The following is a 113764-nucleotide window of genomic DNA, read 5'->3' as shown; positions in this document are numbered from 1 at the left end:
TGTGTGTCTGTTCGAAATTTTTAGCGTCCTTCCCGACATGCAACAAACTTGAAATTTGGCATGTGGGTAGCTTCCAGACTGTACACAATGCAAATAGTATAACACGTTCCTTCGGAGTGGGCAGGTAGGAACTTGGTTGGACAGCGCATTCGTGCACGACAGACAAATAATCCCTGGTGGGCAGTGTGGAACCTGTTGTTCCTACCTGTATAAGTGTAGTGTATCGTGTCGTGTATAGTGCAGTGTGTAGGTTAAACGTTAAGTTTTATAAGGGCACCACGGGGTGACCAACCCCTCCCCACCCAGCTCCACCCCCACCCAGCCCCTCCCCACCCAGCCCCTCCCCACCCAGCCCCTCCCCACCCAGCCCCACCCCTCCCAACCCCCACCCTCCCCTCCCCTCCCCATATGCACGACAAATAATCCCTGGTGGGCAGTGTGGAACCTGTTGTTCCTACCTGTAATAGACTTTTGTATTTGGGGGGCGGGGGGCAAATGACCATGCAGTGACGTCAACTCGCATCCAGGACTGGCGAGAATCGATATCTGGTGGGCGTTTGTGGTATCGATTAAACGGGAATAGGCCGATTCTATAGAAATCTACAACCTTCAATTCCTTTACGCGATTTAAATAATTGAATCTTGGCGCGCGAGCGTACGTTTTTTGTTCCACCGCACGTTGTGTTTTATTTAATTTTTAATTAATGAGGTAATGATCAAAGTTTTATTTTCCTGCTAGTTTGAGGATAAATAAATGTTGTATCATGTTTTGTGTCATTTTTGAAAATATGTCAAATTAGAAAATTCTAAGGGGTTAACAAACTTTTTCTCGAAACTGTATATCTCTCATTCCCATCTCTCACTCGTGAGATCCTATTTACATATCTTACTTGCGGCATCTCGATCTCACTCGCAACGTATCCCACTCGCATCTCTCACTCACAACCGCCCACAAATTCATCACAGAGGACACCAGCGGAATGTCAGCCCAGCTGTGCAGAGAGTTGCAGGTGAATGTCAGAGGTGAGAGGCGACCATTCTAGAAGGTCAATCTCCTTTCAAAGAAATCCACGTGGCGACCGGCCCTGCGCACTGCCGCTCGTCGCTCATTTGACGCGTATTCACGTGATTGAGCGCCGCATCAATATCACCGGTTACCCCATGACAGCTGTCATTATCTGTTAGAACGGACACCGTTCGTACCGCTTGCTCACCCAGGAAAGCCTCACCGAGTCTCAAAACTGTTTCAGAAGGCAAGTGCTATGTTGAGTAATTTCTTAAAATTTGGCAAACTTGGACCATGGCACTGGCAAATGATGGCCTACGCTTGTTCGAATATCACTGTATCTTTAATATTCACTGTGAAGCAGACTGCACGAAGTTTATGGTAAATTCAATCGCAGTATTAACCAGGGCAGACTGCTGGATGTGAACCATCAACATCTACAACAAGTGGCCGTCTCACTGCCCGAAGTGGTGTTTGTTATTCTGCGAGCACTCAACTGGTTAGCCGTATGTGACCAGAATAACCCAGGCTAATTCTGGACTCTGTGCTTTGCACCTCAGAGGCCACACACCCAGGTGATGACCATGATTCTTGAGCCAGGGAAGTGCTTGAAGCTCGCGTCCGGCTCTGTTGTCTGGGCAATGGGGATTGGGGCAACTCGGCACAGACTCCACATGGTGGTAGGGCAGGCTTCCAGGTCAGGCTGACTTTCTCCCACACACTACTTACTTCGGGAAACGTCACAAGTGAATTAGAAATCTCGCCTGGTATTCGCACTTACATACCATAGCCAAACGGTCTTAATGGTGGAAAGCCACCAAATAGATTTTGAACTTCTTTTGCATCGTACGTAGCCAACTGCGCTAATCGGAGGTACGAATAAAATGTTTGATTCTTTCCAAATCTCCAAAGGTTTAGTGTCAGTCCCTGCTCCTGTTCTCAGTTTAAACAATGCTGTGTTAACAGTTGGTTGGGGTTGCCACCCATCCAGTTTTTATCCAGAGGTGGCATTAGGGCTTCCCCAGGCCGTCCAGGAATTGTCATCTGTATTCAGATGGCAGGAATGTATTCGTACTGAGATCTGGCACCAGTACTGCATTGACCTTTATCACAAGAACACTGCACAGTTCTGATAGACCTAGGCTTACCGAGAAATGTCGGGGTTTGGTCTAAAGTCGAAAATCTGGCAACCGTAGCATTAATCCAATTGAAAATAATTGTCTGTGCACAACGCGTGCAGCATAGCCATGAGCCACCAAACAATCTCGTTGTCTAAATGGGTTCCCATCTGGTAAAATAAAGACAGAAAACTAATGAACTCATGTATCCTAATGGGTATAGGTTAAGTCTGCAGTAAATCACCCAGCATAATTCACTTCAGTAACATTGCAATTTATTTCAATATAAATGTATAGTGAAGAGTATTCAAGTCTCTACATGCATCCTAAAAACCGCCCATTCTACTGTATCATTGCAACGAGCTCATAAATCATAGCGATGCAAAAACGGCACCAAGCCCAGTCTGCTCCAGCGAGACTCCGTGGTGCATCCACGAGGGACGCCGCAGCTCCTAGCGTCTACCAAACAATACGCGAAGGGCCGCTCGCAAACAACGGGAAGGCACGACTCCCATCATGCCTCGGATGCACGTCGGGCGACCACCACGTTGCACGTACGACGCTGTCAGCCTCGTCTAGGCATGTGGATCAGAAGCGTTGAAGGCCTTCGCTCAGTGGGACAGATTGCATTGTTGAGTGACGGGTGAGGATGCGGTGGGCAGAGCGAGGTCGGTGTCTACACCAGGGTCACCAGAGGGGTTTGGGGTCGTCATCATGTCTGTGCGTGTGCGTGTCTGTATCGTTGTGTGCGTCTGTGTCATTGTACACGTCACGTAACCTATGCACCTTTGTGTTCGCCCAGTGTGTCTGTCAAGTACACGTTCACATTTGTGTTTATCCCGTACGTCTGTATTAAAGCATTAATCTTTGTGTTCACCATCTGTGTCCTTCTTGTCGTGTTCATCACGTTCATCTGCATCCGTCACCTGCCCGTGTGAGTCTCCGCGTACGTCCGGTGCGTGCGCGTCGCATCTTGTCTTATCGTCGCCGTCTGTGAGAATGAGGTGAACGATGACATCGAGCGGGAACTCGTCGTGCGCGGCCAGGGGCTGGCGGAAGAGCTGCGAGTGCTGCCACGCCTCGTCGCCAGCACCGCCCGCCAGCTCGGCGCGCAGAGTGAAGGCGGTGGCGCTGCGCAGCGCCTCCACTCCGTGCGCCACTCCGTCTGCCAGGGAGCACGCACGGGACACGCGACAACAGAGACGACCGGCAGGCACCCTTCGTTAAACAGAACACACGCCACTCTCAACGCAAACAGTCCCATTGCTTTTTGTTTTGCATTGTAGAGTTTTGCATCATTGAGGAGCGCTCCGAGCCCGTTGTTGGTGTCGAGGGTGGCGGTGAGGGTGGCGGTGAGGGTGACGCACCACCCTGCAGGGTGATCCAGGCGGCGCCTTCCGTGCCAATCTCCCACGTAACGATGGCGCCGTGGAAAGTTGTGCTGCTCACAGCAACAGAGACCTCGCCGGCCTCCATGCCGCTGCCTGCCAGGTCAAAGCGCCACGACACCCGTGCCCCATTGCTGCCCTCCGTCCGCGCCAGGTACACCTGACATCACACCTGCGTGTTAGTGATCCCCCACGGTCAGGGGTTTTTCCAGTTGGCACATTTCCCACTTATTGCAGAGGTTCGTGGTTCGATCCCAGTAGGCTCCCCCCGGTCAATACTGTGGTGTGTATTTACCAAACAACTTTGCGCCGTCTGCTTCACAATGGACATTAATGATCCTGTGACGTCATTCCCAAGAGAGTTGGTTATGCGAGTCCACATTGTTCATATTTGAAAAAAATCCTCACAAATAACTCAATGTAAGAACACGCAGGAACCTTCGCCCGCTGTTGCAAAAACATAGCAGGACTCTCCTCGAAAAGCGTTTTGAAACTCATCAAGGCTCTCCTGGGTAAACGAGCGCAAGTGTGTGCACCACGTCAACCTTTGCCGTTTACCATGTTCCAGTCGGTTTCGACTTTGCGCTGGAGGCTGCTCGCTGCGTGCACAGCGCTCTCCCAGCCCGCCAGCTCACTCCCCGCATCGCAGGCACGCACGTACGCGTCGCGTGCTGTGCTGTAGCGTATGTGCAAGCGCCTGGACGCGCGCTCGCTCTCCGTGGGAGAGAACACCGCTCCGTGGGCCCTCGGCTGTGGAAGCCGCATGCACACACACCCACCGACCCATGCAACGCACAGACACCGTGAGGCACACACAAATACAGACCCACACACAGACCCGTGCACACACACACAAACCTGCTGCTTACTCTGTATTAACTTAAACACTTAAACTTGTATAATATCTTATTACAGGGAATGGCTCTGACTCCCGGCCATGCAGCTTTACCCAGGTCCTTAATGATTGCGAGCAGAGGGCCAGAGACCCCGAAAGCACGAAGAACAACCCATAGCTCTGGCATATCGATGGTATCATAGAACTTGACCAGGTCAATAAAGGAGAGATGTAGGTCCTATTTAAATTCCCTACACTTCTACTGGAACAGACAGGCAGAGAATGGCATCTGTGCAGGACTGACCAATTCTGAAAACACACACATACACCAAGCACAGACGCACGCACGCCCTCTAGCGCCGTGTGCGAGGAGACTACCTGGCGCGACAGCCCCAGTTCCCCGCGGGCGGTGCGCCACGCCACGGAGCCCGTCTGCCGGCCCCCGTACTTGACCGCGCCCTCCTGAGGCTCCCGGGGAGAGAGGAACTCGACGAGCTCCACGACGCAGCGCTGCAGCAGCTGCGTCCGCCGTGCGACATCGATCGCTTGCTGCCTCTACCCACGCGCGCAAGCACCCACGTTAACCCCGCCAGGCTGCGACCCGCGGTGTGCAGACTTCAAACGCCATGGTGGTGGGCAGCAAACGCCGCTTTGATTCCGACTTCCGGCCCACGAGTTAAACCAATCGTTACTCTTATATGTTTTATATATATATACATCACTTTACCGAAAGAACCAAAGAGTAATTCCTGCAGTCACGAAAGCTTCTAATCAAGTTTGAACCACCTCTAAGGGGAGGATTTCCACACAACTCACACTTAACATCTAATTTAGCAATCTTTGGAAGAACGTAATCAACCAGGTAAAGTGTTAACTGTTGCGTTAACCGACTCTCTGTGTTGCATTGCATTACATTTCTATGTTTACTAGGTTTGTTTTCTCAAACATCTTATTTCTCTCTCTAAATTTTACCAGGTTTGTCAAGTTTCAATTTATCTCCTCCAGCCGCTAAATTTGACCAGGTTTGTCAATAGGTCCAATTTCTCTCCTCCGGCCGCTCTCATTGACATGCTAATTTCTCTACCCCCCCCCCTCTCTCTCTCGATATAATGCCTCATGCCTCGACACAGAGTCGTTGTTTCTCTGTGTGTCTCTGTGTGTGTCTCTCTCTGCTTGTGTGTCTCTCTATGTGTCTCTGTGTCTGTGTTTGTCTCTCTCTCAAATTTAGCAATCTTTGGAAGAACGTAATCAACCAGGTAAAGTGTTAACTGAGCTTGGAAAAATAAATGATGGTGGAAAGGAATTCCAAGTGGAGCAGTTCGAATGAAGAAGCAGAAAGAGAAGAGAGGTGGCCTGCAATGTGGTGAGTGAATGCAGTGCTTGTGAGATGAAAAAGTCTGGCACAACGAGCGACATTGATAGGAGCAGTAACCACGGTGATGAGAGGGAGCCGACTGCACGGATGTCGGGATGAAGCTACCGTGTGGTTGAGCCGGGCGATCGTGGAGCGAAGCCAGCCCTCCCGGCACCTCGTGCGGCGGGATAACATGTCAGTGTGCCGGCAAGAGTAGCGCCAACTCACGTCCACCAGCTGGAACGCAACCACGGACACGCGCAGTCACGTCAGGCACCGTTGCTCGCTCACCTCTCGTCACCGCTGGCGGCGGCTGACGCTCAGGGGAGAGAGGCGTAGGACACCGTCGTGTGTGGCATAGGCAGCGCAACCTCTGAGCGATTTCCCTATTTTAGTTTGCCAAGCACCGGCCCAAAAATCCATAACGTCAAGCGGTCAGCAACAAACAGCACTATCCACGCCGAGTACATCCACACCAGAAAACTACCGGATGAAGTACCGGCCACAACCTCAACCAAGTATAGGGACAGACTGGAACCCCTTGAGTGCGCGTATAGGACGAGGTGGCTCTTCCCCAAGCGGTTTGGGAAATCACCACGGCAACGCCACGGTACACGGTCCACAGGCCAGCGAGGGCACGTTTGGTATCACCCACGGCTCCCAGCAAGAAGGGTCTGGGATCGCAAACCGACTCAGGAAGCCGCCCCTCTGTGTGCAGTGCTGATGTTCTCTCTCCCCCTGCTCTGCATGGGTCTCCTCTGGGTTCTTTAGTTTCCTCCCAGAGCTATAAAACCATACACAATGTAACTGGTATTGGCCAAAACATCCCAATACTCAAAAGATGTACCTGCAAATTACTCAACTGGGATCACACACAGCAACAATTACTGCAACAACTACTGCGAAAAACTTTGCAGCACTCTTTGAAAAGAGTCTCGAGACTTGGTGAGGCTTTGCTGGGTGAACGAGCAAAATAATAGGAAATTAACGAATACTCATGATGATGATGACGCTGGAGGAGGGCAAAGGGCAGCCACACACCTCGTCCTTGGAGAAGGCGAAGACGTAGTTCAGCTTCTTGCCCCAGCCGAGCTCGTAGAGCAGCGGCTTGTCGAAGCCCTCACCGGGGTCGCAGTGCAGCCAGCGTGCCTGACTCTCCGAGTAAACCTCCGTCCACACGTGGTCTGGCAGCACCGTTTCAGGTTTACACTTCATTCAGCTTTTTTTTGGTAATCACAGTTGTTGAGCACGGGGCCGAAGGCTCAAAATGTCGAGCGGCCAGCAATAAACAGCAATTTCAGAGTTGTAGCAGATGAAAGTTTAACACATGTTTGGAATTTTGCAAGATTATTAATGATAACATCTTGAGAAAAGAGATGATAGGAGGGATTCTAAAGCGGAGCGGTGCAAGGAAAGAAGCATAAATAAGCGTTGTGGCCTGCAGTGTGGTGAGTGGCTGGGTGAGTGGCTGGGTGAGTGGCTGGGTGAAAGTGAATTGTCACCTGCTGTGTGGTGAGTGGCTGGGTGAGTGGCTGGGTGAGAGTGAATTGTCACCTGCGGTGTGGTGAGTGGCTGGGTGAGTGAGAGTGAATCGTCACCTGCGGTGTGGTGAGTGGCTGGGTGAGTGAGAGTGAATTGTCACCTGCGGTGTGGTGAGTGGCTGGGTGAGAGTGAATGGTCACCTGCGGTGTGGTGAGTGGCTGGGTGAGAGTGAATGGTCACCTGCGGTGTGGTGAGTGGCTGGGTGAGTGAGAGTGAATTTTCACCTGCGGTGTGGTGATAAATAGAGTGTGGATGAGACGGAGTCCTGAACATCGAGTGAAGTGCACAGTAACAGTAACCATGGTAGTAGTGGAAGAACAGTGACAACGAGGTGACTGTCCACTGGTGAGTGAGTGGCTGGAGTGAATGGGTGAGCAATCACCCTGACCGCTGCTTTACGTGTAATTCTATCAACAGCTTCTACCAGTGAGGTAGAATATGGGTGCTCCAGAGCAGATGCGCAGGTGATATCGTAGTGTGGTGATATCATGGCAACCAGAATTGTCACCAGTGAGTCAGGCCTGCCCAACCCCCGGGGGTCGGGGAGCGGTACCGGTGAGGTCCAGGACATATCGCGCCTCAAAGCCCAGGGCCCGGCAGCAGAGCGTAAAGCAGTTGGCCCACTCGCCGCAGCGGCCGCGTCGCGTCACCAGCAACCGCGCGGGGTGATTATACCTGCACGCACCACGCAGACACCGCCGGGCACCACGGCACACATACGTATGTGTATGTAGAAGTTCTTTCATACCGTGGGGAAATGACAGGGGCTCTGGAAGCCCAGTAAGGCAGGGGAAGGGAGACCCCCCCCTGTGGCCATTGCTGCTAACTCCCCAAAGCAGAAGGTTGCCAAACAAACCTAAACACGGCACCAAATGTCACTATATAGAACTTCTTTATAAGTCACGGGAGCGTGTATTGAGTATTACACAAAGCAAGAAAGATGATTTACACAACCCTGGGACTGCTCCTAAATCTGCTTCACGTCCTCGTCCCAGGAAGACGTTGAACAACATTCTGTCACGAGGGAAACCCAAAAATATGCAAACAAAATAGCAACAAAAATCACTGAGTTGGCAACACTGCCATCTGTGGCCTACAGAGTAGACATGTGCCATGGACACAAATACACTTTAAAATAAATAACATTATAGTTATTGATATATCACAGAAGGGCTGGTGGGTAATTAGATTAGTTGAGTAAAGGTAGAGTGAGTATTGGGGGGTGTGGTGAGGTCAACAAGCTGAGCTAATAATATTGAGCTATTAGGGGCAGCACCTAAAGGATTATAAATATCCGGGAATTAAACGATATGAAGGATAATATGAATTACAATGTGGTGGTTGAGGTTTAACAGGTGTGAGTGTAATTGCACAATGAAGAAGGAGCCGTAGGTGTTCCTGTTCATTACATGAGGCACACCAGAGGGGGGAGGGGACAGCTGGCTGTTGATGAAGTGATGAAGTGAAGAGGTGGACTTCATGAGGTGGAGCGAGCAGCAGGTGGAGTGAGAGTAAGGTAATGGAGCCGCAGGGGAAAGGAATGGAGCCGGAGGAGGAGAGAAAGGACTCGCGTGCTTCAGAGGAAAGCCGTACAGGTTCGACTTTAGAGGGTGGTAGGAGAGTAACTAGCATGTCAGAGCTGGAACCACTCCTCTCTAAATTAGAATATAGACTCTGAGATCAGTGGAGTTGCTTGGCATAATCTACTCGGTTAACCTGTAACACAGCCATGTGCTCGGTGGTTGTAACAGAATAATAGACTAAATAGATTCAGTTTGTGGCCTTTTAATAAAAGACGAGACACAAGCACACCCACCGTGGGAAGCGCGTGGCGTGCTGGCAGGAGCCGCACCAGTGGGCCTCCACGCGACCTGCTGCCCCCTGCAGGTCATCGGCTGTAGGGGGCAGACCTTGACCCCGGGCCGTTGTGGGGCCATGGCAGCGCTCGCACGGCAGGGAATCGACCCAGGAAAACCAGGTCTTGAACCAGGCCTGCAGCTCCAGCAGCAGCAGGTCGCGCAGGGCGCCCTCCTGCGACTCTGCGCACAGGGGACACCAGGGATGTGAATGCCGTTTACATTGACCTCTGCTGCCATTGTGGTGCAATGGTCAGCACACTGGACTTGCACGCCGGAGGTCGGGGGTTCGATTCCAACTTCCAGCGAAGCAGTGTAAAGGTTTGCACCACTGTTGGTCAATCTGCAGGCCACGTCTAAAGTGTAGGTACTCACACCTCTTCCAATATGTCTGGTCAACATGGAAAAGTAGACCAATTGCCCTCTAGAGTTTGCTCTAACAGAGGCCCTTCTGCCAGCATTGGCATGAGCAAGCAATTTCAGGGCTGCGCCTTTACTTTCTACATTTACCTGCCTCTGAAAATTACTGGGCAGGTGATGCCGCTCTAGATGCCCCGAATGCAAGTTATGTTAGGGTGTCAACTGAGATCGTAAAATAAGGATGGAGAGCATTTTATGGAGACGTATCTTAATCGGCGGCATCTATGTATGTGGGGGCTGTGGGGGCGATGGCACGGTGGCCATACCTGTCTGGGGTGTATCCTCCACCGCCTGCAGTTTCTCCAGTGCTCTCTTGTGGAGCTCCTCCACCGGGATGCAGGCCCTGGCCTGGGCCTGCACGTCCGCGAGCTCATAGAGCAGCACGTGGGAGAAGGACGAGCGCAACGTCTCCAGCATCTGCCTTTCCGAATCCTGGGTCAGGCGGCACCACCGTCGACACCAACACGGACGGCCACAACAAAACATAGAAGAGATACGCAATCTCACCGCAGAAAATCAACTGCGAATGAATTATAAAAAATTGGGACGTCTCAGAGATTGGGCATTGCAGACATGATAAAGAGCCGCACTGTACACTTTCCAGCCATGCTGATTCAAGTGGAGGCTGCCAGTTCTTTAATTCTATCAACGCGTACCGATTTTCAAAGCAACACCAGCAAACAGTTTCGACATTCAGTTTCATTAACAGTCAACTTTGCTTAAAATCCAATGCTGCTGGAACTTCCAAATGTTCGAGTTCGATGCAATACGACAATACACAACACAAAACAATAATCAGCGTCACCGTAGAATATAAGCAACAGAATAATGAAGCACACAATACGGCTCCTCAACTGTTGGACAATTATGGAGAACCGACACCGTGATGCCCAGGGTAAGCGTCGACACCGTCACGTACTCGCATTTCAGGGCTGACGTGTCGCTGGGGGCCCCCTGCTGCCGTGGTGTCCGTGACAGCGGCGGCATGCGACTGGGCGAGTGGCTGACTGGGCGGTTGGGCGGACGGCTGAAGGGGCAGCCGTCCCAGCCGCCTGTTCCGCTCGGACTCAATCTGGTCGCGCACTTTCCTCAGGGTGTCCAGCGAGGCGTCTGCGGGTAGCACCAGCTGCGTTTCGTCCTGCGCGAAGTGAACACGCATCTCAGACATTCACAACGTCCCTCCCGTAACCCTGCACTGGCACACCAACCTCAGCATCCGCACAGAACGCTGCGGCCTCGTGGCTCAGCGGTAGAACGAGTGGCTCGCAATCTGAAGGTCGCGAGTTCAAATTCTGGTTGGGGTCGACTCGGCCCACCGTCCCCCCGGGGTCAATGAATGGGAACCACTTTGTGCGCAAGTCAACAGCCGTTGTCCTACGGATAGACTCGTCCCCACCTTAGGAATGTGGAATTTCCACCACTGGCGCAGGACTGTAATGTGGTGATGAGCACAGCCCCAATGCACACTTGAGTAGGACATCACTGCGGACTCCGCAGTTGTGTTGTTGCAGTGTGATGCAGTGCCGAGGTGTGACGAGGTGGCTCGGTGCGTGGTGCACGGTGGTGGTGTTGCTGGTGGTGGCACCTCGGCGAAGCCCATCTCAAAGAGGCACTGCACGGCCCCCGGCACGGGCAGCAGGCGGGAGCTGAAGGCCGGGTTCGCCAGGCGGATTGAGCGAAACCTTCTCTCCTCGGGGTTCCTGCCACCACCACACCACGGCAACCACAACCACCTCACCGTCAAAACCGCGACTGTCACCATCGTGTCGATGAAGATGTCTGTTGGGGCTGGGCCTCACACAAACGGGGCCTGCACGTGGACTAAGGCCCACCCCCCCCCCCCCCCCCGTGGTCGCTGTGATCCTCAGCACCACCACGGCTGTAGTGTGATCGCAGATGCCTCTGGGTTTTGGTGTAAAGGTAAAAGAAGTCGCAGCCCTAAAACTGCTTTGCTCGCGTCACTGCTGACGGAAGCGGCCTCCACAACATCGACCTCGAGAGAAGAAGGGTATTTGGTCTACTCTTCCACGCTCAATAGGCCTGTCTGTCGTAGGAGGTGGGAGCACCCACACGACCCCCCCCCCCACACGACCCCCCCCCCCCCACACGACCCCCCCCCCCACACGACCCCCCCCCACACGACCCCCCCCCCCACACGACCCCCCCCCCCACACGACCCCCCCCACACACGACCCCCCCCCCACACGACCCCCCCGACACGACCCCCCCCCCCCACACGACCCCCCCCACATGACCCCCCCCCCCCCCACACGACCCCCCCCCCACGACCCCCCCCCCACACGACCCCCCCCCACACGACCCCCTCCCCACACGACCCCCCCCCCACACGACCCCCACACGACCTCCCCCCACACGACCCCCCCCCCCCCACACGACCCCCCCCCCACACGACCCCCCCCCCACACGACCCCCCCCCACACGACCCCCTCCCCACACGACCCCCCCCCCACACGACCCCCACACGACCTCCCCCCACACGACCCCCCCCCCCCACACGACCCCCCCCCCACACGACCCCCCCCCCCACACGACCCCCCCCCCACACGACCCCCCCCCCACACGACCCCCCCCCCACACGACCCCCCCCCCACACGCAACCGGCCGCGAAAGCAGTCAACGGAGTCACGGCCGCTATTCGCCACCGAGTGACAGTGACGCAATCGCGACAATATTGTGCCAGGCTAGGTGCACCCGCAGAGTATCTCACCGCAGCACGTTGTCCGCATACGCGAGCAGAATCCCCGCCGCGTCCTGGAACTTCGACTCCTCGCTCCCCTCGCTCAGCTCCCGCACCCCGTCGCTCACCCCGTCGCTCACCCCGTGACTCACCCCGTGACTCGCCCCACCACTCGCCCCGTCACTCGCCCCATCACTCAGCCCGTCACTCACCCCAGAGCGCCGCGCCATGCGGACTCCCCTCTCACCGCGCCTTCCTCAACCCCCGGCTTCCCCCCCACTCACCCCCACTCGCCTCACCCCCCCCACTCGCCTCACCCCCCCCACTCGCCTCACCCCCCCCACTCGCCTCACCCCCCCCCACTCGCCCCCCCCCACTCGCCCCCCCCCACTCGCCTCACCCCCCCCACTCGCCTCACCCCCCCCACTCGCCTCACCCCCCCCACTCGCCTCACCCCCCCCACTCGCCTCACCCCCCCCGCCTCACCCCCCCCCCCACTCGCCTCACCCCCCCCCCACTCGCCTCACCCCCCCCCCCCCCACTCGCCTCACCCCTCGACTGCACTGACGCCCCCCCCCACCTCCTTATCGCTCTGCGCGCTCTCCTCAAACCTCTATCCCGCTTCCGGGTCAGAAGTGGACACTGCGTGACGTCATCAGCATGACCGCGTGACGTCATGTCGACACAAATGACTACAAAAACGTCACACCTTGGAGAACGAGTGACATCACAACTTCATGTAGACACCGAATGACATCATACCTCGTGCTACTTCCACGTTGAAATTCCCTCCCATCGTATTATTCTCAATCTCTTATAAGAACCTCGAGTCTGAGTGACATCACACTTATAATCCTGGTTAGGGGTCGTCCCAGCCCACATCCCACCGCGGTGATTGCAGCAAGTCAACAGCGGTTTGTGGTACACGTCGTTAATTCGTTCCAGAAGGTAGGATTTATACCGAAAATGACGTATACCAAACAAATTTTTCCCATAATAAAGGGAATGGAAATAATCCGTTCCAGAGTATAAGAAATTATATTTTATATGGCATATTATACATTACTGGGGTTGTATAAAATAATTTACACTACTTATTACTAAAATGCATACATAAATTAAAAGCTCAAGTAAATTAAAATAAATTGAAATAATAAAATGTAACGTCACTTTACCTTGCTGAGAGGAGTTGATAGCCTACGAGGATGGTGGTGAGGAAGGGGAGGAGTCGTGAACGGGATAGACGCGGTGACTCATCCCAACCCATACAAGTTCAGGCAAGCGCCTCGTATCCCAAGGCATTTTTTACTCGTCAAAACACGACTTATACCAAATTCGACGTATTCCAAAGCGGTCGTATACCGAGGTATGACTGTACTTGGATAAACACGCCCCACGCTATAGGAATGTGGAATTACCACGACTAGCTCGGGACTGTGAACAAGAGATGAGCACCGCCTCATTACTCACCTTACTAGAAATTCATATTAACATCGCAAACCACAACGTTTTTGAGGATAATTTTATTGATTCAAAAAACAATTCCATCACGAGACACCTGTGCATGAACATCGCTGCCATCCCCTCACCGGTGCGACCCGCGTGCTGTAGTGTGGTGGTGGTGGTGTGTGTGAGAGACGGGGCCCGGTTTCTACAACTCGGAGAAGAGACCCAGGGATCGCGAGGGCTCAATGGCGGCGGCACCACCACAGTGCAACGGATTCTCACATCTCGCGAAGTAGAAGGGAATGTACGACACGTGACCGTTTGACCAGCCCTGCTCACACAGTGGAGGGACACACACAATGCAGGCACAGCAGGTTGCGACGCGTGCGCACACCGGCAGCTACAGACAAATACACACGAGCATTCACATCAGTATTGAGTTCAGCACTGCATGCTTAACAACAAATACTGAAACGGTAGGCTCTTTATTGACTCAACACATTCGTCAATGACACTGCCCATATGCTGAAGAGATGGGCCATTGCCCTAAACATCACCTACATTGTATATATATGCCTTATCCTTTTAGGGCAGTGTCATGCATTAATGTGTTGAGCTTTATCTGTGCTCGTGCACTACTGCCAACACAGCATTGCAATTTGTATAATACCATTTTATGTAACAGTAAAAATAATATAAAATCAGCAGCCGGCTGCTGAAATTGGACGGGTTGGCAAATAGGGCATTGTACATGAATCAAGCAACGTCACACAACAATGTGCGCGAGCATCACGGGCGAGGCACGGCCGGTGTTCCTCACCACGGACAGCAGCGCTCCCTGTCTGAAGCTGGGATGGAAGGCCATGAGCTGGGGAGTGGCACCCTCCTCTCCCTGCACGAAGCCACTGCGAGCAGAATATACACCCAGCGGCCACGGTGAAGGTGGTGACGTGAGGCTACTGTTCTTTCAACAATATTTCTGCACCCAGCACACGACATCAATTATACGTCCCTCCCACTGTGCCGCGGCTAATAGTCACGTGCTTGCTCAAGTTAACGAGCGATCCGCACCTCCGATAAGAAGGGTTGGTTAGAAACGGTGCAGCAGTTTAACACGAAGAATACATACGGTACAAAAGAAATTTAACGTACGATCTGGAAAATACTCTTGAGAAATGAAGCCTTGGTTATTGTTACTATAATCATCGTTAGTCACTCACCAGGGCAACAGCTCAAACACGGGGTGCAGCCGAGTCTTAAACACAGCCAGACACGAGTGGACACCTGGTGGACATGCACACACACAAAGATCCCTCGTATAGCCTTTAACAGACTGCTGGGGCAAGTGTTGTTAGCCAGCAGCTATCATAGGCCGGCATGTTGAACTTCTTTTGCACTGTATGTAGCCAACCGTGGTAATCGGAGATGCGGCCAACACCACACCTAGCTACCTTAGCCTCCCAAGAGGCGATGTTTACACACCATACCAGGTACTCATTTGAGGTTGAGTGGACCTAGGGGAGGCCCAGGGCTGGTTCAAACAATCGCCACCGGTGCTGGCCGTGAGCGAGAATCGAACTCTGGTTTCCGAGTTCAGAGCAGGGCGCGAACCACTACACTATTGTTCTCCATAACGCAAGCACACACACACACACGTGTACAGTGTGTTTGGCTTCCGAGATCCACTGTTGTGAACTTGCATGGTTACCGGACGTTCTAATCGTTGTTGGTAGTGCAGCACCCCAGTCAAGACCAATGATCCCCTATGCTCCCTCCTCCCAGCTCCAAAGAAACAGATCGGGTTACTCAGATCACACGCTCATGGCCAGACCTCTGGTTAAACGCGGTGTGAGCAAGGCAATTGTTTTGATGTGTATTGGTGTGTTGTGTTAAGCAGGCATTTGTTTCACGATATTAATAAGCGTGTTTTGTCACCGCAACATGGGGCCGATATTCCCCATACACATTCGAAATTAATTGCTCCAGCACGGTATCCATATATCAGCCTGAAAGGTTTTCGTTCACACTAAGAAGTAGTGTGGGTGAAGGCGGGGCGTGCCTCACAGGTTGAAAATCGCTGATGTATCAGTGCAGAGGAAACATGTGAACCCTGAAAAAGTGAGGCAAGGATACACAAGTCCGCAAGTGTGTAATGCATTGTATCCACCATACACACATGAGGGGAGGTTTTACCAATGATCAGGACTGCCAGCCTCTCTCCACATGGGTCCCACACCATAGACTGCACCTCCCCGCCAAGCCTGCTCACAGTGAGCACATAGGCACGCACGCACGCACCCATGAGCATACAGCCCATGTGAACACAAGCTCACAAAATCCAAAAACCATTGCAAGTCATGGCAACTACCCAGAACCAAAGACGTGTGCTTTCGTGGCAATCTGTGCTTCAGGGTTGTACGGCGAATTTACCAGGACAGGTGAGACGGTGGCACACCACGTGAACCCAGCACAGAATTACATTCCCCACCGTGTTGCTGCCGACGGCCCCGCAGAGCACAAAGCAACCGTTGTGTGCATGTGCTTGCATGCGTACGTACGTGATGGAGGTCTCGTCAGCCGTCTGCATGTCGATGGAGGAGAGGTCCACACACACGGATGCTGCTCGGGCCCCCCCCACTGTGCTCTCGGTGCAATCTGCAAACACGAAGACCTTGTCACTGCATGCAGCAACAGTGGGGCGAGGGGAGCCATGCGTCCTCTTCTCAATTCAATCTCGGGGCTCAGCGCAGAGCAACCTGGGAATAATGCCAACGTCTCTCATGATCATTTCAGTCTGTGGGTCTCTATGTGAATATCTAAGTTTTTCTGCAAGGCTGTCGATGTAAGTCTATGTATGTGTTGTGTTGTGAAGATGGATGCGAAGACAGAACTTCATGTAGGGGCTTTCGCCAGTTTATTATGACAGGGAAAAGTACACTTACACCAGAGGTAGGTGTCTGCTACACTGGGTCCTTCGCGTGAACCCCAGGCTCTACTCTTTTTTCGAGCCTCGGCTATCCCCTTGGGTTCTCTCACTCGAGTCGGGATGGGGGTTCAGCCAACACCGCCCGACCGAGGAGAGCAACCCCTCTAACTCTTAAGCGGCTCTCACAGATTCTTCGAGCCCTGCCCTCGGCTATCTCTTCGGCTCTCGCACTCGTCGAACCCGGACGGGGGTTCAGCCAACACCGTCCGGTCATGAGCGGGAGAGACCTCCTTCAGCCGCTCTCGGTCCGCTTTCGTCACGGGGTCCCCCTTAAGTATCCCGCATGACATGACGTCCGCGCGCCTCACAGCGCTCATGATGTCACGTCGTCACACTACTCCTCTAGATATGGATAACTGTTGTGAGTCTACAGCTCAAATAAGAACACCAATTCTTGAAAAGATAATTTGCAAGGAGCATTTCAGATGTTCACGAGGGTGCTCCTGAAGCTATCCACTGGTTCACTCGCCAACCTCCACACGGACATATAAACACTGCTGACTAACTCTCCAAATCAGGTCACTCTTGTAAAGAAGACTATCCTGGTCTCTTTAGTTTTCACCTGGTTAAGCGAACCCAAAACAACTAAGCGAAACAAGAACGATAATCCCACAGCCCACAGGCGCACGTACCTGCAGCAGTGGAAAACGTGAGGCCGTAAATCAGGGTCTCTCCCTGCACAGCAAAGAGAAGGTGGGTACCGCCCGGGCCCCAACACGCCGCCTGTGCGCGCGCACAGGCGCAAGAATAGGCGAGGGTCAGTCACCTGTGTGTCCTGTTTATCAATCGCAGCAAGGCAGTCTTACGAGTGGCCGATGGTAAAGAAAAGTGACAGAGCAGCAGTCAAGGTATGGAATATGTTGAATAGCAGGTCCACCCAGGAGATGCGGCAGCAATGAGTCAAGCAGAGCGAGGATCACTATGGGAACCTCATTTGCCAGTAAAAATATGATCATTGTTTTTTTACCCTTCTATCTGGCAACAAAACTGACACCTTTTTACAAGGAGTCATGTTTGCATAGACCGCAATACCTGCAGTCATAATACAAAACAAAAGACATAACTCTGATAATGTGCACTGTCCTTGAAGTTGATTGGTCTACACCCGAGACAGCTTTCCTTAGAGCCTAGTCTCACATGGGTTGGACCAGATGACGCCAAAAGGCGCACAACTCAAAGACAATGCACCAGAGTATGAGAGCTCGGGGCAAGCATCTACACTATGGGAACCAATCAACTTCAAGGACAGTGCACATTATCAGAGTTATGTTCTTTTGTTTGTATTATGACTGCAGGTATTGCGGTCTATGCAAACATGACTCCTTGTAAAAAGGTGTCAGTTTTGTTGCCAGATAGAAGGGTAAAAAAAACAATTATCAGAGCGAGAATCATCAAGGAAAATACGAAACGTGGAATGCAGAGCAACATCCACTCACTATACCGTCACGACCGCCACATTGACTGCCAAGACCTTAGTCTTACTGTTAAGAAAAGTGGGCTTGGGATTGACGTCATGGCTAGAAGGGATGATGGCCGGTGGTAGAGATTTCCAATGTATGGCAGCCAAGGGAGTGAATGTGCCTAAGAGGATGCCCTCGTGCTTCATATCAAGAAAGACCTGGGTTCATTCCAGACTCGGGCCCCTTACTGTGTGGTGTTTGTGCGTCCTACCTCTGCTCTGCATGGGTTTTCTCTAGGTTCTCTGGTTTCTTCCCAGAGCCAAAAACATACAAACGTATTCAGATTTGGGTGGGGCTCTCCTGAGAAAATAATAATGATTGTGATGATGATGCATAGACAAATCACCTGGCAGCGCCCGGCCATTGTGGGCCACTTCTCACACGTCCATGTGCGGGTCTCAAACACCCTGCGTGGACAGAAGAGTAGCCCCCATTAGAGGGGGGGGAAATCATGAGCATTACGAAGCACAGTCACACCACCACATCTTCACAGAACGCTGTGACCAGGGCTTGCTGTTCAATGGTATTTGTGTGCACGTACGTCTGTTTTAACCCAAGCACCTTTTAAGGTTAAACATATTTTATAGAGGGGGAAAAAGTCTACCAAGAGTGTGGGTTTCAGTGTATGTATGTGTGCATGTATAAATACATGCAGATCTTTAACGTAATGATACACACAGTGCGTACCGTCACACAGTATCGCACATACACACAGTATCGCACATACACACGCATTGTCACACATATACATGCAAATATGGGAGGGGGGGGGGCAATTTCCCTTATTGCTCCTTCCCGGGCCTTTGAGGTCAAGTCGACTCAGGGGATGCTGTTAACTCACGCGGCTGGGAAGCGGCGGCACCGTGGTTAGCGCACTGCGCTACAAACTGGCCGTCCCAAATTTGATTCCTGCCTCACGGCCAATAACAGTGGCGAATATTGTAACCGGTCTTGGGCCTCCCGTAGGTCGACTGAGTCCTAAATTAGTGGCTAGCGCGATGTGCTAACATCTGCACTAGGGAGACAAAGGCAGCCGGGGGTGGGGTTGGCCATTCACCCCCTCATGTGCCATATCGGCCTTCATAGGTGTTCGCTAACAGCACTTGCCCCAACGGTCTGTTAAGGCTACACGGGGGTCCTCTGCCTTTTGTGTGTGCAGATGGAAACCTGAACATAGGGGAAGGTGTAGCAGCTAACACGCGCCCGCCACTGGGAGCCCACACCAGCAGGCTCACCCCTCCTCCACCAGGGCACGGCACCGACGTGCAGCTCTCCGTGGCCACGTCCCACACCTACACGCACGCACGCACACACGGGTGCGAACCCCTTAAACCACACATGTAAAGGCCTGCAGAATGTTTTTCCTCGTGATTAGTCTGCCTGGGATTTATAGGTTGCTTGTAAGGAGATAATAGTAGTATTTTAAACTTGTCACGCACCGCTGCACGACTCAGAGGTGCGAAGAAGAACCATGGATGACCAGGAAGGGAGCAGCCAGGCGGTGAGCCAGCGCTACCAACGATTGCGGTCCTCTATATTTGAAAGTGTTATCTGCCAATTAATGAGTGTTTATTACATTTGGGTGGAAACCAGCGAACCCGAGGGAAAACCCCCCACATACAATGAAGGGGGGGGGGCAACAGTATCCCCACACAGGGTACTGTTGTCTCATGGCGAATCAGGGTATGGTGACTTCGACGCCCACAGGAAGAGAGTTTCACAAGATTAATGCAACGATTCGCCAACTCTCGCTGGCTCCAATGAGGGATTACAGGCGTGCGACACCGCTGGCAGATGTGGTCAGAAGGTGGGGCTGGGGGTCGTACCGTGATGGTGGTGTGAGCCGGAGAGGCTGACAGCAGCAGGTGTCCCTGTGGTGCCCAGGCCAGCGCCGTCACCGGCCCGGAGCCAGGGCAACTCAACACCTGAGCGCACACGGCCGATGGCCTGAAACGGCCAAACACGCACACACGGGCTCGCAAATCCGTGCGTACACGAGCACATGTACACATACACAGAGAGCCTCCGTATTGCCTTTAACAGACTGTTGGGGCAAGTACTGTTAGCGAGCACCTACGAAGGCCGGCACGGCACACAAGGGAGTGGGTGGCCAGCACCACGCCCGGCCGCCTGTCTCCTTAGTGACGATCTTTACACACCGCACTAGGTACTCATTAGAGGCTCAGGACCGGTTCAGATAATCGTCACTGGTGTTGGTTGTGAGCGGGAATCAAACCCAGGTCGCTGGGTTTGTAGCGCAGCGTGCTAACCGCCGCAATAAAAATAACACACACGTAAACACCCCACATAAATGCACATCTTTTCCACATAAACGTCTGAACTGTACTGGAGCTATGCCAAGCTAGTGCGGCACGGGTAAGGAAGGATCAATTAATTTTCCACTGCACAAGCCAAGGTGTGCTGCTTATGTGGCAGTGGGGTCGTATTCGAGTTGCGCTGAATAACGTCGCATGCACTACATGTGTCACTAGCCCCACCCCTAGCGCAGCTCGGTTCAGCCTCAATTTGCCAACACGCCGGTGGAATACCACCCATTCCATGCTGGCCTTGTGCTGGCACGGTTCGGTTGTACACGTAGAGAAAGGGCATAAGAGGAACATACCGCGTGGACAGGGAGCTCGGGTCGACGGTCCACACGAGCACGCACGACCGACACGCCACGGCGAGGCCCGATGCGGACAGTGGCTTCCACGCCAGAGCAGCCACACCCTTCTGCATGCCATGTTTTAGCGTCGGCACCACGTCACTGCGCCATGACCAGCGGGGAAAAAAAAATTACAAATGTAATTGAATTACACATCTAAAACACACATCATTTAGATGCTGCCCAAATCTGCGAGTGGGTCCCAATGCAGAGACAAGAGCACAGGTGAGGCATCGTCCCCAAGAGGAGTGCGAGCGAGCATGCTGGCGGCTGCATTTTGGAGAGACAATCTTCCAGGCGAGCGCAGACTTTTCAACATCACCGAGGCATCGAATCAAGTGAAGCTTCCAAGCCAACGGTCGGCACATCCATCACCTTTTGCCGCTGTACACCCTGACGGAATCGTCCGCAAGAGCCACAGCAAACTTGTCTGTGTGTGGGTGCCAAGCCAGTGATCGCAGCAGGCAGCCATGCCTGCGGAGAAGCACAGACAATTTTAATTCATAGAAAAATAGTTTGCCTGGAAAATCCCTTGAGATGTTACATCTCGTTTGCAAGGGTGTACAAGGATCTCCATTGACAAACACACAGCATGATGCATACAAACACAGCATGATGCATGCAATAACCATCATAGCAAAACAGAAAAATAAATACATTAATAATTAAATGGTGCACACTGCCAGTTCTTACAGACACTGATCATGAGACGCACTGGCGATGCACCAGCTTGTTTCAGAATCACTCCACTGTTGACGACGTGAGCTGCCCCGGGTTTTCAGACAATCGGGAAGGGCAGCCACATTAATCGGTAATTGTCCCCTACAGTCCAAAGCTCCAAAAGATAGTGCTTCACACACAGCCTTACCAGTCAACAGCCTGGGAGAAGGTGGCCACCATGTCATCTCGGCTCAACTGGGGAACATACAAAACACTTTTTATTGCATTGAAAGTCATTCATTCACCTACAAACATCGGACCTCACTGAACCGCATTAAAACATAACAAGTCATGTCATGATATTGAATGTAATAAAAACATGAAATGAGCAACCAGATCACAATATTTAGCAAAACTGAAAATGTGATTATTTTTCGTTTCACCAAACTGTCAAATACCCAGTGAACAGCACTCACTGTGAGGTGTGGGAACACGGCTCCATGCAGTGAGTGCACCCAGCGGGCAGAAGACAGAGCAGCGTTCCACAGCGTCATCACCCACACAGGCACTAGGATGGGAGGCGCACCGTTATCTCAGCCACACTCGCAGATTCAACAGTTCCATAATAAACTGGGCGTGCCCAGCTCTCCTCACACTCAGATCCAAACACAAACTGTGTTCCATTATCTTTTATACCAGAAGTTCAATGTAGACTAATCACAGGTGGTTAATTCCTACTACACAAACTCCCATGATCATCTTGGCATGGGGAGACTTTTGTTCAGCACTGGATTGACAAAGGGCTGTATGTTATCATTTATATATTAAACACCGGATAGCGATACAGATACAGCAACACAACCAAGGCCCCCACCACATTAACAGCTCCCTCACCCAGCCGCTTACCTAAATATTGACAATGTCTTTTACTATAAGGCAACTCACCATCATCTTCCGACTTAAACAACTTCTCTAACAGCCTGGCGAGACCACCCGAATGCCTGCACGTACATCACACACAACACACCAAACCACACGAGGCAGCAACTCCTCATTAGATACAATACACCGTTATAAACTCTTACCTACGATTAGCACAGTTGGCTACATATGGTGTGAAACAAGTTCAACACACATACAAAAGCTGCAGGATTTTTTTAAACAGTAGCTGAGCACTAGTCCCAATGCCCGAAACATCAAGTGGCCTACAAGAAAGAGAACTAAAGTCAAAATAGACAAGAGTTAATACGTTTATTGTATAGCGTTTGGGAAAATTAAGAACGGGATAAACTTCATTCAGGCGAGCAGTGCGAGGCAAGAAGTGGAAAGAAAAGTGTTGTAGCCTACCATATGCCGGTTTGGTTGTGCACAGTCAACATGGAGGAATGGAGGTGCTAAGTTCATAAGAACAATATAACCATGATAGTAGCGATATAATAGTGACTGGGTGATGGGGTGGTTGAGTGGCTAGGTGAGAGGAGGTAGGTCGACGAGATAAGAGGAACAGTAACCATGGTAGCAGTGATAAAAAGGTGATTTACTTCATCTATCTGACTAATGTATAGTATAATAATCAGACTTGTTTTATGACTGCTTTATAATGAATTCTATTCAGCGAGGTAGGAACTGGGCGCTCCACCCGAAATATGGCGACCGTGCGACGTTAGTGTCCCCCGGAGTGTGCGTGCTGCGGTACCGAGCTCGCAGTCGGCCCTGCCACACTCCGGCAGCGCTGAGCTCTTGGTTCAAGAATAAGGGGCGCAGGGACAGGGGGTCGGTCTCACTGAGAACCCCTCCCCGCATCCACCCCTCGCAGCCCAACACCACCTCCGGCAAGCCCAGCACACTCGCCTGCACACAGCAGCAAGCACAACACACAACTATATAAAGAAACAAAGATCCCCCCCCATATAGGCACACCGGATCAGAGGGGGTGGTGTTCATCAACCACTTTGCCGCCTTTGCCCTCCTGGTGCTGAAGTTCACATATCGCAACAAGTCCTTGTATAAGGGATTGCGTCAACCTCAGCAAGGCTTGGGACCAGTTCTGATATCACTCGCCACCGATGAAAGGCCTTGAGTATCAAACTCAGGTCTCCGAGTTCATAGCGTGGTGCTCTAATCACTACACAACCGCTCCACTCACACATACAGGACATTTATAGAACCGCCATTCTTCACTCGGTGGCAATGACGTCACCACGGCTCATGTGCCAGGCTAGGTGCATGTTGAGGCTGCATGAAGGGTCGAAGGCTCGAAAGCAGAAAGTCACTGGACAGACCAGGCTGCTATGGGTTGACTGCCTAAAGCCACCGTCATGTAACCCACGTGTGCTCCCCGCTGTGGAGAGACCCACAGACACACAGGAACACACAGAGACACACAGGAACACACAGAGACACACAGGAACACACAGAGACACACAGGAACACACAGAGACACACAGGAACACACAGAGACACAGAGAGACACAGAGACACACAGAGACACACAGGAACACACAGAGACACACAGAGACACACAGGAACACACAGCGACACATAGAAACACAGAGACACACAGGAACACACAGAGACACACAGGAACACACAGAGACACACAGGAACACACAGAGACACACAGGAACACAGAGACACACAGGGACACACAGAGACACACAGAGACACACAGAGACACACAGAGACACACAGATACACACAGATACACACAGGAACACACAGCGACACATAGAAACACAGAGACACACAGGAACACACAGAAACACACAGAGACACACAGGAACACACAGAGACACACAGGAACACACAGAGACACACAGAGACACACAGGAACACACAGCGACACATAGAAACACAGAGACACACAGGAACACACAGAGACACACAGGAACACACAGACACACAGGAACACACAGAGACACATAAGAACACAGAGACACACAGGAACACACAGAGACACATAAGAACACAGAGACACACAGGAACACACGGAGACACACAGGAACACACAGACACACAGGAACACACGGAGACACACAGGAACACAGAGACACACAGGAACACACGGAGACACACAGGAACACACAGAGACACACAGGAACACACAGAGACACACAGGAACACACAGAGACACACAGGAACACACAGACACACAGGAACACACAGAGACACATAAGAACACAGAGACACACAGGGACACACGGAGACACACAGGAACACACAGAGACACACAGGAACACACAGGAACACACAGAGACACACAGGAACACACAGAGACACACAGGAACACACAGACACACAGGAACACACAGAGACACATAAGAACACAGAGACACACAGGGACACACGGAGACACACAGGAACACACAGAGACACACAGGAACACACAGAGACACACAGGAACACACAGGAACACACAGAGACACACAGGAACACACAGAGACACACAGGAACACACAGAGACACACAGGAACACACAGAGACACACAGAGACACACAGGAACACACAGAGACACACAGAGACACACAGGAACACACAGCGACACATAGAAACACAGAGACACACAGGAACACACAGAGACACACAGGAACACACAGAGACACACAGGAACACACAGGAACACACAGAGACACACAGAGACACACAGGAACACACAGGAACACATAGGAACACATATGAACACAGAGACACACGGAGACAGGGAGGCCGCGTATACTGCGCGAGGAGCACGCACCAGCGTCTCGTCCTGCGGTGAGTAGCCCCCCTTGGAGCCCCACTCTGACGCCGTGGCGGCCTCAAGTTCGTGGAGAGCGGAGAGGCCGAGTGGGAGCCGCGACGGGGGAGAGCCGGGGAGGGCGCGCAGCGAAGACATCCTCCTGCTGCTGCTGCTGCTCCCCTCACCTCCTGCTGCACTACTCACAACTCGCTGCAACGGGCACAAGCAGGGTCACCTCTCTGCCTCTCGTGTCCCCCGTGTATCTCTCTGTCCCCTGTATCTCTGCCCTGTGTATCTGCTTCGTGTCTCTTGCCTCTTTCAGTCTCGTGGGGTAGAGGCCTACCAGTAGTCAAAAGCCTCGACCTCGCCTGGCTACGCCGCCGCGGAACTCGGCTGCAGACGCCGCCCCCGGTTGGGGGGTGGCGGGGGTGGTGGGCGTGGATCTCGCGGTCGGTGCTGCAGATGAGGGCGCTGCTGCTGCTGCCGCCGTTGTCTTGGCACAGGGGAGGGGGGTCGGGGAAGCGGAACGCGCGGGGAGAGAGGGGGGAGGAGACGGCGCCGCGGGACCCACGATTCAAAACGGCGCCATTGTCCCAGAATGCCCCGCGCCGCCACTTCTGTCGTGGGGACGTCACGGACCACGGACCACGTGGGGGTCCCCCCCAACCCCGCGAGTGGGGGCAGCTGACCACGTGTGGGGGCGGCTGAGCGCGTGTCACTCAGGACGACTCCCCCCCCCTCCGTGTGCGGAGAGCCTCAAACAGCCTGTTGTGACAAGTGCCGTCATCAGCCAGCACGGCACACGAGGGGGTGGTGTGGCCAGTGGCGATGTTCAACTTGTCGCACATTACGTAGTCAAACGAAACACAAAAGCAGGAATTGGTATAAAGTACCTAGTACCTGAAACGAGTACCAGCAAATGAGCACCAGACTACCAGGTACTCATTTGAGGCTGAGTCAACCTCTGGGAGCCCCAGGACTGGTTCAGATAATCGTCACCGGTGTTGGCTGTGAGCAGGAATCGAACTCGGGTCGCCGGGTTCGTGGCATGGCTAACCCACACACAACCTCCCACCCCCACGCCTCTCCATTCACCCGTCTTGTCAAATTGCAACGCGCCCCGCACTGTTGCTCACTGTTAAGTAAGAGAACCGCAGACAAGCGGGAAGGCAGCAGTCACGAGGTGAAGCCTGCGCCAAATTCCCCTTCTCAAGCTCTGCGATCCTCTATATATCAGGGTGTTATCGGCCAGTCTATTCACACGTATTGGAGGAAAGCGGGGTAACATTGCTCAGGACTGTCCGTGTACTGTGGTGCCACGGCCTCGAAGCAACTCGGCAAGTGCCGCGACTCCCCCCTGGCTTCCACACTGAGCACACTGAGCACCCACACACAGCACACACACGCAGCGCACACACTGAGCACACACACTGAGCACACACTGAGCACACTGAGCACACACACGCAGCGCACACACTGAGCACACTGAGCACACACTGAGCACATTGAGCACCCACATGCAGCTCACACACGCAGCGCACTGAGCACACACTGAGCACACTGAGCACCCACACGTAGCGCACACACTGAGCACACTGAGCTCACACACGCAGCGCACACACGGAGTGTCCTGGCGGGGGATCGCCTGGCACGGCGGGTTTTCATCCCAAGGGTCCCGAGGATGAAAGCCCCGCGGTTTCCCGGTGCCAGGAGATTGGCCGACTCCCGCGGGACAGGTCACACTGCGGTGCCCCTGAGTTGGCTGATAATTGTATGGGCGCCAAATGGTTCACGGGGCCGGCCGCAATGAGTCATTCACGACATCGGGAGGGGCCGAGGGTGGAATGTTAGGCAAGAAGAGCAGACCATGAGGTCAGAATTAGTGAGCACGGGAGGACAATGGGTGGTCGGAGCAGCAGCACGCAACACTCCACGTAGGACACAGTACCAGGCAGTGGTAACCACAGGTAACGTCACCCCGGGCTTTAGAAGTTATGGGAATAAAAAGAGGAGCCCGGGACCATTCAGGTTTCTTTCTTCTTCAACATCTCGGCCGCCAAGACCGACTCCCTGCCGTCCTGCCTTCTCGAGCCGCTCGCAGCATCCGTGCGGCAGTGGTAGGTGAAGTTTCTCTCGTCCTCCTCCCTCCAACTCTCACAGCGTCCGTGCGACGCCGTGAGTGGAGCTGCGAGGTACTTGATAAGGCGTCTGAGTATCAGGGGACTTGGGTAGCAGTCGGCAGAGGTGGGACAAAGTCATTGTTATGCAAGTCCAAGTCGAGTCGCAAGTCATCAAATTCATGACTCGAGTCTGACTCGAGTCCAAGTCACATGACTCGAGTCCACATCTCATAGGTGGGACAAAGTCATTGTTATGCAAGTCCAAGTCGAGTCGCAAGTCATCAAATTCATGACTCGAGTCTGACTCGAGTCCAAGTCACATGACTCGAGTCCACACCTCTGGCAGTCGGCGAGGCTCGTCTCGCCAAATATTCCCTCCGGGCAGTGCAATTATCAAATAGAGCAAGTCAAGATCTATAAGTATCTTGGGGTCATTCTTGATTCAAAACTGAAATTTGAAGATCACATTGATTATATTGGTAAAAAGACAAAAATAAAAGTTGGTTTTCTGTATCGACACAAGCACTGCTTCCTCCCTATGTTCCGTTTGGAATTGATAAAAGCTACCATACTGCCTCAACTTGATTACTGTGACATCGTGTATACATCAGCCCCAAGTACTGTACTGAAGAAGTTTGACTCAATGTATCACTCGGCCTTAAGATTTGCATTGAACTGCCCATATAGGACTCACCACTGTGATATCTACATTGGGTCAAACTTAACATCTCTCAATGTTCGACGGCTTGTGCATCAGATCTTATTTATTCACGATGTACTTACAAAAAAATCCGCAGATTACCTGCTCGATCCCCTCTCTGTTTCAAAGAACAAATTTGACCTAAGGTCTTCGCTCATTTACCAGCTTCACATTCCCTATTGCCGTACAAATACTGGAGGAAGGGCCTTTGCTATTGATGCCCCCAGGGTCTGGAATGCTATTGCCAATAAACTGCAACTTGAAGCACTACCTATGAGATCTTCACTCAAAACTGCTCTAGAGGAGTTGTACACCCCTAGCTGCCACTGCAATTTAGTGGCATAAAATACAATGTTTCGCTCCGGATGATCGCTGCAACGTATGATTTGTGTTTTGATTTAGTGCGCTGATCTTAAAGGTGCATTGAAAAATGTTGATACTCCGACTGATGCTCCTGCTGTTGTGGAGTGACTCATGCAGCCAGCTATGGCTGCAGAGTTTGGTGGTACAAGTTGTTTACGTCGTTTATTGTGAAAATTCGGTCACAGTTCCTATGATCACTGTTTCATTGCTTTTATGGCTTTATTTTGGTGATTTTCGAAAAGTGTTTTGGTTTGGCCATGTTTGTTTGTTGTAGTACGGAGTTAGACTGATGGCCTTAATCTAAGTTGTCTTGTGGTTGTTGTTGTTTGACTTGCATCCCACTGGGATTTTTGCACACAGTGTTGGTGTACGGTGATTTTTTCTGCAATATTTTGCTGTCTTTTCTTGGATTTTCTGTTTGCACTCAGTCACATATTCACTTTAAGATGTTTATTGTTCATGTTTTTGTTTTTTGTTTGTTGCGGTTGCACCCGATTCAAGAGCCGAATGGCTCACAGGGCTATACCTAATAAATGAACTTGAAACTTGAGGTTTGCGCCGCGAATAAAAGTGAGCACAGAGCATCGGCGTGGTGTCTGTGATTGCTGTGTGGAGCGACTGCGTGGGGAAACGCGCTGCGAGAGTGGACGCGGAGCCGCAGCGCGGGCGCGCGTTGAGGTCATCGCTCGCAAGTGTGGGCGCGAGCGTGGCGCTGCGTGCTGCTTTAGCGTTAGCTGCGGTGTGCGCGGTGCGTGTGAGGGTGAACTCCTCCGTGCGGCGGCTGTCAGCCAGCGGCACGTGGATGTCCCTCGGGGCGCTCGCACAGGGGGCCCCGTCACTCGGGCGGCGGGGCCCGGCGGGAGACGACCGACCGAGGCGGTGGAGGAGGGAGCGGAAGGGGCGGACGTCGCGCCCCACCTGCCTAGCGAGGGCGGTGGGGTGGACGTCGGCCCTCACAGGACCCCTAACAAGATATAAGAAAGTTCCACACTTAATGTATTGAAACCTCCTGGCGAGCCAGGGTACGCTAAGCACGACGTCCACGGCAACGGAGTTCCACGACGTGTACGGAGATCCACCAACTCTCGCTGCCTCCTCCTCCTCCTCCTCCACAGTGTTGATTGCAGGCCACGTGCGGGATGGCCACCAGGGCTCGGCCTGAGAGTTCGAGCCAGCAAACTGCTGCTGCTGCTTTCACCTTTCCTCATCACGCTGCAATCGCTACTTTTGTGATCCCGATCTCACTTGAACAACACAGACGTGATTCCGTGAGGTTGACGTCTGGTTTGTAAGCTACCTACAGAAGTCGCTTCTCTTACACTGAACTTGTTGTGGTTGTTGAGAAGGTAGACCTTTTTGAAGAAGTAGACATTTGTATGTATCATTTCGACTTTTCCAAACAAATCTCATTTTTATCACGGCTCTTGAATAGTAAATGCTGACTGAATAGACGTTGACAAACACGAGCACGTGGAAACAAAAGCTCAAAGCTGCGCATATAATAGAGGAGAGGTGAACGCTTGGAATTGCACCGAGAGCCAGGAATAGGGGCGCGCGGGTCACAGAACAAAGGGGTCACGCTGGCAGAAGACGCAAGTGGGCCCTGAGCAAGTATGAGGCGTCACGGCGAGAAGGGACGGTGGCTGATGGACAAGGCAGCACAATGAGGGATCACGCTCGGAGAAGGACGTGAAACCAGGAGATGGAGCGATGAAATCAGCTCAGGTGCTACGTGGGTTGCCTATTACATCACGAGACGGCGAGGGAGGGCTGCATTTCAGCCGGCTCTGCCCAAGTAGGCAACTCTGAAAATATTTTCCGCATCCGTCACATCACATCCAGGAGATCTCTCGCGATGTCTGTGGCTCTCTGAGTCACGTGCCACTTACTCCAGCTGACTGGCGGTCGAGAACATGTTCAGTGAGAAACGAATCCCTGCTGCGAGAGAAGGCGACGAAGCCGTAATCCAGCAGCAGTGGATAGCTCAGTCAGTGTGAAGGGTGACTGCTGCACACTGCATGGTTCACTTCTCTCACTTCTCTCGGGGCCGAGGAGGCCAAAGGCACCTTGAGGGGACCTCAACGGGGTCCCTAGGTGGGGGGTGGGGGCGCATTCCCGGGGTCCGTGTGGAGGAGGCAGCTGAGAAGAGATCGTGGGGGGGGGGGGCAGACGAGGGGGAGGCGAAGGAGGAGGGGTGGGCAGACAGACGAGGGGGGTGGTGAGGAGCGGCACCCTCGTCCCAGCTCCAGGATCTTGCCCCCCCCCCCCATCCTCGCGCTCCCTCTTTCGAAAAATCTCTCTCGACCCCGGGGGCCCTGGGGAGGCCCTGACCCCAACGAGCGACGCGCGGGGTCGGGGCTCCTGGGACCAGCCCCAAACCCTCCCCGCGCACGCGATGAGAAAACAAAGCGGCGGAGCGCATTCCCCGCGCCCAAAATACCCGGCACGGCCATTGTCGTCTGCCTATTCCGGGACGCGGGGACAGCTGCGCGCCGTGACGCGCGGCCCCGATTCCACGCGCGCGGCCCCGACTCAAGTAGCGCATTCCCCGCTCGGAGGCGGGGGCCCTCGGCTCCTCCACTACCCCGGGACGAGTCCACACGGGTGGCACAGCCACACGCGGCTCACAGCCACACGGGGCTCACAGCCACACGGGTGTCACAGCCACACGGGTGTCACAGCCACACGGAGCTCACAGCCACACGGGTGTCACAGCCACACGCGGCTCACAGCCACACGGGGCTCACAGCCACACGGAGCTCACAGCCACACGGAGCTCACAGCCACACGGAGCTCACAGCCACACGCGGCTCACAGCCACACGGGTGTCACAGCCACACGGAGCTCACAGCCACACGGGTGTCACAGCCACACGGAGCTCACAGCCACACGGGTGTCACAGCCACACGGAGCTCACAGCCACACGGAGCTCACAGCCACACGGAGCTCACAGCCACACGCGGCTCACAGCCACACGCAGCTCACAGCCACACGGAGCTCACAGCCACACGGAGCTCACAGCCACACGGAGCTCACAGCCACACGGGTGTCACAGCCACACGGAGCTCACAGCCACACGGGTGTCACAGCCACACGGAGTTCACAGCCACACGGAGCTCACAGCCATACGGAGCCTCACAGCCACAGGCAGCTCACAGCCTCACGGAGCTCACAGCCTCACGGGGTGTCACAGCCTCACGGGCCCCGCTTGGAGCGAAGCGCACAGTTCCCTTCTCGCCGCGCTGTGTCACTGCCTCCTCGACACCTTCATCGGTAAGACTGGTGCTGCTGCTGCTGCACGTGATGATCTGTGTTTCTGTCTCTCCGATTCGTGTCCGTGTCCCTGTGGTCTGTGTCTTCTCCGCTCTCTGACCCCCGTGTCTGCGGTGTGTGACCGTGCCGTCAGTGCCATGGCGGTGCGTCGTGGGTCCTGCGCCTCTCTGCTCGGGTCTCTGAGTCGCAGCACCACCATCATCGGCAAGTACTTTCTTCATAAAGTACTGCCCCCCAAGTACTGCTGGCCCATGTGACGGGACATCTTTGAGGGTCCCTGACTCCAGGAGACGTCTGGGATCGAGTGTGAACACGGGAGGTTTGCGGGGAAGTAGCCATGGGGGCTATGTCGAGTGGAGGGGCAAGACGTTTATGAATTCAAGGGGAGCACAAATATATGTTTCCCTCCTCTCCTAAAAAGTGTGTGGGGAGCCGTCCGTGCACCCCGACACCGCCGTGTTACTGTGCCCTTCGACACCAGTGGCCAGTTGCAGAAAACGCCCAAGAGTGAACCCTTCCCTTAAATTCAAATTGTTCCTCCTGAATCCGCCCGCCGGCCCCTGTGTCTCTGTGTGTGGGATGGATGGGCGATGTGGCACCAAGGGGAGATGAGACGACAGTGTGGTGACCCAGAAGCTGGGATGGGGGGTGTGCAGGTAAGTTGTGACTGCCCTGCGTGCACAGGTAAGATGTGGCTGTCCTGCGTTCACAAGTAAGATGTGGCTGCCCTGCATGCACAGGTGAGATGTCGCTGACCTGCGTGCACAGGTAAGTTGTGTCTACCCTGCGTGCATAGGTCAGATATCGCTGACCTGTGTGGACAGGTGCAATGTCGCTGACCTGTGTGCACAGGTACAATGTGTCGACCCTGCGTGCACAGGTAAAATGTGGCTGTCCTGCGTTCACAGGTAAGATGTGGTTGGCCGTGCTGGCGTGGCGGCTGGGGTTGGCCTTGCTTTTGCATTCGGGGGAGGCAGGAGGTCCGGCCGCATGGCAGGACGTGTGGTGCAACTCGGGCCTCCCGGCCTGCCGCTCGGCCTGCCTAGACCGCTTCCTCCCGCTCAGCCCGGGGCACCTGGGCCTGGCGCAGCTTCTCGTCGCATCCCTGCCGCTGGCACTTTATCTGGCGGCGGTGGCGCACAGGAGGCCCTGGAAGGCCAAGACCACGAGATCTTGCCATCACCACCATCACCACCACCACCATGAAGATCACGACGAGTCGGAAAACGATGAGGACGAGGACGACGAGGAGGACTACGAGAGAGATGTTCACTCGGACAAGTACGGGCAATTCTCCGTGCCGAGCGAGGGCGGCAGCGAGAAACGCGGGGTCACGGTGGCCTCCCGGGGCCCGGGACGCGCGGCCGGCGCCTACATCACGGTGGGGGCGCACGGCCACAACTCCGGCAGAAGCAGCAGCAGCAGCGGCTGCTTGGCCGCGCGGCTCAAGATGGAACCGCCACAGCGGCAGAACGCGCTCAACGCCACGGGCCGCAGGGGTGCGGGGCACCAGGGCCCGCACGGGGCGAGGAGGAGGAGGAGCGGGGGGGAAGGATGCGGGGCCCTTAGGGGGCCCGGGTCCCTGTGCGCATACGTGCTGCAGGTGTCGCTGAGCGCGTTGCTCGACGCCGCGCTGCTCTGCGCGCAGCTCTATCTGTACGCCCCGCTGCTGCCCGTGGGCCCGAGGTTCACCTGCGGGGCCGCCGCCCACTTCTTGCACCGTGGGCCCGCGGGGCCCCACGTGCAGCCGTGGGACCCAACCGCTTGCGGTGGCGGCCACGTGGAGTGCACGGTGGGGCGGCCGCACGACAAGAGTTTGGCGCTGATGGGGCCACTGGGCCTGTCGGGGCTCGCGCTCTGCCTCAACTTGGCCGATCTGCTCCTGTGTCTGCGGCTGTGGCTCGGAGGGCACTCGGGACCCCCCGAGCGGGGAACGAGGCCGTCCGGGCTACGGGGACTCGGCGAGATCTCCGCGACCTCGGGGCACACGGAGGTGAGAGGCGCAGGGAGCCTGGCCCCATCCCGCCAGAGGATCCGTTCACACGAGGAGCGCCCACGCTTTACCGAGTGTGGGCGCTCACGATCAGACCCCTCGTTAGTCAGAGCCCGCAGGGACCACGGGACTAGCGGGTACAGGTGATGCAAGCGATATACATGGCACCGGCGGTGCAGGCAACGTGAGTGACGACACATGACACTGGTGACTCTGGGAACACAGAAGATTCAAGTGACTCGGTAATACAGGTGACACATGAAACGGGTAACGGGTGACAGAGGTGACGTGGGACAGGTGATGTAAGAGTGACACAAGTATTAGGGTCTGACTGCCCACCCCCTTTTGCCTCCACAGCTGCAGGAAAAAACAGAGAAACCGGGAGTCGCTGCTTTTGCCGGACCGGGAAATGCCTCCCCTGGGGAGATCAAGCGAGACCATGGCCCCCCGGGATCGGATTTCCTGGGTCCCCCTTACAGGGTTGCCCCCAAGGCCCCCCACGACGTCTACCCGTGGCTCTCGCCGTCGGACGTGGTCTGCGCCGCCCTGGAGCCGGCGGCAATTGGAGCGGACGAGCCACGGTTCCCGCGCAAGCCGTCCGCCTGGGTGTGAGACCCCGTGCCCCCCCTGGGTGTGACCCCGTGCCCCCCCTGGGTGTGACCCCGTGCCCCCCCTGGGTGTGACCCCGTGCCCCCCCTGGGTGTGACCCCGTGTCCCCCCTGGGGCTCCTCCCGTCCATCCGCCCGCCCGCCCACACTCCGGGCGCGAGGGCCCGATAACCAGGATCCTGGGGTTCCAGGGGCAGTCTCAATGCGGATAGATTGCAATCCGATGTGGATGTAATATTGTTAGGCACGGATGAACTTTTAAGACACGGATGAATATTATTTGTAATTGCAGGAAAACTGGCCGCATGTATTCTTGGAAGAATGGATTTTTGTTACGCATGACATGATGTATTGCGTATTGGAAAAAACCGATACTCGTGTCAGATAAACAGACTTATAAAAGCGGATAAGCCGATGTCTGTGCTTAATGTGTGCACCTGACGCCTATAGTACTGAACTTAAAATCCAAGCGTCTAAATGCGACCGTAGCTCAAAAGTGACCGTAAGGGAGCAACGTAGCCGGGTGGGTTCCGAGTTTCAGCCGCCCGTGATCAATCAGCTTCTGAAGTGTCGTGAGTCGATTAGCTCAGCCTGGTCAGGAATTACACGAAAATAACCATTACATTTGTTTTCCCACTTTGGCAAAATTCCGGATCGAATAATATGCTAAAGTGGCCGACATGTGACTTGGAAGGGATCTCTAGGAAGCAGTTTTGCCATATCCACTTCCACAGGCCGTTTTCGAGCACTGCTCTCCAAGGTTCTGAATGGACGCTTCGTTCTGTGGCATTTCGTCGACTCAGCAATCAGAATACAATTTGGAAAAGACAAGACACAGTATATATACTGCGCGTATATTTAGATACTTTAGACAATGAGCCCCACTGAGGGGGATGCATCAATGCGTTGCTCCCATCATGAGAATGCGGAATGTCCAAAACTGGCTCAGGGCTGTCAACGGGAGGTGAGCAGCGCATCAACACTCAATTGAGCAGGAATCGCTTTGACGGCGACACAGAGGGCGGAAGACGCGAGCGTTGACTGGGAGGTGGTGTTTGACGTGCGACGACGAACACCTTCGTGTTGTACAATTCTTTATTGTCATGAAGCCCCAACTGTGACTCGACGCCAGAGCCACTGTTCGCATGCTGACAGCAGCGCCACGGCGCGCGGGTACAGCCGCCCTGCCTGCCGCGGGGGGTTTCACCAGCTTCAGGCCTAAAACTAATTACAAAAGATTGCAAAGAAATGTTCATAAAAAAGAATGTACATTTTTAAATCAGTGACGCAATTCCAGAATACGCGCGCATGTCTCGCCCTGCACGCAAGATGGAACTGATCACCCCCCGGTCTGCCGCGGTTGGTACGGCCCCACGCTAGAGGCCCGCGGCAGGAGGAACGTTCCACGTTGTCGTACAGGGGCGGCATGATTCTCTGCTGCTGCCATGCACGCCACGTCACATCAGTGTCGATAAATGCAATTAAAAACAAATACTTCCTCCCATAAGCCCGTGTCCACGCGACTCGCGGACCGGGAAGTCGGCACGGCCGCTCGGCCCTGCCGCACCGCGTCGTCTCGGAAGGGCCGGGCAACACGGCGCCACCACGACGCACGAGGGTCAGAACGGCATCGGTGCCACCGCGCCCTTCGCTCAGCTCTGGTTCCACCGCACGAAGTGTCGGTGTCGCCACACTCCACGCCAGACTCCGGTGCGACCACACTACCTACACCAGCGACCGCCCCTGGCTTCAGTTGGACAGGGGCTAGACTCCACCACAGGTTTCCAAGCTTTACGCGACGCGCTCGGGCGGATTGACGATCGTCATTCACCAGCGTGCGGGCTCCCGTAGGAGCTGAGGGCACTGCATGAGCCGTCTTCATAGACCGGCTCACAGCAGCCGAGACTGGGAAATCCGAGGCGGAGAATGTTTCCCCACCACCACCCCTCTTCCAACTGCAGCCACGAGCCACCACTGCTCAACACAGCTCGAGCACCACAGTCACCACACCCCACAATCACGGTGTCCCCATCCACAACACAGGTCTGGCGTCACCACACACAGCCCTGGTTTCACCACATGATCACCACACCTCACACAGGCACACGTGGACATCACACGGGGGGGGGGGGGGGGAGGGAAGGGGATTGGGTGCGCATTTCCGAGCCCCACTCTGCTCAGGAACCCACAAGAAACCGCGGGAGCAACGCAGCCCCCGGCTCGCCACGTCAACTCGCGCTGCCGTCGTCGTCGCAACGCGGCGCATTTACACGGCGCCCTCCGACGCGCCCTACATTCATCGCGCACGCCGCGGGTTTCGCGCTCGCCGTACGCGTCGTTTAAAACCGAGGGAGGGGACGGGGGTTTGCACAGCGAATCCACGGCCTGGTCGGCGAGCGGTCAGCGCGACCCCGCGCTGACCGCTCGAGGAGGCGGCCAGTAAAGCCGTGCCCGGCTGCATAGAGCACGGCGAGGGAAGCCATCCCTCCACTTGGTGTATGCAGCCGGCCGCTGACCTCTCCGGGGGGCACGCGACCCCGTTAACAGGGGGCCCACGGGGGCCTCCGAATGTCCCCATCGATCGGGGTCTCAGGGGTTCCCGGGGGTCCCTGCATCTCGCGACCCCCTCCACGCGGGCCCGCAAAATCGCCGGGCCGTACCCCAATTGCGGGGCTCGTGGGGGCCACCGCAACACCGCGGTTGGGTACAGAGAATAAACCGACGGCCGTGACCCCCCTCCCTGCTCTCTTGCAAGGACCCTCGCAATGACATCGCTTGTGTGGCAGCAGTGGTGCGAGACAGCTGCCAGCCAATACCCTCGACGAGGGCCGTGGCCGGTTTCACGAAACCAACATTTGTACTGCGCTCAAGGAAACCGAGTGGAAAATTCCACTTCGACTGTTTTACAAAACCGGCCACCGACCCTCAGGCGTCGCGTCAACCCGCTCCGCCGCGACCCCCTCGTGCCAGGCCCCACGATGATGTGGGACCCGGCACGAAGCTGCGGGGATCCAGGGAGGGGGGCCCTCGGGCCGTCGCCAGGTGAATTTCTGCAACGACCCGGGACGCGACGCGAATCCACGCCGCGTGCGGCGGCGTCTCGCGGCAGCCCCGGCGGCCCTGCCTCCCACAGGCGCCGGCGGAGCGGAGCGCCGGGCCCACGCAAGCCTCTCAAGTGTCGCAATCACATTCAGTTACACGGCAACATTTGTAGAGGATTGGCAACTGAACAATAACACACACTGCACGCGTCGCTCGTGCAGACGCGCTACTGGTATCGTCGTCGTCGTCATTATTATTCACGTATACTACTGACCCTATCGGACACCGCGCCCGTTCTCTGGCTAAAGAATCCGTAAGTGATGCATCCGGTGTGCGCCCCCCACAGCGCTCGCTGCAGGGGTGGGGGTGCCGGGCGCGACACGGGGAGTGGAAGCACTCTGACTTGGAGGGGTCGGGGGAGGCGCCGCGGTGCCGCGGGGCGGCGATCGCCACCGTGACAGGTGGGTCGCGCTCGTGGTGGTGATGACGCTGGCGATGGCAATCGACGGATGTATCCTGACAACGACCACACTTCTTCAATAGGGGCGTCCAGTTTAGCCGAAGGATAACACTAACGACAATGCTGACGATTACGATGGACGTGGCTGAATACAACGCGGGGCGATCCGCTTATAGATACCCCACTGAGATAACAGAAATGAAAGAGACAACATTCCGATTCTCGACGTCTCCCGCCGATCTCAATAGACGTATTCAATCTCTCGACTCTGTCCTGGTAGACTTTGTCCAGATACGGAGCCATCGCTTGCAAAATATCCAACTGCCTGTCGACGAGAAAGAGGGCCGTGACGAATCAGTGGGGCATCTCGAAACGCATCTCCCTCCACAACGCCTCGTGCCCACGAGGGGAGGGAGGGGACCGCAGCCACAGTCGCGAACCCCCAGACTCCACGGGATCGGCGAGCACCAAGAGGGCGGTGGTGGTGGTGGGTGTGGGTTCACTGTCCTTGCGGCTGTCCCCCAAATCCTGTGACTCTTTCCCATATTCTGCCCCTTCCTCTCTCTGCGTGCCCAATCCAATTTTATGATTTTGTAATTAAAAAAATAAAACCGTCCAATGGCTATCGATTTCATAAAGCTCTCTTACAAAATACCCCGCCAGAATTAAAGGAACGAGTCGAGGTACGTGATCGCCAACTGAGGTAGTTTGTTGAAACAGAACAGCGACGCGCCGCGCGCGGCGGCCCACGCGGCGGCCCGGCCGGGTCCTGGCCCTCGTAAGGCTTCGTCTCTTATCTACGTTTCCTTGACTTTTTTTACTTTTTATTTTTGCTTTTTTTATTTTTTATTTTTTTATTTGTTTCCCAAATGCCTCAGGTCCGTTGCCAGTAAAATTGTATTACAAAGAATCACGATGGCATATACCCCCCTCTCCCACCTCCAACAAAAAACTTTAAAAAAGGTGTTTTTTTAACATTCTGGTGATGTCACGTGGGTTACCGTTATTGTTATTGTTTTAAAAGCCACGCTTCGTGTCGCGGGGTTTAAGAGTTGATCACATTCCTTTGCTGAAGTGGGGGTTGGACGTCCGGGCCTGTCCTGCAGCGACTGCCTTCTTCGCTCGCGGTCTCGAGGGCAGCGAGCGTGGCACGGGGTAGGGCACCAGCACGGAGGTGTCCCAGCTTTGAGCCGAGGCCACCGGGAGTGGCTCGTGCCGCGTGCGATGAGCGCAGCAAGCGACACGCAGCAACGGCCCACCCCGGCGCGGCTGGCCGGCGCGTGCCCCTGTCAACACTCCCTGCCTCTCCAGTTGCCACGCTCACATTGTTGGCAAAATACCAAATTTAAACACGACGCCAGGAATAAAAATACAAGTCTGGGCCTCGCGAGGACAGTTAAGCCTCGGCATTGACAGACTCTTATGTTTTTTCCCAGCGTCCCTCTCTGTGGACCGGACATTTGAGCAGCGGCCACGCCGAGGAACGGCATTCGTCCTGAGTGGGCCCTCGGCAGCCTGGGAAAATCGCTCCGATGAGCACTGCTGCAGGGCTGGCTCGCAGACGGTGGAAAGGTCACACGGTAACCAGGTCAACACAGCACGCAGCTGGGTCCACAGCGAGACGGCGGGCGTTGCATCAAGCGCCTCCTATCCATTTGCACGTCTAGCAAATGGCAAAAACAAGCAGACGGCACATTGATCTGGACACCACGCATCGGTGGTGCCCGTGTCACAATTAACTTACGCGCACTCGGCAATACGTGAAGTTGGAAACGCCGCTGTTGCCGTCTCAGACTTAGCTTAAACTAACGTGCACAGATAGAGGTGCGGCACCTGTTCGCTCGACGTTAGAACTGTCGCCGGCTCCCGCCGAGCACGATGCAAGACGGACCCAGCGTACGCGCGGAGCAGGGGGTGTGGGTACAGACAGTGCCAACGCAGCTGTTCGTGTGACCTTTTCACAGACCAGACAATTTGTCCAGTTTTGTACTGGACAGTACTTTAAGGCGGTTGAGAGAGACGTGCTGAGATGTAGTGTGTGTGTGCAAAGGTTGAGATATGCCATGACGTAATGTTCCACGTTGTGGGAGGGGTGTTTTTTGTTATAATTTCCTGATAATATAACCTTAATTATATTTTATTTATTCCCTCTGGATACGTTTCTAGTGGCCGGATAGGAAAACACAGCCTGACAACTCAACCCCTGCTTTGTCATTGAGTGCGACGGTTCAGAATGTGCCGCTCACTTTGACTTCACTAACGGTGCTGAAGTGACCGACGTACCGTGTTATCTGAATGGGGTTTCACGACGTGAGCACTGGGGGTGTCCCCCTGTGCATGTGTGCATGCCTTGTGCGTGCGTGCGTGTATAACGTGCGTACATATTTACCAAACGGCACTGACCAGCGTGGTGAAGTATGGTCAAATGTCCCTCATTACACGCATGGTGTGGGGAGGCCCTTGTACAGTAAGGGTTTGACTAAAGTTGCTGAACATACACATTAGGGTGGTCCTTATAATGGGGTAACGTGATGAGATAATTATTATTATTGAGGCACACCATTGCATGGTTCCAATCTCCAACGAAATAATCTTGGCATAATTTGATTAACTTGGGGAAAATAATTTGGGGTTGCTACCAGCAGACGAATTGTGCTTTAATATTAGATATGCCTTCGCCAAGTCTGGAAATAATTTGCAACGGTCACCAACAACGTGTAGAAGGTACTGCGCTGTGCGTCATTCTCACCACACGTGAGAAGGCGACGGACTCCTTGTTCTGTCGTGGCTCTGACCATTGTCTTCCCCCAGCAAGCATCAATGTGCCATTCTTCAGGATCTATGTCCAGAAACTTGGACCTCAAAGTGTGTGCCAAGATGAATTACTCCAAACGATTCTCCTTAATGGCATCGCTCAACGGTGGCTTGTTTTGTAATGTCCTCCCCACTTTCCTCTTGAAGGGATTCCACCACTTTGCCCTTAATTTCTGGACCCTGTCACAGAAAGCATGAGCCATCATCAGCCTTCTCTCCAAGCCACCACCGATGCCCAGAAAATGTCTTGATAGCAGCATTGGCAACACTTGTGTTAGCTGCCTTGGAATCATCAAGTCCTTCAAGAACAACAAACCAGTCCCTTCTCCTCCTCCTTGGTAATGAGAGAAAAAAACAGTCCCACGAACATCCACATTTTGATGGCTAAAATGGCTCTTGCCATTAACTGTGCCCTGTAAAGTCCGCCAGAGGATTTTAACACCACAAGGAGAAACACTCTTAAGGGCTCTTCGTAGTTGTCGCGAGGTTGATCAGAGAACCAGTTGTTTCTTGGCCAAGGCAACTTGCATTGTCACATCTGCTACAGCAGTGGCAGTGAATTCGCCATTATTGATCGATGCCATTTTGCTGGGAACTGTTTGAAAATGAAGATATCAGGACTGGGTGATAGCCTCAAGGATGTGTTTAAGACTGTCTTGAGCATGATCTCAAACACATGGTACTTGTATGCAGAATGGAGATTCTGCATACAACTTGTGTTCAACCACAACGCATGCTCCATTCCTTTTCCCAGCATTTCAAGGATTTGTGATTTGGTATCTTCTGGAACACCCTGGAAGAAGCTCCTGGAGAAATGTTCTGTGCTGTAATGCTCCAGGGTTTTCTGGAACATTCCAGAAGAACAGATTTGTCCAGTGCATTTCAGGGATTTCCAACCTACTCCAGAAATCTCCAGGTTATTCTAGAATGTTGAAGGTTATTCCAGAATCTTGACTTAAAGCTTTCGTGACTGCAGGAATACGTAGAATAGTTACTCCAGAAGTTTCTAGAATATTACCTCATGTTCCAACGAATTCAAGCAATCTCTAAAATATTCTAGAAACTCACAATTCGAAGCCACAAACTTAAACTTCAGTACTTGGTAGCAACCCCTATAATATCCTTCAAATTGGCAAAAATGTAAGTTATGCATCATTCAACAACAACCCACAGGGTACGCCAATCATGAAACCCATTTTGAAAAATAAGGACCATCCCTAATGTGCATGTAAGTGTACGCGTGCATGTGTTTGCGTGTGTGTACATGTGCACGTGCGCGACTGCGTGCACGTTCATGCGTGTCTGTGTGTGCATGTGTGACTGGGTTAAGACATTCGGAAGCAGTTTGGTTTGGCCATCTCTTCCGATGTCTCTCCCTTCTCCATGGTGAACGTGACGATGCCTACTCCTCATCAGACTGGGCCTGCACTTGGCCGTCGCCTGACCCGGAGCCTTGGGCGGAGGGGCCCTGTGGGCCGGACCCTGACCTCCGCCTCTGCTGCTGTGAGTGATACTGCTGCAGGATCTCGCGAATCTTGCGTTGGGCAGTCTGGAGGGACAAACAGAGGTGCACAAGCACGTGAGCACCGAAGCCTTCAAAGGCTTTGTAGCTATACTATTGCTCATTTATTTAGCAGGTAAAGCCCACTGTGCGTGACCTGGCAAAAAGTGATAACTCATCCAAGTGGATGATATCATGACGTGGGTATTTATAATCTAAACGCATGTTTCTAAATGTGGTGGGAAAAACCGGAGGACCTGGATACAAATCCACAAGGCCGCCATCGGGGGGAGAGAACACGCAAACTCAACGTATGCAGGCATCGTGAGGGTCGGGATGGAACCCACAACCTCCTGTGTACATCTCGCCACCATGGCGTCCCCAGGAATGTGGACATGTATTCACAATGTTTTGATTAACCTGCAAAATCTGATAATCGAGGGCTAAATACCAAAAATGTGATTATTTGGAAAAAATAATCGTATTAATATGAAAATAGATATTTCCACTAAAATTGCAATCGTTTGAAGTGATTGCGACAACATGCAACTTCACTTTTGCTTAATTTATTAAAACATAAAATGTTTACGTTCAAAATAATAATAATGTATAATCAGTGATTAATACTTTATAAAAATAATTAAACAATGATACAAAATCTTAAACAATGAACCTTATTAAAAAATTATCAACCAAAATATGATAAACCAAAGCATAATACAAAATACAAATATAAATCCATCTGAAACTCGTCCCGAGCACACGCCCCATGCGCGCTTTCACACAGAAGAGCATCCCACACACCTGGCTGGCGAAGAAGTGTCCAATAATCTTGACGATGACCTGGTCATCTTCGTCGGGGGTCTGGTCACGTGGCACCACCACCTGAGCGCACGAGAGGTTCTGCAGCTGCGACACCTGCAAGCAGGACAAGCAGGAGGCGGGGGGGGCACACACGCAGTTGCCACGTCAGCTCCACGCTCCAACCGTTACTCCCACTGTGCACTCGCGCACTATCACGGCGTGCTACTCCATTTCACATTTTCTACTGGGGTGGCAATGCCCGTGACCACTAATCTGTGTGACCCGTCTCTCCTTTCTCATATTGATCTGACTGTAGAACCGAGCTGTAGAACATTGCTCATCAAACACACTTTGCAACCCAATATTGTCGATTGGGGAGACAGGTCCATCACTCGATGCCATCACCGTACCAACCTGCCATAATTTTAAACAGCGTCGCCGGCAACAATTGCCGAGCGCGTCATAGCGCCTAGGGCCGCCGCTCGGCGTAGGTGCGCGTGCCGCGTGGAGGCCGACCGGTGCCACGCAGCCTTACCGTTTTGCCACCCTTGCCGATGACCCGTCCGGCGGCAGCGGACGGCACCTTGATGTGCACCTCCAGCTTGACGTCCTCGCGAGGGTTGAAGAAGTTCTCCTCCTTCAGCTTGCTGTAGATCCGGCCCTGGGCCTGGTCACCCGCGCCACCGACACGGCGGGTCGAGCGTTACCGCGGGACTCGCACGCCGCCTTCGCTACGGGCAGCACCCCCCCCCCCCAGGTGCCGCCCCTCACGCGTACGCACACAGCCCTTCTTTCATCGATCCACTGCCGGGGGCCTCTTCGCGACGCGGGGGTCGTGGGGGTTATTTGACCATAGTTTACCACGCCGGTCCGTGTGGGTTGTTTAGGCGGAAGAACATAGGTGTGCAAACACAAAGGATTAAGAGCTTAAGTACAATTCAATTTGCTCGCAGGAACTGCATGATTATTGCAAATAATATTGCTCGTGCATTCACACAAGGGACGTATGTGCGGCCCCCGCATGGTACAGGATTAGACACACGTACCGGTGTCAAATCTGGGAGAAATAATCACCATGAATCCATGTTGATGTCTCCGTCACTTAAATTTACGATAGTTTAGAAGTAATTTGTTCAAGCAAGCTTTTGAAACAGGATAGTTATTTCATCTAACACAGAATTATGTATGCACGCTAATTTTATTTCACCTCAGTTATTTGTGATTCGATTTCTATTTTCTTTAATGCTGTACTTGGTTTTTATTAGAGGCCGACTGAAACAGAATTTCTGGTTTCGGCCGAAACCAAAACCAGACCAAAAGTTAAACATTGACTTTCGGCCGAAACCGAAAGTTTAACTTCACTTTCGACCGAGACCTAAACAGAAGGTATATTACCGAAGTTACCAAACACAAGATTTATGAAATATGTCATGATGCAATGCTACTTTAATTAAAAAGAAATCTAGAACTAATAATTCAGAGCCTGCAGAAAGAGTCGCTAATTATCAAATCTTGAGGTGTTACTTACTTGGTAATTATATCCAAACAAACGAACGTTGTAGTTAAGAAACAACAGTTTTTCCACATTCAGCTAGACAGGCTGCCGTCTGTTGACCGGTCGTAACCTCGCTCCCAAGCTGCTGCTGCTGACGTGTGTGTGTGTGTTTGCAGCCTATCGCATAGGATTGCCTAGTGCCAACTGACCGGCCGATAGGCAGAGTGATAGACGTAGCACTAGCGTTATATTCTAAAAATAGATCTTTGGTTGACGAATGACGACCGAAAATCAATATCAGTTTCGGCCGAAACCGAAAGTAAACCGAAAGTTAAAAATTTACTTTCGGCTGAAACCTAAACTATGCCCGAAAGAGGCCATTTGCCAACTTTCGGCACCGAAACCGAATTTCGGTCGGCCTCTAGTTTTTATGCTATTGCTTCTGTCACCTTGGTGACCCGGGTCACTCTTGCAAATGAGACTCTTATCCCAGTCTCCTGAGTTCCCACCCTGGTCAAACAAAACAAACTTCAAAAGGGAGATCCATTTATAGATACCCCACTGATTTATAGCGACACTCCTCCTCCCGCCAAGCCCCCACCGCCCCTTTGCTGTCTTCTCAACAAGTGATTGAATGTCGTGGAAGAGACGGTTCGTACAGAGTGACAGAGCTGGTAGTGGTAGGGATGGAGATTCAAGGACCGGTGGCATGACACACAATGTCTATTCTATTACTTTGCGCAAAATCCGTACCGGATGGAAAAACAAATTTAAATAAAAACAGCCAAAATGTAACCTGTGTAATGAGACTGGAGGAATAATATAGCACTCAACTGATATGTTGCTTCGTTTATCCTTTTTAAAGAGGGTATTTTTCAAAAAGACGTGTGGCCAGTGTGAAAGAGCAGAACAAATACATTTTGTAGAGGCCCTTTCTTCACAGAGCTCCATCCTAGTGGGAGCCTGCTCCGCCAGAGCGAGCACCTGCAGGGCTGCGCCATTTCCCTTCCCCTGTCTACGCGAGTATTTCTCCCCCGTGTTGAGGTAGCATCCCGGTCACATGGAGAACGAGCAAGAGGTCAGCACTGACCTTGAACTGAGCCTCGGCGTGGCCCACGATGGTCACCATCCTCTCCTTCACATCGGGGCCCTCAGCCTGCGAGATCTGAAGAGGGTGCACGGTTAGAAAGTTGGTCCCCGGCTCACGCAGTCCCATTACTGCCGCAGTCGGAAGTGACCATACTTCCTGACTCTGTGAGACATGCTCCAACATCTTCACGTGGCTGACAAAGATCCCCTGTATAGCCTGTAACAAACTCACGGCAAGTACTAATTGTGGACACCTATAAAGGCCGGCATGGCACACAAACTTTGTTTGCCGACTGCGTTTGTTAACACAAGGCATCAGGTACTCATGTGAGACTCAGGACCGGTTCAGATATTTGCCACCGTTATTAGTCGTGAGTGGCCCAGCCGGATCAGAATGCATTACTCTACCGGCATTTACACTATTACAGCCATGGGTCTGTTTAAACTGCACGTCACCTGCAGGCAGTCATTTTCTAATGTGTATTCTGTCAACTTGGTTAATTTTTTTTTGGGAAAAACATTCTGAACGGGGGGCAGCTTGACCCTGGCTATATACTGGACATCTGTGAAAAGAAGCTTTATTGCCCATCGGATTCCTCCAGTAGAAACATTCTGATTCTTTTCCTTATGCGCAATATTAAAATTTTCCAGATTTTTGCCACTAGATGGCAGCAGCAGACACCATTGTGATGTGCACGCAGCTGCAAACAATGCCTAGATTTGCACGCGTAAAATAATATTGCGAGCGGCCACAGGAGGCAGCAATCTCTATGGGTCCCCTCTGGATTCTAAGAACAGACAGGACCACCTGTGAAAGGGTGACGTAAACCGGCTCCATACTGCACGACAGTGGAAGCGAATGTCCGAGTTTCCCAGGTGAGTTTAGTGACAGGTGACCTAGCTAGTGCCCAGTTTAAGGCAACTCACCCGGATGGAGGCACTGGCGTAGCGCGAGATCTGCTGAATGTTCTGCCCCTTGCGGCCAATGATGGCGCCCACGGACTGCGTCGGCACAAACAGGTACACCGTCTCCTGCTCGCTGGACTGTGCGGTGGCCGGCAATGTCAGGGATCAGAGCGGGGAAGCGGGCGGTACAGGTACAGGGGGGTTAGGGGTCATCGCGCACGCGGCACGGTGGGTAACGGCGCGTCAGCGTTGGAACAGTCGAGGGGCGCGAAGAAGCAGGAGGGATTGTTGTGGTGAAGATGCAGGACAAGCTGATGCTTTGGGAAGTTGAGAAGAACCCTTTAGGTAAGGAGCAGATTCATTTTGCACGGAAGAATGCGGCATCGACATGGTGGAGAAATGGATCAAAGTGCAGGAAAGTCCAGAATCGTTGAGGAGGCAGAAACAGACAAGAACTGGATTTTAAATCAGTAACTCGTTGTCATGTAGGGGTGGCTTTCTGCCTTCCTGATAATAATTTCTGGGGGCTCAAGAGATCCAGGAGTGCTGCCATTATTTCCCTTTGTCCATAACCCCTTGTTGTTAAATCTCTCAATATGCCTCAGTTTTGATTGGCTGTCGGTGTGCGTTGATTAGCAAAATCTAAAAATAAACTGAGAAAATGCGGCGGCGCCCTAGTGAACGCGGCAGGATCGAGGACTCACAGAGGGCTGAGAGGACATGCCGTGGGGGGCGCCTGGGTGGGCGTACGGAGAGGGGCCCTGGGCGTAGAGGAGGCGAGGCCGACAGGGACAGACACAGGACCGTGAACAGACACAACACCCGAGTGAGACACACGGACAGAGAAGGCATGCAGTGCAGAAAGCCACGCTGCAGCAGTCGCAGCAGCAGTCCAAAGTTGTCGCCAACTTGCACAATTCTGCCATGTAAAAATCCAATCAGCACCTGCACACAAGTCGATTTCATGGATCCATCTCCTTGGTTTATGTCCGCTCGGATGCGTTGCCAACCCTTGGTTGCCACCCCACTATTATATTCTTGGCCATCTGTCATCATCCCTTTTAGTGGCGTGTTCTGCCCAAGCCCACCTTCTCTTTTTATCTTACCAAAAACCGAAAAAACATTTGTTAAAATGTCACCTCGCATGTCCATTTCCTTTCAGGGCCACGATGTAATTGGCAAGCGTGTTAAGTTTGTGTTATTTGTACTTCTGCACCACTGCCAATTCAGCATCACCAAATCATTTGTTTACTTCTCCCTAACACTCAGATTATATCTTTAACCTTTCATACATTCTCTAATCCACGTGTTTTCTTTCTGTCTCTCCGTGCATCCCTGTGAATGAATGTTGCCGTTTCTGCTGAAACAAGAACCCCAAACACATGAGGCTAATGTACAAGCAGGAAGTGCTCTGTACCGGCCATTAAAGGCCCAGGCCTGCACCACAACGTCGCTTTGGCTGTCAGGGCCTCGTGAGCTTTCCCAGCCCAGGACACGGGTTCCCACCACGCGCACGTCTGGCCGCAACTGCCTGTGTTACACGTCTGTCCACTGGAGGGCAGCGTACTTGCAGGGCCCCATAAATGGACTTGGTGGAGGTGCATGCCTGTAATCCAGCACTTTGTTGCGATGTTGTCAGCTCCTTGTAGGGAATTGTAAAACATCCAAACTCCCTGGACTGCGAGGTGGCCAGCAGCTGGTAGCACGGGAAGTGTGTTTGTGAACCCATCTGTGCGGATATCCCCTCCTATGCATGAGTTTGCTCCTGGAACTCAAGCTTCCTCTGATATGGAAAGTGCCGCTAAATATAATTGGCCAAGATCTGTGTGAAGCTGTTGATGACATTTCTACATTAGAAACTGCAACCCACTGTTGCACGGTTTGTGGCGTTCACGTAATCGCATTGCTGTTGTCCAAAACCATTTCTCGATACACAACACAATGTATTCGTGTCGTTGTGAAGAATGCCAGTACGAATGTAAATAAGCAGATGCCACGCCTCTCTTTCTATATCTGTTCGTACACATACACAAATTTAAGTAGTTTTTTACACATCCTATCAGACAACATCGATGACTGCACTGTACTGATGAGTTATAATGAGGTTGAAACTAGTTCCAGTCGTGACCGTTGCATTGCTGCTCGTTAGGACGACCACATTTTCTCAACTCTTCGAGTTGGCATTCTGAACGAGGAAATGGCCACAAAGTTCTTATGAGCTGATGGTCGGAGAACTTTTGCATGCGCAACGCACAACAATGTGTTGATAAATCCACTTGCTTCCGGCCTGCATTATTGTTCTGTTGTGATGAATTTATTTGTAATTTACAGATTTGAATTAAACATCTAATAGTTCGCCAGCATTGGTTCAAGTGAGCCGGACTGCTGATGAGAAAATGACAGTCGAAACCAGTCCAGAGTGTCTGGGTTTTGAACCAATGCTGTTAAATCAAATCATGTATCGGAGAAGGCCATGTGTGGCTTATGGGATGTGTTAAAAAAACACTTTTAACTTTTTATATGGAGAGACAGATATGGAAAGGAAGGGTATCATTTGTGTATTGAAGCACAGCAATGACCTCGTACCGAGATCCCTTGGCCTGTATCAAAGACGGCGCGCACGTGAGGCTGCTGCTACTGCCGCGAGAGAGATGTCGGCTCACCAGCAGGGGCATGTAGGCCGAGGAGGTGCCGTAGGCCCCCAGGGAGGACGTCGCACCGGGCATCCCCGGCGGGAACAGCCCCACGGCGTTCAGGTTCAGTCCGGGCAGCATGTTGGCCTGCTGCTGCAGAACACAGCCCCGACAACACGGGTGGAGCATCATCAACAAACACTGGGTGCTCAAAGCACGCAGGGCTACAGAAACCACACCACGACAAGAGAGACGAGAAGACTGCCAGCTGATCAGCAGCGGCGGTCCCAGACAGGAAGTTCCGAGGGAGCAAATCGTTTTCTGCTCGGTGGCAACTCAAAGGATGAGCAAGACGCGCACGGCGCGTGATTCAATTACATCACGCGTTGCGAGACGAGGTCTCGCAATCGTGACACGGGGAGGTGTCAGGGGACGTCACCACCTTGGCCGTAAAGGCTTATCCCATTCCACGTTGGTTTTATTTATCGTCAAGTTTTTTTTCAATCTCAGAATGGGGTTCATTGATGTCTATGGAAAGTCTCTAATAGCAACACAACTTAATATTCAGTTTCGTGAATGTTGCATGATGTTTAGGACAGTTACCATCATCCCCCAGAAAAGGCGGACAGAGCTCATGCATTTCCGCTTTCTTCCTTCATTGTAAATTGGTAAACAATAAGATTCTTGGAAGTAATAATTACGACTCGTTTCACGCCTAGGAGCCAGCAAGTCGGGGGTGTGCGCGCGAGTGCATGGCGCCGGTTGGTCGGACGTGCGGCGGCGGCGCTCTCACGTTCATGGAGCTGTAGTCGGTCTCGTGCGCCTCCTGCAGTCGCCGCATGATCTCCTCCTCGGCACGGCCGCAGGCTTCCACGCTGCCTCGCACGGTGATGGTACGCTCCGGGTTGTACATGGTCACATCCTGCAGCCTGTGGCCAGCAGCGCCCACACAGCCAACACGGTCAGATCACACGTGTCAATGCCGGGAACGTAATTCAGATACAATCTACCAATTACGGTGAGGTGCGCGGTTTTGATGACATAAATTTGCTGCTCAAACGAGCAGTCAGGTGGTGCTCCTCTGCTCTTGACATTCCTGAGCTCGCGGTGGGAAGTCCACATTCCTATGGAGGAGGCAAAGTCTCTCGATAGGACGACTTCCCCACAAAGTAGACTCATTCTAGCAGCCCTGAACTCTCCAACATTTGGATTGCGCACGGCTCAATCTATGGTTGGCCCACCTGACCAATTACACATTGCGACCGTAATGGAACTACATCATTAACGTGTATCTACCGACAAAACAAACAGCTTCGCCTACATCCTCCCGTCAAATGAGTGAAGGCAGATCCCCACATTTGCGTATCCTATCAACAGAGGAGATAGCTGTCCTCCTTTACGCTCGCCCACACCCACGCCAACTATCCCTGCCCGTGTGATGTGTCGGCATTCATAGGTGCTACTCGTTAAAGCACTTGCCCCAACAGTCTGTTGTTAGCAGCGTGAACAAAGTTAAACGGCACTGCTATTATGAGATAAAATCGCGAGGTTTGGGGGCCGGTGGGAGGTGTGGTGGCATACGGGGAAATGGTGATCTTGGTGCCCGTGTCCTGCTCCACTTTCTTCAGGTTCTTGCCCTCCTTGCCGATGAGACGCCCCACAAAGTTGTTGTGAGCCAGGATCTTGAGTGGGATATCTTCGACACTGCAGCGTGGCACAGCAGCGGATACAGCAGAAACACACACGCACGCAGAAACACACACGCACGCAGAGTCAACGCGCCGCCGATCAGTAACACGCTTCCCGCATCGACTGCTTCAATTTTAATTCTCCTGAGTGCGTGCCAACCAGAAGACCCCCGGCGGCGGCCGTGAGTCGTCACTCACTCTCCGGTGTCGTGTGCCTCCTTCTGGAGCAGCTCGAGGATCAAGCGACAAGCGGCCGAGCGGCCGTCAGGGCTCGCCTGGATCGTCACGGGCTTCTCGGCCGAGCCCAGCATTTCCTTGCGATGCACGTCCACCCTGCAGGTACCGCATGCACACACAGGAAAATGCAAGCACCTCCGATTAGCACAGTTCACTCCGTACGGTGCGAAGTTCAACATACATACAAGCCGACAAAATCCAGAGCGGCTTACACTCGCTCTCGACCAGGAGTGGCGAGCAGCAAAACCCCCGGCTATCCGTACTCGGAGTTACCCGGAATGAGCGCTTAGCTCTGTAGCGCATTTGCCTCCATTTCAGAGATTGACGGTCTGATTGAGCAGGCCACCCTGATTAATACTGTGGGTGCATTAATCGTAAAAAAAATGTTTTAGATGCAACTGGTGCAGGTACTGATGTGCGGTGCTAAAACCACAGTTAAAAGCGGGCTCACTTGGACTGGGTCTGCTGCGTGATGCTGCGGATGGTGGCACCCTCCTTTCCGATGACGGCGCCCACGTACTGGCTGGGCACCAGCATCCTCAGCGGCAGCGTGTGCGGAGGCTGGCGGCCGGCCCCCTCCGAGTCCATGAGGGGTCTGCGCCTGGGGCCACCCCCTCTCCCGCCGCCGGTTCCATAGTAGGTGGCTCCTCCGGGGCCGCCGCCTCCGCCCGCCGGACGATCGGACTGGCGGCCGCCGGGCCCGCTGCTGCCCCCGCGGCCCCCGCGTCGGCTCACGCGCTTACGCTGCTGGGAGCTGCCGTTCTGCGACAGCTCCGGGTCCTGGCTGCTGGCGGCCTCATCCGGGATGTATGACACCTTGAGTGCATAGCTGTCCAGCTCGTGCCCGTTCAGCTTTTCCACAGCCCTGGGTAAAAATATTTCATCCGCAGGAAATTAGTAACCTTAAAAGTTTTGGTTTCTTTTTGAACGAGGTGTTTGCTTTCCAAAATTCGACGTTTCCGCACCCTTCGTTAGAATTCGTATTTTTACCTTAATTTGGCTGTGTGTGCACGAGAGCTTGAAGATGCATATTATGGTCCTCATCTTAGGTTACCAGAAAATAAAATTAGTGAAAGTGACCCGTCTGACAGCAGCAGCAGTGATGCAGAGATTGACGACTGTGGACCAGTCAGTCGATCGCATTTAGTTCAACTTTATTTTGACGGTGATCTAATTCCATTCTTCAGGAACTGCTGATGGGGGTTTGTGCATGATGCGCCGAGGCTGCTGAATACACACTTTTACTCCTCATACGCACGCACACAATGACATACAGTAATCCCTCGCCACTTCGCGGTTCAAGTTTCGCGGCCTCAGTGCATCGCGGATTTTTCGAACTGATTTAAAGGCCTCATTATACCTGTGCAGTAACACCATCATCATTATCATTCATCATCACGTTCATCGAACTGCACAGGTCTGTCATCGTCGTCATTGTCATCGTCGTCGTCATTACTGGAGTCAAGTCTCAAGATACTACTGTCATTGGTGAGTGTAGAACACCATAATACGTATCGTATGAGAGAGAGAGTGAATGTATAATATTAAGGTTTTATAATTAAATAGATTTAAGTAAAATATATATATAAAGTATAAATATACATATTTTAAACATTCTGGTACCCACACACACATATACGGAAATTCCTAGGGGGCCAATCCTACTTCGCGGATTTTCACCTATCGCGAGAGGTTCCGGTCCCCATTAACCGCGATAAACGAGGGATCACTGTATTACATAATGCTAATTGTCTGTACTGTGAATCCTTGTATCTCCAGGTGTCTGTTGTGAAGGCCGTGTTTCTCTCAATTGGCTCTTACCTGGATATAAAGCTCACGAGTGTTTGCGTACACACGTATGGGATGCGCGTATCACTGCGCTATGAACCCGGCGACCTGAGTTTGATCCCCACTCAGGGCCAACACTGGGTGACGATCATCCGAACCGGTCCTGGGCCTCCCAGAGGTCGATTCAGCCTAAAACGAGTATCTGCCGCGATGTGTAAACATCGCCACTGTGGAGACAAAAGGCCGGGCGTGGTGCTGGCCACCCACCCCTCTCGTGTGCCGTGCTGGCCATTATAGGTGCTAGCTAACAGCGCTTGCCCCAACAATCTGTTAAAGACGGGGGATGTTTGTCTTTGATGTGTGTACGTATGGTGTGAATGGAAATGTTTTGAAGGTTGATATTCGCCGACGTGCATTAACAAATTAATGTTGTAAGGCGAAATGGGCGGTGCGTGCGGATGCAGCGGGTGTCACTCACTCCTTGGCTTCCTCCTTGGTGCCGTACGTTACGTTGACAACCGCCGTCTCACTCTCCGTTGCAACTGCAACGGACACCAGCATCGCTATCAATATCACAATCACATCGCAGCAAACAGCACACGTCATCACACAAACAACTGCCACACACACACACACAGACCTACACTCACAAATACGCAAGCAGTTGTTAGACATGCGGGCTACATGGCCTCACCTGCCAGAGGAGCCCAATGATGGGACTGTTGTCAGATCTTTCAAGGATCTCCAAACTCATCAAAATGCGATCCAGTTTGGTTAAATCCATGATGGATCATAGACAGGCCAGCCTAAATGTCTCATGCCGGTGCAAGTATTCCTGCAAAATGGGGTCTATTTTTCGCAAGTATAGAAAAGAGGGCATAACTGTGGCCGAGAAGAGCCGAACTTTGAATGGAGCAATAGGCCTGGCAGTTTCACACAGCATTCCTAACGCAGCCAATGAAAAGGTAATGTTGCTAGACTGATTGTAAGTGAGCCCTCTTCTGGCAAACCAGAGTTGGCCATGAGCACACTGCCCATTAATTGAATCTCCTCCATATTCTCCACAACCACTCCATTACTGGATGGACATTTGGGGGGGTGTAGAATGTTGACAAACACTGCCACTCATCAATCGCGCCACCATACTCCCAACTCGAGCAATCCTAGCTATCGTTACAATCACAGCCACACTGAGACTCTACGACAATCACAGCCACACAGAGACTCTACGGCAATTAAAAGGTGGCGATACAAATCATCACAGCAAGATAATGAATAGTGGCCGATGACAACGGACACAACGAGGATTGGTGAATCACAAACATCTGTTAACCTCTGCACCCAAACGCATCGAGGTCGTCATCTCCTTTCTGGCTTGCAGTAAATATGGCAGTACAGTAAGTGGATTAATTTCCAACTCTATTCTGCAAGTACGGGGGTTGATTGTTAACCCCATTGCACGCGTGTGTTTTTTCCGGGCACTCCGATTTCCTCCCACATGTATAAACACTCATTAACAGAGTTGGCCAAACATCCCAATATAGGACTACAGAGCTTGGGAAATGTATAGTGCCATTTCTGGCTGCACTCCCCCACTTGTCCGTGGTTTCCAGCGCCTTGGTGCAAAAACTGCGCACGTTACACATCCCGCAGCGTTTCAAGATGCACTTTGCACGATTTACGGCACTGTACATAACTGAAACATGATTACGCATGACATGAAGGATGGCCGCAATGCTGCTCAGTGCGAGGATGGACCACGCAGGAATGGGTGGGCAGCACTAACCTTGATCGCAACTCTCCACGGTGCCGTACTGGGCCAACAAGCCATCCAGAACCTGCCGGGACACAGTGACCGATCGCAACGTCTCACACACAGAGCCGGGCAACAATGGCTGAGGCTGTTAAAGCAATCTCGACGTTTAAACCGTGCCGACCCTGACCGCCGGATGGCCGGGCAGCCGAGCGGCCCGACGCTCCACACGCGCACTGTTTGTGCACCCATTAGCTCTACAAGCCATCGCAGAAGAACAGAGAGGGTCACCCGCCTGCTAAGAGTTAGGGTAAAGCGGAGTAGGTTCCGGGTCGTTTCTTTTTTGACCTTGTAACCGAGTCCAGTGACACTAACACCTGGACTCGGCATTTCATTTGAAAAACCACAACGTCACGGGACATTTAACATCAACTGTGAAGCAGAAGGCGAATAGTTCCGGTTAACACGTGCCATAGTATTAACCATGGTGGTCTGCCAGATTTTGACCGCGAGCCTTTGCAACAAGCGGCGAAGGAGCCACCGCTGGGCTTGGTCGCCGCTCCACCACGAGAATCAGCCCTCCCCTTGCCTTCTCACTGCTCCCGTCGATACACACGAGACCCAATGCCGCAAGGGCAATCGGCAGCACGGCCCTGCAGTCCTGCACAGCCTGCCAGGCATAATTTTTAAATGCTTTCGACTTCATTACCATATGCAATCAAGCGCGGGGTGCAAGAGATGGGTCTTGATGAGCGAGTGCACAGGACTCACCTCCCATTGCAGGTGGGGCGGAATGTTCCACACTTGTATCTTGCGGTTCCTGCACAACAACACCAAACATAGCCTAAACAGACCTGCTGGGCCAAGTGCTGTTCATGAGCACCTACTCAGGCCGCCACGGTACACAAGGGGGTGAGTGGCCAATACCAAGCCTGACCGCCAATGTCTCTCAAGTGCTGATGTTTGCACACCGCACCAGGTACTCATTTAAGGCCGAGTCGACTTAGGAAATTCCCAGGACAGGTTCAAATATTTACAACTGTTCTTGGTCGCGACTTTGCATCTACCGCGGGTTGCTGGGTTCGTAGCGCAGCTCTCTAATCAATACAATACCGCTCCTTAAAACACCGCTACCAACTAATACCACCACCAGCAGCATCAAACCGCGATAACCTGAGCAGAGGCTTTGCAAGAAAGTTTCAGTAGAAGCATTTGTGCTTTTCTTCGGTCTTGCTAGCCCTCGCCTTCTGACCAACAAATGCAGGAATGAGATCAAGTTACAGGAGGGGGGCTCTGTGCTTGTGTACGGAACACACGCTAATCCTTTAATCAGCTCACCGTTTGGTGCTGGATTAAGACTTACCTAAATTACACCGCCCCACACACAAAGGCAGAGTCTGCAAATATCAAAGCGTCCTGCAGACTCCACTGTAAGTGGCGCATGGCGCCCTCGTCAGGGGCACAGTGCTTGGGCGTGGCGCCGCTCGCCAGCTCAACGACGACGCCACAGTTCGTTTCCATGACCGTTGGGAATCGGGCCACGGTGGCCCAGGAATGGCCCAGGATTGGCAGCTGCAAGGCCCAGGTGCACACGCGCACACACCATGTGCCGTGATATTCCCCTCCACAGCTGAGCGTTTAAAGTTGGGATGTTTTTAAAAAGTACTTTTTTTAAGTTTAAGGTAGGTTTAAAAAAGCATGCAAAGATCCGCCTTCCCATATTTGTCTCTCCAAAGAAAATAACAGTATTTTTTTTACACATGTTTTCAGCAGCATTGGTTAAAAACAAGAAAACTCTGGACTGGTTTCGACATTTAGTTTCTCATCAACACCTTGCCTATAAACATCCGGTTTGAGTAAGCCTAACTTTGCTGATGAGACAATGTCAAAACTGGCTTAGAGTTTGCCTGTATTTAACAAAGTTGAAAAAACACTCCCAAAAGTCCATTGTGGCCTAATGTAGGCTTATGTTTAACCTGGACCGATTTAAGATCAAACGCAAAGTATTGGGTTTTTTAAATCAATTTGTAATGCCGACAACCGCCGAGAAGTCAACTAAGCTGGTGGCGTCATGACATGTGTACCTCGCTTTTATGCTGACCTCATGACGTCACAACTCTATCTGGGGTCGCCCAGCCCTAAGCGTGTGGCACAGGGTCAAAACGATCGCCCAGAGGCCAAGGTTTGGGTCCCGATGGGTTCATTTCTGGCCTCGCGGAACAGCCGTGGGAACATTGGTTCCTAGGCCCAGGCCTGGTGCCAGCACCGAGCCTGCCTGGTTCCCAGTGGGCAGGGAAATGGAGCTCGAGTCTCGACTGAAGAAAGGCCGTCTCTGCTTCACAAGCGTCTGTCACCCACCTTGAGACTCGCAGCCTCCCAGAGCCAGCAGCCCGATGGCATTATCCGCTATCGCCACACGTGATGCGTAACTTCACGTTTCAAGCCCCGGCAACTATAAATTTACACCTCAAGTTGTTTTTCATTGCTATGTAAAGGCAAATCAGCTTTGATGAGGCTCTACTCGGACAAGGCTTTCCATGACAGCGAGCCTGCACCATCCACACACATTCACCCACAAATCAACCTTACGAAGACAAAGATCCCCGATATGAAGGCCAGCACGGCACACAAGAGGGTACTGTGGCCAGCACCACGCCCGGCCTCCTTTGTCTCTCCAGTGGCGATGTTTTTACACGTCGAAACAGGTACTCATTTGAAGCCGAGTCGACCTACGGGAGGCCCATTATCGAATCAGATAATCGTCACTCGTGTTGGGCCTGAGCGGGAATCTAATTCGGGTTACCGGGTTCGTAGCGCAGCGTGCCCACCGTTGCACTACAACTCCCCACTCACTACTACCTTACACACACCCTCCCCCCCACACACACAAGGTGTTGCCACCTGTTCCAGTTTGACCTGGTCAGTCCAGATTACCTGTGTTTGGGTGGCAGGAATTTATTTGTACAGAAATCTGGTACCAGTGTTGTCTTGAAGTATATTACACGAGACTGCACGGCTTTGCGAGAGATCTAGGCGGACCGAGAAATATGTCCGGGTTTGAACTACAGTGTAAAAGGTGGCGAATCCTAACACGCAACTTATACCCACCTATGTACACATGCACACATATCCACCCTACCTTCGACACATACACCCAACCGACGCATTCACCTTATGCACACTCACACACAAAGACCCCTGTAAAGTCTTTTCAGGCTGTCCGGGCAAGTGCTGTTAAGCGAGCATCCATGAAGGCCGGTAGGGCGCACGAGAGGGTAATGTGGCCAGCACCACGCCCAGCCGCCTTGGTCGCACACACAACCACATGCATGCACCCGCTCTCCCCACCTAGCCAGAAACCCCCACACACACCTATACACATACACCCCCACAACGCGCGAGAGAGAGCCGGACCTCCCACCCCCCCACCCCTACAGCTCCTGACGTGGCAAGGCGCCGTAACTCCCAAGCTGCTGGGCTGGCCTAACGCTCCCACACCAAGCTCGCACAAGTACGTATCCTCCACGCCACAAGCAAAGGTCAAACAAGAAAACACAATCAGTCAACAGGTGTGGCTGGAATGTGCGCAGCCGAGGAAACATCTACAGTGGCCGAGGGGGGAGAGGTTTTTTTTTCTTTCCCAGAACGCTCAGGCCTGCGCAGTGCGGCGCTGCAGCAGCAGCAGCGTGGTCACTTAGAGGTCTGTGCAGACAAAGACTGGAGGCATTCCCGGCATGGTCACACCCAGGCCACGCTCGCTACTCTTCACTCTGGCCCAACGAGTTTGAGATTACGCAACGAGGATTCCGTAACTCACGCCTGAACCAGCTCCGTGCCAACAATAAGCGCCACGACAAACGCGGCAAAGCTAAATCCGACCATCTAAATGGCACATTCCTAGCTGGGGGGCTTCACCTGCACAACCTGACACGATGCAAACCACTGGCAAAGTGGATGGCAGACATTGCACAACCTGACACGAGGCAGACATTCCACAACCCAAGCTGCCCCACACACAGCGTGTTGAGACGCACCGATGCAACAGACATTCGGGTGCAAATTACAAAATGAAACAGCTCCATTGGCAAGTGAAGGGCATGCAGGGAATACACCACTGCATTGTGAAAGGGCACTGGACACATGCCCACTATAAAAAAAAGTGCAGAAAAGCCAGCGCCTCCAGTTGTCCACGCAAATCCTGGCAGGCACTCGTTAGATAGACATGCCCATTCCCAGGGTCACGCTTGCAGCTGCAGATGTAGCCACACTGCCTCTTGCCATCACGCTTGCTGCATCCTTCCCCAACTCTGCTGTGCAGCAGCGACAAACACGGCGGACGTAACGAGTGCGAGAGATGCGTTTGCTTCCATAAGCGCCACTCACCCGGGGCCCCCAGTGGCGACGGCCGAGACGAGGGGCCGGCACGGAGAGCGTGACCACGGAGGACGAAGTTACGTAAGCGGAAGTGCTCGAGGGGGGTGGGGGGAGGGCAGCAGCACCGCCGCCAAGCATGGGCCCAGGGCCAGGCCTCGGCGGTAGCGGCGGCCCCATTGGCCGGCGGCCTGTCGGCGCAACCGCCGGCACTCGCGTTCGTGCGCGCGTGCTTAAGCACACGCGCCGGTCACCTGGCGGCCAGGTCGCGAGGATGGCTTCCGTGCGCCACGCTTGGCACCAAGTGGCGGCCACTACGGCCAATAAAACGGAGCCCTTCCCACAAGACTTGGAGGTGCCGGGCTCACGGGGTGCTTTCGCCGGGAGCCAGTCGCAATTCACAGAGGCATTGCCAACGTGACGGCGCGATTTTTCAAAACTTTTAAAAGTTTGCCACGCGTCAGCAAGTGGACCGCATGGCGTGCCATCGTCTAACTAAGACTAAGAGGGTTCTCGTAAGCTGGTTGAAATTTCAATTTAATATATTCTGTAAAAAAAAATTCCCTTACTGTTCTTAATAAATCCACTGCTGGATGAGGGCCTTCCCAACATCGTGGCAGTCATGGGGGATTGTCCAACCATACTTCAACACCCTGGTCAGCATAGGTTGAAGGTGGGGCGCCAAAGATTGATTGATATATCTCTTGCCACCGAAGTTATCCATGGCCGGGAATCGAACTCGGACCGCGACACTTGTGCAACCACTTTACCTCGAGGCAAAAATCAACTTCCACATAATGATTAATGAATGAAAAAAACACCAAATTGCATCAAAATACAGTAGAATTATGGTTTATCCTAATGTTAATTTGGCTCACATTGTCAAACAATGCAGGGTTAAAAATTTAAGGGGGAAGTAATGTGAAGCGACAGGGATGCGACAGGAAAACTGCGCGACTGCTCCACCACCACCGGTCCCCTGCAATGACCGACCCCGCAAGCACAGCCACACCCCAGCACGGGTGCCCCTCCCCTCGGGGGCCGCCTAGCCTCAGCTTTTGTTCATCAGATTAGTCAGGCAAGTGGGCTGCTCCGGTCACGCGACAATGGCAGCAGCAGTAGCAGCACGACATGCCGTGCGCGCGGCCTTGGGCAACCAGCCTCGCCTAGTTCACATGGCGGCGGAAAATTAAAAGAGCGGAGCCACGTCACGACCACCGCCGCCGCCCCCTCCCTCCCGCTCCGCGGCCAGGAATGCTCGAGTGCGTGTGGCGACGGTGGAGCAGGGCAGCAAGAACAGCACGGGTCTGCACAGAGCAACAACAGCTCTGTGCAGCAGGAAGTGCAAATGCATTCGAGGTTTCCGTAAGGAAACCAAAATCTCTGCTGCGTTAACCCCTTTGCTGGGGGCCGAATTCGCCATCCAGACCGCTTGCAAAGCCAATGAAAGAGAAACACATCCTACAGTCAATGACCTCACAAACAGCACTTTCACACTTTGCTCATAGAAAGCCACCGTGAAGAGCACACGGATGTGCACTAAACCACGGCAGGGGGCCACAAACGGCCTTCCGGTGCACCCGGTGCACCTGCCAGGGTTACAATTCGTCAGGCGACCAACTTTAGATGGAAGAGACCTTCCTACGCCCAATGAACAACACTCAAAAAGCTAATAGGAAAATCAACATTTTTCACATTTTAAGCGATGACACCGCTGATTAAATCGCAGGACGGGACCTTCATGGTGATTGTATATGTATTCACCGCATTTGAATTTTCGAAGGCTTTGTGTGAAGCATTCAGTCGAAAAAGTGGGCACCTCCTGCTTGGTCAACAGCATAAAGCGTAGGAGGTGCTCGTACTCGAGCAGCCTTTACTAGGCCAGTGACGCCAATTGTACCAGATACAGGTCCACCTCAGCCAAGGTGTCCCTTCGTCCTCGCACAGCGAGCAACGACTTTGGCCCAGGCCACAATGCCATGCCTACACGGCACACTCTGTACAGTAGAGTGGTTGACAAACACGAGTTTTACGCTGCTGGGCGCTGTTAGGTTCACAGTCCATGAGCTGCGCAAACACTGGCACTGCAGCAACCCCATGCAAACGCAGGGCATTTGTATCAAAAGGAAGAACGAATGCCCACTTTGCAGCCGTCACCTCAAAAAAATCATGCATCAACAATGAATGATAATCTCCGCCGAATGATACTTTGTCTACGAAACGAATATTTTATTGTAACCGTCTTTAAGTTGAATTGCACTACTTCACAGGTTACGTTTACCCTTTTAACACAATATCCACGCACCAAACTGTTAACCGATGCTGGTTGTGGCAGACCCGGTGACGTGTGGACCTGTAAGCCCAGCTTGGGGAGACACACTAAGCAATCCCTTTTGTTGTGTTAATTACGAGGACGCACTCATTATGTAGGAATGTTTGCCACAACAAACGAACAAGTGGAAGAGAATTATAATACTGTGAGCACATAAGGTATCGCTAAACCAGTTTTCAGCCTCACATTTGAGCATTAGTATAATCGGTTCGGTGAAATGCACGTGAATGGCTGGAACATTCCCTTTGTTGCAACCGATAGAAGTGATGCTGCGCTGTCGCGCACAGACGCAGCAACGCACGTTCAACACTTGAAATATGTCCCAACTTTGTGCGTGCACTTTTTCGCCGCTGCATTAAAGCACGTCGGTATGTGCTCCGGTGGCAGTGACGAGACATCGGGGTGGCGAGGAGGTGCCAACTGGTCAAAGGAAGGCGGGAGGGGGGATACAGTACCTCTGTCGCCGCGGAACAGAGTGTTCAACTTCCAGGAACTTGCCGTTGAGTTCCACTTTACCTGCACACGCGCGCACACGCGCGCACACATTCACCAGGTCACCTCGTGTGTCACACACTCGCTCGTTACAACACGTGGCCATATGCAAATGGGTGAGAATCATTCCATCTCGAAGTGATAACGCTAACACGGGAGAGTCTCGGGTGTCATTTCAGCCGCACCTGTACGGGTTGGCTTGGCGACCTCGAAAATATCAACTTCGGCCGTGGCTACTTCTACTGCTAGACGGATGTTTTACTCGCTTACCAACGGAGCAGGACATTGCTCAGTGACAATTTAAGCCCTTGAAAAAGTACCGCACGGTTTACACTTTTAACGTAGATAGTTGGCCTTCCTCGGTCTCTATGCAAGCGGAGGACACCAAGTCAGCTCAATTAGCTGCCTCGGACATATTTTCTGTAATGTGGTCATATAAACTTGCAGTCAGGACGAAGCCACATGGCACAGAGCACCGCACTGCAGCAGCAGCTGCTGGTAGGCCCCCAGAGCGTGGTGGGGCCCAACAGAGTCGGGGCTGGGCCACGTCTCAGACGCCAGTTTGAAAACAAAAGTCAAAATTCATAATCAACAATCGTGCTAAAATAGCGTGTGAAATGAGACGTTCTATATACACACACACACGTATTAAAACACCCTCCTAGAACTATGTTATTAATAATGCATGGCATTAAGTGCCATTGACGGATGCAAATGCAACATTAGTTGCATGTATAATCCTTGTTTAGCACCAACAATTCTGTACAGATAATTACAGCGTATCAATGTCCGAGATAATGTGTACAACAGACTTATAATCTTGCTGTGGGATATTACACAAACCACCTTTCCAGTGTTCGCTCCTTGTCATGTCGAGCATTGTAAGGGGAACGCTTAAGGTGCCCAAGAGATGATGCTACGATCTTATGTTACGATATGACCACTGAAGGTGTTTGCAGAGCAAGGGAAACACGGGCATTGGTAACGAAATTGTAAAAGTTGGTGTCTTGAGTGTAAATCCGCTGGTGGCGATGCAGTGACGAGGAGTGGTGGTGGAGTTGCGAGTGGTGGTGGTGGTAATGAGAAGTCATCAGCAGTGGTGGTGGTGGTGATGGCGACGAGGGAGGGTCGCCTGTGATGATAGTGGCAAGGCTTGGTGAACATAATGTAGCAACACGGGGTGCTGGCGGGGTGGCCGAGCTGTGGGTGAAGATTGATGGAGTGACGATGTAAGGCCACCACTTGCTGGTGCTGCTGGTGCTGCTGGAGTAAGGACGTCGAGCACTGCCACGCCGTGCCATGTCCCTCAGAGCCCCCTCGGGTCTCCCCGCGACAGCGCACAGGGGCCTGGGGGACGCCTTCCCAGGGTCTCCTCCACCATCTCGCTCGGTCCCCGTTCGCGACCCCCGGCGTTCGCGACGACATCTAAAGAACCCCCTTCCCCGGAGTCCCCTCGAGGCCCCCTTTTTGCCCGGGATGTGGTGCGAAAGTTGCGGTCGTTTGGGCCTAGCGCGGCGCGGGCGCCATCCCCGCGCGCTTCCCCATGGCCGAGGCGGCTCCTGCCGCCGTCTCCATCACCGCCGTCAAGGCGACCGTCCTCCCCCCCCGCGCCTCCTGCGCCGACACCGCAACGAATGTGCGTGCCAGGCTAGGTGCACTACCGACGCACGCCGGCCGCGTGTGCGCAGCCGCCGTCTTTGCGCATAAATAAAATCGAGAAAAATAATCGCGGAAAAATCCGGAGAGCGGCCCCCGGGAGGCGAGTCGCCTGGGCCCCGCCGAAGCTGCTTCTCCTCGTCCTCCTCCCCCCGCACAACCCCAGCCCCGACTCCGCCACGAGGGCCCGGGCGAGGGGGTGAGCCGGGAACCCCCTCGCCCGGGTCGCTCTGGGGACTCGAGAGGCCCCTGGGGACACAGCGGCTAAGGGCCCCCCCAACCCGAATTCTACTCCTGCTCGTGTCCCCGCGCTCTGCTGCTGCTGATACCCCCATTACCCCTCCTGTTGCTGCTGATGGTGGTGGTGGTGATGGTGTTAACCACTTCTGCTACAAGTGATGAAGATGGTCCTGGTTGTGATGATGATGCTGCTGCTGCTGCCAATAATGACCCTAACCCTGCTGCTGCTTTTCCCGCTACGGCCGACAGCAGCCCTGCTGATGCTGCTGCCGTGCTGCTGCTGCTGCTATTCCTGCTGCTGGTGGTGTTTCTTCTGCTTTTGCTGTTCCTGCTGCTGGTGGTGTTTCTCCTGTTCACGGTGCTCGTCACCGCCACCATGACTCCTGCTGCTATCCCCGACACCACGGGCTTAATGCCCCCGATGCAGCGCTGCCCCTTGCTGCTGCTGCTGTTCCCCTAAACGGATTGCGGCCACCGTCGGCCTCCTGCTGCCACCACCGCTGCTGCTCCAGCTGCCCGCGGTGATCCTCCAACCCACTATCGCCTCCACGCTCTACTTCTGATCTTCCAACCTCTGCTCTTCGTGCCGACCCATGTGTCCTCTCTGCCCCCTCTGCCGCCGCTGCTGCCGCTGCCGTCCCTGCCGCTGAATCTCACCGGAGATGGCCTCGATGGCCTTGAGCGCCGTGGTCTCGTCTGGCGTGTCCACGAAGGCGTAGCCGGCCTTGAGCAGGACCTGTCCGCTCACGGCCAGCTGACGCTCGGCGAACACGTTCTCCAGGTCGGCGGCGCTGACGCCTTCCTCCACGTTCCCTATGTACAGCTTGGCCATTGCTGCTGCTTCTGCTGCTGCTGGTGCCTGGACGAGACACGGTGGCCCGTGGCGCGGTGGGGCGGCCCGGGGTGGCAGGAGTGGCAGAGGAAGGGTGGTGGTGGTGGTGGTGGCGGCGGCGGCGATCGGCGTGGCCGGTGTGCTGCTCGGTGTGCTGCTGCTGCTGTGTGTGGCGCGGGGAGGCGCGGCAAGAGGAGGAGGAGGAGGCGGCGGCGGGAGAGGGAGGAGAGCTGGAGGGAGGAGGAGCCGCCCGGGGCAGGGAGGAGGATGGTGAGAAGGGGGTCCCCGTGCCCCCCCCCCCCGGGACTCGGTGTGGGTGCCCGACACGCACGGGCCACACTGGGCCACGTTGGGGCCACACTGGGCCACGTTGGGGCCACACTGGGCCACGTTGGGGCCACACTGGGCCACGTTGGGGCCACACTGGGCCACGTTGGGGCCACACTGGGCTTATGCCATCAGCTGATGATGCTCACATCACATACAATATACCCGTTCGACATGAACAATGCCCTCTCAGAATGGATTTACCAGGGCCGATGATTATTTTCATTAGCCATGGGTCCCTGCCTATTGAAACAAATTGACTGCATTGGCATTGGTTCAATCACGCTTCACTGCTGATGTGACACTGAATACCGAAATCCGGTCCGGGAGTTGACTTGTGTTGAACCAATCCTGCTGAAATTATACACTCTTAGAAGGAGGCCGTGTGGCCGATGGGAAGCGTAAAATAATTTTTAAACTTAAAAAAAATATATTTCGAGGGAAATATTGAATCAGGCACATTGCTTATTTAGTGAGCCGTGATGAATCTACTGCTAGATTAAAGGATCCCCAAGGCAACGCCATCTCTCACGACCCTGCGCTGTAATAATCCACCAATCACCCGCACACCAGCCGATGTCATTGTCCCATCTCCGAAGTGGATGTATTATAGAATATTGGTTCATATCTTGCTTGCCACTTCAGAATTATCCTTGACCATCTGCCATCCTCCCTTCTCGGACAGATATTGAAAACTGAGTGGAATCAAAATTATGACAGATAGGAAATTGTTTTGGGCAATAGCCATCCTTCAGATCACATAGATATATTGACTTCCAGTTGGTATCGAACGGGGGGGGGGGGGGGGCTTAACAATGCTGGGCAGTGTGATTCACCAACATGATACTCTGACTACACACCACCATTGTTAACCCATTTACATTGATTGATTTTGCGCAACTGTTATAACCAAAACACGTTTAAAATCAACGGATTGTGTCGCGAATGCAATCCCACGCACGTGAAACATTCCAAGCGAAGCAGGTCACAAATCGGTGTCTCACGCAACAACTTTATTAAAATCTTTACATTACAAAAGCACTTGCATGTTATGCCTGAGCACAAGCCGTGTCTACCTCGAGGCAGCCTCAGCCGCGGTGTGTGGCACAACTTATTTTGCGCCGTAATCACCCAAACGCGCATGGTGTGGTACTTGGGTCGGCCCAAGTGCAGTGTTTTCAATACGTTGAAACAAAAATTAAGGAAATTAACATCTACAGCAAACCCTTGTGGCAATCGGCAAATCCGCGATCTGCAAACTCAAGGGTATATGGGAAAACAATGGTTTGGTTCCCGATTCATAAATGCCACCCCTTCCTCTGCATTAGTTACCCTACATTAACCCAAACATGAAACAGGACTTTGTTTAACGTAAAATTGAAATGTTCTGTTAAAAATAACTAGTACGGTAAATGTAGATTATAAAAAATGTGTGCAGCTGAACTCACTGGAGGCTGGGAACACGTGACCTGGGAGCCACGATGGGCCTCTTGGGAGAGAACATGGAGACGAGTGCACATGGCTGCAGAGTTTGGTAGTACAAGTTGTTGACGTCGTTTAGTGTGAAAATTCGGTCACAGTTCCTATGACCACTGTTTCATTGCTTTTATGGCTTCATTTTGGTGATTTTCGATACGTTTTTTGGTTTGGCCATGTTTGTTTGTTATAGTACAGAGATAGACTGATGGCCTTAATCTAAGTTGTTTTGTCGTTGTTGTTGTTGTTTGACTTGCATCCCACTGGGATTTTTGCACATTTTTGTGTACGGTGCTTTTTCTGCAATATTTTACTGTCTTTTCTTGGATTTTCTGTTTGCACTTTGTTGCGGTTGCACCCGATTCAAGAGCCGAATGGCTCACAGGGCTATACCTAATAAATTAACTTGATGTTCTTGCACGGCAATTTCATCGTGAGCAGTAGTTAGGGTGCACACAGGATTCTTGCGGTGAACCGCGAATGGTCGATCCACAGGGGTGCGATCGGTGACCTGTACCTCGATAAATATGGCACAAAACCATGACAGCTAAACCCACGAGGGAAGGGGGGTTTGCTCTATTTTGTTTATTGTGATCCTCCACCACCCAACATAGCCAGACATTACATTTCCATGTGTACAAGCAATTATTACACTGTGTAACAATTATTTTTGTTCCTGGATAGTAAGTGTTATTTCCTAATTGCTTATGCCTCAAAGTACAGAAAATGGATATTATTCCCCACAAACTTCGCTTTTGTGACCAGGACAGTGATATTTTTAAATGTACCTATTTTCAATGAGAAAACGGGAGAATGTCTTTTAGTTAACATTAAGTCAGAAAAAAACTATATATTAATCATAATTAACATATATTTATACTAAAGTAATACAAAATTTACTACAAAATATTTAGACACCAATGCGCACTACCACAGGCAGGACTGGCCACAGAGGACCGAGTTCTCTGTGTGGAGGAACAACGTCAAGTGGGAGCCACTGGTGGACACCCAGAAGGTGCTGATGCCACCACTGCACATCGAATTGGACCTTATGAAACAATTTGTCAGCGCTGTAGATAAGGAGTTGGCAGCCTTCAAGCACCTTCAAGACATCTTCCATAAGCTGTCTAATGCCAAGGTAAAATCCGGTGTCTTCGTCAGACCACAGATAAAGAAGATCCTGAAGTGCAATGAATTCCACACGAAGCTCACCAGTAAGGAGAAAGCGGCTTGGAACAGCTTTGTCGCAGTGGTCGGTGGCTTCCTGGACAATCACAAGGTCGAAAACAATGGGCTGAAGGATGTCCCTCAAATTCCATATTATTGATGCTTATTTTGATAAATTCAAGAACATGTGAACATGGGAGCGTACTCGGAGGAGCAAGGCGAGCGCTTCCACCAGGATAAACTGGACTTTGAACGCCGCTACCAAGGACAGTATAACGAGAACATGATGGGAGACTACATTTGGGGGCTGATTCGTGAAAGTGATTTACAGTATATTCGTAAATCTCGAACTACTCACTTCTAAATCTTTTGTAGTAATTTTTGTATTACTTTATTATAAACATTATTATAAATACATGTACATTTTTATCCATGTTGTTTTTTCTGATTGTATGTGAATCAAAAGATACAAATTCGCCAGTTTTCTCGTTGACAATCGGTACAACATTTCAGAATATACTCCCCTGGTCACCAAAGCAGATTGTGGGGAATAAGAGCCATTTTGTATCCTTTTTAGGCATAAGCAATTACAAAATAACACTTAATACCCAGGAACAAAAATTGTGATAGTGTTATTCTTTCAGCTCACCAGTAAGTGGAAGAACAATTGTCATAACTGACCGGTTGGGACAATTTGATGGTTGGCTTAGGGTGTTAAAATGTTACATGACAAAAATCTGGCGGAACCTAAAAATCAATTACGAATCATTCCGGCTTGCAAAACATACCAAAGTGTACCTAAAAAATATTCTGTCTCTAAACCTTCAAAAGTTGTAAAAAATGTTGACTTAAAGCTTTCGTGACTGCAGAAATTCATATTCTTTGGGTCTTTCGGTAAAGTCACGTAGATAAGTTCAAATAACCTATCTACTAAAACATGTCATGAGACTATTTACTAATTATTACGCGTTAACTTATCATCAATCATTAAAACATACATCAGGAATCACTCCAAAAATCTGCGCGATTTTGTATGAAATTTTCTTGAAACCCAAAAAGTCGCAAATTTAGCTAAGTTGCAAATAATAATAACACTGTGTGTGGACCGCAAGGCATCATCAGTGCAGTGTGCCTGGAGTGCGGGCCTCATTGCTTCAGGCATCAGTCTGGTGTGTGAGCAGTCCTCAGTGTGCTTCTGCAGGCCTTGATACGATGATACAGCCTTTGTTAGATATTACAGGCTTGTGTGTGGTGTCTGTGCAGGCCGAGATGTGGTGCGGCAGGCCCCATTGTGTCTGCATGCTTGGCTCCATTAGCAGCTGGTCCAGGAGGGGTCACGGCTGACGTCCTGGTTCTGGGGGCCCAGTAACACGACGGCACGAGGGCCACTCACAGGGTCCAGGAACCTGCACACACAAATGCACGCAGAGGTGTTCGCCAAGTACGAAGTCAGGGGCCGTATGAGTCTCCAACCTTGCACTCAGGGGGCTATCAGAGGTGGGGCAAGGAGGCTTCTTCTGTGTTTGGGGAATAGTCTCCGTACATAATTTTTTGTGTCCATGTCCATATTTCTATGTCTCTCTCTGTGTCTCTCCCTACATCTGTGTCTCTGTATCTATATCACTCTCCATATTTCTGTCTCGTGCCTGTCTCTGCGGCCCCATTCTTCCGATCTACACAGGGCCTCATTTAATTCTGAGATGGTTTTGTGCCCAAGGGCTGCACAGAACATCTTGGGAGTTGCAAAAACACAACCCTGGTTCATGAGCATGGGAACTGTACTCACACACACACCCCCTCACCCTGCTGGCAAAGTGGGCGCTGACAAATCAACTCACCGCTAGTGACAAGTCAACAGTCATTTTGCGGGAAGTGATGCATTTGGTGGTGATGAACAAATGCCGATGAAAGGGAAGTGATGAACAATATTACGTCCACTTGTAGCAGGCTGCTGCATAGGGTTTGCTCGCTTTTGAGGAGAGAGAGCGACTCAGAGGCACGAGAAACGAGACGAGCAGGAAGGCAGCAGCAGCAGCAATGTGATAAGCTGGTGCCAACGCTTGTGCAAGCTTTGCGGTCTTCGGTATATTAAGTTGTTATTGGCCAATTAATGAGTGTTTCCAAGTGGGAGGAAACCGGAGCACCCGGACAAAACACCTGCGTGCAAGGGGAAACACACAATCCCACGGGTCGGTGACCAAAATAAAAAGAAGAGGCATTTTTTTCGAATTTGGTACAAAATTAAACTTTTCAAGAGCCGCAATGCAAGTGAATATATAAATAAATTACGTCACGAAGCAGTCCTTAAAAAGCCGCATGCGGCTCCGTAGCCCATACAGACGGAACAGGTGGAGTCCACATTTGTGCTGTACTGCCTTCTCCTGGCGAGCCAGGGTATGGCACGTTGACGCCCATGGGAAGGGCGTTTCGCAACATTTGTACGATCCATCAACCCTCGCTGCCTCTACAGTACTGACCACGTGCATAGTCACCACCGCCTGGCTAAAAGGATTGTGACCTGTTGGCAATGTCCGTGAGGCTCGCGTGCGTGACGGCAAACAGCCGCTCGCGATGCTGTTGCCGCATGCTGTCCGAGACTCCGTGCAGGAACAGGGACATCCCTGCACAGAGAGAGGCAGGGCATCAAGGGGGATTAGCAGAAAGTAGCCATCATGCATTCTATAGTTTTGCGTTGAACTAAGACTCGTATTTAACAGAGAGGATATTTTCCGCCTATAGACATCTGGAGTTTACTTGTATGAAACCAATGCTGTTGAAAATATTCACTCCTAGAAAGCCGTGTGGCCAATGGCAAGTGTGAATAAATAATTTATATTTTTATGTGATGGGATGGATTTTGGAGGGGGGCAAATCGCCTGCTGACGCATTGTTACAGATGAACGTGATCATTGTGGAGAGGGGCGCGTCTGGCAGGCGGCGGCAGCAGCAGCAGCACGGCGCGTCGTGCGTGACACGCGTGGGCCAGCACTCGCCAGTGGCTTCCGCTGCTCTACCTGAGCTTGACAAAACACGTCCGTCAGCCACCACTCAAAAGCGTCGGGCATTGATCCAAAGGCAAGGAAGGCAGTCACAGAGTTCACACTCTGTGTGAAACGGGCATCTAAGGGGGAGCTCGTGATGCCGACAGTGGTGAATGACTCACTCACCGTGTACAATTATCCAATCATTTAAATATTCCACAGCGAGACGTGGAGTGAGTCTGTTGCCCAAACACTCTGTAATGTGATAATTATTTCCATAGACTCAAAGTAACAATAATAAACATGTGAACATTAATGAAATTATCATGATAAATTGCAAAGGTGATGATCAAAGATTGACTATTCCAGGAGACATTGCAAATGCAAAGTATTCACTTTATTTTTATATCTACGCGACTTTACCGAAAGAACCAAAGAATATAAATCAGACAGCGGCAAAGGTAAAAGTGCAGTGCTGCAATTTCCTATTCACGCCACTGTTGGCAGAAGGGGCCTCCATTAGAGGGCGCTCTAGAGAGGCCGTATTCAAGGTATTTGGCCTACTCTTCCACACTGGCAGGAAGTCTTGAAATATGTATGAGCCCCCACACTTTACCCCACCACACGCGACCTGCTGGTCGACAGCAGTGAACCAATTTAAACTGCTTGGTGCATTCGGACTCGGTAAGAGGCAGGAGGGATTAAAAAAACTTGCCCCATTATTTCAACTCCTGCGCTGGGAGATGAAATCAAACTGACGACCTCTGGACTCTAGGTCTGTAAACTCACCATTACAACATTGTGGCAGCATCTGGGGGGGTAAATAATTGCATGATGGGCATCTCGGTGGGTGGGGGAAGGAGGGGCGAAGGTCCCTCCTCTCGTCTCACCTTTATCCCCAGGTGCCACAGGCGCGTCGACTGCGGAAAACACGGACAGCTTGGCCTCCTCAACGTCCCGCTCCGAGAACGACCCCTTGCACGCCCACTCGCTCGCTCGGCGGAAAGCCGCTAAGGTGTCCAGGGAGCCGGGGTCCCTGCCCACGGACAGAGACAACGCGGGCGGACGCGCAGCATACAGCCCAAACGAGCCACAGCGGCACAAGGGAAACCAACGTTAATTCTGTTCACGAAATTAGTGACGAATATATTCATCAACTAATTGTGTTTTTTCGTCAAATTATTCAGCGGACAAAAATCAAGCGTGACGATGACGACGGTTATGACCCCTTCAAAGGGCACAGTGCAACTGTGACCAGGGGAAATTAATGAGCCCGAAAGAGGACGCGGACTGAACATCCAGCGACGCTATTATGGACTGCGGTGCACTGTGGAACGCCAAACACGGCCATGCAGGGATATATCGGGATTTACTGGGTTCACAGATTCGCTGACCTGATGAGAACCAAGAGTGTTGTGACTAAATCTTTGACTGCTTTAGTCCCCTAGTCTAAGGGAGAGCGACAGAATGAAATCCACAGGCGAAGCACCGACTAAAACCACCCCACAGGCCGACTGGAGAAAGACTAAGACCAAAGTAAAAACTATTCCTTCTGAGACGAGCATTGTTTACTGGTCTGAGCCAGTGGAATTATTCCACATTCCTATGACGGGGCAAGTATATCATAGGACAACCACTGTTGACTACCCCTCCAAGTGGCACTAATAAAAGATACGCAGCAGCCCGCCCAGTGGCCGCGGGGCCTTGTACGTGTGAGCATGCGTGCGTGCTACCGACCTGTAGGAGTAGAAGGCCAGCGTGTCGTGGGCAATCGTGGCCCCCCCTCCGTAGGCCCCTCCCTTCTCTCGGATTTCGCGGTGCAAGAACTTGGCAGACATCAGCCGCGCTAGAACACGCAGACTGCGCAGACGCAAAAGTTGTGACGACCGATCAGACTGCCGCGCTGCTGGGCCCACGGGAGCGCCAAAGAAAGCGACGTCGACTCAGAGAGGCGAATGGCCGTGGGTGCGGTGATCGTGCGGTCACCTGGCGAAGTCGCGGTGAGTGAACGGCACGGCACGCACGCACTGCGTCACAAAGTTGACGGGGAATGGCATCTGGAAGTGAGTCTTCATCTCACGGGGCCTGAACGCAGGGTCCTGTGTGCGCACACACGTGAACACGGCGCACGGTAACGTGACCACAGTTGCTCTTGTGAGCTCTTATGCTAGGCTTTCACGTGAAGTCCACTTCACGTGAAGTGTCAAAGGCTTGCTGGCAGGAGGTCACGGGACAGACTGGCCAAGATGACTGGCAGATGCACCACCTGGGCCGCCCATTTTGTCAACTTTGCATTTTAGACGCCCGGCGCCCCGTGCATTGCAAGCGTTGCTCCTCCACCCAAAGATCCCCCGCTTAGTCTTTACAGACCGTTGGGGCAAGTGCTGTAAGCCAGCATCTCGGAAGGTCGGCACGGCACATGAGCGAGTGGGTTGCCAGCACCACACCCAGGTACTCATTTGAAGGCCGATTCGACCTTGGGGAGGCCCAGGACCAGTTCAAATATTGGCCACTGTTTACTGGTCACCGAGTTAGCAGTATAGTTTGTGATCCACGACACTACTGCTCCCCTCGTGAGCTCTTGTGCCAGGTTAGGTGCACCATTAGGCCACGTGAAGTATCCTAGTTTCGCTGGTGGGGTGTCCGAGACAGACCCAGGGGATATGGGCTGAATGAGGTGACTGGCAGATGCACCACTGCGCCACAATTTTCAATAATGGGATGATGTAGATAGTGAGAGTGGGGCCACCATCACCTCTCTGCGAGGTGGTTCAGCTCCGTCAGCCCGTGTCTCCCCGGCATCAAGAGGAGGGGATGACGCTATCAATCTAAGCAGAAACTGATGTAAAAATTCTCGCTTGCAACTTTCCACTGAGCCGAGACCAAGCTATGGTGGGTTTGAATTGGTCCTAGGTGGATGCCCACCGCCGTAGTGGAAGAGAGGTAGACGCCTCTCACAGGTGCCCAGGGTGCGGTTACGTACGGTGAGGATTGTGCGATGGGCCGTGCGGCCAGACGCCTCCGTCTCGTACGGCAGGGGTAGCTGCAGGCGCCGTGGCACCAGACACACCGAGACGGGCATGACACACACAGGTACAGACAACGACAGGCACAACGCACGGCTCGGTGAGTGCGGTCACTGCTGGCTGTGCACGCATGTCCTGTGCGGTGTGCGATGAGTGTATGTGTGTTGTGTGTACGTGGTGTGTACTGTGTACGTGGTGTGTACTGTGCGGTGGTGTACAGTGCTCCACACACCGTGATGACGTCTGGCTGCGCGGGCCCAAAGCCCACCCCCGGCTCCGCCACAGAACGCACGAACCCACACACGGCACTCACAGCGCTGTCCACGCCAGCCGGGGTGGCATTCACCGCACACCTGCATCACCGCAAGCCCGCATCACCGTACACCCGCATCACCCACCAACAGAGACAATCGCAGCAGCAGCAGCATCCTCACCATGAGTGGCCTCTACCTCACCCTGTCACATGATCACCGCGGGGTGAATTTGGGCGAGTGGCGGTGGTGGCTGGCGAATGCGATTATTCCTCTTGTTGCGTAAGGGAGTGGAGTTGACTAGCAGTGTTTCTATGGCCATGTGAAGGCTGGCCAGTGAGCCGATGGACAGCTTCAGGACTTGTCTCATGGTGAGTATCTGACATGCTGTTATTTGATGATGGCGTAGTGACGATGGAGTGGCGATGACATCATGATGATGGCGTGGTGATGATAGCGTGGTGACGGAGTCGTGGATGCGTGGTGACGGTGCAGCCTCGGGATGCACACCTGAGCCCCCCTGAGTGCAGCAGGTGGTTAGCGATGCGCTGCAGGTCTTCCAGGATCGGGGTCAGATCCTGCTGCTCTGCCACCCGCTTCATCAGCGACACCTGCATGCGTGCGATGGTGGGAGGTCATCGTGAGAGACTCTTTGCTCGCAGTGCCCCGCTCCGCGCCGTGCCGCGGTGACGCACCACGCCCAGGCAAACCGCACGGCACCGCGCCGCTCCGGCTCTACGTCCGACCTCACCCGCGCCCCACCGCCACGCGCCGCCACACGCTGCACGCGCCGCACGCGCGGACCTGCGCCAGGCCGTGCAGGCTCTCGCCGAGTCGGCCGGCGGGCGACAGGGAGCCGGCGGCGCTGGTCATGGCGTAGCGGTGCCCGTTGCTGGCGACGCCGTTCGACAGCTCCTGCGTCAGCATGAGCGCCAGTGTGCGCAGGCGCTCGGCGTCCACGAAGCGCAGCCTGCAGCGCACAGACACACACGCGTACACGCACGCGGTTACAGACACGCGTACGCAAGAACACACGTATACACTAGCCCAGTTACACACAGAAAACAAAGACACGCTGTTACACACACGCACACACGTATAAAGGAAGCAGACACGCAGTTACACACACACAAGACAAAGATACAAGCAGTTACACATATGAAGTATTCGGAATGACGGCGGGAAACCACTTGGCGGGTAGCACACTTTATTTTCACTTGTCTTTCACAATAACACGTGTGGTCACTATTTCTCACACTACACACTCCACCTGACACTGGTGGTTACTACAGCTCACGCTACACGTCCCACTTGACACGCGTGGTTACTACAGCTCACGCTACACGTCCCACTTGACACGCGTGGTTACTACAGCTCACGCTACACACTCCCGGGCACTCCAGCCCCGTAGCGTCCGTGGCGCTACAGACCCACCCCAGCTTGGGCGTGGGTCTCGACCTCTGGGTCCCGTGGGCCGGCCCTCACACGGACGTTCGGCCCCGGGTCCCAAGGCCCCGCCTCTGAGCCACACAGGGCCCCGGTCCCCACAAGGACAGCGGGACTAGGTGCCTCAGGGCCCTATCTCTTCCTCCTCCGTCTTCTGTCTTCACTGGTCACCAACTCCCCGTGCGCCTGCGCGCACCGCCTTATATAGCCTCCCCTCCCGGGAGACGGAGCGTAAGCGGACCGCGACGTGAGCACCCCCTTAGTTGACCAATCCCCACGCGCTTCCACACGATCCCTTCGCTGTCAGCGCGCGTCACCGATACCCAGCCAATCACTGCCTCACAACCCATGACCCCGCGCTGACCCATGATCCTTCACCGTCAGCGCGCGTCACCAACACACACAGCCAATCACTACGCGCTGGCACACGATCCTTACCCCAGCGCGTATCACCACTACACATACATGGACAAAGATCCCCCATATAGCCTTTTACAGACCGTTAGGGCAAGTTCTGTTAGCGAGCACCTACGAAGGCTGGCATGGTACATGAGGGATAGGTGGCAAGCACCACGCCCGACCGCCTTCGTCTTCCCAGTCGCAATGTTTTTTATACACCGCGCCAGGTACTCATTTGAGGCTGGGTCGACCTAGGGAAGTCCCAGGACCAGTTCAGATAATCGTCACTGGTGTTGGCCGGAAGCGGGGATCGAACTCAGGTCGCCGGGTTCGTAGCGCAGTGCACCAACTGCTGCCCCACCGCTCCCCACGCACGTACGCATACACACGCACATGCACACAGGCAAGCACCACACGTGTCACCACGGGGTGTGCATGATAATTTGAGGAACCGTGTCAGGGCAGCAGGGGAGTTGTGCCAAGTGACAACATCGCAATTGCGGCATCAGCGGCAGCACGAGTCTCGGGCACCCGGTAAAGATGTCGGTCCAGATTTGCATCATCTCGGCAACGTTCCTGTCCAGGCACACCGAGTGCAGCACCACAGCCTGCAGAGAGACACACACACAGCACATCACACCAACACACACACACACAGTGCGTCACACCAACACACACACACAGCGCGTCACACACACACACAGCACGTCACGCCAACACACACACACAGCGCGTCACACCAACACACACACACACACAGTGCGTCACACCAACACACACACACACAGCATGTCACACCAACACACACACACACACACAGTGCAGCACCACAGCCTACAGAGAGACACACACACAGCGCGTCACACCAACACACACGCACACAATGCGTCACACCAACACACACACACAGCACGTCACACCAACACACACACACAGCGCGTCACACCAACACACACACACAGTGCGTCACACCAACACACACACACACAGCATGTCACACCAACACACACACACAGTGCAGCACCACAACCTACAGAGAGACACACACACAGCGCGTCACACCAACACACACACACAGCGCGTCACACCAACACACACACACACACAGTGCGTCACACCAACACACACACACAGCATGTCACACCAACACACACACACACACAGTGCAGCACCACAGCCTACAGAGAGACACACACACAGCGCGTCACACCAACACACACACACACACAGTGCGTCACACCAACACACACACACACAGCATGTCACACCAACACACACACACACACACAGTGCAGCACCACAGCCTACAGAGAGACACACACACAGCGCGTCACACCAACACACACGCACACAGCGCGTCACACCAACACACACACACAGTGCGTCACACCAACACACACACACAGCACGTCACACCAACACACACACACAGCGCGTCACACCAACACACACACACACACAGCGCGTCACACCAACACACACACACACAGCATGTCACACCAACACACACACACAGTGCAGCACCACAGCCTACAGAGAGACACACACACAGCGCGTCACACCAACACACACAGTGTGTCACACCAACACACACACATAGCACGTTACACCAACACACACACACAGCGCGTCACACCAACACACACACAGCGTCACACCAACACACACACACAGCACGTCACACCAACACACACACACACACAGCGCGTCACACCAACACACACAGCGTGTCACACCAACACACACACACAGCGCGTCACACCAACATACACACACAGCGCGTCACACCAACACACACAGCGCGTCACACCAACACACACAGCGCGTCACACCAACACACACACACAGCGCGTCACACCAACACACACAGCGCGTCACACCAAGACACACAGCGCGTCACACCAACACACACACACCAAGTCACACCAACATACACACACACCAAGTCACACCAACATACACACACAGCGCGTCACACCAACACACACACAGCGCGTCACACCAACACACACACACCAAGTCACACCAACACACACACACAGCGCGTCACACCAACACACACACACAACGCGTCACACCAACACACACACACAGCGCGTCACACCAACACACACACACAGCGCGTCACACCCACACACAGCACGTCACACCAACACACACACAAAGCGCGTCACACCAACACACACACACAGCGCGTCACACCAACACACACACAGCGCGTCACACCAACACACACACACAGCGCGTCACACCAACACACACACACAGCGCGTCACACCAACACACACACACAGCGCGTCACACCAACACACACACACAGCGCGTCACACCAACACACACACAAAGCGCGTCACACCAACACACACACACAGCGCGTCACACCAACACACACACACAGCGCGTCACACCAACACACACAGCGCGTCACACCAACACACACAGCGCGTCACACCAACACACACAGCGCGTCACACCAGCACACACAGCGCGTCACACCAACACACACAGCGCGTCACACCAACACACACAGCGCGTCACACCAACACACACACACCAAGTCACACCAAGGCTCATTTCTTAAGAACTGCCTTTTATGTTTAGTTTGTGTCCTTCCCCTTGCTGCGTGGTGGTGGTGGTGGTGCTGCGTGGTGGTGGTGGTGGTGCTGCGTGGTGGTGGTTTTGCGTGGTGGTGGTGGTGGTGCTGCGTGGTGGTGGTGCTGCGTGGTGGTGGTGCTGCGTGGTGGTGGTGGTGGTGCTGCGTGGTGGTGGTGCTGCGTGGTGGTGGTGCTGCGTGGTGGTGGTGGTGGTGCTGCGTGGTGGTGGTGGTGGTGCTGCGTGGTGGTGGTGGTGGTGCTGCGTGGTGGTGGTGGTGCTGCGTGGTGGTGGTGCTGTGTGGTGGTGGTGGTGCTGCGTGGTGGTGGTGGTGGTGCTGCGTGGTGGTGGTGGTGGTGCTGTGTGGTGGTGGTGGTGCTGTGTGTTGCTGCGTGGTGGTGGTGGTGGTGCTGTGTGTTGCTGCGTGGTGGTGGTGGTGCTGCTGGTGGTGGTGGTGGTTGCTGTGTGTTGCTGCATGTGGCTCCATGTGGTGGTGCGTGGTCACCTTCTGGTAGTAATCCAGCTGCGAGTGGTCCGGGAGAATGCTGGTGCTGGCATCGAGGCCACCGGTGCGGAGATCGATCCACTGGGATAGCTGCCGGTAATCCATGTCACCGCAACCCACTCTGCAACACAAAGACAAAGATCCCCCGTATAGCCTTACAAGACTGTAGGGGCAAGTGCTGTTAGCGTGCACCTATGAAGGCCGGAACGGTACACGAGGGGGTGGGTGGCCAGCACCACGCCCGACCGCCTTTGTCTCCCCAGTGGCGATGTTTACACACCGTACCAGGTACTCATTTCAGGCTGAGTCGACCTAGGGGAGGCCCAGGACCGGTTCAGATAATCGTCACTGGTATTGGCCGTGAGCGGGAATCGAACTCGGGTCGCCAGGTTCATTGCGCAGCGCGCTAACCGCTACACTACCGCACGCACACATGCACGCACGAACACAAGTTCCATCCAAGCGTAAGTGTTACCGCAATCCGAACTCTTGCTCAAATCTGCCCGTGGCACGCTCGAGATGAGCGATGGCGATACGCAGCCCGCTCACAGTGCCAGGGCACGGTACCAGGGACCACCCTAGGTCGATTCGGCCTCAAATGAGTACCTACTGTGGTTAGCGAACATTGTTACTCTGAGAGAGACGACCGCCGGGTGCGGTGCTGGCCACCCCATCCGCAAGTGCGCCGTACTGGCCTTTACAGGTGTTGCTCACTAACCATACCGCCCCCAACAGCCTACCTGAGGCTACACGGGGGGGTCTTTGTATATGCATACATGTTGCGTATGTGCGTGTTGCGTATGTGCGTGTGCGTGCGTACTTGGCGAGCACGTGGCAGAAGAGGGGCACGAGCGGCTGCAGGTCACACGGCACGGCCGCGAGCGAGAGCAGCGCGCGGAAACTCACGACCCCGTTCGTGGGCTGCTCGCTCACCTGCACTGGCACGTCGCGCTCTACACACGTACGCACCCACACACGCACGCACCCACACACGCACGCACATACCCACGCACGCACCCACCCACGCACGCACCCACACACGCACCCACACACGCACGCACCCACACACGCATGCACACACACACGCACGCACACACACACACCCACGCACGCACACACACACACCCACGCACGCACACACCCACGCACGCACACACCCACACACGCAAGCGGCAGACGTGCAGACACACGCACGGGCCGCAATCCACAGACACGCGCACGGAAATGCCATATCAGCCCTAAAGCCACCACAGATGCCGGGATTGCCGAGTAAGCGCATAGGTGTGGTGCGAGTGAATCCGTGGATGCGCGAGTGAGGGCGTTGAGCGTACGGTAAGTGGAAGCGTGAGGTGAGTGTGGGAAAACTGAATGAATTGGTCCGTGAGCGAGTGAACGATTGAGCGCATGCCGAGAGAGCGAGTGGGATGCACGTACCGGCCCAGGTGAGCCGTGTGTGCGTGCGTGGGATCTGCGGGTCGATGTCCGACACTCGGAGCGTGGGCAAGAACGAGACGTCCTCCTGGCAGTCCTGCAGCGCCAGCAACTCCAGGCCTGCGAGCGGCACAACCTCGCGTCACAACAACCGCAACAACCATGTGTGCATGTAGGCTGAACTTCTTTCGCACTGTACGTAGCCAACGAATTTTGTGCCAGGCTAGGTGCATTTTGAGGCTGTTCCGTGAAGTGTGGAAGGCTCGCTGGCAGGTCACGGGGTTGACTGGTTCAGATGACGCAGATGCAAGCGCCTGTGCTCCCCACACTCCGCTTTGCCGTGTTCAAGGCTGAGAATGTAATAAATCGGTCCAACTATCGTGTGACGGACATTACTCTCCGTGGCACGGCGCGACAGAAAGTGCTGCCCGCCCCTGTGTGGACCAGAGGCCACTTGAAGGGATCCTGGAGGTAACTTCACGATAAATAAAGATTCTGATTCTGAGTTCTGCGATTCGTTCAACACGCTGCAACTCACAGCACTTCTCTTCAGGATGATTTCCTCGCACTGCAGCTTCAATAGTGCTGGTTGTTGCTGGCCTCTGGGTCTGCACTGGGCAACGTTGCTAAAACTAAATTAAATTCTTCCGATGGCGCAGTCGGGATACACTTGGGTGGGGGTGGGCGAGCGGGGGGCCGGCGCGCTACCCTTGTGGTGCACGCGCTCGCGCTCCTCGGCGGAGAGACCGCCCGCCAGCGCCCGCAGCGTCTCCGCCTCCTTCTCCGCCTGCCGCTCCGCGTAGCCGGGGTCGGGGGTCATCACCAGGGTCAAGCGATGGGGGTTGTCCTGGAGACACGTAAACGCGCGTGGTCACAGGGGCTGTGCTCACTGGTCAATTCAATTCTGTTCTTACGCTCACGACTAACCACCACACTCCTGTATGTCACAACACACTCACCCACCAACTCACTCAATCAACAAACCACTCACTCACTCTTTTATAGCTGCTACCATGGTTACTGTTCTCATGAACTTCACTCAATGATTCCTCCGCCCCTGTTTAGGACTCGCTCAACCAGACTTACCGTTTCATCTCATCCACACTGTGTCCAACTACCACATTTCACACACTCACCCGCTCACACACTCACCCGCTCACTCACTCACCCGCCCACCCACCACATTGCAGGTCACCTCAATTCTCTTCTTGCTTCTTCCCTCCCACCGTCTCGTTCCCCAAGCTCGTACAACAATAACCTCGCTCGATGCAAGAACCGCGCGACACTCCTGAAACACTCGAGGCTCCCCGGGCGGTGAGGGTGAGTACGGGTCGCGGGTCGCGGGTCGCGGGTCGCGGGTCGCGGGTCGCGGGTCACCTGCAGGTGCCGCTTCACCGCGTCCTGCAGGAACGAGGGCTCCGTCGCCAGCAGTGAGCGCAGGCGGCGCACGTGCGCGTCCACGCGCAGCATCTCTACGGGGTCACCGCCATGACCCCAGCTCGACGCAAGCGCCTGGGGGGGCGCACGGCACAACGCACGTGTCACAACGCACGTGTCACAACGCACGTGTCACAACGCACGTGTCACAACGCATGCTGGTGGACTCGCAAAACCCGTGAAGAAGAGAGAGACAGGCAGAGCCGCATGCCCGAGGGCTTCATTCCAGCAGCGTCTCTCTGCGTTGGTGGCCCAGAAAATATTTCTGTACCCAGCATACAACATCAGTATACCCCTCTTCTCACTATGGCTGCCGGTTACCTGCTCCAGTCTACCATGGCTCACACAGCATGGGCACCCTCTTAAGGTGCACGTGTGTGTACGTGCGAGTGGTGGCAGTTGTCAACGCACTGCCATATGAATGTGGCCACCTGCGTTCAATTCCCGCCCACAGACAATCTTCGTGGCATATATCTGAACCGATCCTAGGCCTCCCCGAGGTCGACTCAGCCTTAAATGAGTACCTCGTGCAGTGTGTAAATATCAGCACTGGGGAGACAAAGGCGGCTTGACACTGTCCTGGCCACACCACTGTCTCTTGTGCTATGCCAGCCTTCATAGGTGCTTGCTAACAGCCTGGGTAGGCTACACAGGAGAGCTTAGTCTCTGTGTATGTGCATGTGTACGTGTATGCGTGCTGCATTCGTGATGGCAATGGGAAGAGTTTTCACCGCACGTAATGCCACACTGGTGCCACTAGGCGTGATGCCCCCCTGATACTAACGAGCATGATACCACACTGGCGCTAATGGGGATGATGCCAAACTCGTGCCACTGGGTGCCTTGCCACATTGGTGCCACCGGGTGTGATCCCACACTGGTGCCACTGCGCGAGATGCCACACCGGTGATGCCCTGCGCAAGTGGCCAGTGAGAGGAACCTACGGTCGCCAGCGTCAGCCCAAAGTTGGTTCCCTGGTGCTTGAGACCCAACTCCATCTTGTGCAGAAGAGCCTCGATCCGCTCAGCCTCAAATCCCGTCCTGCAGGGATAGCGAAGGGAGAGCGCCGGGCAACAGCAGCACTATCAGAGTTGTAATAAATGAGAGTGTCACGCAGAACCTGAATTGAGCCAGGTTGTAATAAGAGTTTGGGATAAGAGACAATGGGGAGGGAATTCCCAAGTGGAGCATTGAGAGGGAAGAAGCATAAAGAGAAGTGTTGTCACCTGTGGTGTGGTGAGTGGGTGAGTGTGGTGAGTGGGTGAGTGTGGTGAGTGGGTGAGTGTGGTGAGTGGGTGAGTGTGGTGAGTGGGTGAGTGTGGTGAGTGGGTGGGTAAGTGAGTGTGTGAGTAGGTGAGTGGGTGTTGTTGTGACCTTAAATGTGGTGGTGGTGGTGGTGGTTGAATACTGGGTGGAGGAGAAGTGTCACTGCCAGGCCTTTGTTAGATTACAAAGCGTCTTAGTATATGTATTGAAAGTGCTTTACGTGCATGTAAACACAATACGCACACACACGCCTTGTGATGAATGTTATTTTGTTAAAACGGTTACTGCATGAACACGCACAAAATGTCCAAACGACGTGAACGCACACATACAACAACACGGACAAGTGCCAGACAACAAAGGCACAAAGACAAACACAACACGGACATGAGCACACAACATAGACAGACGAACGCACGAGCACTAAACACAAACCCGTGCACATGACACGGATATACATAACAAAGACACAACAGGGACACGCGGACACACGACACGGATACACAAAATGAACACAACAAGGACACGCGGGCACACGACACGGATACACAACATGAACACAACAGGGACACGCGGACACACGACACGGATACACAACATGAACACAACAAGGACACGCGGACACACGACACGGATACACAACATGAACACAACAGGGACACGCGGACACACGACACGGATACACAACATGAACACAACAAGGACACGCGGGCACACGACACGGATACACAACATGAACACAACAGGGACACGCGGACACACGACACGGATACACAACATGAACACAACAGGGACACGCGGACACACGACACGGCGGATACACAACATGAACACAACAAGGACACGCGGACACACGACACGGATACACAACATGAACACAACAGGGACACGCGGACACACGACACGGATACACAACATGAACACAACAAGGACACGCGGACACACGACACGGATACACAACATGAACACAACAGGGACACGCGGACACACGACACGGATACACAACATGAACACAACAAGGACACGCGGACACACGACACGGATACACAACATGAACACAACAGGGACACGCGGACACACGACACGGATACACAACATGAACACAACAAGGACACGCGGGCACACGACACGGATACACAACATGAACACAACAAGGACACGCGGGCACACGACACGGATACACAACATGAACACAACAGGGACACGCGGACACACGACACGGATACACAACATGAACACAACAAGGACACGCGGACACACGACACGGATACACAACATGAACACAACAAGGACACGCGGACACACGACACGGATACACAACATGAACACAACAGGGACACGCGGGCACACGACACGGATACACAACATGAACACAACAAGGACACGCGGGCACACGACACGGATACACAACATGAACACAACAGGGACACGCGGACACACGACACGGATACACAACATGAACACAACAAGGACACGCGGACACACGACACGGATACACAACATGAACACAACAAGGACACGCGGGCACACGACACGGATACACAACATGAACACAACAAGGACACGCGGGCACACGTGTCGCGCTCGTACCGCACGACGCTGGCGATGGTGGCGTGCACGGCGCTCGTCACGCGTTCCACGTCCCCCGGCGCAACGCCCTGCAGCCCCACGCCAAACGCCGCATCGCGCGTACTGCCGTCATACCTGCACCGCACCGCACCACCAGCGCCACAGAGTCACCACGGCGCGGTGTGGCATGGCCTAGTACGGTATGACGTGGCTTGGTGTAACGCAGTGCGTGGTATGACGCGGAGCAGACCCGGTAACTGGGGCGTAGTGGGAGCCCATCCCGGACTCGAGCAGGGCCCGGTAGAAGGGCGCGCTGGGCCCGGACACGAGCAGAGAGGAGACCACATTCAGCACAAATGACTCAAACACCTCCGTGATGCTGCACACAAACAGAAACACATAACAACAGCCGCCATGGTGTGATATGGTGTGATATTGTGTGATGTGGTGTGATGTGGTGTGATATTGTGTGATGTGGTGCGGTGCGTAGCAGTGTCGAGGTGTGACGTACTCTCCCAGGAGAAAGCTCACGCTGACGGTCGTCTGTTTGCTGGGGTCGGGGGCCAGGGGGTCAGCCTCACAGGTCACGTGCACCTCCCTCTGGGGTCCAGGGGCAGAGGCCACAGAGCAGCATGGGATACAATTACTGTTCTACAACTACCATCGTCACTACCACCGCCCATTTCGCCTCCATGGCGGTATGAGTTGTATTTAAGGTGACATGGAAACAGGCAGCAGGTAGGCCGCGAGAACGCGAACGTCTCCCATCCACCGAAACCAGCACCAATCCCCAGGATTCCTGTCCTGGGGAACATTCAGCCACCAAATAATCACAGAGACTTGCACACGGCAAACGAGTTTAAACCTTCTTGGTGGAGTTTGTGGGCTCGGTGGGTCGGTGGGATAGGTGGGGTAGGTGGGGTAGGTGGGGTAGGTGGGGTTGGTGGGGTTAGTGGGCTCGGTAGGGATCAGTGGGGTCAGTGGGATCAGTGGGATCGGTGGGATTGGTGGGGTCGGTGGGGTCGGTGGGAGCCGTGAGCTCAATGGGGATCAGTGGGGTCGGTGAGGTCGGTGGGCTCGGTGAGGGTCAGTGCAGATCGGTGGGGTGGGCGGTGATACCGGCTGGCTCCAGTGCGGTTGGCTGGGCACGGCCGTGTCGGGCTGGATGCGCTCGAAGTGGCTCAGTGCCTCGGCTTCGATCTGCTGCAGCGTCGGCTCCAGCGGAAGGTCTCCGTACGTCATGAACCTGACACACACAGCGACACGTAGACGTGCGTGCGTGTACGTGTCACTAACAGCACCTGCCCCGATCGTATGTTAAGGCTATATGGGAATCTTTGTATTTGTGTGCCGTGCTGGCCTTTATAGGCTCATGCTTACAGCACTTTTGCCCAAAGTATGTTAAATGCTATGAGGGAGATCTTTGTCGTTGTGTGCATACGCATGTGTGTGGTGACGTGCACGCTGGGGTTGTCACGATATCATTTTTCACGATGCAGTAAAATGTTTCAGAAATTATACCGACAATCTCTTCCAAGGAAAGGAGACGGAATCAAGAAGCTTGGGCCTTAGCAGGGTCACTCATATCCTGGAGGTCAGGGATGCGAGACTGATATGATTTGGGCTCAAGTTGAGAAGAGACAGAAGATGCAGTGAGAAGGGCTATGGAGGTGCCACTGGTGCAGGTCAGAGTCAGGAGGAAGATCGGTAACACGAGGTGTGCCCGTATGTGCACGCGTGTGCGAGAGCCTCACTGTGCATTGGACGGGTGGTAGTGCGCGGCGTGGAAGGCCCGCAGGCCCTCCCAGGTGAGTTCAGGGATGTGGGCCGGGTGTCCCCCACTCACGACGCCGTACGTGTGCTCCGGCTGCAGCGCATTCTGCGCATGCTGACAGAACAGCTGCTCCCTGTCAGCCTGCATGGAACATGGACATGGAGATAGGTGGGTGGGGGGGGCGGGCGAGCGGGCGACCTGCTCCACGGGGGCTCGACCGGGGACCCGCGGGCTTTGGGCCCCACTAAACCACGAGGTTGGCCCTTGTGGGCACTCTTGCCTCTCTGCCAGTTTGTGGTTCATGGTTAAAGACTTTATTTCTGAGCTCTCCACCATACCACCCGCCAGCACGTAACTAAGGGTGGCGCAAGGGTGCCGCTCTCTACTCACAGCAAGAAGCACCTGGGCTCGATTTTGTGGCTCTTCCGTATGGAGTTTGTATGTTCTCCCCCTGTTTTGCATGGGTTTTCTCAATGTTCTCTAATTTTCTCCCAGCTAAAAAACATTGTCACGGGTTTATAACCCGTGACATCCCAATTAGCAGGACTTCCCTGGAAAAGACGATTGGACTTCCTGGGGAAACGAGCGGAATAAAAATGTCTACTCCGACCCCGACGCTATCGTGTCGAGGTCATCGAGGCACGTGCGTGATCGTCGGCACGGGAACTCACGAAGGCCCCCTTCATCTCGTTAAAGACGACGCCACGCAGGGCGAGGGGGGTGCCCGGGTCCTTGGGGTCTTCGTGCTCGAGCCGCCATCCCTCCTGCCTGCGGCGAGCGCCCCCACGACAAACACGCAAACAACACGCAGGTTTGACCGACACGCCAACGACACGTGAGCATCAGATCTAGAAAAATTATTTGATTTAAATATTTCACCTGGAACATCCCTTGAGAAGGAACCATCTCAATTGCACGGTATCCAGGGTGTTGACACACACACACAGCAAACACACATATTGCCAATGACAGCTGCCATTCGCCACTCAGTGGCATCACCATGACGCTTGTGCCAGGCTAGGTGCACACAGCAAACGCACACACATGTACATCTTACACCTGTGACCCCCACGCCCCAAGGAGGTGCACCAGCATCGTCGCATCTTCCCAATTGGCTCCCAACAAGAGGACCTCACCAGAAGTCGAGCTCCAGGAGGCGCGGGAAGAACACGGCGTCCAGGTAGACGGACAGGAGGTTGCGAAAGTCTTGAGGGTTCTGGGTGGAGAACGGGTACATCGTGTAGTCGCTCGCTGTAGGTGGGGGAGGAGGGAGGGACACAATAATTACATCACCTACATTGAGTCTTTATCAGAGGAAGCGGTCATTGTATTTATTGATTTAGCGCCATTCTCCGTATGCGTTTCACACGCACTGTGTCAGATGTACATGAGACCCGGCCAGGGTCGACCATCTCGCAGAAAACCCAACGCTGAGAGTTCAAACCCTGGTTGGAGGGTGAGGGGGGGGGAGCCGTTGACTCAGCTCACAATCCTTCCCTACATCATCGATTAAATGACTACCACTTTGTGGAATAGTTAACAGTTCGCCATATGAATGTGGAATTTCCACCACTGGCTCAGGGCTATGTTCAGGAGATGAACACCACCTCAACCTATGGGAACCTCATTTGCCAGTAAAAATATGATAATTGGTTTTTTACCCTTCTATCTGGCAACAAAACTGACACCTTTTTACAAGGAGTCATGTTTGCATAGACCGCAATACCTGCAGTCATAATACAAACAAAAGACACAACTCTGATAATGTGCACTGTCCTTAAAGTTGATTGGTCCACACCCGAGACAGCTTTCCTTAGAGCCTAGTCTCACATGGGTTGGACCAGATGACGCCAAAAGGCGCACATCAGAGTTATGTCTTTTGTTTGTATTATGACTGCAGGTATTGCGGTCTATGCAAACATGACTCCTTGTAAAAAGGTGTCAGTTTTGTTGCCAGATAGAAGGGTAAAAAACCAATTACCACCTCAACCCTCATGTAAGCAGGAAATCGCTTAAATGTCCATCATGTGAATATTTACTGAATCACTCAACTCCGCTGGCGATATTAGGGGACCCTCCCTGAGCATGAGGTTCCTGCTCAGCCGTAGCTCGGTGGGCCCCCGCCTCTCGGCACGCCTCACCGGCTGTCCGGTCTTCGGAGCCAATGGCCCGAAAATGTTTCAGCGGTTCCACCTAGGGTGGCAGCTGCTACCCTAGTTGGCAAAAGAAGAACGTCATCAAGACCACTAACACTTGTGATGGCCAGTTCACCGTGGTAGCTTACTATGGGAATGTTGTTAAATAGGTGCACGTATATAAATGTGTCGTTAAAACCGCCACCATCCGACACAGCCAACTAGTAAGGGTTGTCACGTGAACAGAACGTGCCAATTCGTCACTAGTACAGCACACCGTTGTGTTGGAGAGCCAAGCCACAACATTTACAATTTGAGTACGACGTTTCGCCAGTAATTACAACTAGCTTCATCAGGCGACAGCCAGATTTGTGAAGTCCACCTGTTTCGTTCCTTATATAGAGGCGTAGATGTGGTGACCACACTTCTGTGCTCTTGTGCAAAGTGGGGGGAAGGGGATTAATGAGTCAGCGTACATTAACCCAAAACACCTCTATTATGGATATTGGGCGCGAAAGCCTACGTGTTAAACTTTGACACAGAATATAATTTTGAAAGAAACAACTATTTTACATGATTATACACTTTCAGAATATGAGAATACAAACCGCGTGTATCTCTAACACAGAGGGGGTATCTGCTCAAGGTGAGCACCGCTTAAAGCGGACAACAGCCAGGGTGGGCACTGCCCATGGTGGACGCTGGCCATGGTGGACACTGTCCACCGTGGACACTAGCGGCAGTCGCTACCCCAGGTGGTTCCGACCAACCACGCTGGGTCGTATGCTCGTCGTGCGAGCGGGCAGGCGCCGTGCCCACCGGTGAAGGCGTTCATGAAGGTGGCGAGCGAGCGGTTGAGCATCTTGAAAAATGGGTCGCGGCACGGGAAGCGGCGCGAGCCGCAGAGCGCCACGTGCTCCAGAATATGCGGCACGCCGGTGCTGTCCCGCGGGGTGGTGGCCAACTGCACGCTGCAGACACGCGCATACACACTTCGTCATCATCATCATCATCACGAGCCACGGCCAATCCACTGCTGGATGAAGGCCTCCCCAAGCCGGTGCTGTCCTGCGGAGTGGAAGCCAGTTGCACGCTGCCAGCCTCAATAATAGCACTTGCCCCGACAGCATGCGCAGACTACGCAGGGGAGCTCAGTCTTTGTGTTTGTGGGTGCGTGCACCTGAACAGGTTGTTGGGGTCATCACGTGCCAGGTGGAGGTGCTGAGCGCCGGTCCTGTCGTGCCTCAGCGCCACGGCCGTCAGGAACAGGTCGGGCACGGGCACCACCTGCAACAAAGTTCCCCCATGTAGCTCTGGGGCATCGTGTCCGGCCATCTTTGTCAACCCAGTGCTAACGTTTACACACCGCACAAGGAACTCATTGAGGACTGAGTCGACCTTGGGGAGTCACAGGACCAATACAAATCGTCGTCACCGTTGTAAGCCATGGCCGGTAATCAAACCTGGGTCACTGGGTTCGTAAGTGCAGGGGTCTGGGTGTGCGGGGTCTGGGTGTGCGGGTTCTGGGTGTGCGGGGTCTGGGTGTGCGGGGGTCTGGGCGCGCGGGGGTCTGGTTGTGCGGGGTCTGGGTGTGCGGGTTCTGGGTGTGCGGGGTCTGGTTGTGCGGGGTCTGGGTGTGCGGGGTCTGGGTGTGCGGGGTCTGGGTGTGCGGGGGTCTGGGCGCGCGGGGGTCTGGTTGTGCGGGGTCTGGGTGTGCGGGTTCTGGGTGTGCGGGGTCTGGGTGTGCGGGGGTCTGGGCGCGCGGGGGTCTGGTTGTGCGGGGTCTGGGTGTGCGGGTTCTGGGTGTGCGGGGTCTGGTTGTGCGGGGTCTGGTTGTGCGGGGTCTGGGTGTGCGGGGTCTGGGTGTGCGGGGTCTGGGTGCGCGGGGGTCTGGTTGTGCGGGTTCTGGGTGTGCGGGGTCTGGGTGTGCGGGGTCTGGGTGTGCGGGGTCTGGGTGTGCGGGGTCTGGGTGTGCGGGGTCTGGGTGTGCGGGGTCTGGGTGTGCGGGGTCTGGGTGTGCGGGGTCTGGGTGTGCGGGGTCTGGGTGTGCGGGGTCTGGGTGTGCGGGGTCTGGGTGTGCGGGGTCTGGGTGTGCGGGGTCTGGGTGTGCGGGGTCTGGGTGCGCGGGGGTCTGGGTGCGCGGGGGTCTGGGTGCGCGGGGGTCTGGGTGCGCGGGGGTCTGGGTGCGCGGGGGTCTGGTTGCGCGGGGTCTGGGTGCGCGGGGTCTGGGTGCGCGGGGTCTGGGTGCGCGGGGTCTGGGTGCGCGGGGTCTGGGTGCGCGGGGTCTGGGTGCGCGGGGTCTGGGTGCGCGGGGTCTGGGTGCGCGGGGTCTGGGTGCGCGGGGTCTGGGTGCGCGGGGTCTGGGTGCGCGGGGTCTGGGTGCGCGGGGTCTGGGTGCGCGGGGTCTGGGTGCGCGGGGTCTGGGTGCGCGGGGTCTGGGTGCGCGGGGTCTGGGTGCGCGGGGTCTGGGTGCGCGGGGTCTGGGTGCGCGGGGTCTGGGTGTGCGGGGTGCGACCCGTCGCTCACCCGCTGCACGCTGTACCCGTGGAGGCGCTGCCCCGCCACCAGCCGCTGCGCCCGCTCGCTGGCGCCGGGCGCCAACTTCACCGCAGCGGCGGCGCCATGCGCGTCGCGCACGCTCCAGCGCCAAGCACTGCACCATCGTGCCACGAGACACAGGGAGACACGGGACACGGGTGGGACACGGGACACAGGGAGACACAGGGGAGACAGTGAATGCACGCGACACGAGACACGGGGAGACAAGGGTGGGACAAAGGGAGACGCGGGAGACACGGGTGGGACACAGGGAGACACGGGGAGACACAGGGAGACACGGGGAGACACAGGGAAACACGGGGAGACACAGGGAGACACGGGTGGGACACAGGGAGACGCGGGAGACGGTAGTGAATGCACGCGACACGAGCGCGCCCTCTGCTGATACCCCTGCACCTCACCCGCGCGGCGACACGGTAGCTGCTGCTGCTGCTGCGTTGAGCAGTGGCCCGCAGGCAGTCAACACAACAACTCGCTGTCGTCAATGATAATAACCATGCGGCCCCAACAAATAAATTGCCAACAGGCGACGTTTCGGACAACGGCCCTTCTACAGAGGACATAAACTGGGGGTGCAGAGACAATATATAATTTGCTCTTATGAAGGACGATTGCCCGAAACGTCGCCTATTAATCTGAGTTTGGGGCCCCACACAGACACGACGCGCGGCGTCACGGCCATGCGGCGGGGGGGGGGGGGTTCTGTCGACCCGCGGCACTTCCCTCTCGCCCCGTACCGGCGCCACGCTCCGCTCCGAGCCCGCAGGAGCCTGCAGGACATGGCGGCCTCTCCTCCTCCTCGTCACCCCCTCTCCTCTCCTCCTCCTCCACTCCTCGTCACCCCCTCTCCTCTCCTCCTCCTCCACTCCTCGTCACCCCCTCTCCTCCTCCTCGTCACCTCCACGTCGTCTCCTCGCCCGCGTGCGTCTCTCGCCGCACCCCACGTGGCCCTCTCCGTTACCGGGGGTCACGCGCGTGACGTCACCCGCGCGCGACCTCGCGGATGACGTCACGGCCGCCATCACGTGATCCGGCAGAGGGGATGCCGCTCCGAGGCCCCCAGTGGGGTCCGCGCTCACTCGGGGCTGGGGCCGCCGGGACAGAGGCCCCCTTCGCGGCGCCCCCTTTCTAGCTGTCAACCCACGCGGCTCACGACCCCCGTGTTCTTGTGCGGAGTTCTTCAGCTCCAGACGGCGCGCAGCCGTCTCAATGCGGGCACAACAACAAAGTGTCTATTTGTGTCTCCCTTGTGATGGGGGTGACCAGTAAGGTCTCAACTGGTCTGTAATAGGGTAGAGGTCTCTGCTAGGGGGTTGACGGGGACGAGATAGAGAGACTGGTCCCCTTGATACCGATCCCTCCTGCCGGGTCCGCGCGGAATGTCCGGGACCCCGCCACTGCGCCCTGGAGTTGTGGCTCAGCTGCAGGGCACGGGCCGCCGCTCGCTGCAGGAGCGGCTCCTCCGCGCCCTCACGGGGCGACCCTCATTCCCGCCGGACAGCGTGGCGGGCCTGCTGCGGCAGCAGGCGAGACTCTCCGCACCGCACGTCTCGCTCCGCGCCGCGCGTGACCCCGCGCCGCGCGTGACCCCGCGCCGCGCGTGACCCCGCGCCGCGCGTGACCCCGCGCCGCGCGTGACCCCGCGCCGCGCGTGACCCCGCGCCGCGCGTGACCCCGCGCCGCGCGTGACCCCGCGCCGCGCGTGACCCCGCGCCGCGCGTGACCCCGCGCCGCGCGTGACCCCGCGCCGCGCGTGACCCCGCGCCGCGCGTGACCCCGCGCCGCGCGTGACCCCGCGCCGCGCGTGACCCCGCGCCGCGCGTGACCCCGCGCCGCGCGTGACCCCGCGCCGCGCGTGACCCCGCGCCGCGCGTGACCCCGCGCCGCGCGTGACCCCGCGCCGCGCGTGACCCCGCGCGCGTGTGCCTCAGGGCGCGGACGTGAATGTGGGCCTCGGGACGCAGCTGCCCCTGCACTGCGCCTGCATGGTGGGCAACACGGAGGGCCTCCGCCTCCTGCTCCAGAGCGGCGCGATGGTGACCCCGCGAGACCCGCACTCACTATACCACAACACACTGTCACACACTCTCTACACCACACATCACTATCACTACACCACACACTATCTACACCACACACTACACCACACACTATCTACACCACACAATCACTCACTACCCCACACCATCACTACACACTGTCACACACTCTCTACACCACATCATCACTCACTACACTATCACTACACGCTGCCTCTACCTCACACTACACACTACCTCACACTGCCTCACACTGTCACTACACACTGCCTCTACCTCACACTACACACTGTCACTCACTATATACACCACACACTACCTCACACTCTCACTACACACTGCCTCACACTGTCACTACACACTCACTACACACTGTCACACACTATCTACACCACATCATCACTCACTCTCACTACACACTACCCCACACTGTCACTCACTCTCTACCCCACACCATCACTACACACTGCCTCACACTGTCACTCACTCTCACTACACACTGTCTCACACTGTTACTCACACTCACTACACACTGCCTCACACTGTCACTCACTCTCACTACGCACTGCCTCACACCGTCACTCACTCTCACTACACACTGCCTCACACTGTCACTCACTCTCACTACACACTGCCTCACACTGTCACTCACTCTCACTACACACTGCCTCACACCGTCACTCACTCTCACTACACACTGCCTCACACTATCACTCACTTTCACTACACACTGTCACTCACTCTCACTACACACAGCGGTGCCAGGCGCGGAACGTCCTACACCACCGTCCCACACATCACCGAGTGCGGTGCAAGTGCCGTCGTCGTTCCATTCCCGCACCGCAGGTGGACGCGGTGGACGGCTACAAGCGGCGAGCGCTGCACTACGCGGCGGAGCGCTCCTTCTCCGACTGCGTCGCACTGCTGCTGGCGGCGGGCGCCGGGGCCTCGCCGCCCGACGGAAACGGCGACACGCCGCTGCACTGGGCGGCGTTCCGTGGCCGGGCGGGGAGCGCGCGGGCGCTGCTGCGCGGGGGCGCGTGCTGCCGGGCGGCCGACGCGCACGGCGAGACGCCGCTGCACTGGGCGGCCAAGCGCGGCCAGAGGGCGATCGCGGCCGCGCTGCTGCGGCGTGGGGCCGACCCACGTGCGCGGAACCGCCTCGGCGAGACGCCCGTTGCGCAGCTGCTGGCCCTGATGGCGCACCGCTACCGGAACGATGACGACGACGGTGACGACGGTGACGACGGTGACGACGATGACGACGACGACGACGACAGCGGGGAGGACGAGGGAGACGAGAGGAACGATCAGGAGGGGTGTCTGCGGCTGCTGCTCGCGGCGGCTGGTGGCTGGGTGGACCTGCCCAGGGAGGACCAAGGCAGCCAGATCCTTGGCCGGATTTCCAGGTGAGGCTCCAAGAAACCTCCAGTGGTCGCTATCGGATTTTGATATCGAATCTCGGGGCGCTGGAATTGGGTTGCGGTGTCTTGAATGCAACCTCCATCGCCGTCAAAAGTTCACAAGCACAACTTCGGCCGAAGTTGTAATATTGATCTCATATCTGGGGTGGAGCACCCAATTCCTACCTCGCTGCATCTGATATAATTCAGAGTAATTCAGGATGACCGATGATCCACCACTCAATTCACTCGCTCATCGGCAGTCATTCGCTTTCTTATCACTCTCATCGCTACTATCATTGTTTTTACGGTTTCCGTGAACTCATTGGTTCCTCCACCACAATGGAGGTCACAACACCACCCACGCACTCACTCGCACACTGCAGATCACCTCACTTCTCTTTCTGCTTCTTTCCTTGCGCTGCTTCACTTTGGAATTCCCTCCCATCATCATCGTCTCTTTTCCCAAGCTTTTACAATAATAACCTTGCTAATGTCAAGAAACATTTGACACGCTTATCTGCTACAACTATGACAGTGCTGTTTGTTGCTGGACGCTTACCATGTTGTAGGTATACGTAGCCAACCGCTGTGCTCAGCAACTGTGTGATGTGTTCCCTGCCGTCTGTCGTGTGCAGCTGCCCTCGTTTGTGGGTGCGTGTGCAGAGCCTGCGTTCGCGCGCACCGTCGCTGGCCAACCAGAGCCGCGCGGCCGTGCGGTGCGCCCTGGGCGTCCGGGATCTGCGCCCGGTAGTGGAGATGCTGCCCCTGCCCCGCGCCCTGCAACAATTCCTGCTGCTAAGGCAGTGACGCCGCGCCGCCCAGTCACCAATCGGAGGCTGCGAGTGCAGACACCGCGAGATTTATTCGGACAATCACGCGGCCACAGCGGCCGCTATTGTCTCAGGAGAAAAAACACACGTGCACAAAACTACCACGCGTGCCTTTTCGGTAAAACTGTAGGCGTGGGTTTTACCACTCGGCGCCCGCACGGAGCCGCTGGCATGCGAGCCAGACCCGGGCCGTCCCAGGAAGACACCTCCGCACCGCAGACGCCAAAGGCGACAGGAGCCTCCAACGATGCTGAAACACAGACACGTGCGGCCGTGAGTTCGTCCAATGGGCCTTCACAGAAGCCTAAAATAGGCCTTGAACGCTGGAGGATTGGGCCTTCAGTTTATTTTGTGTAACGGGGTGAGAACTCAAGCACCAGGCTGCACCATTTGCAAGAGTGACCTGGGTAACCAAAATCATGAATGTCTCCCGAAGTACAGGGTGGTCCACATGTCTTATGACCCCCCCATTTATTTCTCTAAAACTATATATTTTTTACTATGTTTATATAAAAAACAAATGAATATGCAAAGGGTAAACAAATGAATATGCAAAGGGAAAAAATTAGGGGTCAATTAATTGGGGGTCATAAGACACCTGGACCACTGAACAACGCTAAAGCAAATGAGATTAGAGCAAAAACAACCACTTCACAGAAGACATCTGAAAGAGTGCACAAACATAAATCAACGTGAAACCAGTGTCCTGTGACGAGCTGGAAGACAGCCCTCACAGACGTGACGCTGGTGCCGACTCGAGGGCCTGACGGGCGCGTTACCGCGTGCGTGGGCGACGTCCTCGCCGAGCCCTCGTCATCAGCTCCGCGGGGAGTCCCTGTGGGCGGAACGGAGCGAGTTGGACGAGGGAGGAGCTGCGATGAATGTTTCCCGAACGCGACTGCGACGGTATTCAGATTCCCGATGCGGGGGCTGCGTTGGCTGCATTGGCTGCAGCGTACCAGCACGATGCAAACACGCGTTGCTCACCGACTTCGCCGTTGATACGGTGGCGAGGGCGTCATTACAGCAGCGCTCACTACATCGCGTCCAGTATATCTCTCGCTACCGCCACAGCTACCAGTTACGTGCCTACTCCGGTCTTATCGGCGAGCCGGAAAATGCTCGGTAGGGAATGAAGCCCTGACGGCGTCTAAATGCCGCCTTAAAACAAAATAGGATATTTGCACTGTTCTCTCCGTTATGTATGCTCAAAACAAAGGTGGCCATGGTGCTGGAGATATGTGCTGAGGATACATATATTGTGCTGTATACAAAATAAGGCAATAAACTATAAAGAATATAAAGAAGTGCAGTCCCTGTGTCAATCCACTGCTGCGTGAGTGTTTTGGGCGTTATTTGCCCACGCATCACCACGCTGGTCAGTGTGGGTTGGTGAAGGCGGGGAGCACAGTGCAGCACAGCAATGGATTTTGCCGCCCTGTCCTCCGCTGCCCATGACGTGGCCCAGAAGTAGTCAATGACAACCCACCATGCATGGGGGTTGCTCATCCGAGCATTATCCAGCCTCAACTGCATAGCACCCGAGGTCGGACAATTGGGCCGACAATCGGATCCCCCGCAGAGCAAAGTCTCGGTTGTCTTGCGCTTATAACGTGGACGCGTTGCAGTGTCTGCGGAGCAGCACGAGCCACGCACGTGAAGCTGGTCTCCTGACGCGCATGGGGCCTGCCCTGGTAGGGAGGCGGTCGGGAAGGTCGCTCACTTGGTGGGGTCCTGCGGGGGGCAAGGGGGGTAAGGAGGGTTGGGTCGAGCGAGGTGGAGGTGGCATTGGCAGTGAGTGGGAGAAACCACTCGCACGTCATTACCCAGATCCGCGTGCGACTGAGTGTGACCATGTGTGTGTGTTTTTGTGCGGTTACGTGTGGCTCATTGTGCGCCCACGTGTTTAATTGCGTTCCACGTGCATCATACTTCTGTCCATGTATGCCTGTGCAAGTGCATCTTGCCAATAACAGTCACAAATATTTGAAACAGTCCTGGGCCTCCCCTAAGTCGACTCAGCCTTAAAATGAGTACCTGGTGCGGTATGTAAAGATCAACTCTAGGGTGATGAATGCGGCCGGACATTGTTTTGGCCACCCAACCCCTCGTTTGCCGTACCGGCTTTCATAGTTGCTCACAAACAGCACTTGGCCCAACGGTCTGTTAAAGGCAATACGGGGGATCTATGTATTTGTGGCGTGTCCAAGTCTGTGCGTGCGTGTGTTTGCCCGTGCGTGCGCGTGTTTGCCCGTGCGTGTGCCTGCTCACTGCTCGGCCCCGATGAGCCTCGTGGTGCCGGTGTCCCCGTCCGGTCCCCGGCTGGGGAGGGCCCCCCCCCCACGGGGGTTAAACATGGGGAGCGTAGAGAGCGGTCGCACGTCGCGGCGCAGCGCCAGGTCGCGCAGCTCTCGCACCGTCTCGCGGATCGAGCGGTGGTGCACCAGCTGCATTCTGGGGACGCGCGGGGACAGGGATCGACGCTCAAACCCGTGCCCAGCTCGACCGATGACCCGGCCGACGCCAGCTCCGCTCTCGGTCACCGAGCGGCGGTCGGCATCGGCCTGGGTTATCGGCGTCGTAAACGCCGAACGGCCGACGCTACGCACACGGCTCTGTTGATGCATTTGTTCAGAGGACGGGAGAGGGTCGGCCTCTTGCTAAAGGGAGGTGTCTGTAACATCGAGTAGGCTACGTTCTTTTTGATCCTTTTAGCCGAGTCGAGGTGTCGGTGAAATTTTATTTTAAATCTAAGCAGAATCGATCACGGAAGAGGCCTACCATCAAGGTGGATGCTGCATCTTGTCAAGTTTACCTACTGGGTCGACTCCCCCCAATGCGGCCAAACCTCGGTGGGCCCTCGGCACGGCAAGGGGCGACGTGAGGTGAGGGGCGACGTGAGGGGAGGGGCGACGTGAGGTGAGGGGTGACGTGAGGTGAGGGGTGACGTGAGGTGAGGGGTGACGTGAGGTGAGGGGTGACGTGAGGTGAGGGGTGACGTGAGGGGAGGGGCGACGTGAGGTGAGGGGTGACGTGGTGAGGGGCGACGTGAGGTGAGGGGTGACGTGGTGAGGGGCGACGTGAGGTGAGGGGTGACGTGGTGAGGGGCGACGTGAGGTGAGGGGCGACGTGAGGTGAGGGGCGACGTGAGGTGAGGGGTGACGTGGTGAGGGGCGACGTGAGGTGAGGGGTGACGTGGTGAGGGGCGACGTGAGGTGAGGGGCGACGTGAGGTGAGGGGCGACGTGAGGTGAGGGGTGACGTGGTGAGGGGCGACGTGAGGTGAGGGGTGACGTGGTGAGGGGCGACGTGAGGTGAGGGGTGACGTGGTGAGGGGCGACGTGAGGTGAGGGGCGACGTGAGGTGAGGGGCGACGTGAGGTGAGGGGTGACGTGGTGAGGGGCGACGTGAGGTGAGGGGTGACGTGGTGAGGGGCGACGTGAGGTGAGGGGCGACGTGAGGTGAGGGGCGACGTGAGGTGAGGGGTGACGTGGTGAGGGGCGACGTGAGGTGAGGGGCGACGTGAGGTGAGGGGCGACGTGAGGTGAGGGGTGACGTGGTGAGGGGCGACGTGAGGTGAGGGGCGACGTGAGGTGAGGGGCGACGTGAGGTGAGGGGTGACGTGGTGAGGGGCGACGTGAGGTGAGGGGTGACGTGGTGAGGGGCGACGTGAGGTGAGGGGTGACGTGGTGAGGGGCGACGTGAGGTGAGGGGCGACGTGAGGTGAGGGGCGACGTGAGGTGAGGGGTGACGTGGTGAGGGGCGACGTGAGGTGAGGGGTGACGTGGTGAGGGGCGACGTGAGGTGAGGGGCGACGTGAGGTGAGGGGCGACGTGAGGTGAGGGGTGACGTGGTGAGGGGCGACGTGGTGAGGGGCGACGTGAGGTGAGGGGTGACGTGAGGTGAGGGGCGACGTGAGGTGAGGGGTGACGTGGTGAGGGGCGACGTGGTGAGGGGCGACGTGAGGGGAGGGGCGACGTGAGGTGAGGGGTGACGTGGTGAGGGGCGACGTGAGGTGAGGGGTGACGTGGTGAGGGGCGACGTGAGGTGAGGGGCGACGTGAGGTGAGGGGCGACGTGAGGTGAGGGGTGACGTGGTGAGGGGCGACGTGGTGAGGGGCGACGTGAGGTGAGGGGTGACGTGAGGGGAGGGGCGACGTGAGGGGAGGGGCGACGTGAGGTGAGGGGTGACGTGAGGTGAGGGGTGACGTGAGGTGAGGGGCGACGTGAGGTGAGGGGCGACGTGAGGTGAGGGGTGACGTGAGGGGAGGGGTGACGTGAGGTGAGGGGCGACGTGAGGGGAGGGGCGACGTGAGGTGAGGGGTGACGTGAGGGGAGGGGCGACGTGAGGTGAGGGGCGACGTGAGGTGAGGGGTGACGTGAGGGGAGGGGCGACGTGAGGTGAGGGGTGACGTGAGGTGAGGGGCGACGTGAGGTGAGGGGCGACGTGAGGTGAGGGGTGACGTGAGGTGAGGGGCGACGTGGTGAGGGGCGACGTGGTGAGAGGTGACACATGGTGAGGGGTGACGCGCGGTGGCGCTGGTTCTAAGACTCACTCAGGAGTAGCTGTGTCTCTCTTCTCCCTGAAAAACAAAATGAGTATCCTGGTTATCATTGGTATGTGCTGTGGGTATCCAGTATGTGCTGTAAGTATCGGGTGTGTGCTGCCCATATCACAGGTGCGCAGTGAGGAAAACGACACGTGGCTGGGTAGTCCAGTACAGCCGAAATCTCGGGTGTGAATCCAAGTTTACCGTCGCCTGTGTTTAAGCCGGGTCCTCAAGTTTCTCTACTATTTTTGCAGATGGCATGGCAAGTGTTCAGCAGCTAAACACCAACGAAGGTTCCCAAGTGTAACAAGTCGATGGTCTCAGAGCTGGTGGGAAAGTGTTGCCTTTTGCCGGCTCACTCGCAGCTCTGCGGTATCCATTTCTGCGGGCCGATCCCCGACCGCAAAAGGTGACGACCGCTCTGGGAGATTCCCAAATCGATCCCGAGTCTCGTCGCGTGACCCGGGGGGAGGGGGCGCCACTCACAGGCCCTCGCGGCGGCAGCACATGACGTAGGTGAGGACGGCGATGAAAAGGACCGCGAGAACCAGCGGCAGCGCGACGGCCAGGGCGTACGCGGCCGAGAAGTCGCGCGGCGGCAGGTCCGACGGGGGCGGCGCCCACGCCGGGCCCCAGGCGTCGAGGACCCCGCTGCCTCCCGGGGCCTCGTCCCCGGCCTCCAGGGGCCCCGACGCGTTCAGCTGTGCGCGGGGCGCGGGGTGACACGGCGGGCACCACGTGCACTCACTCAACTAGTCACTCACCTAGTCACGCTGCCAGGCATTACTACTCTACTAGTCACTCACCTAGTCACGCTTCTTGGCACTCTAATAGTCACGGGTCTACTAGTCACTCATCTATTTACTCAACTAGCTCTACAACTAGTCATTCAGTCTCGTCACTCAACTACTTATTCAATAGTCACTCGACCAGTCAGTCATCTAGACCAGCGGGCCCCAACCTTTATGGCACCAGGGACCGGTTTCGTGGAAGACATTTTTTTTCATGGATCGGGGGAGGGGGGGGGGGTCATCATTGGGTCTTTCCCCCTTTTCAAAGAAGCTCTCCAGCGACGTTTGATTTTTACTCCTTGTGGCTATTGGGGGTTAGAGCTTGTGGGCTTACCAACACCGTGACTGAGACAGTGCGCAGTGCGGGCAAAAGGCGCGGACGGAAGTGGTAAATAATAAAATAATGGGGCAGGCCATCCGCGGACTCGCCGCTCACCTCCTGCTGCCGTGCGGCCCGGTTCCTAACAGGCCGCGGACCAGTACCGGTCCGCGGCCCGGGGTTTGGGGACCCCTGATCTAGACGATGCTGGGTGTTAGACGGTGGCCGGCAGACCGTACTGGCCGCTGGACGTGCGCCTCCCTGCGCCCCCTCACCAGTCGGAGCCGGCACCAGTCGCTGCGGAAGCGCGGGTAGAAGATGCTGTGAGTGGGCGGCGCGGGCGCATGGCGCTGGTCGCACGAGGAGGCGGCCTGGCGCACGGCGTCGAGCAGGCGCGGGGACGCGGCGTCCGCGCCCACCTGGACGTACACGCTGCGGGGACAAAGGCCCCGCCGGAGCGAGCGCTGTTAGCGAGCGGCACCTACGAAGGCCGGTACGGCACACGAGGGGGTGGGTGGCCAGCACCACGCCCGGCCGCCTTTGTTTCCACACTCGGACCTGTTCAATTATTCAGCACAGATGTTTAGAGTGTTTGGCTGCTATAAATTTCCATAAGTGATAAGCCACTTTGCTGAGCTTTCATTTGTGGCCAGGTCGCTTCTGAAAAAGAGCTGTGTAGCTCAGTGGGCCTTAGCTGCTAAAATAGCAAAAAGTTTAGAAATACATTGTTTAAGTTTGTTTAAGTTTGGCCGCGAGCTGGCATCTAATTCAGGTGGCCGGGTTCATAGTGCGGTGCGCTAACCGCCACGCCACTGCTCCCCGCCACTCTACGCATACACAATCTCAATGGGCACGCACCCCTCCTTGAGGCCCCGGATGGGGAGGGGCACGCGGCCCCCCCTCTCCAGCGCCGACGTGACGTTGACGAGGCGGAAGGCTTGGGGGGGTGGCTGGGCCCCCCAGGCGGTGCGGGCCAGCTCCTCGAAGCTGGCCCTCACGTCCGGGCGCAGCAGCTCGTCCACATCCACGTTGGACAGGAACAGCTCGAAGCGGAACGGCACCTCTGCAGCACCCGTGCACACAGAGACAAAGATCCTCCACGTAGCCTCTTACGGGCTGTTGGCGAAAGCGCCTTTCGCAAGCGGCACCTGGTGATGTGATGGTGGTGATGATAACTGTGGTGCCGGTGATGACAGTGGTGATGATGATGGTGGTGGTAGTTATGATGAAGATGATGATCATGTTGGCGGTGATGGTGGTGAAGGTGGTACCGTTGTCTGGCACTGCATGGATGTGGAGTATGAGTCGTTGCTTCACCACTTGGAACGTGCGGCGGTTACAGGCAACCACCTGCAACCACACACAACCCGATTACACAGACACGCACAATTTATAATGTGTGTGTGTGGCTTTGAGTGTGGCTGGGAGCGGTAATGTAGCAGTTAGCGTGCTGCGCTACGAACCCGGAGACCTGAGTTCGATTCCCGCTCATGGCCAACTCCAGCAATAATTTTCTAAACCGGTTTGGTGCCTCCCCTAGGTCGGCCCAGCCTCAACTAAGTATCTGGTACGGTGTGTAAACATTTTCACGAAGGAGACAAAGGCGGCCGGGCATGGTGTTGGCAACCCACCTCCGCGTGTGCCATGCCGGCATTCATAGGTGCTCGCTAACAGCACTTGCCTCTACAGTCCGTTATGGCCATATGGGGTATCTTTGTCTTTGTGTGTCGGGGCAGAGCCGTACCTGGATCACGCTCTTGCCTTCGTGCCGTGCGCTGGCTGTGCCGTACAGGAGCCCGTTCTCATACGGTGACCTTTGCAGGTAGCGCAGCCAGCCGGGCAGGTCGGGGTGACCCTCCAAGTTCAAGTTAAAGGTCATGGGGTCATCTGGACAGGCAGCACAAGCGCACGCATTCACAGCGTCGGCGTGCGTGCGGTGTATCCAGCGCCAACTCACGGATCGGCTATTTCTATTGCGCATATCAATACAAAGATCCCCTGTATAGCTTTTAACAGACTGTTGGGGTAAGTGCTGTTAGCGAGCACCTATGTAGGCCGAAACAGGACACGAGAGGGTCTCCCTAGTGGTGATGTTTACACACCGCACCAGGTACTCATTTGAGGCTGAGTCAACCTCGGGGAGGCCCAGGACCGGTTCAGAAAATCGTCACTGGTGTTGCCCGTAAGCGAGAATCAAACTCGAATCGCCGGGATTGTAGCTCAGCGCACTAACCGCTCCACTATCGTGTACGCGTGTATACAAAGATCCCATATAGCCTTAACAGACTCTTGGGGCAAGTGGTGTAGAGCAAGCAATGGTTAGCGCGCACTGGTCTACGAAGCCATCGACCCGAGTAACAATTCCCGCTCACGGCCAACAACAATGACAATTATCTGAATCGGTTCTGGGCCTCCCCGAGGTCGATTCGGGCTCAAATGAGTACCTGGTGCAATATGTAAACATGGCCACTGGGGAGACAAAAGCGGCCGGGTATGGTCTTGACCACCCACCGCCTCGTGTGCCGTGCCAGCCTTCATCGGCGCGTGCATACACGCACACGTACGCACGCGCGCACGCGCGCACGCACACACACACAAACGCACTCTTACCTCGGCGTCCCTGGAAGAACTCGGCGAAGTACTCGCGGTTGAGGAAGTGCACGAAGAGGGTGTCCGGTGACAGGTAGACGTTCTGGTCGCCCGCGGCTCCGCTCGGCAGGCTGCAAGCCACCAGCAGAACTGCCGCAGGGCAAGAACCGGCGCACGAGTCCTCGTTAACGCGTTCCAGCTAAGGTTTGGAATTGTTAATGCAACAGCTGTGCCGCCCGTCTGTCCGCACGTCCGTGACGCGTGGCCATGATAACTCTCGTGAAGTTGATCCAACGTGAGCAGAATGTTTTCGTGCGGAATAGTCTAGCCGCCAGGCACTCGCCCTGGAGAAACCCCGCGACGTTGATGAAACGTCACAGTCCAAAACCCGGCACTTCCCCAGATTTGATGGCGACTGCGCCGCTACCGGCATCACGAGCCGAACGATCCCTCTGCATCTCTCCCAGTGACCAGCGCCACACCTCGTGTGAAAGAATAGTCCGCAGAAGCGGATACCACAGAACCCCATCCAAAATCTCAACTGACATCTGGCTCATACTCTGGAGGGGCAGCACTTTCCCATCTGCCCCTGCCACCGAGAGTATTGTTCGTCCTGCGACAATCAAATTATTATTTTAAATCGTGCAGTCATTGGTGGCCAGGCTGGGACCTCCAACTATCACTGCACTCGAGAATCTGGCTTTTGTCTTGCTTTGAATTGCGGTTTCTGAGCAAAGGCCCAACAAGCCAATCAATAGCACTATTGAAGGTGCAATAGATAAGAGTGTAACAAGTGTTTTGAATTGAGTAAGGTTCTTATTGTAATAGCTTGGGGGAAAGAGACGATGATGGCAGGAGGGAATTCCAGAGTGAAGCAATGTGATGGAAGAAACAGAAAAAGAAGTGGAGTGACCTGCAGTGTGGTGAGTGAGTGGGTGGTCGAGTGGGTGGGTAAGTGAGTGGCTGGGTGAGTGAGTGGGTGGGTTTGTTGTTGTGACCTGCAGTGTGGTGGGTGAGTGGGTGGGTGGGTGGGTGAGTGAGTGGGTGAGTGAGTGGGTGGGTGAGGGTGTGTTGTTGTGACCTGCAGTGTGGTGGTGGTTGAGCACTGTGGTGGGTGAGTGGGTGGGTGAGTGGGTGGGTGAGGGTGTGTTGTTGTGACCTGCAGTGTGGTGGTGGTTGAGGACTGTGGTGGGTGAGTGGGTGGGTGAGTGGGTGGGTGAGTGAGTGGGTGGGTGAGTGGGTGAGTGAGGGTGTGTTGTTTTGACCTGCAGTGTGATGGTGGTTGAGCTATGTGGTGAGTGAGTGGGTGGGTGAGTGGGTGGGTGGGTGAGTGGGTGAGTGGGTTAGTGGGTGAGTGAGGGTGTGTTGTTGTGACCAGTGGTGGGTGAGACAAAGCAGTCAGCGTCTGGTGGACCGAGCCCTGAACGTGAGTGGAGAAATAAATTAATTAATCACGGGCGGCTGACGCCGCATTCCCAACACAGATCCCAGCGGCGCCGTCCCGGCGACTCCACCTCTGTGCTGCCCGCACGTGGCACGAGTCACTGGCACGAGTCACCGGCACTCCTCACCTGTGGCCAGCGCGGCGGTTAGGAGGGGAAACCCGGCCATGGTGCAGACTCGCGGCCGCAGGCCCGGAGCTCCAGTCGGCAGTGGAGGCCGTGAGGCAGAGTTGGGGGGCCCGAGGCTGGGGGGGGGGTCAAGGCAGCAGCTGCTGCTGTCAGAAATAGAAGCCGACGCACGCGCGCGGGAGGCTATTCTGGGAGCGTGGCGCGACCCGCCGCGCAGCAACACTCGCAGCGAGCGGCAGAGCGCACAACGCAGACACACACACACGGCACAACGCACACAGCACAACACACACACACACGGCACAACACACACACACGGCACAGCACAACACACACGGCACAACGCACACACACGGCACAACGCACACACACGGCACAACGCACACACACGGCACAACGCACACGACACAACGCACACGGCACAACGCACACGGCACAACACACACGGCACAACACACACAGCACAACGCACACACGGCACAACGCACACACGGCACAACGCACACACGGCACAACACACACAGCACAACACACGGCACAGCAGCCCCACACACAGCACACACACACAGCACAACACACACACAGCAGCTCCACACACAGCACAACACACACACAGCAGCTCCACACACAGCACACACACACAGCCACACACACAGCACAACACACACAGCACAACACACACACAGCACAACACACACACAGCAGCTCCACACACAGCACAACACACACAGCACAACACACACACAGCACAACACACACACAGCAGCCCCACACACAGCACAACACACACAGCAGACACACACAGCACAACACACACATAGCAGCTCCACACACAGCACAACACACACAGCCACACACAGCACAACACACACACAGCAGCTCCACACACAGCACACAGCCACACACACAGCACAACACACACAGCACAACACACACACAGCAGCTCCACACACAGCAGCTCCACACACAGCAGCTCCACACACAGCACAACACATGGCACAGCAGCCCCACACACAGCACAATACACACAGCAGACACACACAGCACAACACACACGCAGCAGCTCCACACACAGCACACACACACAGCAGACACACACAGCACACACACACAGCAGCTCCACACACAGCACACACACACAGCAGACACACACAGCACACACACACAGCAGCTCCACACACAGCGCAACACACACAGCAGACACACACAGCAGCTCCACACACAGCAGACACACACAGCAGACACACACAGCACACACACACAGCAGACACACACAGCACACACACACAGCAGACACACACAGCACACACACACAGCAGCTCCACACACAGCGCAACACACACAGCAGACACACACAGCAGCTCCACACACAGCACACACACACAGCAGACACACACAGCACACACACACAGCAGACACACACAGCACACACACACAGCAGCTCCACACACAGCGCAACACACACAGCAGACACACACAGCACAGCAGCCCCACACACAGCGCGGCACTTGTGTCACTCCACATACCGTGCAGGTCGTGGGGGTCATTTGACCATACTTCACCACGCTGCTCAATGCAATTGGTGAACATGGGGGGCCTACGGCACCTGCTTCACGCACGTCAGTGGCAGTGGCCGTCCGTCCGCGCACCGGCCACGCTGAGGCCTGCTTGGCCTCTGCCCGAGCTGCAGCGATGGTGGTGGGGGGGGTTGCCGTTTTGTCTCTCGAACCTTCACAGAGACAGCCGCTCACAACGAACCTTGACCCCCAGGGTTCGTTTATTATTGGACCTCTGTGAAAAATAACTTAATAGCTCAGGATAAATAAAGATTCTGATTCTGATATTACTGTCGTACAATTCATGCACAGGTGTTCAAAGACTATACAGTGATCCCACCGAGGTCAAATGTTCGCTCGACTCGCTCGCACCACCCCGTCACCACGGCTGGCAGCGGCGTGCGAGATGCCTGCGGTCTGCGCGGGTGCCGTGCGTGTCTGGGCACGCGCGCACGGCACTCGTAGGAACTACGGTACTCGATAACGGAACTTGCCCCAACGGCAGGTACAGGCTGTACGGGGATCTCTGTCGTTGTGTGCCAGGGAGAGTGGCGGATACTCCTCCTCATCTCCTCGTCCTCCTGCGGGAACCGGAGCGGCACGGGAGGTGGCGCTGGCGCTAGTCCCCTGTGCGGAACGTCGGAACATCCCCGCGGGGAGGAACTCGGTGGTGGTGAGGAGCAGGAGGAGGGCGCGGTGCGTGGTATGCGTGTGTGCGTGTCTTTGTGCGTGCGCATGGGTGTGTGTGTGTAGATTGGTGTGTGCGCTTGTGTGTTTGAGCGGCAGTGTAGCGTTAATGCGCTGCGCTATGAACCTGGTGACCCAGGTTCGATTCCCGCTCATGGCCAACACCAGTGACGATTATCTGAACTGGTCCTGGGCCTCCCCTAGGTCGACTCAGCCTCAAATGAGTACCTGGTGCGATGTGTAAACATCCCCACTGGGGAGACAAAGGCGGGCGGGCGTGGCGCTGGCCACTCACCCCCTCGTGCGCCGTTCCAGCCTTCATAGGTGCTGCTCCCAAACAGCACTTACCCCAACAGTCTATTAAGGCTATCCGGGGGGGTCTTTGTATCTGCTTGTGTGTGTCTAGATTGGGGTGTGTGCGTGTGTAGATTGGTGTGTGTGTAGATTGGTGTGTGTAGATTGGGGTGTGTAGATTGGGGGTGTAGATTGGGGTGTGTGTGTGTAGATTGGGGTGTGTGTGTGTAGATGGGTGTGTGTGTGTAGATTGGGGTGTGTGTGTGTGTGTAGATTGGGGTGAGTGTGTGTGTAGATTGGGGTGTGTGTGTAGATTGGGGTGTGTGTGTAGATTGGAGTGTGTGTGTGTAGATTGGTGTGTGTGTAGATTGGTGTGTGTGTGTAGATTGGGGTGTGTGTGTGTGTAGATTGGGGGGGGTGTGTATGTAGATTGGGGTGTGTGTGTAGATTGGGGAGCGGTAGTGTAGCGGTTAGCGTGCTGCGCTATGAACCTGGCGACACAGGTTCGATTCCCGCTCACGGCCAACACCAGTGACGATTATCTGAACCGGTCCCGGGCCTCCCCTAGGTCGACTCAGCCAAAGGCGGTCGGGCGTGGTGCTGGCCACCCACCCCCTCGTGTGCCGTTCCGGCCTTCATAGGTGCTCGCTAACAGCACTTGCCCCAACAGTCTGTTCCAGGCTATATGGGGATCTTTGTAGATTGGGGTGTGTGTGTAGATTAGGGTGTGTGTGTAAATTGGGGTGTGTGTGTGTAGATTCGGGTGTGTGTGTGTAGATTGCTGTGTGTGTGTGTGTAGATTGGGGTGTGTGTGTGTAGATTGGGGTGTGTGTGTAGATTGGGGTGTGTGTGTGTAGATTGGGGTGTGTGTGTGTGTAGATTGGGGTGTGTGTGTGTGTAGATTGGGGTGTGTGTGTGTGTAGATTGGGGTGTGTGTGTGTGTAGATTGGGGTGTGTGTGTGTGTAGATTGGGGTGTGTGTGTGTGTAGATTGGGGTGTGTGTGTGTAGATTGGGGTGTGTGTGTAGATTGGGGTGTGTGTGTAGATTGGGGTGTGTGTGTGTAGATTGGGGTGTGTGTGTAGATTGGGGTGTGTGTGTGTGTAGATTGGGGTGTGTGTGTGTGTAGATTGGGGTGTGTGTGTGTGTAGATTGGGGTGTGTGTGTGTGTAGATTGGGGTGTGTGTGTGTGTAGATTGGGGTGTGTGTGTGTGTAGATTGGGGTGTGAGTGTGTGTGCAGATTGGGGTGTGCACGTGTGTATGTGGACGTCTCTGCACGTGCATGTGCATGCGTGTCGGGGCTCCAGGTAGAGCCCCTCCCACCTGACCCCAGGTATGCCACCCCCCCTCCCTACCTGACCGCACATCCCACCGCCCACATCCCCCCCACCCCCCGCCCGCCGCCCTGTCTGTGAGACTCACGAACGAGAGCAGCGGTGGTGTCCGTGGCGAGCCCGGAGAAATCCGGTCGTGTCTCCTCTCCCCGCACGGAGCGCACCAGCGGCCGGGAGCCGCCACGCGGGACGGAGACGCCGCACCGACACCCCCGGCGGGCAGCGGTGAGACGCGCCGCCAGTGTGCTCGCTTACGAGCACTCACTCATTATCATGGGTACTCAGTAACACGGACACTCGCACAGATACTGGCTCACACAGCTAATCACCCCCATGGGTACTTATATACGTAGGACACTCACTCACACAGCTAGTCACGCACACACAGATACTCACGCGGAAAAATCCCCCCTTAGCCTTGAGCAGACTGTTAGGTGGCCAGCACCACGCACGTCCGCCTTTGTCTCCCATTTCGCGATGTTTACACACCGTACCGGGTACACATTTGAGGCCGAGTTGACCTAGGGGAGGCCCAGGATCGGTTCAGGTAATCGTCACTGGTGTCAACCGTGAGCGAGAATCGAACTCCGGTCGCCGGGTTTGTAGCACAGCACGTTAACCGTTACACCACCGCTATGACACACACACTCTACACACACACACTCTACACACACACTCTACACACACACACACTCTACACACACACACACTCTACACACACACACACTCTACACACACACACACACTCTACACACACACACACACACACTCTACACACACACACACTCTACATACACACACTCTACATACACACACTCGACACACACACACTCTACACACACACACTCTACACACACACACTCTACACACACACACTCTACACACACACACACTCTACACACACACACACTCTACACACACACACACTCTACACACACACACACTCTACACACACACACACTCTACACACACACACACTCTACACACACACACACTCGACATACACACACTCTACATACACACACACTCTACACACACACACACACTACACACACACACACTCTACATACACACACACTCTACACACACACACTCTACACACACACACACTCTACACACACACACACACACTCTACACACACACACTCTACACACACTCTACATACACACAAACTCTACACACACACACTCTACACACACACACACTCTACACACACACACACTCTACACACACACACTCTACACACACACACACTCGACACACACACACTCTACACACACACACTCTACACACACACACTCTACACACACACACACACACTCTACATACACACACTCTACACACACACACTCTACACACACACACACTCTACACACACACACTCTACACACACACACTCTACACACACACACACTCTACACACACACACACTCTACATACACACACTCACTCTACATACACACACACACTCTACACACACACTCTACACACACACTCTACACACACACACTCTACACACACACTCTACATACACACACTCTACACACACACACACTCTACACACACACACACTCTACACACACACACACACACTCTACACACACACACTCTACACACACACACTCGACATACACACACTCGACATACACACACTCTACACACACACACACTCTACACACACACACACTCGACACACACACACACTCGACACACACACACACTCTACACACACACACACTCTACACACACACACACACACTCTACACACACACACTCTACACACACACACTCTACACACACACACTCTACACACACACACTCTACACACACACACTCTACACACACACACTCTACATACACACACTCTACATACACACACACTACACACACACTCTACATATACACACTCTACATATACACACTCTACATATACACACTCTACATATACACACTCACTACATACACACACTCTACATACACACACACTCTACATACACACACTCTACAAACACACACTCTACATACACACACACACACACTCTACATACACTAAAAATGGCCCAATCAAGCAGAACGCGTTGATTTAGTTCTTGGGAGCTAAGCAGCTTTGAGCCTGGATAGTGCTTGGACGGGTGACCTCAATGCATTATCAGGTGTTATAGGCAGCTACGGAGCTATGCTGTGGGCAGTGTGGAAAAAAATAATTGCTGTACTGTACTTCTATGCTCCCTGCCTTCATAAAGACCAACGTGGTGAAGTATGGCCAAATAACCTTTACAGTTTCGGGAGGCCCTCATGCAGCAGTGGATTGCCACCAGAGGATGAACATGAACGTACAGAGCGCACACACCCACGATCGCGTGAGTCAAGGGACATTTAAACACGGAAGCTATTTCCTGTGGACAAAGTCCTCACTTCAACTGCATTCGTGAACCATCGCACCCAGCACCGTCACACCCAGCGCCGTCACACCCAGCACCATTATCCAGCACCATCGCACCCAGCGCCGTCACACCCAGCACCATTATCCAGCACCATCGCACCCAGCACTGTCACACCCAGCACCATTATCCAGCACCGTCACACCCAGCGCCGTCACACCCAGCACCATTATCCAGCACCATCACACCCAGCACCATCACACCCAGCACCATTATCCAGCACCGTCGCACCCAGCACTTTCCGAGGGTCTCATGCATGACGTGTCTCTCATGCCTAGGAGTTGCAGGTTGCTGTCACACGACGCTGGTGACCCCTGCTGAGCCCCGAGTACCGCCCCTGGTAGCGCTGGCAGCGATGTCGCGTGCGGGCGCGGTGCCGTCCGCCGGTGCTGCCGACGTTCCGCTGCTGTCGCCCTCCATCACTGTCGACAGAATCCGCAGGATCTTCACCCCGCCAGCTCCCATGAGGCTTTACAACCTTGGCGCCATTCAGCAGCAGCAGGAGCAGCAGCAGCAGGAGCAGCAGCAACAGGAGCAGCAGGAGCAGCAGGAACGCGACGGCGCCCAGCCAGCGTCCGTCACGCCCGTGCATTCTGAGAGGTTCGCCGAGATGCGGCTGAAGTTTGAGTGCGGCGCAGGGAGGGGAGCGACGACTTCCGCGCCGCCGGCGCCGCTTCTGCGTCGCGGCTCGTCGCGTTCTTGCGCCGGCACCCCCGCCTCCTCGCCGTCGCCACCGGCGTCGTCGCCGTCGTCGCCGCTGTCCCTGACGACGTTGCCGATAAAGGTCGGGTGCCAGGCCCTCGCCACGGCAGGCCAGGACGTCGTTCCCGGCGCGGACTCCTCGGGCGCCGGCCCCGACGCGGCCCACGGGAGGGACGACGCCGGGGTACGCGCGGTCGCCGCCCGCTACCCCGCCGACCCCGCGCCGCGCGCGATCCCGCGGAAACGCGGGGGGCCGAGCGATGGAGGAGCACGGCGGCGAGCGACATCGATCCCGCGCGCCAATGGCGTCGTTTCGGCAAGCGGCGCCGGTGACCCCCGAACTACTCCGATCGCCGCTCGCGGACTCCCCGCCAGGTCTCGCCTCAACTCGGGCCCCATCTCCAAGCGCCTGTCCGGCTTCATGCAGGACGACAGCTCTTCCGACGGCGACGACGACGACGGCGATGCCGACGAGGCCCAGGGCGGCCGAGCGGACGAGCCCGCACGAGATCCCGCAGCCGCCGCCGGGCACCGCGATGACGCTGCGACGGGACCGCCCGGCGCCGCCGGCCGAGGACGCCCGCGCTCCGCTGGCGCAGAGGAGGGCCAGGTTCTGGGAAACTCCTCCTCTTCGACGGCGATGTCGTCTCCCGACGGTTCTCCGGTCTCCAAACTGGGCTCCATCGCAGAATGCGACTTGGGTGCCAGCGACTGTGTCGGCTCCCCCGTGTTCACGGAGCACGGGGAGCGGTTGCCCTCGCACCACCGGCACGACCGGGGGGGGGAGGAGAGGGCAGCGACCGTGGAGGACAGGGCAGCACCCGGGGCATCTGCCGACCACGGCCAACGCCGCACCAAAGAGGGCGTCCCGGTCGGTGTGGAGGCGAGAGGTTCGAGGGAGCGTGAGGGCAGAGAGGCGGCGCTGCCTCAGCCGCACGCAGAGGCTCGAGGCGCGACCCCTACGACGGCCGGCGACCTCCGTCATGAAACGCCGTTACACACGGCAACGGGGGCAATGCCGGGAGAGCCGCCTGTGACCACAACCCCTGCCAAGGCTGTGACTCTGGCCGTGACCCCCGCAATGACCCCAGCAGTGACCGTGACCCCGACGCTGACCAAGACCACGACTTTAATTGCGACCTCAGCCTTGAACACAAACTTGACCCCGTCTGCAGCTCCAGCCAAGACGGTCCCTCTGCTCACGACCCCAGTGATGACCAAAAGTGTGACCGTAATCCCAATTACGACCTTGACCATGAATTCTGCCATTTCTGCCACCGCAATTATAACTTCGACCTCAACCTTAACCGTAGGCGACGTGACCCAAAGTACGACCGTGACGCCAGCGGGCCCAGCCCAAGCAAGCCCTGTCAGCCAGGCCGTGTCCACCGAGCACAACCACCGGTACCGTGGCAGCGGAGAAGCAGGCAGAGACGATGGTTGCCCCAGAGATGCAACCGAGGAAACCGGGGTTGATGGTGCTGGGGAGGAGGAGGAGGAGCCAAGGTTTGGGGGTCCCAGTGGGACCCAGTGCCTGGAGATCCCCGGCCTTGGTGAAGAGCCAGGTGAAGCCTTGATGCCAGGCCGCAGGGTGCACTTCAGCCACAAGCCAATCAAGGTTAAGTATGGGACAGGGAGGGAAAGAGGGTGGCATCACAGCGGGTGGCATTACAGCGGCATTACAAAGCCTATGCATCCTGCACCAGGCCGAACGACACTACGAAACAGATACTATACAAAGATCCCCCCTATAGCGTTAGCAGACTGATGTGAAAAGTGCTGTTGGCGAGTACCTATGAAGGCCAGCACAGCACATGAAGAAATGTGTGGCGAGCCCGGCCACCTTTGTCTCTCAAGTGGCGATGTTTGCACACCCCACCAGGTACTCATTTGAGGCTGAGTCGACCTCGGGGAGGCCCAGGAGCGGTTCAGATATTCGTCACCAATGTTGGCGGTGAGCGAGAATCGAACTCGGG

At 54.8% G+C, this 113764-nt stretch overlaps 9 protein-coding genes across 17 annotated transcripts; 4 read left to right on the top strand and 5 right to left on the bottom strand.

Moving 5' to 3' along the window:
• Nucleotides 1–2390: 2390 nt before the first annotated feature.
• Nucleotides 2391–12480, bottom strand: NGLY1 (N-glycanase 1). 2 transcript variants are annotated; one of them, XM_078866176.1, is made up of 12 exons: nucleotides 12248–12480; nucleotides 11105–11219; nucleotides 10439–10657; nucleotides 9786–9951; nucleotides 9060–9282; nucleotides 7797–7918; nucleotides 6743–6885; nucleotides 5828–5938; nucleotides 4726–4902; nucleotides 4071–4262; nucleotides 3492–3672; nucleotides 2391–3289 (listed from the first exon to the last, which is right to left on the bottom strand). In XM_078866176.1, the coding sequence occupies exons 1-12, from the start codon at nucleotides 12445–12447 to the stop codon at nucleotides 2985–2987; spliced, it is 2154 nt and encodes a 717-aa protein (XP_078722302.1). In that variant the 5' UTR covers nucleotides 12448–12480; the 3' UTR covers nucleotides 2391–2984. The 2 variants fall into 2 exon arrangements, with proteins under 2 accessions (XP_078722302.1, XP_078722303.1); XM_078866177.1 differs by lacking the exon at nucleotides 2391–3289 and having other exon boundaries at nucleotides 3610–3684.
• A 1245-nt stretch (nucleotides 12481–13725) lies between these two features.
• AAAS (aladin WD repeat nucleoporin) lies at nucleotides 13726–25772 on the bottom strand. 3 transcript variants are annotated; one of them, XM_078866173.1, is made up of 17 exons: nucleotides 25464–25772; nucleotides 25169–25360; nucleotides 23131–23285; nucleotides 22380–22435; nucleotides 21911–22002; nucleotides 21643–21689; nucleotides 21150–21248; nucleotides 20733–20876; nucleotides 19936–20056; nucleotides 19277–19401; nucleotides 18456–18516; nucleotides 17282–17372; nucleotides 16222–16318; nucleotides 15857–15924; nucleotides 14884–14947; nucleotides 14484–14568; nucleotides 13726–13994 (listed from the first exon to the last, which is right to left on the bottom strand). In XM_078866173.1, the coding sequence occupies exons 2-17, from the start codon at nucleotides 25304–25306 to the stop codon at nucleotides 13869–13871; spliced, it is 1569 nt and encodes a 522-aa protein (XP_078722299.1). In that variant the 5' UTR covers nucleotides 25307–25360; nucleotides 25464–25772; the 3' UTR covers nucleotides 13726–13868. The 3 variants fall into 3 exon arrangements, with proteins under 3 accessions (XP_078722299.1, XP_078722300.1, XP_078722298.1); XM_078866174.1 differs by having other exon boundaries at nucleotides 25494–25772; XM_078866172.1 differs by having other exon boundaries at nucleotides 25169–25772.
• Nucleotides 25773–32208: 6436 nt separating this feature from the next.
• Nucleotides 32209–33432, top strand: LOC144938116 (uncharacterized). The gene is made up of 3 exons (XM_078865814.1): nucleotides 32209–32262; nucleotides 32515–33292; nucleotides 33354–33432. The coding sequence occupies exons 2-3, from the start codon at nucleotides 32520–32522 to the stop codon at nucleotides 33430–33432; spliced, it is 852 nt and encodes a 283-aa protein (XP_078721940.1). The 5' UTR covers nucleotides 32209–32262; nucleotides 32515–32519.
• LOC144938287 (uncharacterized) lies at nucleotides 33427–34643 on the top strand. Its single transcript, XM_078866171.1, has 2 exons — nucleotides 33427–33599; nucleotides 33957–34643. Exons 1-2 carry the CDS (start codon nucleotides 33432–33434, stop codon nucleotides 34209–34211), a joined length of 423 nt encoding a protein of 140 aa, XP_078722297.1. The 5' UTR covers nucleotides 33427–33431; the 3' UTR covers nucleotides 34212–34643.
• Nucleotides 34644–35290: 647 nt separating this feature from the next.
• LOC144938286 (insulin-like growth factor 2 mRNA-binding protein 3) lies at nucleotides 35291–64566 on the bottom strand. 4 transcript variants are annotated; one of them, XM_078866168.1, is made up of 16 exons: nucleotides 64166–64566; nucleotides 61576–61636; nucleotides 55189–55237; nucleotides 54451–54502; nucleotides 53143–53206; nucleotides 51328–51741; nucleotides 50838–50972; nucleotides 50533–50655; nucleotides 49745–49880; nucleotides 48982–49101; nucleotides 47023–47079; nucleotides 46340–46456; nucleotides 45414–45488; nucleotides 43364–43495; nucleotides 42829–42942; nucleotides 35291–42072 (listed from the first exon to the last, which is right to left on the bottom strand). In XM_078866168.1, the coding sequence occupies exons 1-16, from the start codon at nucleotides 64338–64340 to the stop codon at nucleotides 41926–41928; spliced, it is 1971 nt and encodes a 656-aa protein (XP_078722294.1). In that variant the 5' UTR covers nucleotides 64341–64566; the 3' UTR covers nucleotides 35291–41925. The 4 variants fall into 4 exon arrangements, with proteins under 4 accessions (XP_078722294.1, XP_078722293.1, XP_078722296.1 ...); XM_078866167.1 differs by having other exon boundaries at nucleotides 48982–49104; nucleotides 64166–64562; XM_078866170.1 differs by lacking the exon at nucleotides 54451–54502 and having other exon boundaries at nucleotides 48982–49104; nucleotides 53143–53187; nucleotides 55193–55237; nucleotides 64166–64563.
• A 3163-nt stretch (nucleotides 64567–67729) lies between these two features.
• Nucleotides 67730–91633, bottom strand: PITRM1 (pitrilysin metallopeptidase 1). The gene is made up of 27 exons (XM_078866165.1): nucleotides 91419–91633; nucleotides 90649–90775; nucleotides 89303–89409; nucleotides 88942–89093; nucleotides 87124–87238; nucleotides 86659–86755; nucleotides 85968–86128; nucleotides 85333–85459; nucleotides 84725–84813; nucleotides 84464–84592; nucleotides 84235–84348; nucleotides 82323–82419; nucleotides 81319–81453; nucleotides 80650–80788; nucleotides 79945–80061; nucleotides 79331–79463; nucleotides 78511–78631; nucleotides 75945–76021; nucleotides 74373–74538; nucleotides 74079–74179; nucleotides 73550–73670; nucleotides 73275–73334; nucleotides 72278–72390; nucleotides 72029–72151; nucleotides 71182–71327; nucleotides 69829–69931; nucleotides 67730–68716 (listed from the first exon to the last, which is right to left on the bottom strand). The coding sequence occupies exons 1-27, from the start codon at nucleotides 91460–91462 to the stop codon at nucleotides 68623–68625; spliced, it is 3108 nt and encodes a 1035-aa protein (XP_078722291.1). The 5' UTR covers nucleotides 91463–91633; the 3' UTR covers nucleotides 67730–68622.
• Nucleotides 91634–91702: 69 nt separating this feature from the next.
• LOC144938283 (uncharacterized) lies at nucleotides 91703–96232 on the top strand. 2 transcript variants are annotated; one of them, XM_078866162.1, is made up of 4 exons: nucleotides 91703–92207; nucleotides 92613–92717; nucleotides 93567–94129; nucleotides 94762–96232. In XM_078866162.1, the coding sequence occupies exons 1-4, from the start codon at nucleotides 92061–92063 to the stop codon at nucleotides 94931–94933; spliced, it is 987 nt and encodes a 328-aa protein (XP_078722288.1). In that variant the 5' UTR covers nucleotides 91703–92060; the 3' UTR covers nucleotides 94934–96232. The 2 variants fall into 2 exon arrangements, with proteins under 2 accessions (XP_078722288.1, XP_078722287.1); XM_078866161.1 differs by having other exon boundaries at nucleotides 92613–94129.
• Nucleotides 95121–106503, bottom strand: LOC144938284 (epsilon-sarcoglycan-like). 2 transcript variants are annotated; one of them, XM_078866164.1, is made up of 13 exons: nucleotides 106381–106503; nucleotides 104775–104890; nucleotides 103225–103353; nucleotides 102359–102501; nucleotides 101886–101964; nucleotides 101473–101677; nucleotides 100890–101046; nucleotides 99991–100205; nucleotides 99511–99537; nucleotides 97228–97410; nucleotides 96613–96690; nucleotides 95736–95791; nucleotides 95121–95206 (listed from the first exon to the last, which is right to left on the bottom strand). In XM_078866164.1, the coding sequence occupies exons 2-12, from the start codon at nucleotides 104812–104814 to the stop codon at nucleotides 95773–95775; spliced, it is 1275 nt and encodes a 424-aa protein (XP_078722290.1). In that variant the 5' UTR covers nucleotides 104815–104890; nucleotides 106381–106503; the 3' UTR covers nucleotides 95121–95206; nucleotides 95736–95772. The 2 variants fall into 2 exon arrangements, with proteins under 2 accessions (XP_078722290.1, XP_078722289.1); XM_078866163.1 differs by having other exon boundaries at nucleotides 106394–106503.
• A 487-nt stretch (nucleotides 106504–106990) lies between these two features.
• On the top strand, nucleotides 106991–113365 carry LOC144938115 (uncharacterized). Its single transcript, XM_078865812.1, has 4 exons — nucleotides 106991–107003; nucleotides 108745–108869; nucleotides 111365–113013; nucleotides 113135–113365. Exons 3-4 carry the CDS (start codon nucleotides 111442–111444, stop codon nucleotides 113363–113365), a joined length of 1803 nt encoding a protein of 600 aa, XP_078721938.1. The 5' UTR covers nucleotides 106991–107003; nucleotides 108745–108869; nucleotides 111365–111441.
• The last annotated feature ends 399 nt before the right edge of the window (nucleotides 113366–113764 follow it).

This window comes from Lampetra fluviatilis, chromosome 21 (assembly GCF_964198595.1).
Source record: "Lampetra fluviatilis chromosome 21, kcLamFluv1.1, whole genome shotgun sequence".
Classification (NCBI taxonomy): domain Eukaryota; kingdom Metazoa; phylum Chordata; class Hyperoartia; order Petromyzontiformes; family Petromyzontidae; genus Lampetra; species Lampetra fluviatilis.
Note: the sequence above shows the minus strand (reverse complement) of the source record. Positions and strands in the feature narration are given on the sequence as shown.

What these genes read in the sequence shown, in the direction of transcription:
- NGLY1 (XM_078866176.1), bottom strand. Translation starts at nt 12,447, where the DNA reads ATGGCGCGGCGCTCTGGGGTGAGTGACGGGCTGAGTGATGGGGCGAGT. An exon ending in CACGCCACGCGCTTCCCACG is followed by an intron (nt 7,919 to 9,059) that starts GTGGGTGTGCTT and finishes TGGTGCGTGCAG; the next exon opens with GTATAATCACCCCGCGCGGT. An exon ending in TCGCCCGGCTCAACCACACG is followed by an intron (nt 4,903 to 5,827) that starts GTAGCTTCATCC and finishes GCGCGTGGGTAG; the next exon opens with AGGCAGCAAGCGATCGATGT.
- LOC144938287 (XM_078866171.1), top strand. Translation starts at nt 33,432, where the DNA reads ATGGGGCCACTGGGCCTGTCGGGGCTCGCGCTCTGCCTCAACTTGGCC. An exon ending in CGACCTCGGGGCACACGGAG is followed by an intron (nt 33,600 to 33,956) that starts GTGAGAGGCGCA and finishes TTGCCTCCACAG; the next exon opens with CTGCAGGAAAAAACAGAGAA.
- LOC144938116 (XM_078865814.1), top strand. Translation starts at nt 32,520, where the DNA reads ATGTGGTTGGCCGTGCTGGCGTGGCGGCTGGGGTTGGCCTTGCTTTTG. An exon ending in CTGCTGCCCGTGGGCCCGAG is followed by an intron (nt 33,293 to 33,353) that starts GTTCACCTGCGG and finishes CCCCACGTGCAG; the next exon opens with CCGTGGGACCCAACCGCTTG.
- AAAS (XM_078866172.1), bottom strand. Translation starts at nt 25,306, where the DNA reads ATGTCTTCGCTGCGCGCCCTCCCCGGCTCTCCCCCGTCGCGGCTCCCA. An exon ending in GCTGGCAGTCCTGATCATTG is followed by an intron (nt 14,948 to 15,856) that starts GTAAAACCTCCC and finishes CATGTCCACCAG; the next exon opens with GTGTCCACTCGTGTCTGGCT. An exon ending in AGGGAGCGCTGCTGTCCGTG is followed by an intron (nt 13,995 to 14,483) that starts GTGAGGAACACC and finishes CTGTGTGAGCAG; the next exon opens with GGCTGGTCAAACGGTCACGT.
- LOC144938283 (XM_078866161.1), top strand. Translation starts at nt 92,061, where the DNA reads ATGTCCGGGACCCCGCCACTGCGCCCTGGAGTTGTGGCTCAGCTGCAG. An exon ending in CGGGCCTGCTGCGGCAGCAG is followed by an intron (nt 92,208 to 92,612) that starts GCGAGACTCTCC and finishes CGTGTGCCTCAG; the next exon opens with GGCGCGGACGTGAATGTGGG. An exon ending in ATCCTTGGCCGGATTTCCAG is followed by an intron (nt 94,130 to 94,761) that starts GTGAGGCTCCAA and finishes TGTCGTGTGCAG; the next exon opens with CTGCCCTCGTTTGTGGGTGC.
- PITRM1 (XM_078866165.1), bottom strand. Translation starts at nt 91,462, where the DNA reads ATGTCCTGCAGGCTCCTGCGGGCTCGGAGCGGAGCGTGGCGCCG. An exon ending in CGGAGCGGAGCGTGGCGCCG is followed by an intron (nt 90,776 to 91,418) that starts GTACGGGGCGAG and finishes ACGATGGTGCAG; the next exon opens with TGCTTGGCGCTGGAGCGTGC. An exon ending in TTGGGCTGACGCTGGCGACC is followed by an intron (nt 81,454 to 82,322) that starts GTAGGTTCCTCT and finishes GCGCCCCCCCAG; the next exon opens with GCGCTTGCGTCGAGCTGGGG.
- LOC144938286 (XM_078866167.1), bottom strand. Translation starts at nt 64,340, where the DNA reads ATGGCCAAGCTGTACATAGGGAACGTGGAGGAAGGCGTCAGCGCCGCC. An exon ending in CGCCCCACCTGCAATGGGAG is followed by an intron (nt 54,503 to 55,188) that starts GTGAGTCCTGTG and finishes GTGTCCCGGCAG; the next exon opens with GTTCTGGATGGCTTGTTGGC. An exon ending in GACACTTCTTCGCCAGCCAG is followed by an intron (nt 42,073 to 42,828) that starts GTGTGTGGGATG and finishes TTGTCCCTCCAG; the next exon opens with ACTGCCCAACGCAAGATTCG.
- LOC144938284 (XM_078866164.1), bottom strand. Translation starts at nt 104,814, where the DNA reads ATGGCCGGGTTTCCCCTCCTAACCGCCGCGCTGGCCACAG. An exon ending in AAGGCAAGAGCGTGATCCAG is followed by an intron (nt 101,965 to 102,358) that starts GTACGGCTCTGC and finishes GTGTGGTTGCAG; the next exon opens with GTGGTTGCCTGTAACCGCCG. An exon ending in ATCCGGGGCCTCAAGGAGGG is followed by an intron (nt 101,047 to 101,472) that starts GTGCGTGCCCAT and finishes TTGTCCCCGCAG; the next exon opens with CGTGTACGTCCAGGTGGGCG.
- LOC144938115 (XM_078865812.1), top strand. Translation starts at nt 111,442, where the DNA reads ATGTCGCGTGCGGGCGCGGTGCCGTCCGCCGGTGCTGCCGACGTTCCG. An exon ending in CCCCAGTGATGACCAAAAGT is followed by an intron (nt 113,014 to 113,134) that starts GTGACCGTAATC and finishes CCGTGACGCCAG; the next exon opens with CGGGCCCAGCCCAAGCAAGC.